Source organism: Microchirus variegatus (assembly GCF_963457635.1).
Source record: "Microchirus variegatus genome assembly, chromosome: 5".
In the NCBI taxonomy this organism is placed as follows: domain Eukaryota; kingdom Metazoa; phylum Chordata; class Actinopteri; order Pleuronectiformes; family Soleidae; genus Microchirus; species Microchirus variegatus.
Genome location: NC_139806.1, coordinates 23,885,271 through 24,025,314, shown reverse-complemented (window position 1 = coordinate 24,025,314; position 140,044 = coordinate 23,885,271). Strand labels below are relative to the sequence as shown.

At 40.8% G+C, this 140,044-nt stretch overlaps 8 protein-coding genes across 8 annotated transcripts; 3 read left to right on the top strand and 5 right to left on the bottom strand.

Moving 5' to 3' along the window:
* Positions 1-5,775: 5,775 nt before the first annotated feature.
* On the top strand, positions 5,776-10,377 carry hsd20b2 (hydroxysteroid (20-beta) dehydrogenase 2; the record flags this gene model as incomplete). The annotated part of the gene is made up of 11 exons (XM_083889635.1): positions 5,776-5,926; positions 6,674-6,720; positions 6,878-6,953; positions 7,033-7,143; positions 8,139-8,206; positions 8,294-8,338; positions 8,420-8,454; positions 8,541-8,622; positions 8,701-8,766; positions 10,002-10,151; positions 10,237-10,377. 11 exons carry the CDS (start codon positions 5,776-5,778, stop codon positions 10,375-10,377), a joined length of 972 nt encoding a protein of 323 aa, XP_083745761.1.
* An 843-nt stretch (positions 10,378-11,220) lies between these two features.
* slc12a9 (solute carrier family 12 member 9) lies at positions 11,221-19,195 on the bottom strand (the record flags this gene model as incomplete). The annotated part of the gene is made up of 13 exons (XM_083889061.1): positions 11,221-12,053; positions 12,139-12,285; positions 13,063-13,237; positions 14,881-15,073; positions 15,835-15,959; positions 16,043-16,125; positions 16,210-16,367; positions 17,010-17,121; positions 17,936-18,043; positions 18,130-18,432; positions 18,535-18,672; positions 18,767-18,901; positions 18,991-19,195. 13 exons carry the CDS (start codon positions 19,193-19,195, stop codon positions 11,221-11,223), a joined length of 2,715 nt encoding a protein of 904 aa, XP_083745187.1.
* Positions 19,196-26,511: 7,316 nt separating this feature from the next.
* On the top strand, positions 26,512-35,375 carry gnb2 (guanine nucleotide binding protein (G protein), beta polypeptide 2; the record flags this gene model as incomplete). The annotated part of the gene is made up of 10 exons (XM_083889987.1): positions 26,512-26,563; positions 30,615-30,694; positions 30,777-30,815; positions 30,893-30,999; positions 31,845-31,908; positions 32,006-32,168; positions 33,469-33,535; positions 33,640-33,841; positions 34,303-34,519; positions 35,269-35,375. Exons 2-10 carry the CDS (start codon positions 30,638-30,640, stop codon positions 35,373-35,375), a joined length of 1,023 nt encoding a protein of 340 aa, XP_083746113.1. The 5' UTR covers positions 26,512-26,563; positions 30,615-30,637.
* Positions 35,376-43,282: 7,907 nt separating this feature from the next.
* mink1 (misshapen-like kinase 1) lies at positions 43,283-74,364 on the bottom strand. The gene is made up of 32 exons (XM_083889152.1): positions 73,096-74,364; positions 67,465-67,530; positions 66,276-66,458; positions 66,080-66,190; positions 65,907-65,997; positions 65,219-65,349; positions 65,070-65,124; positions 62,104-62,182; positions 60,487-60,662; positions 60,302-60,371; positions 60,001-60,211; positions 57,628-57,735; positions 57,014-57,100; positions 55,276-55,452; positions 54,036-54,206; positions 53,443-53,709; positions 53,085-53,164; positions 52,860-52,963; positions 52,680-52,771; positions 52,400-52,423; positions 51,420-51,571; positions 51,163-51,280; positions 50,267-50,383; positions 49,194-49,305; positions 48,686-48,835; positions 47,194-47,337; positions 46,503-46,637; positions 46,275-46,375; positions 46,024-46,173; positions 45,779-45,938; positions 45,534-45,673; positions 43,283-44,350 (listed from the first exon to the last, which is right to left on the bottom strand). The coding sequence occupies exons 1-32, from the start codon at positions 73,150-73,152 to the stop codon at positions 44,267-44,269; spliced, it is 3,903 nt and encodes a 1,300-aa protein (XP_083745278.1). The 5' UTR covers positions 73,153-74,364; the 3' UTR covers positions 43,283-44,266.
* A 1,848-nt stretch (positions 74,365-76,212) lies between these two features.
* On the bottom strand, positions 76,213-96,818 carry pld2 (phospholipase D2). Its single transcript, XM_083889193.1, has 24 exons — positions 96,693-96,818; positions 93,020-93,175; positions 92,817-92,944; positions 90,060-90,202; positions 89,829-89,922; positions 89,015-89,080; positions 88,881-88,939; positions 88,546-88,791; positions 88,311-88,454; positions 88,133-88,216; positions 87,907-87,985; positions 86,604-86,714; positions 86,305-86,511; positions 85,112-85,268; positions 84,887-85,005; positions 84,537-84,650; positions 82,313-82,417; positions 81,955-82,043; positions 81,735-81,848; positions 80,905-80,951; positions 80,492-80,626; positions 78,632-78,785; positions 78,258-78,375; positions 76,213-78,167 (listed from the first exon to the last, which is right to left on the bottom strand). Exons 2-24 carry the CDS (start codon positions 93,150-93,152, stop codon positions 77,943-77,945), a joined length of 2,871 nt encoding a protein of 956 aa, XP_083745319.1. The 5' UTR covers positions 93,153-93,175; positions 96,693-96,818; the 3' UTR covers positions 76,213-77,942.
* Positions 96,819-99,994: 3,176 nt separating this feature from the next.
* On the bottom strand, positions 99,995-110,961 carry chrne (cholinergic receptor, nicotinic, epsilon). The gene is made up of 12 exons (XM_083890508.1): positions 110,825-110,961; positions 107,140-107,273; positions 106,883-106,927; positions 106,631-106,740; positions 106,071-106,226; positions 105,887-105,984; positions 105,605-105,805; positions 104,792-104,906; positions 103,965-104,079; positions 103,671-103,878; positions 102,621-102,754; positions 99,995-100,897 (listed from the first exon to the last, which is right to left on the bottom strand). Exons 1-12 carry the CDS (start codon positions 110,892-110,894, stop codon positions 100,730-100,732), a joined length of 1,554 nt encoding a protein of 517 aa, XP_083746634.1. The 5' UTR covers positions 110,895-110,961; the 3' UTR covers positions 99,995-100,729.
* Positions 110,962-118,640: 7,679 nt separating this feature from the next.
* On the top strand, positions 118,641-125,082 carry gltpd2b (glycolipid transfer protein domain containing 2b). Its single transcript, XM_083889982.1, has 4 exons — positions 118,641-118,771; positions 120,772-120,830; positions 121,009-121,187; positions 124,050-125,082. Exons 1-4 carry the CDS (start codon positions 118,702-118,704, stop codon positions 124,666-124,668), a joined length of 927 nt encoding a protein of 308 aa, XP_083746108.1. The 5' UTR covers positions 118,641-118,701; the 3' UTR covers positions 124,669-125,082.
* Positions 125,083-130,948: 5,866 nt separating this feature from the next.
* On the bottom strand, positions 130,949-138,865 carry atp1b2b (ATPase Na+/K+ transporting subunit beta 2b; the record flags this gene model as incomplete). The annotated part of the gene is made up of 8 exons (XM_083890513.1): positions 130,949-131,113; positions 131,527-131,622; positions 132,433-132,459; positions 132,856-132,915; positions 133,115-133,320; positions 133,942-134,049; positions 134,150-134,278; positions 138,775-138,865. 8 exons carry the CDS (start codon positions 138,863-138,865, stop codon positions 130,949-130,951), a joined length of 882 nt encoding a protein of 293 aa, XP_083746639.1.
* Between the last annotated feature and the right edge of the window lie 1,179 nt (positions 138,866-140,044).

The following is a 140,044-nucleotide window of genomic DNA, read 5'->3' as shown; positions in this document are numbered from 1 at the left end:
TACATGACTATGTTCATTCAGCATAACATATAATGTCAGATCTTATAAGCATCTGTCTGTCTAGCTGGCACACAAAATGATGTTCCCTGAAGAATTAGTGACATATAAGTAGCAAGCTGATTAATTCCCCCGGAGCCATGGGGTTTAAAATCAAGTGCCAGGTAAAGCAAGGACTTATTTTGAACTCGATGTCTCCATTTGGCCTGAGTAGCTCTTTTACAAGACTCCCAGATTTTTGGAACATGCATTTGTATCAGCTGCCAGGAATAGATGATGTACACTGGTGGTAGAGGTTTATTCTGAAAAAGACAGTTGAGCAAAAGGCCTGCACAACTAAAACACTGTGGTGAAATTAAAACTAAATCTAAAACTTTCTGCAAAACTGAGAAATTCATGAGGTCAGATTATACGTATACAGAATTTTAGGCCTATAAAAGGCAAGTGAAGTTAAGTACTTGTTGTACTTTGTATTTATTTGACTAAAATATTACAAACTACCACAGAGCCGGATTCGTTTCCGTCAGTTGAGCAGCTAACAAGCCTTCGATGTGTCTAATACTGAAACAGGCTTAGAGTTGCTAATGGGTAAAGGTGAACACTGAAAAGCTTCAGCTCTACAAGGTTACCAGTAAACAGATCCTGAACAGTATTGGCACAATGAACAAGTCTTTAACAACATTTACAACGACATACCATTATTACCAAGTGATATAACAATGGCATGAAATAGATTTAACAAGACAATTATCTGAACTGGAAAAGTTTTTCTACCTTGGATCCATGTCATGACTGCCACCATCCAACTTCCAGGTCCAGATACTGTAGGAGCACTTGTCGTGGTCTTCGACTGTCAGGAAATGTAATCCAAAGAGTGTGAAAATGGAAGAAATATATCCTTGTGAAACTGGGTTCCTTAAAGATGACACCACAAATTATACATCTCTACATTGCTTTAGTTCTTCTTGCTGCTCCCATTACGGACCAGGACTGACCCTAAACCACAGGGCAAAAGGAAGGCGCTTGAGAAGCGGTGCAACCTTGATCCAGAGTATGGACGGGTATAAAATAGATCCAGCAACAAGCTGGGGAGTGGCAACAGGTAAGAGAATGGGTAGAGAGGGACGGACTGGCAGGCTTTGACTTCTCAGCCCTCTTTAGCTTTTAATCCATACTAGTGTGGGAAGAGTGTGTGGGAAGGGAGGGCAGGAAGGGATGAAGAAGAAGGTGAAAGTAGACGTATATTCAAAGTACTCACTCGCAGATTCTGTCCATCGGCAAAATAAAGTAGCTATGTGTGCCCTTTTGTTAAATGGCTAAAATTTGTCCCAGCCATTTGCCATGTTTTCAACGAAAGCATGCATCTTTGTCCAAGGTTGGGTCTCATGATGGCGGCGAAGTCACCGCTGACTATTGTGCCAAAAGGGGACACTTATTATGCCTCAATGGTTCACTTTCACACCACAATTCAGAAAATAGCAGAACCAAGTGTTTGATGAACACACCTGTGACTGTAGCCTCATATAGCCCTTCTGCCACAGCTTAAATCCACCTTAGACCTTCACCCATTGTTTTTCCTGCTTGCCCGGGCCCTGCTACAGTATGCTTACTGAAGCTAATACACACGCTAATTCCATCAGTGTTTTGTGGCCTCAGTTGAAATGTCCTGCTTGCCAGCGCTGCAGCCATATGCTAACTGAAGCTAAATATGCTATGTGAAGCTAAATATGCTATGTTAAGCTAAATATGCTATGTGAAGCTAAATATGCAAACAGACGCTAATTATACTACCTGAAGCTAGATATGCTATGTGAAGCTAAATATGCTATGTGAAGCTAATTATACTACCTGAAGCTAAATATGTTACCTGAAGCTAAATATGCTATGTGAAGCTAAATATGAAAACAGAAGCTAATTATACTACCTGAAGCTAAATATGCTATGTGAAGCTAAATATGCAAACAGAAGCTAATTTTACTACCTGAAGCTAAATATGCTATATGAAGCTAAATATGCCATGTGTAGCTAAATATGCAAATAGAAGCTAATTATACTACCTACAGCTAAATATGCTATGTGAAGGTAAATATGCTATGTGAAGGTAAATATGCTATGTGAAGCTAATTATACTACCTGAAGCTAAATATGCTATGTGAAGCTAAATATGCAAACATAAGCTAATTATACTACTTGAAGCTACATATGCTAAATGAAATCTTGTTTGACTTAAGCTTTTCACACATCATTAAAGCTGTTTTTTCTAATTAGTGTTTACATTACGGAGATTTTCAAAGACATTATTGATTGTCAAATGCTGTAGATGCTAAAGGCCTTTCCTGAAGTTGGCAATAGTGTAGGACAATGGGAGAACCTTACATACGGGGAAGAATGCTAACAAAGGTATAAGAGCTATCTAAGCTGAAGTTGAGGGCTGAAAATATCTTGCGTCAAGCCCCCGAGTCTGACGTTGGTCTTTTGACCTGGTTCAATGTGCAGTTTGCTGCGGCACTGTGTGGGAAAGCAAACTCCACAGTTGGAGGATAGGTGTGGTACTCGCAGCTGATACAGAGACATGTTAATAAACGCGGCTTCAGGTTTTGCTGCAGACCTTTATGAATGTGAAGGTCCGTCCGCTACATGGAGAAGCGCGTGGACACATTTGGTCTTATATGTCCTGTCTTGCACATTGATAGCGGTTCTCGCTGAAGTAATCAGATTAGTCAGGCGAGGCCATGCTAAACTGATCTTCTGCCTGCAAGCCTCTTAGTGACATGGCTAATGGCAGTGACAGAGATCACCCCAGAGCAAGGTCAGACACACAGCAAAGAACCTGCTTGGCCTACTACAGAGGCAGCAACACAGCACAAAATCAACACTTCTGACCTGTGATTTGAACCCTAAAAATCACTGTATGGCAACCATACTAAATGAAACCGGATTTATCATTATTATTGATTTGACCTGGAGCATAAATATATTGATTTATTTTAATATCTAATTATTTAATTTCGCTGCCTTTTGCAGACGCTGCTGTGTTTGCTCACATGACAGCAATCCCCAGAATGGAGATTTATAAATACGCCAAGCTCTTGGAATTGTTTACTTTCTCCTATGAAGCTATTTGTCGAAGTTAATCAATCACATACTGAGAAAAGGTCCAAAGAAGGAGGAGCGATAGAGCAGCTTAGACAGTCGCCTCCTGGATGACTCCACTAAATTGATCGGGTGAATCTATTTGGTCACCTCTGACAGCAACATCACTCCGTCTTTCCAGGGTGTCAGACTTGGAGAGCAGGGAATCCTCGCGGAAAGCCTTTAAGATTGTTAGGTAAAACGTGTGTTGGGTAATTTGTCATTTTTCATAGCCACCGACCACAGATCTGCTGCCAAACGCAAAACAGATATATTTTTAAAAGTACATTTAAAAGATAGAGTGACCCAAGATAGAAGGTGCACAATCTGACAATAAAAACACAACAGGTCTGTCTCTACAGAACCACCCTAACGCACGTGACCTTTGACACACAATATGTCACACTGGAAGTCACACAGGGGCAGCCAAACATTGTGTAATTAGTTATATTCATGTTTACCCTTATAGAGGATTAAGACATGGACGTCTAAGAAGGTATAGATTTTATTAGGTCAGCCTTTAGTCGTGTGACTAAAACCTTTATTCCTCAGATTAGATTCTCAGCTACAGCCCTAACAACGTGTCAGTACCTTACAACCCCACTTTAACCCTTTAAGGCACTACTCAACCATTTGGTTGACCACTATATAAAAGTCAAAGTCACTATATGTCATTGAAAAATGCATCAAGCTGAACTCACTAACACTTAATGTGACTTGTTCTGAATGTTGTACTTTATGAATTATGCAAACCAGGTTTATTATGAACAGACGTCTTGACCGTTTGGTAGAGGCCTGTATCTGAAATACTGTAGGGTCTAATAAAATAAATAAATAAATAAATATTGATTGTTGTTATTGTTATCATAAGTCAAATTAAATAAGGAAAATTAAAAAGAATGCAAATAAATAATTTTTAATTAGCTTTTTTCTTGGTGCGTACATTAAAGGGTCAAAATACCTGCACTATCCCTTTAATATTAAGGAAATTGAAGACTGCAGCGCCTTGAAGTTGAAGAATGAGTTCATTTATAAGAAACATTTGAGCACAGCTCTGAAACACTGACCCACAATGATTGCTGAACAATGCAAATATTTATCTTTTATGTGATTAGCTTTCAGCAGCTTTTTTCCCATCACTGGTATGAAGTGACTTCATAGAGGGAGCGTCCATACTATCACCAACACTATCATCCCTCAGACGCGTTATCAAAGCACAGACGTCGGCCAAACATGAATCGGTAAAATGTGACAGATTATAGGAGCAGAAAAGTCTTATCAGCTGCCTCATGAACTGTGTCATGTTCACAGCTACGTTATTGTTTTTATTAACACACCAAGTCATAGTTTTGTTTTGAGCTTTTGTGATTAGATGGAATCTACCCACGTAATGAGAACAGGATATTTTACTAGATGCGTTGCTATGACTCCCCCATACTGTATGTCCCACAGTATGTTAAAGGGTCACTCCACAAATTGTACACATCAGGTTAGAAATTAAGCTTCAACTATAAAATTATAATGGAAATGATTTGACATAAATTGCTGCCACAGAGTTTGACTAGAGATTTAGTCCAAACTGAAATTGCATTGCAGGATTTGGGTGCCACTATTTTCACTTTTTTATTTCTTTGTCTGAAATAAGTAATAGATTAATATCAATAAATACGTTATTCAATTATGCTGTTAATCCAATATGCATCACCCTACCATGTGAAAGCAGTTTTTTTTGTGTTCTAAATCACACAGGTACAGTTCTGAGAGCCAACAACTTAAATCATTTTAACAAATCTGTGCATAAATAATTTACACCTAATATAATTTAGAATAATTTTGTGAAGAAGTCTAGTAAATTAATTTCAACTTTGTTGTGCATGTTATTTCAAACATATATTGGTATAATATAATATATATGTATATATACACATATACACACATATGTATACATATATAAATGTATATATGGGAACATTCTGCAAATTAATTTATAAAAACAAATGTTTGTGTATATACACACACATATACATATATGTATATATATACATATATATACATAAATGTATTTATGTATACATCTATACGTGTATATATACAAACACACATATATATTACACATATATACATACATATATATATACATACACACACACACATAAAATAAGCATATATAATGCGCTTATGTTTAATATATATTTTATTATTATTTAACCATGTACATAATAAGATTAGTTCTAGGGGGTTACATTTCCGTCCACATATATCCATGCCTCTTTCAGATCAGTAACACATAGAAAAATTCCCTTGCTTTTCCAGGTTGTGAATAATGATGTATTGATTTAACAGCAATCACATCAACCACATAAAATACCAGATAGTTTCCAGTACATATCTTCCTATGCCTTTATTTATCAAAGCAATCAAAGATAACAAAGTATCCATGGAACTCTTTATCTAGTTTATGACAAGTATCAAGTAATCTTGCACTTACCCATGAGTGGCTGCAACAGCCCTGTCACACAGTGGTGGGTGGCGCAGTGGGAGTGTCACTGTGCAATGCAGCACATAAAAACTTGCCTTTCCTGTCGTAAACTACTGAATTAGGATTAAGCTCCGGTTAAACTCATTGTGCAGGAGTTGGATTGCAAAATGTCATTCAATGAAGCAGTGACCATCATTGGGGGCCTCACGGTTCTTTTCCACTTGCTGAAACTGGCCTGGAAATGTTGGTGTGGACTCAGAAATTTTGTGTTGTCAGAGATTTGGCACGTGGACTTAAGAACATATGGACAATGGGCAGGTAAAGTAACTGAACATATACTTAACTTTGCTTTAACAAAATGCTGTTGTCCGTTGTGTATGGTGCACGTGTGTTTTTAAGTTTTCACCATTGCTACGGATATAGATCATACCTGTGCTTTAAATGACTGCAGGTTTGGTAAACAATAGACTGTAGGAAGTTGAATTGTGGGAATATTTGGATTCTCTTTCAATATAAACTTCCATCTGCAGAAACAAACATCAGGCTTCCTTTCTGTGACGCCGGCTTGGCTCTTTACCTTCCGTTTGATGTCATTTCTGCACACATCACATTTTATCCACAAATTGTCGTGCAGGGGATGGATGAACTCCTCATCAGAGGGTTTTGGGGCCCAAACAGATCCAGGGGGCCCATATGAAACTAGACCAAACCCCTATGTCACCGCAATATTGAAAGTAATAGACCATAGATTTGCAGTTTAAGCCTTAATAGTTCAGACAGAAGTCGGTCAAGTGGGTTGTTGAAAATCATGGTTTTTCTGAGTTCATGTGACAAACGAAAAGGAGGAAATTGTGTGGGTCAGATGTGTTTACATGGCTCGGATGCTGGCAGGAGAAATTACGGAAAAGTCCAGACAGATTTGTGCTCCTTCCTCCAGACAATTTCAGGAAACTGTCGAAAAGTGGCTGTTTAAGGGTTAGATAATGAATACAACAAAAATGTGTATTCATTATGTCAAAAGTTCAAAACATCTAAATATTATTTTGTGTTCTCTCATGTATGCAGTCATCACTGGTGCCACGTCTGGCATTGGAAAGGCCTATGCCCATGAGGTGAGTCTCCATCTCCTTTCTGCTATCATTTTATTCAGTGAAGTTTAGAGCCAAATCCAGGTGCTTTCTTTAGCCAAGTGGTAGGACGAACTGTTTGAGATGCATATTACAGTCTGCTTAAAAATGGAACATAACTAGTTTGTGTGTCTTTATCTAGCTGGCACGGAGAGGCCTAGATGTTGTCTTGGTGAGCAGATCCGAGGATAAGCTTCAAACTGTTGCCAAAGAGATCGGTGAGTCCCACACAGTTGTGTTCAGATGTGCAAACTCTGGAGAAGAAATCAACCAAAAATGTTCTTTCTATTTTCGCAGAGGATCATTATGGACGAAAGACCCGCACCATCCAAGTGGATTTCACCGATGGACACAGTATATATCCTGTTATCGCTGAGGCACTACAAGGGCTGGAGATTGGAATTCTCGGTAATAAAACATTACAATAAGAGTCAAAGACAAAGTTAGACAGACAGAAAGTGGAGAGAGATAGAACTCCTGATCAGCTTTGTAACACAAAGCCTAGAAACGGGAGGATAAACAACTTTCATGGCTCATTCATAAAGAAACAAGATCCACCAACAGGTTTTTATAAAGACCATAAAGGACCAGAGGGTTGAGTTACTTTTACACAGAGCAACGTTACAGTTTCCTCCTGTTTTAAAGGAACTATTGCAGATAAAAGTACTTCAAACTAAACTATGTCAGATGTTTATGTACCTCATAAAAGTACTTCAGATCAGACAACCTCAGACATGTATGAACCTCATAATAGTACTTCAGATAAAATTACCTCTCACAAAAGTATCTCAGATTAAAATACCTCAGATAATGTATGTACCTCATAAAAGTACTTCAGATCAAACTACCTCTCACAAAACTACCTCAGCTATATATGTACCCCATGAAAGTACTTCAGATCAAACTACCTCAGATAATGTATGTACCTCACAAAAGCATCTCAGATTAAAATATCTCAGATATGTACCTCATAAAAGTACTTCAGACAAAACAACCTCAGATAATGTATGTACCTCATAAAAGTACTTCAGATCAAACTGCCTCAGACAAAACTACCTCAGATATGCATGTACCTCATACAAGTACTTCAGATCAAACTACCTCAGATAGAATTACCGCTCACAAAAGTATCTCAGATTAAAATACCTCAGACAAAACTACCTCAAGATAATGTACCTCATAAAAGTACTTCAGATCAAAATACATCAGCTATGTACCTCATGAAATTACTTCAGATTAAACTACCTCAGATATGTATGTACCTCATAAAAGTACTTCAGACAAAACTACCTCAGATATGTGAAATATGTAAATATATGATATGAAGAATGAAGTAATAAGTTCAAGATTGACATAAGAAATATACATCATTTAACAGTTTTCTCTCTTTGTAATCCACACAGTGAACAATGTAGGGATGAACTATTGTGATCATTTGGCCAGTTTCCTGCAAGTACCAGATATGGAACAGGTACGAGTTGTGTTACAAATATATAAACATTTACATATTGACCAAATGTGTAATTCTCATGTAGTTTTGTGCTCTTATTCCCTCCAGAAAATCACCCAGGTTGTCAACTGTAACATGCTCTCTGTCCCTCAGGTAAGATAAACAGTATATGAACATACAGGATGCATATAAATATGACAAATAAAGATGATAACTTACATTATCTTCACTCAGATGACAAGACTGGTTCTTCCAGACATGGTCAAAAGGTATTGTCACAGAAGGTTTAAAGTGACTGTGACATGATGAGATGATGGGATGAGTTTATGGACGTTTGTCTTTGTCCCCTCTGCAGAGGCACAGGTCTGATCATCAACATGTCCTCTTTGGTTGGTGAACATCCACAGCCTCTGCTGTCACTTTACTCGGCCACCAAGGTATTTTCACATCCACGTGTTCTGTCAAATTCAAACACACATTCACACATTTAAAACATGGTTCTTCTTTCATTTCAGATTTTTGTCACATATTTCTCCCGGTGTCTGCATGCTGAGTACCAGTCAAAGGGAATAACCGTTCAGGTAAAGTAAACAAAAATTCCAAAACTTCCCCTGTGCTCAAGTTTAAAATAATGCCTAAAACTAAAATGTATGTATAAAATAGCACATTTTAAATGTATATTTAAAGATGCGAAACATATACAAGCTGTCATTAAGTGCTGATGTCACCATTCCTGTATCATTTTATTGTATAAGATGTGTCAAGGAAGTTTAGAGGTCAGCTCATAAAACTCTAGACAGACTTTAAGCCAACAACTGGTTGCATCTCACTTAAAGGCGAAGCTAAATAAAAATAAAAAAAGCCATTTTCTAACATAAACTCATGTCTAGACAGTTCCCCGAGTAAATGTCAAAAATAACATTTTTACAACAGTGTGTGAAATAACAATCGACAACAACAAAAACACAGTTTCACCATTTTATCACATGCACCAAACCTCACGTTTTCTTTTCTAGCTTATCAACAGTGCCCTCTGCTGTCCAAACTGAGTAACAGTGGCCAGAGAGATCTCAAACATACATTTGGGATTTTTGTACGGAATTTTCTGCAGACATTACACAGATAATGCATGATATACAACTGATGTGGTAAATGTATTGTTCTACTGGAAATACAAACATTTTAGTTATTTTAGCAAGCCTTTCTATGCACAAACTGTAAACATGCAAATGCAAAATCAACAAAGAATTTTAGCCGAGTCATTGAGCAGTTGTTGGCTGCTAATTTCACCGTCATGTGAGAAGAAAATGTATTACAGTTTTAAAGGTGCATTATGTAATAAATCTAAAGCAACTGGCTGTAAAATCCTCCTAATATGTCACAGAGACTCAGGAATAATGTTCATATAACAAACTGAACTTACCAACACCAACAGTAAAGCCAAAATATTTGCATTTAAAAAAACATTTTGCAGACTGTAAATCATGTTTATGTTTCGAAATCATGTTTTGGCATGTGGCGCCACCTACCAATCATTGCAGTCAGTAAAAGATTCTTTGAATTTGAATGTAGTAACATTTTTACATATGGCGCCTTTAAGATGCGTAAAATGGCTCGATGGTAAATGCGTGAGTTCAATTGAGGGTTTTCTCACAGCTTTGTAGTTTAAAAGTTGTAAAATGTCTGTATTGGACTGTGTCAGTAAATACTCAGTGTTGCTGTAAAGACTAATCTGAACATCATCTGCATCTAAATGTTCTCTATGTGAAGGTGTTTCATTGCATTGAGAAACTGACCAAAGTCCATGTTTCCTCAGTGCGTGGCCCCCTTCATGGTGTCCACCAACATGACGAACAACATCACCGTCAGCAACATTGTGAAAAGTGCCTCAGACTTCGCACGCGAGGCCTTGAACACCGTGGGTCACACCAGCTACACCACCGGATGTCTGTCGCACGCACTCCAGGTGAGACGGACGATACGATCGTCGAGCGATCGACCTGCGATACCTGTGCAGCATGTTTAACGCGTGTCATCGTTTTCTCCCGCAGCAAACTGCCCTCGCCGTCCTGTTGCCGGAATGGCTTCAACTTTCTCCTTTCTTCGTTCGAAAACTTCAGAACTCTGAAAAGTTGTGGGCGCACAAATTTAAGTGCGAGGTGAACGAGAAACTCAGCGGAAAGGAGGAATAACTGTCTTCACTGAACAATGACACGGCAAACTGTAGGACATGCTCTACGTCCTCTTAACTTTTGTACATAATTTAATTTATATTATCTGTATATATTCTCTTTTCATTGTCGTTATATGTGCACATGTATTATTAGAAATAATAAACACTCAAGACTAATTTATGATATTGCAATTTAGCAAACCTTTAAATATATGTAGTCTTTTGCAATAATACATTTACAAAGATGGCATAAATAAACTCCACAAGTGTTGGTATGTGAAGGCTCTTCCTGTTTACATAACTGATCGTGTCACGTTTATCGACCGAAACCACAAACGGCAAGTAACTCGAAGCACTTTTCAGCAACTTCCTATTTATGATTCGATTCAGAAGTTTCCAGTTCAACGCAGCTATTCATGTACTGGTTTAAGTGCAGTGGAAGACGTTTTTTCTATTGTGAAGACTGTTTGAACGACAAGTGCATGGAGAGTAAACTATTTGGCGTAAACAAGACAAGGAAATGAAGGTAAAAGCAAAAAAAAAAAAACACAATTGAATATAAAAAGAACAGCTTCGATGATTATTAACTTACACCACACATTCAAAAACTGCATCCCTGAACATACAGACATTTCTATATTCAGTATCCTTGACAACCCGTAATGCTCAAAACAACTGGTTTGGTTGAAGAGACACAAAGCTAACGGAAAACGAGACACAAAAACGCGTGGTTTGCTCCCATTTCTTCAGTTCAAGTATATGAAAATAGGAAAGTCTCCTCGAGTTTATACATAAGTTATCAGCTAAGACTTTGGGGTATGTGCAATATCAACATGAACACTACACATGACCGTCGTCATGCTCAGAGACCAGTGTATGTGACCGGGGTGACACCGTGAATCAGGAGCGTTGGTCCCAACCCGTTGGTCACAGCCTCGAGCTGGGTAACGTACTGCTGCGACAGGCTGTGATGAGCAGGCGGTCGAGGTAAATAAAGGAAGCGGACAGCAGCCTGCGAGCTGTGCTCCATTATCATAGCGTTCACAGCCGTCAGGAAGCCATCAGACAGCGCCCGCGTCTGCTCCGGTGTCTCCGGCTGAGTGTGGTGCTGGACCACGGCGTCCCACGGCACGATTTTGATGGCCGCCCTGATCCGCAGCTTCCTCAGCAACTCCCGGAACTCCTCCTCGTTGACAACCCAGCCCTGGTCGCTGGACTCCGTCTCCACGTTCAGGAAGATCCTCATCCTCGCGTGGCGCCACTTGCTGGACATGTTGAGGACGCACGCCATCTGGAGCAGGAAGAGGCTGCACACGTTCTCGTAGTCGCGGCTGCCCGGCTGCAGCAAGTTGAGAGGCCACACGTCGATGGTCCGATCCGATCCGTCCACCTTACTGTCCCTGCCTTCTCCTTCTAACTGGAAGAAGTAGCGGGCGAGGCACACATTCTTGTTCATCTTAACGGCGTCAGAAATGATCCCGACATATTCCTCTGGTGAAATCCAGCGCGGGCTCTCAACATGTCTCACTGGGGGGAAATGGGCCTGCAACGAAGGCAAGTCAACCCCAAAATTGTACTCTCCCTCACTGCTTTGGCCGATCGATGAGTCACAGAACGCGCTGTCTTGTAGAAAGAAGTCCTCAGGAGTGCAGCTGTCATAAAAACCCAAAATCAGCATGTTGGGCTTCATGCCACCTTGTGGGGGGGAAAAAACAAAGTGGACAATTCAAGAAATCGCAGAGAGCATGAACAGAAATGAGGCAGAGGAAGCAGAGCTTACCTAAGCCTGTGATGCGCAGCAGATGCTGCGTTCCCTGTCTGACAGAGGGAGACAGCGTCAGATCTACAAAGGCCTTCACACCGAGTTTATCCACGAGACTCAACCAGAAGTTGTACTGCTGCTGGACAGGGTCTGATGCCAGGGAGTCTGAAAACACACGAGAGACAGAAAAATTACATACTGCAACTAAATCATTTAAATGCAGGGCTTTATGCAACTGAAATGACTGTTCACAACTTTGCTGAAAATGACATTTCTATTGACCACCAGGGGGCAGCAAGGCAAACAGAGTTGGTGGGAAATGGAAAACAACACCAAGTTGCTCTCTGGATTCTGGTGAATACATTTGTAATATAAAATGTAAATGAATAAATAAGGTGCTAGATATTTGTTTGGATTCAGAGTTGGCCGCCTTTAAACTGTGCGGTCTGATGCCAGAGGGGATATACAGGACTCTCTAATCAATAATGCAAGAGAAGCAGCAGGTGGACAGTGAAAGCACACGACTTACCTTTCCATTATAGTGGCTGTGGACTCAGTGCATAATATGAATGAAACGTGTCCCACTTTTACTTTTATGTCCTGCTTATTCTAATCATTAACACTGCAATTTCCATTCCTACTGATCATCATCTCTCAGAAGTATTGATTAAAAAAAGGTGATTAAAGCCAAAAAAATTCAATTTAGCAACCAAAACTACAGTATGTCTTGTTATAAAGATATTACATTTTCGGTGAGACAAAGAAGTGGAATAAAATAATCTGCACTAATGAAAGGAATAAACTTCAGCTGGTTATTTTGGCAAAATAAAACAAACGAGAGAAGAGGGGAGGGAGGGAAAGAGAGGGAAATGATTCCAAGATAAGCATAATTTAATATTGTTAGCCGCAGATGGCCAGCACAGACCATCCACACAACATTACCCAGATCCCCCAGCTGCACATGGCCCAGCACATACAGTCCTCCCTTCTTCAGCTGGTTCACAAACAGGATGAGCTGGCAAGACGAGCGAGGGTTGGCCACCATCAGCAACACCTGCGGTCTCCAGAACTTCACGTGGTCTTTCCTCACATCCAGCATCAGCAGATACTTGCGCACCTAAACCACAGCAGAGAGAGAATGACGCTAGTGCTAATGCTAGTGCTAATACTAGTGCGTGTGTTTATGTATATTTATGACCTTTTCTGGCATAAACATTGACCTCGTCAATACCAGAAGTCCTCATGGAGACCAAAACCTGGTCCTAATGAGGTTAGTAAAGTTTATAGCTAAGAGCTATTTGAACTGTTGTAAGGTTAAAGGGGACATATTATGCAAAATCAACTTTTTAATCATTTAAAGGTCACATAGAGTGGTCCTGTTGCACATATATGTTAGTTAGGGAGGTCTACTTACATATATGAACTTGTTTTTATGGTCAAAAACCTCCTAGTTGCTGTAAACGAGCCGATTGAAATCCTCTTTTCTGACGCTGTTCGTCAGCCGCGATGTTTCAGATTGAACTCTCACGCCCAGAAGACAGAGTCTTGTGATTGGCCAGTACTATTCAGCACACCAGCTCTCAGAAGCGCAGCTCCCCCTTCTGGAACGGTGGATGCACTGCTCCTCATTATCAAAACATTGTTTTAACAGTGTTTAAAAATAGCTTCGTCACGACTCCACGACTTCACAGACCCTTTTATGACTTTGACCCGGAGTCAGACCCAGAGTCAGAAGACACTGTCGCTCGTGAAACACCTCCACAACGGACATTATTCTTCTTCTGCGGTTCAATGTACGCAACCAGATGTGCCCGGACTAGTGCCCGGAGCAGGAGGATCTGCTGTTCAGGAGAAACGCTGTTTACGTAACTATAACGGGATTTTCAGTGATCTCGCTGAGCCCGAGATTACAATATAACACAGCGTTCTCAGCAATGGCTGAACTGTTTGTTTCAAAACTTCAGGGCTTCATAAACAAGGTAATGACGCAGATAAAAAAACAAAAAAACAGCGTTAATAGGAACCTCCGGTCTAGGTCCGCTTTAAATCCTTATATTTGGAACTCTGGAGGTCCTATCAGTCGGCAAAGTGTGAAAAAAGATGACTCACTCATGTTTTTGTGGTCCTCCTCAGTCTAAGTACAGGAGATAAAACACGCGATGTTGACTTCCGCGCTCATTGGGACGTCACAATGTGCTAAATTCCTGGAGTTGTTGTCTCGCTTTGTCCGTAAATCACGGGAGAGTGCTGGCGAGGGCAACAGTAGTCAACCGGAAGTCCGCAAAGTCTGTGAAAAGTTGTATTCTTGGCTCCACAGTGCAGCACAGAGTTCTACACAAACTTCCAGCCTCAGAGGATTTATCTGTCCAGTGGATACATGTTATATATGACGGCAATGTGCCTGCTAGAGCCTGCATGATCACTTTTCCAAATGCTAACTGCTGTTAGCTCCCAGTAGCTAATGTAATTTCCTGTCCCTTAAGTTTCATTTACTTTTTCTAAGGTGGACCTTTAAGGTGGACCGAAAGAGAAACTACTAAACCAAGTGTTCCAAAAGGGCTGTTTTGACAGGGTGACTAAACTGCTGTGGTGCTTCGTCCTTATGGTATTTTGCATGTCACAGTATTATAGGGTATAATATGTCCCCCTTTAAGGCTAGGCATGAATTGGTTCTGATTAAGGTTAGAGATGAGGCTGTACTTGCAGTGTCCTAACAAGAACAGCTGAATGTGCGTGTGTGTGTGTGTGTGTGCCAGAGACCTGGTGGAAAATGAGAGCCTGGCTGATGTAGCCCCAGCTGCTGGTGGGTGATCTGTAGTGGAGGAAGAGGAGCAGCAGCAGCAGGACGACGATGCTGGCTGAGGAGTACACAGGATTAATGACGAACATCATGACCAAACAGCTCAGAATCCCCAGCAGGCAGGTGTGCCAGGAGAAAAGCTGGAAGGTTGGCCTGTTAAAAACACACAAAGACAGAAACATCACACATGGAACACAAAAGTGGAGAGCAGCATAACTGAGCATGGTATAACCAAGCAAGGTTGATGAGATTTTGTGGACATTTGCCCATGATCGAGAACCTCGCTGAATGAAATGCTGGTTTCAGGCGACGGTGAACTCCAGCACTGAAAACATGTTGTTCTTGGACAGTATAATACAATTACACCTGATGATGTATCTGAAAAACAATAGAGTGCACTGTTGGATCCAGTTACAGGCTGCTGAAAAATAGAGATAGAGGTCATTCAAAGACAATCAATGTCTCTTCTTTACTGTAAAGCCACAGTCTGTAATCTCTTCCTTTAACACCTTTCCGTTGTAAAAGAGATCTTGGGTCTAAATGGGACTTTATCTGGTTAAAAAAAGCATTTGTTGAAATCTGCTTCACATTCTCCATGTGTCTTTGGCTCACTTTATATATCATCATCTCATTCAGATGACTAGAAGCATTGGCTGGTGTATTGTGCTGGAGAGTTTGTAACTCTCCTCCCTACCATGTCTTTAGAGAACCAGTGAAGCAGAGACGACAGCAAGTGTTTACAGTGACTCACGCAATATGGCTAAGACAGTGCAACTAAAACCCTGAACGAATTTGAGTAGAGTAGTTTCTAGAGTAGTCTGAAAATAACTACAGAGCGTTGACAAGATGGTTAACAGCAGCAGCGTGGAATGGTCCTGCCGCTGCTTACTTTTCCACAGGCCTAAGGTAATTACCTGAAGTTTGGTGCGGACGCCCACTCAAGAGCCAAACACGCCAGGTCCACGGCAGCAAACGCAAGCAAGTAGAAGACGGTCACCAGACTTGCTACGGCATTGAGCTCTCCTGCAAACACGACACACTGAAACACAAGCACACCACAAACCACTGGTAAGTACATGAACGAGAAATTCGGAAAGCAGATGACTGTAAATGTCGGCTCACCTGTGCCAAACCCCAGGTGTACAGCACTGCCACCCATGGATTCCCTGAGCGTGATGTGACGGTAGCTGGGGCTAATGGAATACCTACATGGACAACAATCCCTTATTTAGATTCAAATAACGACTCAAAACACAGAAGTGGCACTGATGTGGTGGATAAACACTTACCAAAGAGGCGATCCAAAGCGAGAGCGTGGAGGATACGAGATGCCCCGATCATTGAGCACATTGCAGCTGACAGAGAGGCGCAGAAGATCCCAACAGTGACAAACGGTGGCCAAATGTTTATGCGCTGGAGGAACCCATAATCTTGAATCAACAGGGTCCTACACAAATACATATTGATCATCATGTGGGTCATAAATGTGACTGTTTATTTAGTTTGTCGTTTGTACATATATCTATACATATACATATACACATCTAGTTCACAATAAAACGTTTGATGCAAAATTGATATACTGTATTACTAAAGAGAACACAGAGAAATAACTCATTATTACTTAATATTGATAAGTGGTGGGCCGTTTGAAATTGATTGGAAGGCTGCATGTGGCCCTCGAGCTACAAGTTTGAGACCTTTAGCTTGTCGCAATGCAGGAGCTCCTGGTCTACTGCTACCTCATGTTTAAGTTTGGGTCAGTTTGGTAAATCTGAACTCAGGATTTCAAACACCAAAGTCACAATATATCACATTTGAATTTACTATAGAAGGCAGCGGCAGATTAACGTCTCCTATGTCCTGGGCTATATAATCACTCGGACTTGGACTTTGGTGCCAGGAGTGAGTGACCTACAAAGTGTTAAAAACAAAAAAAGGCTGTCTGACAGCAAGATAAGGGCCTTTTGTTAACTGGCTAAAATAATTGTTTCCCCTTGTGTCCCAGCAGGCTTCCATATTTTCAGTGAGGGCTATCCAGAACCTCATCTGAACCATCACATTCAGCATAATCACTTTGATTCCAGACCTGTCACAGGTGGAGCTGACCAAGATGAAGAGAAGGATGTAGACGGTGAACGTGTAAAAAACTGCCACGATGGTGCCTTTGGGGATGGAAACACTTGGATTCTTCAGCTCACCTACAGAATCATCAGAGTAAGAAGAGTAAACATGTGGCTTTGTACAATCTGTTGACTGCTGCAGTGAAAACACTTCCGCATAATGACAGGCCCAACATTCAGAGGCAATAGCAGCAGTAATGTTAAATATACATTACAACAGGAAATTACCATTTACATCCAAACCATTTAAAACATCAGCTAAGTATATTATATTATATGGTACAAAAGAAAATCTATTAAACTGACTATTAAATTAAGTGAAGTCGACTTTGTTGCATGAATTGAACATATGTGAGATAAAGCCAGGTACCTACAAATTGTGACTAAGTACAGATCTCACGTAAATACACTTTAGTTACATTTTACCACGAGCAATAACACTGTCCACGTACAGTATGTACAGTCTGTGTTGTGGAAATTCTCTTCTGCTGCTGGTGAAGAATGAAATAAAGACTTCTGCTGGCTGACAAGGTTTTATTTTCGAGTAGTCGGAGGGGGCTGCCCCTCCAGGCCGTACTTTCACACCCATTTGTCTACAGCAGGTATCGAGGCCGACCCCCCCCCCCCAGAGGTATCCTGCAGGATGTTGTAGTTCGGTGCAAGTTGAGTCTAGACATCCTTATTTGAATACACAAAAGAACCTGGAATCTTGTGTTAGGAAAGGCGCTAGCTCTGAGACAGAAATTGAAGTTGCCACTACATATGTAACTAGAAAAACACTCGGCTAGCGCAGACCTCTGCCAAGGCAGCTCAGCCCCCCACAAAATTTCATCCAAGTCTGTCCGCGACTTTTAGATTTATTTAACTATAATATACTGACAACAAGCTTTACCTGACATATTGGCTCCAGCCATGATCCCAGTGCAGCTTGTGAACATGATGGCAAACACAGTAGCAAAGGACATGACAGTGTTGGTGCTGTAGTCCAGAGAGTAACCAGCTGAAGAGACAAGCAAGGAACAACCTTTAAATCTGGCTTTACTTTTGAATCCACGCTCTTATCCTCAATAACCTGTCGGCACTCACCGCCAAGGTTGCTCCTCAGCGTGGTGGCGCTGAAGCCTGTGTAGCTGGCGTTGTAGCGAAGGGTCTGGTTGCCAGGTCCCGGGTGGGAGATGACAAAGTCAAGAGGTTTAACGGCCACAGAACTGATGAAGACGGACAGCAAGGACACTGTGACGACCAGCAGGATGATGAAAGCAGTGCGAGAGTAGATGTGGGCGCCCACCAGACACACGATGAGACACAGCAGAAGGACAACTGAAGAGTAAAGTACTGTGTACCAGTAGCCCTGAGGAAGTACTCTTATCCCCTGAGACACAGTTGACTCTAAAAAAAAAAGAAGAGGAAAACAATCAGGAAACTACAAAAACTTGGTGTTACATGTTGTGAGGGATGTGGTTTAAGAAGATAAAAGAAGCCAACACCTACCAGGATCTGAACCAAATACGTCAAGTAGGGCCTCCACAAGACCAAGCACGTACTCTCCACAGGCAAACACTTTGGCCAGAAAGAACATCAAACCAATGCTTCCTCCAAACTCTGGACCCAAAGAGCGACTGATCATGTCTGATCACATTTTGTTAAGTATTTTTAAGCATTCAGCATTCAGCAACTGTGGTTAAGATTAAAGTTCCAGTGAAGAAACATGAAGTAAGGATACAGTAGGCTCCACCACCTTGGACAGCACCATTGGTGGAAATGGCACAGATGGACAGTATTGTAAGCGATATGATGATGTAGGCTACAAAGACCATTAAAAGACCCTGTAGCAGTCCTGCATGACCAACCACAAACCCTGCAGGAGACATCATGTCAGTGTTAGCACATCACTGTAGCACAATGACTCACGTATATATCCATTTTCAGAGACACACTGCTGCTCACCTGTTCTCAGAAAAAGAACAATGCTGAACATGGAGAGGATGGTCGGCACCATCACTCCAAAAAACGTGTTCAGCTGTCGAGGACTTTTGCTCGGCGTCTCGGAGCTGGACTCGGGGGTGGCGTCCGGCGATCCGCCACACGCCACTGCGGTCACGGAGAGACCGCACACTCCCGAGGAGATCAGGGGGGTGCGTTCGTTTGACATGGCTGGCGAAAAGAGATTCAGGTTAGTTGTCTCGAAAAAGGTTCACCACAATGTTTTATCAGAAGCAGAACGGGGTTATATTTTATATTCAGAGAAGGCGCAGGAGTGTCGATCTCTCTCAGATCACTTGAGTTGCATTTTGCTGAAACACAATTCTGGAATTATTGATCAATTATACCAAAAAAGTTCTGTCAGAATCAGCTTTATTGTGAGTGAACACAGACAAGGAATTGTTCTCCTAACAACAACCCTAACCCTCCTCCTGACTTATAGAGTAGAGCAACAAAGCTTAACAAATATGTAAATTCATTTTATTCGAGGTTATCAGTGGGGGCCTTAATTAGTGATGGGAAGATACCACTTTTTTCACAAACTCAATTATCTACCAATACCAATATTAGTCCAATACAATCATTTTAGATCATTTATGAACTATGAAGTTGTTAACAACACATTTGAGTAATTTCAACGACTGTGTAACAAATGTTGTTCTCCTAAAAGGAATAAATAAATAGCCCAAACATTACTCAGCTAAAATGCTTTTGCTGATTTTTATTTACATTTTTACAGTCTGTGCATAATGAAGCATGCAAGATATAGGATTTTTTTGGGATTGTATCGGATTTCACATTTTTATCTCTCCAATATCAGATCCAGTGATTTTGACCAATACCCTAACCTTCATGTTTTCTCTGCTACTTCACAACAGGAACATAGCCAAGTGGAACTTGTTTGGATGGATTGGAAATACCAATATATATTGTCTGATATAAATCTCTGCTCACACTATATATCTTGCCAGCTTTATCTCATAAAAACATGCTGTCATGATACATCATTCTGTGATTTTCAAACAAAACACACACATTGATGGAAACAGAAGTACATTTGCATTTTATGGGATTCTCTGAAAATAACAACCGTCATGTGCTCCGAAGCGCATTACGTCAGACATTCCATAAGTGCAGCCTCCACACATACTTTAAAGTTTACTGTACTACTTACTGGACGATATTAAAAATCTAAAAGGCCAATCTGAACATCTTTGCAGCTTTGACAAGATTAATATTTGTTTTGAATTAAAGCAATGCCACACAAGCTTTTTTAAAACCTTAAAAAAAAAACTTCTTCTAAATAATTGTTGATGGGTCATTGACTTGTAACATGGAAAATTGTGCATCTTTTAAGATAATTGGATTTTTAAATAAACTTATTCCAATGATTTTATCACACAAAGGCACATTTAAGACAAAGTTAACATTTATTCATTCAAAACAAATAAAAACTTACTGTACAAAAACTAACTTTCATCAATAAAAGCTTAGGCTAGCTGCCCTTTTCCTCCCAGAAGTTACACAAATCAACTGTACACAAATAACACAAACTGGTGTTTAGTGTGGTTTTTCAAAATAAAAAGTATCTCTACTTATCAAAAATGTGCTTTTATTGTGAGCCGTCAAGCAAAAGCTGCATATTTTTGCTTAAATGACAACATGAATGAAAGGCGATGACTTCTCCAGCAGTCGTGTGACACACGGTCACCTGAAGCTACAGCGAAGGATGTTCATCTGACCACTTCCCTTATTTCTTACTTCTTTTTTTCCACCACAAAACACTGCAAAGATCAGACGATTTAAACGCCACCAGAAAACTAACATTTGTGACCTAATGAAAAGCTCTCGCTCACACCTCATGCTGGTATTTGCAGTCAGCTGATTCACAGCTGCTTGTGTGCTTTTGCGTCTCAGCTGAGCAGTGCCTGCACGACGACAGCTCTGTTTGTTATGCTTTACTTCAGATGCCAACAGACACCTTTGCGTTTCTTCCTCATGGTTTAAAATCACTGCCAACGTTGCTTTAACGACACCAGTCCTGCCTGAAAATGAATAGGATGAATAACACGACGTGAAACTAGGCCGCAGGTCTTACACAGCAAAGCATGATTAGACATGCAGGAGAAACACACTTAGTTTACTGTCTTACAAGAACCACACCCAGGCACTTCTCATCTGAGTTTTTTATATGAACGTCATCAAAATAACTACATGCATTCATTTATTCATTAGCATTTCCAAAAAATGCATGCCAAAATCTCTGGTCACAGAGATCTGCAATATGTTTGCTGATTATATTTTAGTTTTACAAAACCAACGAATTGATTGATGAAACATCCTTTATTAAAGCTGCAGTAGGCAGGATTGCTGGAACGTGGCAATGTGGGACATCTATGGCTAATCATCTCCAAGCTAATCATACTGGAAGGAGGTGGCAACTGATATATAGGATAATGAAAGTGGATATAGACTCCTCATTTATTACACTATACCTTGGTAAAGTTCCTGAAAGAGTTCTACACAGAGACAAATACTTATTCAAGATGGCAGGGAAGCTATTACGTGAAGAAGTTGATCCTCCAACACTGGACCAATGGTGAGGAACTGTAAAATAGATTGATTTCATGGAAAGACTCACTTTTGTCTTCAGACTCAAGCTGGAGAAATGTACTGAATGTTGTGATAAGTGGATTATGTATGCTCTTCACCTCGGGTAGCGTGACACTGTATGACAATAGAAGACTGTGTTGTGATTCTACGCTGCAACACCCATGATAACCTCATGTCCGTTGTTCTTGTTGCAAGGATTTTAAACTCTCCTACTGCACCTTTAAAAAGTGTAATGTGATCAGCTGTTTTTACTTAGTTTAAAGGCGCCGTATGTAAGAATGTGGCCAAAAACGGTAACTACACTCAAATTCAAAATACCGAGGTCTTTTAGGTTTCGTTTTCTCCGCCATTGTAGCTCAGACGTAACTGGCAACCCGTGGTTGCTCGGCAGCTAAGACTCTACTGACTGCAATGATTGGTAGGCGGCGGTAGGTGGTGCCACATATCAAAACATGATTTCAAAACATAAACATGATTTGCAGTCTGTAAAAGATTGAAGTCTTGTACAGTGACACGTATTTGGTCAACAACATCTGAGGAGAAACAGGCTAAACCTCATCATGGTGACATAAGGTGTCAGTGGCTTTTAACCCTTTAAGGTATTAATGGTAATAGCATTTTTTATTATTTTATTTTATTTACTAATAATAACAATAATAATGCATTATATTTGAAGGCGCCTTTCAAGACACTCAAGGTCGCCGGTTATGTTATGACAACAATAATGACTATCAATATATATATATATATGTATTTTTTTTTAATTAGACCCTACAGTATTTCAGATACAGGCCTCTACCAAACGGTTAAGATGTCTGTTCATAATAAACCTGATTTGCATAATTCATAAAGTACAACATTCAGAACAAGTCACATTAATTTAATTTTAGTGAGTTCAGGTTGATTAATTTTTCAATGAGATATAGTGACTTAAAGTGTGCTCGACCAAATGGTTGAGTAGAACCTTAAAGGGTTAACAGGGAAGTTGAGCATAAAATTAATAAAGTGACTCTTGTGTCCTGTGGATAAATGTCTACAGTGACACTTTAGACACACACAGCTGATGTATGGTTAGCGTTGAGTGGGAAAAATGGCTCAGAGTTTGACGGGATTCCTATATGTCAGGGACCACGGATTCATTTTGTTTCTGCTTATCAGTCCTAAAAGATTTATAAATGTCTGCAGAGTCAGGACAGACAGGGTCTCTGCAGGTTTCAACAAGTCAAATCTAAGACTTTTTAAAACTAAGACCATAATGAATACAGTTTAAGACCCATTTCAAATCCATACTGGCAAAAAAGTACAAAAGACATGAAGGAAAATTCGAGCCACAAATCGTTGAACTTGCAATTCGGCTCAGCTGTGGGCTTTCATTACGTTTTCTCTGCTGCTATGCTAAGCTGTAACACACCGCGGCGCACGCACAGCACACTAGCTAGTGGTGCTCGATAAATTCTCACCGGGCAGCACAGGTGGCCTACTTTAGTTCCGTGTTGTAGTTATGTTATTGCATCCTCAAAAATAGAAACATTTCAAAGTGAGACTGAAGTTTAAGCATGTTTTAAATAAAAGTAACATTAATAGATTTTTAAGACCTTTCAAAATTGTGTTTAAGACCTTTTATGAGATTTTAGAGAATTTAAAGACATTTTAAGGCCTTAAATTCAAATTAGATTTAAGAATTTTTAAGACCGCGTGGATACCCTGACAATAGATGCTGTGACCTACAGTAACTAGTCAGCAGCATCCCACATCATTTTGATACACAGAGAGTGAACGTGGACTAGTAAATAATAAAAAAACCTGGCTGCACGACAAAAGAGACCGTTAAAATGATATAGTGTACAGTAGAATATACAGTAGAACAGTATTTCCATCAGAGGAAGTTCACACACCACTGGTGGTACAGGGACCACAGTGTGAGAACCGTGGCCTTAGAAGGTTCCCGGACCTTATGTTGGAAACAGGTCTGTAAACAAAACAACATGCCCATTTTCCACCATCAGGGTGGAGCAAATGCGGCATGAAAACATACCAGCTTATCAAGAGGCCAATGTCACTAAAAAGAGGATACATTTTTATTAAATGTACGTTTTAGGTTATTGGTTTTTGAGGTCCGCGGTCAGAAAGTGGTGACCGGCGGTTCGCCCGGACATATTAAAACAACGCACCCGGTCCAGAACTCCTGTCTCCAGACTGAATCATCACTTTTCATGTGATTTATTCATTTTTTTCATGCGCACTGACAATGACGAAGATTCAAACTTACCCACAGATAGTGTCAGTCACTTCCTGCTCGTAAACTAAACACGACCGGGTGTGTGCCGGTTCTCCGCGGGCCTCAGCCGCGGCTCTCTGGAGGATGTCCCGGCTCAGACTTTGGACAGAGGACAAGTCCAGTGAGACAGCATTAGCAGCGGCAGTGGACAGGGCAGACACTCGGATGCTGTGGAGGAAGATGATGTGCTGCCCAATAACAACAGAGCAGCCATGACACGCCTCGTCCCTCTATTATTTGTTCAAAAAAGTCACGGGAGTGCAGAGACCGCCCACGTGACTGTGAGTAGGGCGCCTCTTGTCTCAAAACTAACCACGCCCCCTTTTGTACGGACCAGTTCAACCTGCTCACACACACACTAGAGTATACCGTTTAGTCGTAAATAACGTGATATATGTGAGAAAAATGGCGATTAATGATTTTTATTTGTTGTGTGAAGAAAAGAAAAAACACGAGGATGATGTAAACATACAGTATGACTTAGTTACGGTTGAATGGTGGAGTGTAATGACATTTCTCCACACCAGGGGTCACTGTTTTCAAAAAGATGACCTCCACATGTACTCACCGGCCACTTCATTAGGTACAAAACCGGACTCAAAATATGTCACTTATAGAGTGAGAATCTGGTTAAAATTAGTTTTCACATCTTAGTGAACACTTTCTTTAATAATCAGCCCATAACCGCTCTTTAATTCATTACTGTTGCACAATTATTATTCTCTGGCAATTAATATTATGACAAAATGTTGATATTTGCCCTGGCGTATTGATTCTCGTATTGCACAAGACAGGACAACATATCACCAAATGGATAGTTTGACCCTTATAATAGTCACCTGAAATGTATTGCATATGCCACTGCTTCAAAATAAAAATGAAGGTTAAATAACGATAATTACTATCTGGTTGCAACGATGGGAAACATTCAGATACAGGCATAGCTGTTTCTTGCTAAAATGCACCTTATGCAAATGCATAGGGCCTCCCAAGCCACCAGGGGGCTCCAAATCTGAGGAGAATTAAATGATGATGTTGATATTGGGCTTGGTCCACTTATATTTACTTCATTTTATTGTTTTGGGTTGTGAGACTTTGTGTTCTGTTCTTGCTTACAAATGTAAAAAACCCCCCAAAAAAACCTTTATATGTGTGTGTATATATATATATATATAAACAATACCTGTTTTATTGTTGTTTTCCTTGTATTATATACATACATATATACATATACATATGTCTATATTTATATAGGTATATATATACATGTATATATATATATATATATATATACGTATATAAAAGGTTATCATCAATGTAGTGTAAGTGTAATAGATGGTGACGTCCTTGTGGATCATCTAAAGCAGGGGTGGGCAACAGTTTTTTCCAGAGGGCCACACACCCATAAATAAAGCAAGCAAAGGGGGCCACAGATAAAAGGTGTTGTTAAATGTTAATCATTAAACCCAACTTTATATGCAACATGCAAATACTTTATATTTTTAAAGTAATTTGAGCTGTGAGTGTTAAGTCTGTATTTGCACCCTGAGCTAACCTGTCGGAAGTCGCGGGCCAGATAAAAGTTGTCTGCGGGCCAGATCTGGCCCTGGGGCCTTATGTTTCCCACGTGTGATGGAAAGGGTTAAGAATCTTTTCGTCATATTTTGGCAAACTAGTGGGGCCCCCCAAAACAGCCTCTTGCATAGGGCCCCGACAAAGCTAGAAACGGCCCTGGATACAATATGAACGCATTATAAACATTCTACGATGCAAACCTGATTCACGCAGCACTTCATTCAGATCAAGATCCGAATTTAATCAGATTAATCAGACCACGTACAAATCTGAAATAGTCCAGACTTTCAAAGACTAATCTACTTCAAATCTGGATTAATCTTGGTGTAATCTGAACGAGGCCTTGGAGGCAGAGTGGACTCAGTGATTCAGTGCGGAGTCGGAGGCGGTTGTTCTGATGAGGAAGGAGGGAGGAGGAGGAGGAGGAGGAGGAGGAGACCGAAGAGAGGAAGGAAACGAGGATCACGTCACGAAAAGCAGAGTCGGAGTAAAAAAGGAAGAGAGAAAAAAAAAGGAAAAAAAAAACCGGAGTGAACGGTGTTTAATGGACGATCCTGAGGTCAGAGCTGCGGCTGATTGTGTCTGCTGACTGCTGTCGGACTGCACTAACATGTTTGTGTTCACTTGTCGGGCGTGAAAGGGGAAAAAAAGGAGCAGGCCGAAGCTTTTCGCAGAGGAAGCGGCATCAGAAGCAGCAGATTTCATCTTCTCCCCCTCTCTCTCTCTCTCTCTCTCTCCCTGGAGCCTCGATAAAGACAGAGACACAGAGACATGGACATGTGTGCGTCTCCGCTCCATTTGCCTGTTTTTTGAAGGATTTGGAGAATTAATCCGGGCCGATCGTGAGGAGCTGAGGTTTTGTTTTTTTCAGTGGATCTGAGGAAATCTGCTGCCGACTGAAACACACGCACACACACACACACACACACACAGTCACAGTTCTTCTTCTCCTCCGCTGCTGGATTTTTGCTTTCAGTTTCTACTCTTTTTTTTTTTTTTTTTTTTTTTAAGATATATATTTTTTTTATTTCATTTGACAGAAGGAACATTAATCATCGGGAGAAATAACAGGTAGCCACCCATTATCAAACGCAGTGACAGCAGCGGTGTAAGCTGAGTGTAAGATGGCTGGATGATGATGATGATGATGATGATGCTCTTCTTCATGGCATTATTTTTCTTTGATTCATTTGAAAGAATTACAATCCGCATTATTCCATTTGAATCAAGACGTGGTCAAGGCCTCTGCTGATCAATACGTGGTGCATTCACGGGCCTCTCCTCCCACTTCAATGCTGTGGGAAATATCTCAATTTCTGCAGACAGACAGAGAGAGGATATTCTACGGATTTTCCCTTTAAGTCCAGGCCTGTATATGTGTGTGTGTGTGTGTGTGTGTGTGAGCTCTGACATGATCATGCACACAGTGTCTGTGCATGTTCACCCTCTGCACTGATGTGTAACCATGTTAGTTACACATCAGATGTGAGGCTACAAAGGGGTGTGGCCAGTCACACTTAGCATCTTTGAGTTTCTGTCGCCTTGTGAAATCAAACTTGTCAGTCAACGCCCTCCAACGTTGAGGCAGAAGGAAGAGAGCATGGCTGAGTTCTGCTGCTGCTCCAGAATGGATGATGAATAAAAGGGATAGTTCAGGTTTTGTAGAAGGGTTGTGTGATGCACCTGATTGCCAGTTACATTGCAAATGTGGTCTCCATCCACTTCTGTGAAGGAAACATTGAGAGGTATGAGTCCAAGTCAGTACAGAACAACAACATGATGTCAATCAAAACCACGATTTGCATCTGTAGCCGTCAATACACGATCACATTTAAGTTAAGGGATGTTATTGTTGTTGGACCTTCTCTCCTCCGCCATTTCCAACATTTTGGATTTTCCAGTCACGACATTGTAAAACATCATTCTTCGCAACGCAACCGACGTCTTGAAACATCCATGCATCTTCTACCGCTTTATCCTGCACATGAGGGACGCAGGGGGGCGCTGTGCCAATCTCAGCTGACTTAGGGTGAAAGGCGGGGTCACACCCTGGACATCCTGTTTTTGCTTGTGAACTGCAGTAGATTGTGGCATCTTTGTGGATCGTCTAAAGCAGGGGTCTCAAACTCAAATGACCTGGGGGCCAATGTGCATCTATTATGGTCATGAGGGGGCCGGCCTAGAGAACAACAAGTGGGGAAAAAACAACTGTTTACAATATTATGATATGATAATATCATGATATCACACGTATAGTTAATAATACTATTTATGATGCAAAATTAATGTATTAATATCAAAGACAGACATTTATTTTAAATTACATAAATAATAGTGTGGACAGCTGTAATTAAAATTGGTTCCAGGAGCCACTTCGGCCACTGCCATTTGTGGCTCGGGCTCTAACAAGCGTATTTAAATATGTAATTGAATGTTGTATATGATGCATTTATTACTGACATAATTATGACATGATAATTATTATTACTGTTATAAAAACATTGCTAGCAAACATATTATATTCTATCACCTCACTGGCAGCTGTGCCTCAGCTACACACTGTGTTTAAAAGACAGTGAGGTCATGGGCCATGTTTTCCTATAACATTAAGTGGGGGGGCCGCATGCAATCGATTGGGGGGCCGCATGTGGCCCTCAGGCCGCCAGTTTGAGACCCCTGGTCTAAAGGGTTTTGGAATCCCTCTGTTGTAGTTTGGCAAACTAGGGGGCCCCCCTGAACAGCATCTTGGATTAGGCCCCCCACAAAGCTAGAAATGGCCCTGGGCACAATCAAACCTTCCTGAGCAAATTTGACAAATGAACATTCTACTTTGCAAACCTGATTTAAGCAGAAGTTCAGATCAAGATGTGACGAAGATCTGTAGAAATCAGAATTGAATCAGATTTCAGACCCAAATGTGGGTTGAATCTGAATTCTGTCCAGACTTTCAAAGACTACTTTAAATCTCAAGTCACAGAGGGCGCTGTGCTAATCTCAGCTGACATGGGATGACAAACAAAAATTCACTCTCACTGTCAATCAAGAGTGTCTAATTTACCTAATCCCCATATTGCATGTTTTTTCAACTGTGGGAGGAAACCGGAGAACACACACACACACTAGGAGAACATGCAAACTCCATGCAGAAAGGCCTTAATCCGACCGGGATATGAACCCAGGTCTTGCTAACCGCTACACCAAACGTGTACTTTGCACTTGAGTGATGCTAATGCTAGTGCTATTTAAATGATTTTCTTGTGTTATGATTGTGACCGATCAGATGTTTGGGTTATACTTCCTGACATCGGAGTAAACTGCTGATCGCGGTGCCGTAAATATATTCATCCATATTTTTCAGTTGGACCTATCTCGGCACACTGAATATTCTAGTAGTGTATGTGCTAGAGGATAATTGTCCCGATCTGGCCCGATTTTAGGATGATTTGAACAGATTATCCTCTAGTGTCAAATGTGATTTTAACGGAGTCGTCTCGATTTCAAATCATATGTATTTGTAGTTCGATATAGATTAATAACGAAGGACAGCGAGTTGTCGGGGAAACGGATGTTGCGTGCTTTTGTTTTAGAACCGTGCCTTCGTCCAAATCATTGTGTGCTCACAACAGCTACACAACGCCCGCGTTTTAGTCCGTTTACATTCTGAAGTCGCGTTAAATCACCCGATTTCGGTGAATTATAATCCTGGAATCTCCCTGGAATGGTTTGATTAAAAACACGGAGTGTGTGGTCCTGCGTCTGGACTGGATCGTCTAGTCTGTTCTTTTTCAGGATTGAAACATTAAGTTACACATTTTTTTAAAAATCCATTCCGATTTGGGTAACACTTTTTTCTTTCGTAAGCACCTAGTTAATGGTGAATACGTGTTCCCTAATCTAAAGTTTACACTCTGACTCTATAGCTTATATACCCGCCCCCATCCCCCCCTTCAAAACATTTGGACTATCCCTTATCCTCTTCAGCATCATGGCGGCAGCTGCTTCTTGCCCTTACATGCATGCAGTAAAGGTGGAGTCAGCGTGACATTCATGTTTTTTTTTTACTTCCCTGTCCACTGACAGCGTGTGTGTGTCATCGTCCGGGTACCTGGACTCATCCAGGTCCAGATCAGTGATGCATCGCCCCAGCGTTTCTTCTCCTCATAGGCTAAATGAGCAGCTGTGCCAGGAGACTGACACCCACGATGCGCTCCTTTTGACTTCCATTAGCGCTGTGAGATCCATCTGGTCGCAGGTTCCCCTAAGGGAACAGTGACCTACTGTAGCTAATTGCTCTTCCCTGTGTGTGTGTGTGTGTGTGTGTGTGTGTGTGTGTGTGTGTGTGTGTGTGTGTGTGTGTGTGTGTGTGTGTGTGTGTGTGTGTGTGTGTGTGTGTGTGCATGTTTGCTGTTGAGCGTTATCTTGAATTTGAATTGCCACACAAATGCAAATAGAGGCCCCCTGTCTGGGAGCGGCCGTTTGAATGTGTAACTGTGCCTCTGTATCAGCAACAGGAAATGCTGCTTCCTCCTGCAAGCGTGGTGTGATGGACAGTGTGTGTGTGTGTGTGTGTGTGTGTGTGTGTGTGTACAGTTAAAGGATTAATCTCCTTGTTTTAGACATCTTTACTTGGTCATAATGGTGGTGCAGTTGCAGTGTAACAGGTTTCTTTGTGATTTAAAGGGAGTTGTTCGCCGAGTATCTGCTGCCTGAGAGCGATGTACGCTCGCTGCTCTGTAGCAGCTTAGTCATTACAGATTATTCTCCTCAGTTAAACCAGGCATGGTGCACAGCCATAAACAGATTACAAGGTTTTTTCCTCACTGTACGGGCTCAGTAATCCTCAGAGATTAAAAATTAGTATGTTTTTTTTCTTCTATTTATTGCCACAAATCAGTGGTATTTTAGATGCATCGTGTTACTTAATTGATTAATCTTTGACGAAAACGGGAAAAGGAAATAAGCCCATACAAAAATATAGATCCCCATTTAGATTTTTTTTTTTATTAATTAGGTTCAAAAATAGAAACATGTACACTGGCATAGAATTTAATAAATATAATATAATTTTTATTAAATTTTTGGGACTTTTTATAAAACATAATGGGATGCTTGAAACCAACAGGTGACTGCTCGGACAAATCCAAAATGAGTGAGCTGGAGCAGCTTCGTCAGGAGGCAGAGCAGCTTAGGAACCAGATAAGAGTAAGTCTAATGTTTTATAGCCGAGTAAACACATTCACCTGCTGCGTTTTATTCCCTCACTCTGTGATTCCCTATCCAACAGGATGCCAGGAAAGCATGTGGAGATTCAACCCTGACACAGGTAAATTTCAGGCCCGTCGAAATACATTTTTTTAAAAATATGTAACGACATAAAACTCTTTCCTAATTATAATCTAGATAACTGCTGGTCTGGATCCCGTGGGGCGGATTCAGATGCGGACGAGGCGCACTCTGCGCGGTCACCTCGCCAAAATCTACGCCATGCACTGGGGTTCAGATTCAAAGTGAGTCGACAACGCTGCACTCTTATCGGTCTCAACGGTTAGAATAGTCAGAGAAAGGTTACGCTCCACTGAATCGTACCATTTCTCTGATGTAACTCGGTAGAAAAAGACATATTGACAAGTGGCAAAAGTCCACATTTTGGTGTGCCCTTTTATTGGCCAGACCATACCAGACCAATATGGTATTGACCACCACTCTGCCATACTCCATGACTCTCGTGAGTTGAAATACTCAATCTGAGATTGTAGTCAGAAGGAGTGGCCAAGTGACACTGGACTACTGGGTTTGAGCAAAACAAATCATTACATAAACAAATGCATCAAGAATCTGAGCAAATGTCATGACATTCTATTTTTGTTCACCATTTCAAGTTTGTGCGTTTATATTTTTGTTGAGTATACAAAGAACTAAATTATACTGCATCTTTGAATCCACATTTGGCCGAATCAAACATGAACACAGCCAAACCTGATTGAAAACAAACGATAACTAGAAAAGCACTCGGAGAGCGCAGACCTCCGCCAAAGGCAGCTGTGCCTGCAAAATAAACTCTCCCGGCGTGCAGCGTCTACAGATCACGGCCAATATTTTATCCCTTGTTCCTGGTCACATTGCGGACATTTCCTGAATTTCATTTGCTGAATTTCAGCCAAATCCGACTTTTCGAGTTATGTTGCTAACAGACAGACGGAGAGCAACGGAGAGCTAAGTGCGCCAAACTCTTCCTTGTGTTGCACTGACAAACTACTACTACTACTACTACTACTACTACTAATAATAATAATAATAATAATAATAAAAGCTACAGAAGAGGTTTGACATGTTTGAATGCGTGTCTCTGCAGGCTCCTGGTCAGTGCCTCTCAAGATGGAAAACTCATCGTCTGGGACAGTTACACCACTAACAAGGTAACATGAAATGAAGTGTTTCTCTTGTAGGATTGTGGTTGACTCATAACAGTTTTATTGATTTATCCTCAAATGTTACCTCTATTTTCCTGTCCAGATACACGCCATCCCCCTGCGCTCCTCCTGGGTGATGACCTGTGCGTACGCCCCCTCTGGGAACTACGTGGCCTGCGGAGGCCTCGACAACATCTGCTCCATCTACTGCTTGAAGACGCGCGACGGCAACGTCAGAATCAGCAGGGAGTTAGCTGGCCACACAGGTAAGGGGTTGGAGAAGATCACTCACGCACACACCTCTGATTTAAATCTGTGAGTGGCACAGATGAGACATCTCACACGAACGCACCACAGGCCGCCGCCTCGTGGGAAAGCTCTGGTCCCAAAGCCCTAAACAATGGAGATTTCATTTACATGGTTAATTAATCGCAGCCTAACACAGTCTTAATGAGCTGGGACATTACAGAAAGCCTGTGAGACTGTGGCTACTGTGCTGCTACATACAGCGCCATACAGTACCATTAGAGTCCAGAGTGCATTCCAGCTGTTGTATGGAAGCCACCAGTGTTTTGTTTGGGGTCTACAGATGTGTTGAATCCTGCGGATTAAGAGAAGAAAAATAAAATAATTTCAAAACGTAGAATGCAGATTTTAGAAAGTAATCTGAACTTAAACTATCATATGACTGTCTTCTATCTTCTATCTTCTATCAAAGTTGATAATGAAGTTTGCAGAATGCTCACTCACCCGCTGTAGTGGCAGTTTGTTGAAAAAACGTTTTCTTACAGCTTTCGGGTCGCTGTGTACCAAATCAATGAAATCATAGTTAAATTAAAGGTGCATTATGTAATAAATCTAAATCAACTGGCCATAAAATCCTCCTAATATGTCACAGAGACTCAGGAGTAATGTTCATATAACAAACTGAACTCACCAACAACAGTACAGACAAAATATTTGCATACATTTTTTTTTTTGCAGACTGCAAATCATGTTTATGTTTTGAAATTATGTTTTGGCATGTGGCGCCACCTACCGCCGTCTACCAGTCATTGCAGTCAGTAGAGTCTCAGCTGTTACGTCAGAAAACGAAACCTAAAAGACCTCGGTATTTTGAATTTGAATGTAGTAACTGTTTTTGGCCACATTCTTACATATGGTGCCTTTTAAAGACCTTTGAGAAGGTCTTTTAGGTTTCGTTTTCTTCGCCATTGTAGCTCAGACGTAACTGGCAACCGTGGTTGCTCGGCAGCTGAGACTCTACTGACTGCAGTGATTGGTAGACGGCGGTAGGTGGCGCCACATGCCAAAAACATGATTTCAAAACATAAACATGATTTGCGGTCTGCAAAATATATTTTTAATGCGAATATTTTGTCTGTACTGTTGTTGGTGAGTTCAGAATGTTATATGAACATTATTCCTGAGTCTCTGTGACATATTAGGAGGATTTTATGGCCAGTTAACATGCAGTCCAGGTTGTTTTGTGCGGTTTTGTTAATCCAAAATTGAAGGAAACTCACAAGAGAAACTGATCCAAACACCTGTGCCCTCTGCTCTCAGGTTACTTGTCATGTTGCCGTTTCATTGATGACAATCAAATCATCACAAGTTCAGGAGACACCACATGGTGAGTGACAGATAAAAAAAAAAAAACAAGTCGCGCAAACATGCTTCCCAGAGCTGATCGCTAACTCTGTGCTCTGCGCCCCTCCCCCTCCCCCTCCCCCCCAGTGCACTGTGGGACATCGAGACATGTCAACAGACCACGGTTTTCTCGGGCCACACCGGCGACGTCATGAGTCTGTCCCTGTCGCCCGACCTCCGCACCTTCGTGTCAGGAGCCTGTGACGCGTCGGTCAAACTGTGGGACATCAGGGACAGCATGTGCCGGCAGACTTTCACTGGCCACGAGTCGGACATCAACGCCATCTGTGTGAGTGTGCTGCTTTTTATTCACTGAATAAGTATTCTGCTCTAGAAAAGTACTTTTACTTGCCTCGGGGTGCCCTCTGCTGGTCATAGTGGCAAGTGCAAGTGCGGAAACACAAACAGAGCCCACTCCCACTATAAGGTCATTCTTTTTCTGGGATTACAGACAGTTTAAAGGTGCATTCCACCCGTTTTAACACAAAGCTGTGTTTTGCAAGATCAGAGGTTTCAAAAAAACAGAAAAAGACCAGATTCAAGTTCCAGCAGTTTTAGCCACCAAGTAGGAGCTAAATCATAATTGTCTGCAGTATTAGTACACAGTATAAATACCAGTAATAATACATTTGGGTGTTTCTTAATATTGATTATTTTTTGTGTACTTCCATTGACCTACCTTTTATTAATAGAGTCTTGAAAAAAGCTGGACTTGTGAAGAATCCTTCATCTCCCTGTGCTTCCCCTCAGTTCTTTCCCAATGGCAGCGCCTTCGCCACCGGCTCCGACGACGCCACCTGCAGGTTGTTTGACCTGCGCGCAGACCAGGAGCTTGGCCTCTACTGCCACGACAACATCATCTGCGGCATCACCTCCGTGGCTTTCTCTCGCTCCGGCCGCTTGCTGCTGGCTGGTTACGACGACTTCAACTGCAACATATGGGACGCCATGAAGGGAGACAGAGCAGGTGAGTGGGAAACAGGCGAGAGGACAGCTGTGCTTCAGTGTGAGGTCAGAGATACCTGAGGTGAAGATGGTATTTGTTGCGGAACTTCTTCAGACAAACATCTGAGATCGTTTGTGGTTCTGATTGTGACCTGAAAATGTCTATAAAGCCATTTTATAGGTGCAGTCGGCAGGATTTAGTTGACATTATATATCAGTAATTCCATGATGTAAATAATAAAATAACAATGTCACTGTTGCGTGACCTTCAAACACAGGGAAGTTCAGAGAGAGCAGACACTTTATCCATGCTCTACTCTGCATACAGACCATTTTTGAAAAAAACTGCATACGATGCAAAGAAACCTATAAAACCGACCAAATCTAAAAGAGAGTAAACAGACAGGGAAAACACAGAAACGAATAGTATTAATAAGCACATTCACACCTACAGTCAATTTAGAGTGCACAGTTAACCTAATCCCCAATCTGCATGTTTATAGACTGTGGGAGGAAGCTGGAGAGAACCCACATATAATCATCTGATCTGGTTATTTTTGCTCTGCAGTGGAGAAAATAATCAACAAATAGCTGTAAATGTCGTGGTATCAGTAGTATTTCAGGGGAAAATGTCACTCCAAAAAGCACTGATTTCATTAAACAGCTCACCCTGTGGACGTTTCTGTGTGAGGGTTTCAGAGTTGACGTCTGCAGAGTCTAAACGCTTTGCGGCAACAAGTCATCTTCTGTTTGTCCGTTCCCTTCCTGCAGGAGTCCTGGCCGGCCATGACAATCGCGTGAGCTGTCTGGGCGTGACGGATGACGGCATGGCCGTGAGCACCGGGTCCTGGGACAGCTTCCTCAAGATCTGGAACTGAGCCATGCACAGAAACGGCAAACGCAAACGTCCGACAGACACAGACGGACGGACACAGACGGACACCACTGGGACACAGTTTGCACCCTGTATTCACGATGTATGTAAGATTCAACAGACAAACTGCAACATTGTACTGTACATAATATGTATGACTTAGGTATGAATACACACATATATACACACACACACACACACGACAACACAAGAGCATAACACATAGTACAGGCTAAAAACTGTAACAACAAGGCAACGCACACACACACATTTAAAAACAGGTCACTGGTTTAATGTTGTAAAATGCAAAGTGTGACCAAATACAGTTGAATCTTTTGCGAAAAAAACAAAAAGAGAACACACCCTGTTCAGACCTGGTATCAACATCTGCCCTGAGTGACCCGATCACCAGTGGACAGCTCTGAGTACAGGTCTGAACGCACACCCACTGGTCACAAAAAAGAAAAAAAAAACACATCTGGAGGTGGTTTTGGGGACAAATGTGGCCACATTCCTGATCTACATGAATGCAAATCTGTCCCCGGGACACATTAGAGACCACCTCCTCATCTGAATCACTGCAGATTTTCAGTATTTTTACACTATTTAAGCTCACTTACTTTGATTTATTTTACAGCCACTGCCGAAAAACTCTTATTTCATGTTACAGCAGCGAGAGTAGGGCGCGTAATCCACGCTCAGGTCAGATCACTCATGACGGATGTTAATACCAGGTCTGGAAGGGCCCACTATTACACACACAAACACACATTTAACACATTTTCCTGAGAGACACTGCTCCTCGAGTTAAACAGGAAAAGAATTGGGACAATTCTGTCTTTGTTTACAAATGAAGTCAAAAAAGGCACTTCAGACGATACTTTCTGTGCTATTTTTTGTCTCTGTACCACATGTATCTCCGAAATGGTGACGTGAAGGAAAAGTGGTCTTAGAAGAGAATCACGTGAGTGCATTGAACTGGGGGTGGGGGGGGGGGGAGATAAGTAAGTAAGTAAATAAATGTGTGACAGACTGGAGGAACCTATGATCAACAGTGATCAACAGAAAAAAACAACAAAACTCCTTATTTTCATCTGGCTAAAACGCATCATGTATTCACTGTTTTTATAGAAATGTTCCCCCACATCCTGTACATCTCTTCTGAAGGTTTATTATTATTATTATTATAATTTTTTTTAACACTTGTTTTATTCATGTTCTCCCCGTGTGCCTCAGATACACTTTAAGGATTATCAATCAATAGAGAGTATTGATACAGGTAAATTAACTAAAAAAGAAAAAAATCTGCAATTCAGACAGTGGGTGAAAATTAAAACCATTACAAGACACAATAAAAAAAAACAAACAAAAGCAGGAGCCATACTTTGACTTTGTCATCGTATTTATCTGGACATTATCATGGTATAATTGTACATATTAATAAAGAAGAGCTTCTCCTGCCAGGTATTGTGGTTTCTTCTTTTCAAAGGTTGGTGAAATGAAGAGGTTTTTGGTTTGGAAAATAAGAAAAATGAATAAACGAGCACCAGATGAATCCTTTAATATTATGAGTGGAGTTTCTCTACAGCCCAGTTAAATGATTTATGTGTTTATGTGCTTACTACCACTACAAGTAGTAGAAATAGGAGTAATAGTAGTTATTTATTCAAATTACTGCTTATTCAAACATATTAATTCAAATCCAATATCAACAATCATGGAGGCCTACTACTAATACAGTGTTAGTTTAGTACAGCATTGGTGTATATTATACCCCATTAAAACCTGTATAGTAGAATAAAACCATTGAAACAGTCACGTCAAAACACCAGTTTTTAAGTTCAGCTGAAAACATTTGCAACATAATATAAAGTATATATATATATAATATAATATAAATGACTCATAATCTGAACAAACTGTACCTAAATTACATTAAATGACATCAAATCACTACAATACAATACCCCAAATGCTCAGGTAAGGATGAGGCCAATTGTTTTTGCAGGACTAGTTTTGTTACCTTCAACCACTAGTGGGTGCTGTTGCACAGCAAACATAAGGATTCAGTCTTTATCTTACACATTTTATATTCACCTGTTGCACATAATATGTGAGTTATGGAGGTCTACTTAAATACATTAACTTGTTTTTATGGTCAAAAACCTCCTTGTTGCTGTAAACGAGCCAATAGAAATCTCTCCTCACTGAAGCTCTCGTCAGCCGCGCTGTTTCAGACCGAGATCTCACCACCAGTAGACAGACGGTGTTGTGATTGGCCAGCCAACGAGAGCTTTGTCAACTGTCTTGTGGTTGGCCAGGTACCTGGAAATGATGTAATTAGTACATCAGCTCTCAGAGGCGCAGCTCCCCCCTCTGGAACGGTGGATGCACTGCTGCTCATTATCAAAACATTGTTTTAACCGTGTTTAAAAATGGCTTCGTCACGACTCCCCGCCGCAGTTCTTTTACGCCTTTGACCCAGAGTCAAAGACACTGTCGCAAGTGAAACACCTCCACAACGGACGTTCTTCTTCTTCTGCGGTTCATTGTACGCAACCGGATGTGCCCGGACAAGGGCCCGGAACGGGAGGATCTGCTGTTCAGGAGACGGGATCCTTAAGTCATGATTCCAGGCTTTTTCAGAGCGCTTGCAGAGCCCGAGAATACAATATAACCCAGCGTTCTCAATCTTTATGGCTTCATAAACGAGGTAATGGCGCAGATACACACCAAAAAAAACGCGTTAATTGGAACTTCCGGTCTATGGGAGCTTTAAAGTGAATGTGAAGTGTCACATAGAATTAAGCAGGAGTGTCATATTTGTACCGTGAGACTTCAGCGCCATCGTGTGGTCAAACATTGAGGAAAACAATCATTCTCTAGTTTCCACAGTAACAACGGTTCATCAATGAAAGACAAAACGCAGACTAAGAGATGATGAGATCAAGGTATTTTATTTTTCAAACAATTCCGTATTAAGACATGAATTCATTCAACATAATCCTTTGAAAATTTGAAGTTTATCAGTCTATGAAATACAATCAGGAGTTAATCACTCACAAGTAACACAGACACACGCGCACACACTAAAACATGTTTACCGTCTCTAAAAAAAAACGTTATTGAAAAAAACCAAAAAAAAACCAAGAGATGTTATGTCTAAAGATCCGTTTCATTTCAGAAGCTGTGTTAGTTTGATCTGCCCCACTCCCAGCTACAGCTGCTCATCGCCTTCATATGTTACTGATTAGAAATAGAAGCTATGAGAGAGCGAGAGGAGAGCCTCAACACAACAGGAGCCATCATCCATCTAAAAGTTCATGAAGGCAGTTCCTGGGATTTCACTACAGTAGAACAAGAACAAGCATCAAACGCAGGATTTGTATATATTAAACTGTCAGAGAAGAAGCGGTCGTTTCCTGCGATCACAAACAAACCGCTAAAAAAGGCCAGTGAAGAATCACTTCCTACAAACCACAATGACACAGACCACCATGGTCCATTTCATTTCCAACGCTTGTAATCCTTACTTTGAAATAAAATCGTCTACACCTTCAGTGCTCCATCTCTGACTCAAACGTTGCTTCTGTCTCTGCTTTGGATCTTTGTGCGTCTGACACGAGTTAAATAATCTGATCCAATCCAGATTTTAATGGCTCTTGGCACAAAATAAAAAAAGCACCCAAACACCATCATGTGCTTCTGGAAAAGTCTTTTGAATGAATAAACTGCAATTACAATCTTGATATATAGTAGTGAAACAAAAGGCTTTAGTTGCAATTAAGGGACAAAAGCTCAATTCTTCAAGTTTTTTTTGAATTATTGGTACAATTTAATTATATTTCAAAATAAGCAAAACTAACTACAGAAATTAGGATAATTAAATAAAAGCATGACAATGTGGTATTTCTTCAGGTTATCGTCAACATCTTCTTTTACATGTGGTGGATTTTCTATTGCCAAATTCAAATTGATCAACCTAATATTTAACATTTTAACATTTTATATATATCTCTTTATTCTGTAGTCACAATCATATGTAAACATATGTATGTATACGTATACATATACATACATATATGTGTATATACAAATATATGTATCTCTTTATTCCGTAATGATTTATACCACATATATATGTATATATGGTAGGCATATATTGGTAGAAAGTTAATATACTACTGTAGTGATTTATACCACATATACATATACCTGTATATATATACATACATATATGTATATTCATATTTACACGTATATATATGTATACATATATGTATATAAACATATATGTATAAACACATGTATACACGCACACATATATGTATTTCTTCCAGCTTTAAAAAGTGAAATTTAGATTTTTAAGGTGCAGTGTGTGTGACAATGAGGAGCATATATTGGTAGAAAGTTAATATACTTCTCTCAAGTATGTATAAGTGTATAATCGCTTTAAAATATAAAAAAACAACTTGTTTTTAGTAGCCTTAGACTAAACCTTTTGGATTTACTTTGGCCCAGGGCCTTGATTTAAAGAGGCTGCCATCTTGTGCTGACAAAACAGCCAGAGTGTGCTTTTCGGAAATTTATGATAAAGCATATGATGCGAGGCGCAGAGGAGTCCTGCGTTTGTTAAAATCTGCAGTCTGACCACTAGATGTCACCAATGCTGACATGATAGAACTTTAAGCATTGCAGTGATTCAGGCAGCATACAAGATCACTTTGTTTTTTGAGTTTTAGGGCAAAAATGTATGAAATTGTGTATAAAATGGATTAGTGTTTTTATTCGTTATAGTCCGTAGACGATTGATGGCAAAGCCAAGAGCCAATAACCTCACGACACAAAGTTTCTGTGCCAAACCGTTTGCCCTTCCGCGTCACATCTGTACCGACTTTGTGACGATCGATGTCATCACCTGAGCTTATCAATAGCATGGCGACCCGACACGGGCAAATCTACTCCTGAGTCACCACTCGTGTCTGAGTCACAGTTAAAGGTGCCATATGTAAGAATGTGGCCAAAAACAGTTACTACATTCAAATTCCAAATACCGAGGTCTTTTAGGTTTTGTTTTCTGACGTAACTGGCAACCCGCGGTCGCTCGGCCGCTGAGACTCTACTGACTGTAATGACTGGTAGACGGCAGTAGGTGGCGCCACATGCCAAAACATGATTTCAAAACATAAACATGATTTGCAGTCTGCAAAAGATTTTTTTAATGTAAATATTTTGTCTGTACTGTTGTTGTTGGTGAGTTCAGTTTGTTATATGAACATTATTCCTGAGTCTCTGTGACATATTAGGAGGATTTTATGGCCAGTTGCTTTAGATTTATTACATAATGCACCTTTAACTCTTCTGGAGACATGTTAGAGTAACTGTCCACACACACAGCCAGACCACTTCGACAATTTCACGCGCTGACAAGTTTGACGACTGAGTGACCGAGGAAGGAAAAAAAGAAAACGCTGTCTGTTTTACTCAATGACAGCTTCTATCTCTCTACTTTAAATACATTGTGCTTTGATTAATGGAGTTGCACGCATTTTTATATAAATACAAATCTGTCTTATAGATGTACATTCACTTTTTTTTTCTCAATATAGACTAATTTACATATTTTATAAAATAGACTTAGAATCAAGCTACTTTCCCAACTACAAGATTAAACAATCAGCATGACTAAAGAATATAATAAGCACTTTCTGAGCGGACATCACACACAGTCTAAATCTGATCTGTGTACAAGTACTAAGTCATCACCGACACACCTGTTTCATATGGCTTTTCTCTATATACTGGCTCCCACTCTGAGTGGATCCTATACACGTTACACTTGATCGATTGGACGTTATTGCAACTCTCTGAACTGATTGATATTTTTCAATACGCGGTGCCACAAAAGCAGTTCAAGTCCCTCGAAGGGATTTGTTTTTCAGATTTAAATTAAGTGCACTTCACTGGCACAGGACAGTAGCGAGGATGAGGCAGCAGAAACACTTGCGCCTCTTCTTTATTTCATTTCAACTATGACACAAGTGTGGGGGGGTAAAACAACGCCTTCCCAACTCCAAGGCACTGCTTAAACTGTAAACATGGCAGACTGAAAAAAAAGAAGAAGAAGAAGAAGAAATAGTAATAATGTTTCGACCATACAAAAGAATGAGTGCCAGAGATCCTGGTGTGTTGTAATCGGAACATTTTAAAATGCAAGTCATGGCACGATGGCATGTTGAAGAATAAAAACCTTCACTGTAAGAGGAAAACTACTTTGATACAGTGCTATATACTATATTTCCATGACGTACATGCACACCTAAGAATCTGATCAAGATAGAATTAAAGATATGCTTTCTGAAATCAAAGTGCTTTCCATTCATTTAATAAAATCTATTAAATCTATTTATGTGATCTTTGATTAGACGCTCTTTACCCTGACCGTGCGTTCTTTGTGAACCTAATATAATCATCTTTAGTTTTCGTTCAGCAGACTATTCCATTTATCACTATCCAACGTTCCTTTCACGACATCCAAAAGCTTTTCGTACTGGCAGTCTTACAAAAATCATCAAAACCTCCATGCCGTTAAGATGCATACCGACTTTTAAAGGTTTCTACCAACATGCAGTGACACAACGGTGTTATTGCACCAAAAAAACAATATAGATCAGACTACTTCCTGATCACACTGCCTCTTACATACGTGTACCTGGTGTATTTGTGCTGCTGCCTTGACTAAAGTTTATTCCTCTAAAAACTTCAAAAAACTAAGAGTAAAGATCTACAGGAAAAACCAAGCAGCTAACAAAACATGATACTATCACATTAGTGAAAAGCCAGTTGACTCTTTGGATTTATGTAGTGAAAGGAAAACTGTTAGTGAACTGTCGGAATAGCTTGTTCTCTTAACTCCAAATCTATTTCATTCTATTAAACTCTATCGCCTTTGGCCTCAGTTCTTTGCAAAAATATGCTGCGAACTTTGCCATGAAGTACTAAATTAAATATAATAAAGTATCATCACATGTTCCAGCGGTTTTCTCCAAAGTGCTTGATGCTCTGTGCTACTTCAGAGTCACCTCACGATTAAATCTTTCCCCTCTTACCCCGAGACAAAAAAAATGATCTGTGCCACACTTTCACTGCAATCGCCCCGGACAAAGAAAAGATCCACACTGACAGAAAAATAGTGTAGGAACTGAAATATAATACAGTAGAGTGGACCGCTGCTGTTGTAGAAGGGTCCTCCTGAAAATGATCTCCCTTCATCACTGTAATCACCATCCTTTCACATTTCACCATCGTCTCTCCTGACGCTGTCACCGAAAGGCCACAGTATAATCCTGCGTAAAGTACTCTACGTAGGTTACGGAGATCCCTCTACGTCGCCTGTCGGAGAGCCTCTCCGTTGTCTACGGCTGCACAAAATATTTTTTAAGTGTCCATCACTCCGTCAAGGAACAAAGGAGACGGCAAGGGCTGCGCGATTGGTCCTCAGGACAGGCTGAGATAATGCTGCTCTGTCCACCGCCGACAACGTCGCTGCCAAACTGTAAATAAGTCATATCTTAATACACACAACACATGTTTAGACTCTAAATGGCCAATTTCTCACCTCAAATGATCTGAAAACTGCGTTTTTTTCTGCGTTTTTGCAGAAAAATATGTATTTCAGGTGAGAAACGGTCTTTCTCTCTCGGACGCCATTGCTCACTGTAGCCAAAAGCACAACAACCTTGCGTAGCGACCCCTACTGATCGGGCGGGAAATTGCAGTGCGTATCCGGCACCACGACGGAGAACTATGAAGGGGTCTCCGTGGTTACGCAGTCGGAGAAGTATACTGTGGCCTTAACGACACAAACTCTCCTCTTCAAAAGACTACACGAGAATAGAGTATATATTGCAATATAATGGCAATATAATTACAGTAAAATTAAAGAATACCAGTAGGCTAATACCAATACAGAATCACTACATACAGTATAAATATCAAATGTTTCTACAAAATCAAAGTCTAGATACAAGTTAATTTGATCTAAAACAGAAAAAAAAGGAAAAAATGGGGAGATTTGAAAGTGATCATTTTGATTATTTTGGTTTTTTGAGGCATTAAAGACTTTTGATTTTCAGGAATTTGCCAAAAGATTCTAAAAAGTTAGAGCGACTTTTAGATTAACGTTTATGATAGAACAAGACACTTCTTGATAATCATTTTATTTTGCACTAAGTCCTTCCTTTACGCCTTTCTGTAATTGTGAAAACACCCCCGACACAACCGAGGGGGTGGTGTACATGCCACGACAGCGGGTTGTTCCAGCATTTTGTTTTTTTTCCACCTTGTGTCCAGTGGCAAAACACACTTAATGCAGAGGCCGTATAAGAGGCCTGTAAATGATTCAACTATTTACAACTTCATTTTCAACATACAGTATTGGTAAATAATGCCTTCCTGTAGAACCATCAAGGAATGTTTTTTTTTGTTTTTGTTTTTTTAAACGTACTTCACAATAAGGAACTAAATAGTTACGACTAAACACGAGTCCACCAAGTAAAGTAAACAGAGACGAGAATATATACAGTACAAATCAACAGATGGTATCAACATGTGAGGATCAGTGATTTTTCATGATGATTCCATGGAGAATGTGATCGTATTGGCCTCAGTGTCGGAGTGGAATGAACCGAGATATTATTGGTGTTTGTTTGTATGAGTGTGTGTTTGTCTATGAGAGCGTGACTGCAAGCGAGAGAGGTGTTTGTATTTGTGTGTGTGTGTGTGTGTGTGTGTGTGTGTGTGTGTGTGTGCAAGCGCTGGCGAGAATTTCCGGACGCCCTCGTTTCCTTCAAACCCTGCTGGTTTGTAAACACACTGACCAGAGCAGCTGATCCTTCACCAGTTCATGATGCAGTTTCTGTTCAAGGTCATGAAGTAGACCTGGCTACTGCCTCCAGACCGCACCGACGCGAAGAACACCTGGAGGGACAGCGTTGACATTAAATATGTATAAAAGAAAATAGAAAGAAAGAAGATAAATTCACCACGGTATGCCAATAGAGATTAAGGAGATAAGATAAAATTAAATCGTTGATAATGGTTCAACTAGTATATTCATAATTTAAATTTATGGTCAACTAACTCTTAAATGTCTAAATTAAATGCCTTGCATGACTGAACATGAAAAGCCCCAGTATCCCTCTCAAAAAGGTCACAAGAGGAGAAGTCTTCAAATCTCCGCCTCTCGCTAATACGTGAACATTTTAGGTTCTGTAAAAAATTAAACACACAGTGGGACAGTTGTGTATGTCTATACGTATGTGCATTAACACAGTGCAACGCAGTGGTTTAAGCTACGCTTGTTTCCATCTTTTCAAATCCACCTGGCAACCCACGAGAGCCTTGAGTCTGTAGGAAGAGTGTACTATTTTGAATTTGAAATGTAATACTTGTTTTAAAAGACAACAGCAGCACTTTCAGCTGCTATTGGTGACTAGAGATGAACAATTAGTAGAAATGTTTTCAAAATTGCAATACCGATAATACGATTTTAAAATCCAAGGAGGCGTAATATATATTAAAAAGCAAACGACAAGGTTAGCATGCTACTACTTTGCGGCTAACTTGCTGAACCTGTTTCCAAAGGTAAGCTAGTGAGTCTATGATTAGCATTAGCGTAGGGCTAACATAATACAAACACTGTCCAACCTCATTAGGCACGCAAATGTTTTCCTTTTCGATTAGCATTAGCGTAGCTAGCTGTTTTGTGGTTAGGGTTGTGCCTAATGAGGTTGCAAAGTGTCTGTATTATGTTAGCCTTATCATCTCCCACTATAGGAATACATACTTCCTACGGGCACTACACTAGTTTGTTAAATATATTATTTAAAATCGTTCAGTGGTGACTAAGTTTGGGCCGATGACCGGTTTTAAGGTATGTAATGAAGTCAAGGTACCAAAATCACTAAACTCCCCAGTCATATCAAGGCTAAGGTTTTTACTGACTTTTTAAAAAAGTGCAGTGCGTGCAGCGCTGATTAACTCAACCCCTCCCCTTTCGGGTTGGTATTTCTGATAGTATGATAAAGGGGATGTTTATAGCAATTCAGTGATATTTTATCATCCTATTCCTAGTGGGAACATTGTTGCCGTCATCTCTTACCTTGTCATTTCTCTCACAAAGGAACTTCAACCTCTGGGCTCTTTTGTGCATGAAGACGCCGTCCAGGTGGCCCGTCTCCACAGAACGGATCTCTATGGCCTTTTCTCCCCAGCCCATAATCTGATTTGAGCAGATATGAGCTGCAAAGCAAAGTGTCACATTAGAGTATGCAAACTGATAACCGTTTAAAGACATGATAGATATACTTTTATCTAAGCTCCTTTTCTTTCAAATGGCATCATTACCAACAGATGTGGGCATCTCGCCCCACTGCAGGACGACATCCTTTATGATGCGTCCGTAGGTGTTGACATAGACGCCCTCATCCTCGTAGCACAGCAGCATCTCCATGCCATCTGAGCTGGGCAGGAACACTATTGCGTGCGGCGTCACTTGGCTCTGGATCTGTTTGAGATCGGAACAGAGGAGATGAACTCCTGTAGGCAGCACATCATCCAAACCACTGCTCTCTGATAACAGTTCAACATACGTGTACGGGGATGTAAATGTCGTAGTTGTTTCCAGAGTCGACGTCGATGGCATGGAAACCAGCACAAGAGCCGTAGATGACCTTCAACCTTTGGCCCTCCTCCACTGTTAAGTCAACCAGGACAGGCCTGTGGGGCAGGTCTGCAAACGACTGATTAAAAGGAGCAGAAAGAGAGCGTACGAACATAATCAACTTCTGGTTGACTGATGTCGCATAAATAATCCAAGCACATAAGGAAACGAGAGACTTACCTTGAAGGCCATAAATTTGTGATAGGGTTTGGGAGCCCAAGCGTACACCTCCACCGCATTCTTCAAAGCAATCACCAGGAACTTTATCCTCTCATATTTCACTACATGGGACAACCACAAGGACATCTGATATCAGATACTTGAAATCAATTATTCACTGTGCCAAATGCATTTTTGCCTGAAGCAGAATAGACAGCAGTGATAAACAGGCAATCATCTCTCACTCACCCACTTTGTAGTGCACACAGCCCTCCATCTCCCCCACTGTGGTCCAGCCCTGCTTTTTCTCCACCTCAGGGTCATTGTGGAGGATCTTATTCCTCAGCCAGGCCAGGTAGTAGACTCGCACCTTGTTTTTCTTGCCTTGTATGAGATCAGGAAAATTATTTAAACGCATTGCCATTGCTTGAAAAAACCAGAGACGCAACAATATGATATTATCACAATATTACAAAAATCATATATTTGGGAAATACTCACTCTAGTGAGCACTAGTGGACTTTTTTTATGCTAATCCACAAAAAGTGTTATGTTTCTTGTAACATCTAGAAAAGCACTCGGAGAGCGCAGACCTCCGCCAAGGCAGCTCTGCCCCCCACAAAATAGCAATAAAAATAGTGATATCGTCTACGGATCAAGCACAAAATGTAATCACTTGTTTCTGGTCCCATTGTGGACATTTCCTGAAACTTTCATCCAAATCCATCTGCGGCATTTTGAGTGATGTTGCTAACAGACAGACAGACAAACTCTGGCAAAAACATACCTCCTTGTGGAGGTCAATATAATCGGTAAGTGTGATACCGCCACGCAGCTAAACTAAACTAAAATTTGGTGTCCCAAATTTAATCTCCTCTCTTCTCTTTTTCTCAAAGCACGCACACCTTCGACCAGACTGGAGTAGAGCAGCAGTAATGACCTGATATAGTGATGAGCAGGTTGAGGCCCTCCAGGACGTCCATCTGTTGGAACCTGCGGGAGTTGATGAGGGGGTAAACTTTGCCCTGACCACTGCGGTCCAGCAGCTTCAAACCGTTCTCTGTGCCCACCAGTAGATTCACACCTGGTGACACACACACACATTTTTTTTCCATTCAGCCCAACATGAGTCCAATCCTGCTCTAGTCACAGCTAAAAATAATTTTGTGATATCCCTCTGTTGCAACTTTGTGTTATTACTCACACTGAAAGCTTTTATTTCTACTATAATTTCCTCTGCCGTTACTCAGCCACCTAAATATTTCATTTTGATTAAAAAAGGAATTACAATAGATAACTTTCATGAACACCTTATAAATCTGTGCAAGGATATTTGAGGATGGAGAAAAGATATTTTGCAGGTGCATCAAATTTTATAAACTCAGCTTTAAGGCAAGTAATGGAGAAAAACTTTGTTCTGCATACGCTAGGACTGTAATCAACCAAAGAAACTCTTGGTCTTCTAAAGCTCTGAAATTTAGACCAAAAATCGACTAATCGACGGGGGGTACTTTGCAGCTGCGGCTCTTTTATTTTGAAAAGACCCGCAGCCGCACAGGTACTTTGCGGGTGTGGCTCTTAATTTGGAGCTGGAGTTCAACAGAGTCTGACGGCTCTGACAGTGTTTTGCATTACGTTCATCTGCGCAATATCATAGCCCGTGATATCTGAAAATAACTAGTAATATCAGCACAATAAGTGTTTAGGAATACAGAGCGAGACTGAACAGCGCAGCTTCACGGCTGAGACACAAATAGACCGCGGGACGCTGCTGCTGTTGCGGGCAGGTGCGGTTATAAAACCAATCAACGATTATTAGACTAAAACATTGAAAAATGCTAATAATTCTGATATGTTCATACTTAAAACGGACGGAGCAACCTTAGCTTATCGTTTTTAAATGATATGTCATGTTTGTAGTAGTAGAGCTGTGAAAAGCAAACTGTTGCTTGCAAAGTTTGTGTTCCACTTTTTTACCGTCATCTATTTTTGAAAAATGCTGCCACACTGCTGATGTCTTTGACATGGATGTAACAGGAGGACTGTAGCCTCAAATGAAAAGCTCAAAATTCACGTCTAATTAATGGCAACGCTAATCTGTGTCGCTCATGAGCCCCGGAGCGACAACAACCCACTGGGCTGGAATAAACCAAAATAGTGGAAAACAAGGGGGGTGTTCCCTAAAGACAGACTGTTACCGGTGAAGCACGGGTGCTGTAAAACACCCCTATTAGCATGTGGTACTTTCCTCCTAATGAAATTCACCATAAAAAATAAAATAAAATAATAATAATAATTTAGTCGACCAATCACAATTTTGGTCGAGCCAGAGCGTGTCAACCAATTAGTCGACCAGTCGACTTTGACTTTACAGCCCTAGCATACACACATGTAAGAAAGGTAAAATATACTTGATAATCAGTTCTTCTCACCCCAAAGTGCAGCACAAAGGATCTCAGAGTTGAATCTCTTCTTGTACTTGCGGATCTCTGGTGTGTCGTTGGGCGGGCGAGTGTTGGTGGGATTGACGTTCACCATAGATCCTTTTCTCACCTCCATCTTCAGCTGCTCAAACCTGGAGCCTGAACACAGAGGCCGCAATGGAAATTGTTATAGCTTTTCATGGTGTGTTTTCAAACCTAAACTCAGATTAGAGTCTAGAGTTAATCCCAATCTGTTGTTGCTGATGTTTTTGGACTATGTTGCAAAACCAGAGTATCAGGAGAAAACCCACACACACAAAGGGTGAACATGTAAACTAAGGCCCCCCGACACTCTTTTTCTGGGATTACTTTCGAAAGAAAATAATTATTGAATAAGAAATAATATTCAAAGGTTATGGCCATGAATTGTTTTGCAATCAGCTGCCATTGTTTGGTGATTGTCACCGTTTTAATGAGCAGATTATGCTTTCGAGTCTATAAAAAGCTTCTGACTCACCGGTGACAGACATGTTGTCCCCTGTAACTCCTGGTGAATGGTACATGCCCAGATCCACAAAGGTGGTGAAGGAGGACTTTCCAGATGCTTTAACCAAACCCCTGGACTGATACTGGAAGAGCAGAGAGAGTTGAACAGTGTCGTCTGAATAAGTTGTATATCGGAAGAGATGTTCATTTGTTAAAGGGGACATATTATACCCTATTTCTACAAGTTAACCTAGTTCCCTGGTGTCCTAATGAACATGTCTGTGACATACTTTGGTCAAAATACCATAAGGATGAAGCACCACAGCAGTTCAATCACCCTGCCAAAATAGCCCTGTTCAGAACACTCGGTTTAGTAGTATCTCTTTAGGTCCACCTTAAAAAAAAAGTTTTAAAAAAAACTTAAGGCACAGGAAATGACATCAGCCACAGAGGCTACTGAGAGCTAACAGCAGTTAGCGTTTGGAAAAGTGATCATTTGCAGGCTCTAGCAGGCACATTGCCGTCATATATAACATGTATCCACTGGACAGATAAATCCTCTGAGGCTGGAAGTTTGTGTTGGACTCTGTGCTGCACTGTGGAGCCAAGAATAGAACTTTTCGCGGACTTCAGATTTTCGGATACTGTTGCCTTCACCAGCACTCTTGCGTGTTTTATGGACAGCGGAGCTCCGCGAGACAACAATTCCAGGAATTTTGCGCATTGTGACGTCCCAATGAGTGCGGAAGTCAATATTGCGTGTTTTATCTCCTGTACTTAGACTGAGGAGGACCACAAAAACATGAGTGAGTCATCTTTTTTTCACACTTTGCCGACTGATAGGTCCCAAATATAAGGATTTAAATAATTAAAAAGTTGATTTTGCATAATATGTCCCATTTAAATAAAAGGGTTAGAATATTTTCTGTGGCTATGCAACATTAAAATTAGGTGAAAGACCTACAGTTTGTGACAACAGTTTCATGATGAAATGTCAGTGTGTAATGAACCGACTGCATGAATGGAAAGATGACAGAGACAGAGAGAGAGAGGATACATAAACCACAAATTTAGTGTGTGATGTAGACAACAGTAAAACCTTACATCATAAACAGAGTCCTTCCCAGGGGAAGAGTGAGTGGCCGAGTCAGTGGGGGAGTGGGAGGGCTGCACCACATCAGGCAAGTTAGTGTATCCATTATGGCTCCGCTTCTCCGGGGTCTTACAGGTAAAAAATGAAAAAAATAATTACATTTCTTAGTCAGTCAGCTAGTCGTGCATTTCTAAAATAAGTTTCTCATAAGTTGATCTAAATGTAACCAAGCACAAATATTTTATGCTAACTGGATATTCAAGTATACAATAATTGATTACTAAATTAATTGGCAACTATTTTCATCATCAATTAATCCGTTTGAGTGGTTCTTTTTATGATTAAAACAAGCTCTCCATTTTTTTAAGCTTATTAAATGTTAATGTTTTCTGGGTTCTTTGCTCCATATAACAAAGACATGATTAAAAGTGAATAATTCTGGTTTGTGGACACAACAAGACTTTTCAGAACATCATTATTATGAGGTTTTGAAACATTTTCAAGCTTTTTGTGATATTTTATAGATCAAACTGATCGATTAATCAAGAAAATAACTGACAGACTAATCAATTAAGAAAATACTCCTCATGTAAAGTGACTTGAGATAATGTACATTATGAATCAGCATTATGCAAATAAAATACAATTGAATTGAACCTATGAGTTAGCCTGCAGCACAAAATGTCCTAAAATTGTGAACATTACCAATGGATGGTTATTTTCAGTAACACTGATAATAACAACCTGCACTTCACATCTGCCTCCTTAATGATTCATTTCTTCTTTCTGAACATCATCTTGGACGCACTGCCCTTTTTTTGTTGATTTGTATGAGTCTGACAATGAACTGAATTCTTCATCCAGTCACAGAGCATTTTAAGCATAATTATATGTACAGATGACTCACCCTCTGCACTAGCATGGTCTGATCCCCATAGCCTCCAGCTTGCTCTCCTTCTCCTGCCTCGCCTTCATCTTCATGAACCACCATTGTGTTGACGGAATCTGTGTCTGCATCCCTGTGACTGAAATCAAACATCAGAAATTAATAAAATGAGTCAGTGAAAATAAATGAATGCCACATAACTGGAGGCAATGAAATCTTACTAAAGTTGATGAATAAAAACAATTTGCTGCTTTTGAAACAATCAGAGACAGTGTTACCGCTCTGTGGGGCTTTCTTCCTCCTCTGCTCCCTCGCCACTCTCACTCTCCTCACTGCTCTCGCTGCTCTCGGAAGACGAGGAGTAATCGTTGGCCTTCACTGGCGGCCTCGGCTGCTCCTCGGCACGCTCTTTGGCAAAAAGGCCGTGATCCTGCACGCCAAACAAAACATGACTGTTAACTTTGTGAACTTTAACACAATATAACTTCAGGCATTCGTTAAAGTAGCAAATGAAACAGCAACATAATAAAATTAAAGTACAATAAAAGAAAATGCAGACACTGAAGTTGGCGGTGGTCAGACACAAAAACTTAAAGGTCCCGTATTATATCCTAGAACGCTCTGTTTAGTAGCATCTCTGTAGGTTCACCTTAAAAAAAGTAAAACGAAACTTAAGGGACAGGAAATGACATCAGCCACACGTTAGCTAACTGCTGTTAGCATCCCAGGAAAAGTGATCATTAGCAGGCTCTAGCAGGCACATTGCCATCATATATAACATGTATCCACTGTACAGATAAATCCTCTGAGGCTGGAAGTTTGTGTAGAACTCTGTGCTGCACTGTGGTGCTAAGAATAGAACTTTTCGCGGACTTCGCCGGCACTCTCGCATGTTTTATGGACAAAGTGGAGCCAATTCCTGGAATTTAGCGCATTGTGACATCCCATGGAGCACAGAAATCAACATCGTGTGTTTTATCTCCTGTACTTAGACTGAGGAGGACCAAAAACATGAGTGAGTCATCTTTTTTCACACTTTGCCGAGTGGTAGGGCCTCCAGAGTCCCAAATATAAAGATTAAAATTATTAAAAAGTTGATTTTGCATAATATGGGACCTTTAAAAGACCTATGCTGAGTGTGCAAACTTAAAAGGTTTACCGTAAATGAGACGGTACTAAAAAGCATGCAATTTATTCCACATGGAAATGTAGCACAGGCAGTGAGCATTGTACAACAGACAAGGACTGTGATACTAACCTCCCCTATAGCTCTCTTGTAACTCTGTTCATTTGAGTGAACAAACAGGGATTTGTAAAGAGGAGAAACGTGAAGGGGAAACAGCAGAAGAGTTAACTACATCATGTAGAAAGGAAAGGTCATTTTAGAAGAAAACCTCCAGTTTGTTTACTACAAGTACATTATTAGAAGAGGAGAATCGTGCACAGAACAGTAAGTCAGCCTAATTATGTATTGCATGCACTTCTTAAAAATCGGAAAAAACGGACAGATCGCCAACATAATGTCTAAGAACACTTACAGCAGGACGCCCAGGGCGTGAAGAAGTGCGGGACTCTCCTGGCTTATGACGACTATCGTGAGAGAGAATTGGCGACTCCATTTTGGAGGAACCTGAAATTCACATTGTTGTATGATATCGTTATATTTACGAATTCAGGCAGACTGCAGAGAGATCATCTCTGGAAAGGAAGGGACTCACTGAGGATGCGATGCCTCTCTAGAGAGCCCGTCTGGGGCAGATTGGAAATGATGCTCATACTGTCTCCTCGTTCCCAGCGATCGTTGCGGCTGAGATCTGGATTGCTGCCATGAAGATGCATTGAGGATATACATCACTAACAGTATGTCTGGTCATCAGTAAAGCTTTCCAACATTAAAGTAGACACTAATCAAACTGATCAAGGCATTTGGCTGTTCACAGTACCTGGCTCTTACTGGATGCCTTATGCCAGATGTGAGGTTGGTGTTGAGAGCTGTGGCGATAGATGCTGTCCTCTGAGGAATCTGAAGGCAGAAACAAATAGTCTTCCATGTTTACAGCCAGTTTAAGAACAGCTTGAAAAAAATATATGCATTAGCTCCCCAAAAAATGCCTAACACTCTGAAATCTGTATGTTTATTCAAGGTAACATTTTCATCCTGGATGCCTTTAATCAATGTCATCTGCTTTACCTGTCTCTGCTACAACTTGTTTCTTGTTTTGTGTATTTATCACTCATAGAAATGGTTAGTTTTAGGTTTTTAGACCTGCTGGTGAGTCAAAATCCGCCTTTATATTTTACCTTTGGTGGGAGCTCGACATCGGGCAAGCGGATCCAGGGCCCACGATCCTCTCTGATTTGATGCACCTGTGGTGCCGGGGTTTCAGAAGTGGGGTCTGAGTTTTGACGCACCAGCTCTCTAGAGTGGATGGGACGGGGGGCGGGAGTGAGGGAGGGATCCTGGGTGGGGAAGGCGGACATGGTCTTAGTGGGCTGGTCACACAGAGACTGGGAGCGAGGAACGGGAGCAGCGTAAGGCTTCAGAGGAACCAAGTGAGCCATCTGGAACTGCAGTGGGGAGGAGCAGGAGCAGCAGCAGCAGCACACCGGGAGACCCAAGCAGCCGAGCAGAGGAAAGAGCGCACAAGGTGACAGTCAAAGAAGCGGGTCAAGGTGGGAAAAAGTGCAACATTGTGTTTATTCCAAGATTTTTTTCAAGAATTTTGTAGGAAGCAAAAGATGGACGGAGAGGGAATAGAAGAAAGACAAGGTAAATAAGGAAGCTTCGACCATGAAGGGTAAAGGAGCAAAGAATTAACAAGCAGAAAGGTAGAGACTATTGTTTCCTCCATTGTTTTCCCCAAGATGTAATAATCATCAACTTAAACTCCCACCTTGCTCTGCCCTCCTTGAGGTTCAACGGGCCTCTGCATTGGTGGCGTCTGAGCAGACTGGACCACTCCTGACTGACTGATCGAGTCTGAGCGTGACTGGATGGCAGTGTCGGAGACAGTCGTGCAGATTTTCGGAGAGCCCTGTCTGTTGAGCTTACTTCTCTCCTCCACCTGAAATATGGACAACAATAACGTGGTTCCATTAAAATGTATTTCACACTTCTATCTATAAAGCAAGTTGTGTCTGTCCGTCTGTGACAGGCATATCTCGCTGACCAGTCAGATCGCCCTAAGACTTTGGATATAGGTTGAGCATGGCCCGATGGTGTGCATCCTTGATTTTCGAATTTTCTGGAGGAATTAAAATTTTCGCTGATTTATCACGCTACACCAGGCAGGCAGCGGCTCATCAGCAGCAGCTGCGCTGTCTGGAGCGGGGAGGTGGGACTGAAGAGGCTGTCCTCACGGTGGGCAAGACATTTACACACGGTTCACCGCAGAACATGGTGTTATATTGAAACAACCAGGTGTCCATTCATCAGTACGCGAGCACATATTTGTTTTGCATTAGCATACTACTACTTTGCGGCTAACTTGGCGAACCTGTTTCCATAGGTAAGCTAGCGAGGCTATGATTAGCATTAGCGTAGGGCATAATACACAACACATAACATAATGCAAACACTGTGCAACCTCATTAGGCACAACACAATTGTTTTCATTTTCGATTAGCATTAGCGTAGCTAGCTGTTGTGACTGTCAGCCACTGAAAAATCTTCTTCAGCTCCCACTGTAGGAATACAAACTTCCTACGGGCACTGCACTAGTATTTTAAAAATGTGGTGAAAGAAGATTGGCATTGATGTGTATTTCCATCTGGTGCTGTTGAGTAAATATTAGGAGTTCACCAAGATAAACAGTAGATGGTGCAAATTCAAAGTCCAAGTCACCACAGACGAAGGATAAGAATATGAAACTTGAGCAGATAAATAGAGCACCAGTGGCTGTTGATATGTGGTTGTGTTCCCTTGCTGATTCCCATCTATTAATGTCGCGCAATGTTGTAGTTTTCTAATCAGTCCACACACTCTCATCAGCCATTTTTCCAGTGCAGTGAAGTGATGTGCATAAAATGTGGCTGAAGGAAACCCACCAGGTGAGATGTTTTAACCCTTTAGGCCACTGTATACACTACTTTGACAACAGTGTGTGATGCTGCAAATGTAGGTAGCATCGCTACCTCACGGGCCCATGTAGGTTTGTTGTTCGACTCCAGGTTTTTGTTGTAATGGTAGAGCTGGGGCTTCTTTTCCTGCTGCTGTTGTTGCAGAGAAACCAGGTAGGCATGCTCCTGCTGCAGCTGCCTCTGTAGCCTCTCCGACTGACGCTGCTCCTCCAGCTGCTTGCGCTTATACTCCTGGGCAAAGATACACACTGCAGTCAAGATGTTGTTTACAATAGACCGCTCAGACAGGTCATAACTACGAACAACAATTCTCTATTCACCACCACTGAATATCTTGACAGAGACAGAAAATGCCTGACACATACTTTACTGTCTCTTGGTCTGGACTGAGTGTGCACAACCATAAATCAACAACCTACTTCTAAAGATTGACTGTGTGTGTGTGTGTAGTGTACAAAGCATTTTTTATACTTTATTTAAGAGACAGTGTAAAAATGACTCAGTTGAGTTATTAGTATTGGCACTGGTCTCCAAGTCTCTTAAAGGCCACTTTGTTCAATAAAGAGTAAAGAACAATGAAACATGTTCCAATGATGACTCACTGAAATATAGGCTCAAATTCATATCGTTTACAACACCACAACATACATTTCCATTCTCAAGCAGCACATATCTGAATCTCTAATCATCTACTTATTTAAGTTACTTAAATTTCAAATCTCTATGGGCTAAAGTGCTAGATTACAAGTCAGTGAGAAACTCCAGGCTGGCACCTGGTGAGGATTCCTCACCCAGGTGCTTCCCTGTGTGAAAGGGGAATTTTACAGTAGCCCAAGGACAGTGGTAGCATTACAGTGCATCTCTCAGTGAACATGCTGCAATGACAATATACGCATTTCCTTCTTCTTCTTCTTCTTGCAGGTATAATGACTCCTTTAATGCTAGCTCTAGTTGATACTACACATCATTCTGCTTTGTGTTTATACAGCCATATTAGCTTTGAGCCTACTTCTCAATTAGGATGATGGATTCATTATGGAATTGCGTTATAACTCTTGATGGCATGGTTCACATCATCAATTGTGAAATCCACATTTTTGAGTACCAACATTCTCGTTTCACTAATCGAGACTCCATATTTAGTAACTCCCGTCTCCAATTAACTTTTGGTAAACATTATCAGCTGAGGATTTCACATACTTTTTTCCAACCTACACTGTGAATGTTTGAATTAAAAAAAACACCATATATCTGAGAATACAGTCTTGGGACCTGTGTACTGTTTGTGATGTGATCCTGCAGTTTCACCATATTGCATCACATCCCCCATTCTTGCACTGATCCCTCTAATTTGCTAGTGAAATCTAGTAGGAATAAGTTAACGAGAGCAAATAGCTCATTCCTAATGACTCCTAACAACTCCTACAGTCTACTTGCACAGCTAAAGCGAAGATGTACAGATTGCAGGTTAGGATTCTTCCTTCAGTGTAAGCAAGATAACAGTTACTCCGATACACTGAATGTTGCCAAAGTCTGCCCCAAAAATCTAGGTCAGTGCATGCCTTTTCAACACATGCAGAGGAAATCTACATTCAGGTGCTGCACATCTACAACCTGCTAGAAATGTGACACAAACCATAAATAGTCTCTTCTTGTCCACACATACAGCACATTTCAGTGGTTATTAATAAATAATTCTCCTTGTTTAATGGTGGATTATAACTGAGGAGGACATGAAAACACTCAGCAGTTAAAACAATCACTGATAAGGAAGACAATAAGGATTAGTTACCATGAGCAGAGCCTGCTCCTGAAGCAACTGCTGCTGAAGGATTTCTAACTGCCGCTGCTCTTCCTCTAACTTGTGTCTGATAAACTCCTGAGAATGGGAATGACAAGCATTAATGTGGATAAAGATAATAAAACGATAATAAAAGTATCATATATAGGGTATCGGGGGAAGAAGATTGAGAAAGGAAACAAAAAACAACAGAAAACAAGTGTCAGACATTCACCATTCTCATGTAAAAGTTAGCGATACTACAATCAAGACACTGAAATCAACCTCTACATTTAATAAAAAAATATTAAGCAGCATATTATGTTGTAACCATGTCGTGTAGTACAAACATTAAATCAGTATTTGGCACTAAACAGTGATGGTGCTGTGATGCCAGACTCTTGTGTTACCGAGTAGAGACAGGATACGGAGCACAAGAGACGCAGAGAGCTCACCCACAGAAAAACTCATCTCTGAATAAATACACTAATTTAGACCCTTGCTGCTATGGCAACCTACTCATGGAATTTCACCAGCAGGGTAACTTGCACAGTGTAGCTGATGGACACTCCCACACTTCACCCTGATTGGCTGATAACAGCCTCACGTCTCCGGTGGTTGGTTACCTGCTCCCTCTCAGCCAACCTTCTATCTTCCTCCCGTCTCATATCGTCGAGTCTCCGGTGGGGACCTTTTTCTTGCTGCCTCACCATCTCTCGCTCTTTTCTCTGTTGCTGGGAGAGAAGGGTGACAAGCGAAAGAGAAATGAGCACAGTGGCTACGTTTTCACAGGGGAACGCCTAATGGAAGGGCTGCTTATAAGCAAACACTCCATGTTTTTTGTGCAAAGAGATGGAACAAACAAATGAGGGGAGAGCGAGTTCAGGACACAGAATAGAGGCTCTGAGTCATTCTCTCTCAAACACACACACACCTATTACATCCTGATCAATGCTCTCAGTGTGCTGCTTTGAATCACACTCAAATTGACTGCAGTCGTTTGTGTGACAGGGAGCTGTCTTTACCTGTTTTTAAGGGACATTGAAATACAAGATTTGTAGTTAGTGGTTAAATGAGAACCTCCCACTTGACAGTGACACAACTCCAAGCTCTCATAAGCTCAGTTGTTGTTGGCACCTTACTGTGGGAACAGAAGAGCTAAGATAAGACAAGAGGGAGAAGTGAAGGTGGATAAAGAAAGTAAACCCGCACTGCACTGGACTGATTAGCTATATCGCTGTAATAATGTGCCTCATTCAAATCTCACATAAGCCTTCAAACATTTTAATGACAGTGACACTTTATCACTCTGGGGGCGGCTGAGGCTCAGGAGATAAGAGTGAGATGCCAACTAATCTGATAGATCAGTGGCTCCATCCTGCACATGTCAAAATCTCCTTCAGCAAAGACACCGAAACTCAAGCTTTGTTGGTACAATATTGATACATGGTCAGATACACTTAACTTCAGCCGATACAATAAATGAGAAATATCATTAAAACATTTGAATCATAAAGTGGGTATTATGCATTAAAGCAATGCACAAACCAACATGTAGAGTGGTTCATTGATTTGGCAGAATTTGTCTGTGAAATCTGTTACGCACTTTTCTAGACAAGGACTGAAAATGCAGCAAAGTAGCAACAATGTATTATGTTATGGTGTATAATATTATTTATCTTCAGCACTGTTATTTTGGTTCAAAGCACAAAAAAGACCCATCCATCACAAACTCAGTGCTGCTCAGCTAAGCTCATGATGCTATTCATGGTTTACGGTTTCAGGACCACGTTCACTTTTATTTGGATCCAAGATACTGGTGCTAGATGGGGATTTAGTGGCAATGAAAGAAAACTGTGAATTACTTTTTAATATTCCTTTAACCTCTTCTTCACGGTTGCATCAGACGCAGCGACAAAATCGTCATAATACCATGTCTAAGTTTAACAAACACAGACATGCTGCATACCCACAGAAAGGTCAGAAACTCAGCTAAAAGCTCATATAAACCATTCTTATGTTCATGAAACACAGTTAAAACACCGATGGATCAAACAGCAGGAGCGGAAAAAAAACATCACAACACACTCATTGAAAAGCAGCACCGGAGCGTCAGCGTGATTGTGTAAACAAAAAAACGTGTTGACTGGACAGCGGAGAATCTAGAGATTCCAGTGGAACCATTTTTATCACTCTACGACCAAGATTCATGGATCCAGCCCCAAAATAAGAGCAAAACAACAACTGACTTTCAAGAAATACAAGCAGAAATGTTGTCTTACCTTTGCTGTTTATCAAAACACGTTATATCCACCAGAACAAAACCGCTTCTAATGAAGAACTTCACTTTCCAGCATGCTTTGGGAACAAATCCCGGTCTGATTGATCATTACAGAGCGTCATTAGATCGTTCTGATTAGAGAAAGGCGAATGTCCGCGTCATATGCATTTATGTCCTTTTGACTCAAAATTTGAGATTTTGAAATCTCAAATGGCACCATCTGTGCCATTTGAGATTTCTTAGGTACCACTTCTTAGGTGCCACTTTTGGCCAAACTGTGCCAAAAGTGAGAACGCCCAGACATCTCTTTAATAAAACCTCTGTAATTTCACTCGGCTTCATTTCAGCGGCATCAGACTTTGCACAGCTCATGTCCACATGTTGTTACATGACCTCCATGTGTTTAAGCTCCTACTGCATTTTTTAAAGGTGATATTTGCTTTAAAATGCAATATTTTTTTAGGCGAGAGAAAAAAATCCTTCAGTTATGCTGTGTTCCATGTACATTTACTCTGACACAGTGGCATCTACAGTGAAACTTACACCTCTGGTGGAATCTCACAAGTGTTATCTTCATTTTGATACCAAGATAATCCACATAGAGCTTGTAACTGCAGAGGTTTACTCTATTTAGTTTGGGCATGTCCTTTTCGAGCAGGGACTACAAAAAGAGGGACAGGGAAGAAGTGGTTAAGTAGTACTGATTCTTAACGTTCACCTCTTCGAGTCTGCGGCGCTGCTCCTTCTGCTCCTCGATGCGTTTCTGTCGGTCATGCAACAGTTGCCTCTTGTGCTCCTCGGGGTCGCGGCGCTGAGCGGCCAGTTGGGCCTGCTGCCTCTTATGAGCCTCCGAGCGCTCTTTGTTTTCCTGCTGCAGACGCTGGAAGTCCCGCCTGAGGGTCGACTCACCAGGCACGTTGAGGATCGAACTAATCGACCAAAAGGAAGATTATTTTAGCGATCGTTAGTTGCACAGTGACTGAACACAGGTCAAAGATTAAAGGATAAACTGCTGATACCTTGACTCTCGGTCATCTCCACGATTTTCATCCTCTTCATCACTACCACTGTACTCGTACTCTGTCTCTTCTGTAAGGCGTAGAACAACAGGAATATCACATAAAAAAGTTAAGTGGAATACTGTAAAAGAAAAGCCTGGGCCTGGGTTACTCCCATTCAGGCCTTTTCTGTGTCTTCTACGTACCTTTCTCACCCCTTTTCTTGCGCGTGCGATCAATGTGGTCTTTGAGCTGAATTCGGACCTGTCGCTCAGTGGGCTGGTCTCTGATGAAAGAGTGCTTGAGCAGCTGTTCTGTGGATGGTCGGCTGGGATACGTCTTCACAAGGCAGCCCTCTATAAAGTCAATGAATTTCTTGGACCTGGGAGGGAGGGGGAGGTTAGAGGATGATACGCTGGTGAGGGACAGAGGGAGGGTGGGGGATGCATGGAACAGCTGAGCTGTTGCATTACCCAGAATCCCAGACAAGATTTGGAAAGATTTGGCCTCTATCACATGTTCAAGATTTGACTGACAGGAGAACAAGTTGCTGTGATAAATCGGTCAACAAAAATACAATAGTATGTGAAACTACTTCTCTATTCATCTATGTAATTGTACATTATAGTATCAACTAGTGCTGGGCACTAGTTTAACGCACGTTAAAGCATGACGCGTTTCCATGACGACTGACCGGAAAAAGACGCACATGACATCATGTTTATGTGCCGCGAAACCGGAGTCCAGGCACCATTTACCAGTTAGCTCCATTAGCTCGTTTAGCGCCGTTAGCACGCCTACAGTGGAACTGGAGCAGTCTGTTTATTTAACGAAAAGAGCAGCGCTACAAATAATTAGCGTACCTGTGTACTGCGTATGTGTGCCTCTGTTTTTAAAGTTTAGCGTTACTTTAGGGACTCCTTTTAACAATCGGGAGTCACGTAAACATGACGTCACGCGCATCTTTTTTGGGTCAGTCGTCATGGAAACGCGTCAACGTTAACACGCCCAGCACTAGTAACAATGTGGTAATAGCAAGGTAATAATTGAAACAACAATAGGGACAGTGTTGTAATAAGGAGATTACAGTAAAACCATGTACATTCAAAGTAATATCCAGGTGTCATCTTGATTATTACATATATTGCATCCATGTTACAAATGTATAACTATAATATTCCCCTTTGCTAACTGTTACACAATTCTTTAGACTATCAAAATTATGCCATTAAACCTTCTTACATGCATTCAAAAGAGCTGCTCAGTTAATTCTATTATTGTGTCTCTTTCATGTCATTTTGCATTTGTATAATTGTTAATTTTGAGCAGTAAAACACTTACCGACAGTATCTTTATTACTAAAATGATACGACTTGTATAAAGTAGGTCAATTAATGAGAGGTAGGAAAAGTAAAATGGGCAAAAAACAGGGTAGGAGAAAGAACACAACAAATTAGTTTAAAGTCCTTCAACTTCTAGCTCTAAAGCTTTTTATTAGTTTGGTATGATTTGATATGAAATACGTCTACGGTAGATTCCCTGACCTGATTTTCACTTGTTGGATTAACTTGATTAGAACTGCCATTTCAGCTGAGCATTCTGCTAATATGATATGTTTCTATGCAACTTAAAAGGAAAAAACACAGGAACACTGGAAAGTTTTGTACTGCACAGCATCAGACATTCTTCCAGAAAGTTTGCCTTCAATTTACCCTTGACGGCTTATTGAAGTTTAGAGGGCTTTACGTGATTGAAAAGATCTGAAGGAACCTTTTCACTGATCTGGTTTATGATTCTAAGCAGCTGGATAGTTGATAACTTACCATTTTTTGGATTTGAGTTTTGGAGGAGGATTCCTCGGGATCAGGAAGAGGGCTCTCATTGGGTGCATGTCACATAAGGCTAGAGAAATGAAAGAAATTATGAGAGGTGTTAGCTACTGTTAAACCTTTCTACAAAGACGGAAAACATTTGCATCAGAATACATTTTTATGTCACATTTTCCCAAACATGCTAGTTTGTAGATACTAGCTAATCCTTGAACATGATGAGAGCTGTTATCCTGTTGTCCCTGGCGCCTCAGGCTTTTTTGCATTGAATGCAAGAGCACGGACTATGAGTCATTGTGTTCCCAGCGTAGGTAGGTAGCTAAACCTGACTGGGTAGCTTCAGAGTTTCACAGTAAACAGGTTCTTGAAATGATGTATCTTGATTTAACATCATTGAGACAAGTAAAGGCAAGTGCCACATCAAAATAAATGGGGCTCGGTTGTAGCGAATGTGTAAAACAACTGAAACAGCAAGTGTGCAAAATGCACCAACATGTGAGACTGGAAATATTTGATGCTCCCTCATAACATAAGCAATGTGGCACTCCCCTTTAGCTTAATACTGTCATTTTGAAAATGCTGGCACAAAATATAGAGATATGATCTATTTGTGGAGATTTTGTGACTAATGGTAAATTAAATTTCTTAGTCTCAGAGCTACAGCTGCCCAACACCCTTTTCCTAACATAAGATACCAAGTCCTTTTGTGTATTCAAATTAGGATGTCTAGACCCACATTGCACCTAACTACAACATCCTGCAGGATACCTCTGGGGACCCCTTCCCAGATGTTCCCCAGGTATAAATGTTTCGGGCTCACTATGCTCTGGGTCTTTCTCCAGCTAGGATCACTTGTGTGTAGATTGACCTTGTCTTTGCAAAGAAAATAAAAACTTGTCAGGTGGCAGAAGTCTCTATTTCACCAGCAGCTGAGAATTTCCACAACATGACATAGTGAAAAACAGTAGTGTACAGTGTGATGCTAAAAAGTGTCACGGTGACAAAACTCAATTTAACAGTGACATACAGTATATCACATATGAATCATTTAGCAACTGCAAATAACGACTTTCCTCAGGGATTCATGACGTACAAATAATCATCATCTAGCGCCTAATTCTATTTTTTTTGCCTTCAAGTAGTTCAGATCACTGTGGCATTAAGCCATTTAGCAAAATATAAAGTAATCATTAAATGATTACTTTATATTTATGTTTTAAACAGAGATATTAACATGTTATTCCCCCTTTTTCTTTAAATTACTGAATGATGTAGCTTAAAAGATTTTCAACTGACATTTTAACCAGCTGATCTAAAACAAAGAATATTGCAATTTCATGAATGGAAAAGCGTTCCATAATTAGGTGAATGGAGTAAAAGACAGACTGCATAATCAATAATTAACCATCACAACTTGACGGTTGGCCTGTATGCCGTATGTTGTTCACAGCATCAGCAACGTGGTCTGCTCTGCAGCCTTCGTCGCTCATGTGTCAAAAAGGAAATATCTTTTATTTGAACGATGGTTCAACTGGAAGTAATCTATATGTGCGACTGATAAGAACCAATGTGTCATCTTTTTTAAGTGTCTCTGCCCCTCTAGACTAAGGGTGAATTCCAATTCCTTGCTTAACCCTCAATCTTAACCCTCAATCTCAAAAATGCGCGCTCCCTCTAGTGCAAGTGTTGTCCCGATTCTCAGAAAAATTAAGTTGAGGGGCGAGTTTAAGGGCTGTATCGCCCTCAATATTGAGATTTTCCAGGACCACCCTTGGGAGCAAGGGCTACCCAGAATGCATTGTGTGTTTTCACATAAGAAAGATGGCGTCGAAAGCAGCGAAGCGAGTGCGATACAAATTAAGTATTTTCTTTGTTAATAGAGATATAAAAATGATGAAAACCATTGTATTATCTTAGTTTAGGCCCATATTATGGATCACTGACGTCATTGTTGCGTAACATTTATTTTTATTTTACGATCTTTTGTCAATAGCCGGCCGGTGCACACACGCAATCGTTTGCTATCGTTTACCCTTCAATAAGCCGTGGTGTGTGGTAACTGTCAGCTGAATATGTCTGTGGTTGTGGTATTTGTATGAGTATCATCTTATAACTAACTGACAACCTACTAACTTGACTGAAATAAAATAATAAATAAATAATCGTGACGTAAATGTGTTCTTCTTCTTCTTTTTTGGAGTTGACAGACTGGACGCAGCTTTCGCGTTATTCTGCCCCCCGCAGTCTGAAGACGTATCTGCATTTAAGGGGTGTCCCATTTCTAAGTGACAAAATAACCCTCAACACTTGGTTTTGAGGGCCAGTTAAGATAAGGGTTGAGCTTGAGGGTTAAGGTAGGAATGGGAATTGGCCCCAAAGTCTGTATCCGACTCAAAAATGAGCTGCTGGTCACTGTAAAGTTCAAGATGGGTGAAGAAACACTTAACAATGCAGCACTCATAAAAATGTGTAACTACTGCTTTAATGGTCAATGCAGTGTTGTAATGTAGGTAGGGCTATGGTAGCTGCATCATAACAACCATCAACTTCTCAAATACCACATACTAACAATACGTTTCCCATATTGAACCAATGTTTTACATTGAATTTCTTTGTGCACAGCTAAGATTTACTTAAGCCTCATTTCATTTTCTTCTTTGTTGGGTTTGACGTTAAATCTTTAGGCAGAAACATCCACCCGCTTAGCAGCGCGGAGAGATCTGTGTAGACAGCCTCCACAAGCCAAGTGCCAGCTCACGACTACGCTACCTTGATTACAGTGACTCAGCAGTCCATCTGAAGACCCAGACAACAAGACAACAAGGCTACATGTGCAAGGCAGACTCATTCATGAGGTCTTTTGAAATGATGAGAAATGATTTGTTGCCAAATACACAGAAATGTATGAGTCCAGCAAGAAGTGGTTAAAAACATGGCAGCGATTAAGTGTATACACTTACGAGGTGCTCCCTCTGCCATCTCAATAGCAGTGATCCCCAAGGACCAGATATCGCTCTGTGGAATACACAAGAAACTGGGTCAGTCTCCATGTTCCATATGGTCTCACACAATTATGTTCACATACACACACAAAGAGTGCTGCTGTTACCCTGTAGTCATAGGTGGAGTCAGGGTTCTCATCACAGGCAATGACTTCAGGTGCCATCCAGTACGGTGTTCCAATGAAGGTGTTCCTACGACCAACAGTCCTGTCCAACTGAGCGCTCACCCCAAAATCAACTGAGAGAGGACAAAGGAATTGGAGAAAAGGAAGAATATTCAGTAGGGCCGACACTTTCAAATTCAAAAAGCGACAATCACAACACCAAAAGATCCTGAAAGTGGCATGTGAAACCATTTCTGGTTCTGCACCAAAGTAAACAATTCTGCAGAATCAGCTTTTTGCTTTGCAGTTGTCAGTGTAGGAGGCATCAAAAAAGCAGCTGGGGGGGTTATTTATCTCAATAGCTATGAAGGAATAGAATGATCATTGATTAATTTCATCAAGTGACGGCCTTGTTCTTCAGAACAAGATTAAAGTAATGACTTCACTGAAGATATTGGATGTGCATACCAAACTTTGCAGAACTGGTTTGCAGTGCAATGTGCTTCAAACTGTTCTCAGACCAGAGTGTGACAATCTAATTCTAAAGATATACAATTTAAAGTCTTTAATGATTCGTGTGACTGCTTTTTTTCAACTGTATTTTCTGTGTTTTAAAGCTGTTCTTCGTCCTCAGGTCTCTCTCCAAAACCGAGCTTGACTGATACAACCTCTAAAAATGTATTCAACATACCAAGTTTGACCTCTGCATTCTCTGTTAGAAGGACATTCTGGCCCTTGATGTCTCGGTGGATAACTTTGTGAGCGTGGAGGTGAGAAAGGCCCTGGACAAAGGTAACAAAGTCAAAACAGGTCAGGACCTTTTGCTCCAGATTCATTTTGACTGGTGCAGTTAGAATTTCTCACCCGCAGGATTTCTCTGCAGATGTAAGCGATCCAGTCCTCCTTCAGAGAGCTGCCTTTCGTGTTTTTTACCAGGTCGGTCACCGATCCTGCTCCGCAAAACTCCATCACCAGCTTCATAGAGACAAAAACAAACTTAGCACAATCAATCTGACGTACCACTCTAAAATCATGAGGGCAGGTGGGAGGGTTGACAGACCCAGAGTTGGTCATCATGTCCTGGTGGACTCTTCTTGACAAAGGCACCGTAGTATGTGGCTATGTTGCGGTGGTGGCTGTATTTTTTCAGCATGTTGATTTCTGCTTTGATCTCCTCTTCCTCCTCTTCTGTGACATCCATCACCTTGATGGCGGCCAGCTGACCCGTCTTCACGTGACGGCCCTAATTCGAGAAAAAGGTCGGTATTCAGATCAGGCGTCTGTTAAGTCTCAGTCAACCTGTTATTGGTGTTTTAATAAATATTTTTTATTTGCTTCATTGCTTCCTGACCATTTCAAAAAAGAAATTAGAATTGACAAAGAACAGAGACTGGAGAAGATTTTGTAGACAAAGGCCCCGTCCCAATACCTCCCCTAACCCTACATTTTCGTGTAGGGGGGAGCAAGTGGAATTGCGATTATACTCCTATAATCAGCCCTCAAAATGTAGTGTGGCCGCCATTTTTCAACAAAGATGGCGGCCACATCTGCCGAGGAACAATTTAGTTGTAATATATTTTCGCAAATAAGCATGTTACGATGTTGAAGGTGCTGGAATATGTTGGTTTGATATACATCCATAGGACCGTTTAGCTTTGAACACTAATTTCAGAAAATAACTGACGATTTATGAAAGCAGCTAGCTAACTAGCTAGCTAGGGGCTATTTGCAGAGTGTTTTGAGAGAATATTCCCGTCATGAAGAGCTATTGACGGGTAAACACTCTTGAAGGACTCGACAAATAGCCGCTAGCTAGCTCTGCTACATAGTAGCAGTTTTGTCAGAGTCTTGGATGTCCAGGTGTCAGATTTCAATCACATTCGTGAAACAGCGTTTACGGGGACGGAGAAAAACTGGCATTGACGGAAAAAAACAAACAGCTTGATCCGCCGGCATTTTTCCCGAATGAAAATAGTAGCACGCTCCACCGGTAGAATTGTTAACATGTGACGTAGGTTAGTGCGTTCGTTACGTTCACTATGCTAATTTGCAGATAGTGGTGTCCCAATTCCATAGGGAAGCCACTTCCCTCAACGAGGGGAATTTACGGTTGAGGGCACTCCAAACCAAGTGGAAATTTTAAGGGGGAGGTATTAGAACAGGGCCTAAGTCGAGACAGTTCAATTAACATTCAAAACAAACGAGAACTATATATGTTGCTCAAATGTGATACAGTAATCATGTCTCACCTTGTACACTTGTCCATATGTCCCATTTCCGACAACCTCAACCAGCTCAAAGATTCCAGCTGGATCCTGTGGAAGACATGAACAGTCATATAATAAGATATTAATATATCAGATATTAACTGCTGCAGTCAGGCACAATGGCTAATTTGAAACAATTCTATGAATAAAACACTTTTTAGGCTCTCCTGAGGACAAAATGAAACCAGGCCATAATTATTTTTAATTTTAATTTCATAACATAGATTGTTAATTTAGTAGATTAAGTATTTATGAATCAGGGAAATGTGCAAATCAAGCGTTGTAATACTATGAAGGTGAAGATAACCGCAAACTTCGCAGACACAAATTGGCCACATGCTTCTGTGGAACTGAAAACGTAACAAGAAAAAAAAAAAAAAAGCAACCCAGACGGTTACCACTGCGTAGACAATTTACATCCAATTTTACAATAACACATTTCCATACAAATCATTTGAACTCTTCCCAGTCATCCACCCACAATAGCCCATAATCTCAGCATCCACCAACAAGACTTACGATGATAGTAAATAAGACATACAGTATGAACATACTTGTGGCCTTTTCTCAGATTACAAGTTTAAATGTTTCACCGATAATGAGTGGGTTGCTTTGACTTAATCATGTAACCCCATCCCCCAAGAGACAAAGGAAAATGACAAGCAGTTCCACATTCATGCTATTTCAATATGGCTTTAAGGAGATGTGTGGGTGGTGGGGCTGCTGCTTTGGGTAAAGAATGTATAGCATGACCTATACTGCTTTCATCTGTTTCCAATGATGGGTTTCTTCCTCCAACGTGGAGGAGAAACATTCCTTTGAGACAGGAAACATTTATGAGAAAAATAACACCCAAACTTGAAGGATCCGGCAGTAAAAACAAGGAATATGACCACACATGCAAATACACACAGCTCGTATGAGGACATAAATACACTAGTAGCCAGATTCTGAAGCATGTTCTGTACAAAGTAGACAAAAGAGGTGGAACTATGACGTAACACGAGAGGGATGAGAATGATGGTATGGTATGGAGGATAATAACGCCATGATAGAGTGGGCGGAAAAGGCAGAGGCGGCAGCTTCAACCACGTCCAGCACAGAGTGGGATGAGAGGAATGGAGTGATAGAAGGGGAAGGGTACAGTTGTGTTGAAGGAGCAGCAACACCAGCACACTCGGTGAAACAAACAGTAATGACAGCAACAAAAAAATAGACAAAGGAGGAAACAAAACTGTAGAGAGGATGAATCTACAGTCGTCCTGCTTAAACCACAAACAGACAAGTTGTTTTTTGCGGATCATGTGTTGCCATGTTAACCTTAGCAAACAGTGTAAGAACTCTAAAAGACTGACCACATATTTCCTGCAGGGGTGTCCACATGAATAACAAAGGAAGTCTTTTTTAAGACAGTCTGTCGTATCTATGGTTATACAGCTGCAACAACAGTCACAACCCAAACAAATGATGTTACGATTCTGCTGTAATGACTAAGTCAGACAGAATCATTACAGATCAGTAGTGTCTTCATCTTTTTTGAAAGAAGAACTTTGTAGTTGCCCTCAAGTGTTTTTAAATGGATTTCCGTGTGCTTGCAGTATATTACATACTGCAGAGCAATGCAGGAAAAACAACGTGATTTTGAAAGGAACACATTTTCTAAATTCAATAACCTAATCACAGCAGCATCTAAATGTCTCGGCATCTTCACAAAATCAGCACATCACAGCTTGGGATGAACAATGTTTACATTTAATAATAATAATCAAAACTGCCATCGTTGGGTTCCACTTACATTATGTGGTTGATGTCACTTGTTAACACTTTTTTTAATGAGCTGCGTTACATCCACTCTACAACGCACCATCAAACCCCAGAGAACATAACTAAATCATTCCCTGAAATCATATTCACAATTAGCGCTGTGTGACGTAACGACATACATGACGTGACAAGAGGGTTGTGCCACAAATTACTATTACTTTATGACAACATTATCTGTCACATGAATGCAACACAAAACAAACGACGGCAACAACTTTTGCGTGACATCAACAGGAAGCTAACCAGCCGAGGCTACTTGTGTTCGATGGTTGTGGTTTGGAGTAACACAAGTTTGACATGGACCAGAAAACCATTCACTCAAACACTGCTAACGTGTCTTTTAATCAGCTGTGTAAGAATGGAAATATATACAAGTCTGCAACTTAATATTTGGAGGGGAATCTATCTATAAAGCAAGTTGTGTCTGTGTGTCTGTGACGGGCATATCTCGCTGACCATTAGTCAGATCGCCCTAAAATTTTGGATAGCATGGCCCGATGGTGTGCCCGATGGTCCTTGAATTTTTTATTTTGCTGATTTATCACGCTACACCAGGCAGTGCGTCAGGATTGTCAGAGTGTCAACAACAGGTAGGCAGCTGCTCATTTGACACAGTTCAACACAGAATAGTCAGTGTCCATTCACCAATACATACTTATTTAGCATTAGCATGTTCTAACATAAAACAAACCCTGTGCAGCCTCATTAGGCACATAGCATTAGCGTAGCTAGCTGTTTTGTGACTCTCAGCTACGCCAGTGTTAGCCTTTACGTTCCTTATCATGCATTACCATAACCGAAAAAATCTTCAGCATACATACTTCCTACGGGCACCGGAAATATACTATAACTGGTGTTATGATAAAGCCATGAAGAGTAGATCAGTGCAGTATTTTTCCCTCACAAAAACAAAGAAAGCACCACTGCAACAAAATTAAGTCACAAGACTAAACTTCCCCTGAGCTTAATTTCCAGAGGATCAGTTTTCCTTGGTAGTCACTTCAGCATCCAATAATCTCATCTCAGTGTTTGTGTTACACTGAAAATAATCATACCAGGAGATTCAGTCGGTTTTCGTGGTTAATGACTGTCACGTTTTAATGTCTTGGTTGTATAAATGTTACTTATAACCAACAAAGTCTCACAGGTGTCTTTGTTTCGTTTCATAGTGTTGGCATTGGAATAAGGTGTTTCTGCGCATGTGACACATTTCCTGTGCACAGTGGACTGTTGTTATATAATGGTGAAATCCCTCTGTACAGCTTTCTTGAAAGAAATACACCGCAAGATAAATTGTCCTCTATTATCTACTGAGTATGTTGTTGTGTTGCACTGTAGAGCATTTTTGTGCAGGCACAAAGACAGACAACCACCTGATATTGTTAAACACTCATAGTGGATGATGCTTATAGGAAATGACATATTTGTATAGATACATTAGTCTAATGAATTGTGCTATACAAGGCAACAAACTGAACAAAGAAGTCCCAAAAATACAAATATTGACAGAGATTCTACTCCATCTATCAAATTATTTGAATTTAAAAAGTCATAATTTGCCTCATACGGCTTGAAAAAGTTTGATGAGAAACTTCAACAATTGCTTGGATTTTGAAAACTGATTCCTCGCTGATACCTTATTTAGGTCATGGAGTGAAGTAACACAGTTACAAACAAACTTGGATTTGGATAAAGTACCCATGATCCCCTGTTAAGCCTGATAAACCAGTGAAAGCTACACCAAAGTGCTGGGAAAATTCCAGGTATTTTTTAGAGGGCATGGGATCTTCATGATTCAGCTTCTGCTATGCAATATGTTTTAGAATATCATCAATGTTCTGATACAATATTACATTGAATCACTCTGTTCTATTAGTGTTAGTGTAAGTGCTGCATTTTATCTTTATGAAAAGTGCTATATAAATAAAGATTGATCCGTCTATACTATGGTGAGGCAGTGACTCTGGTGTCAGGAGTTCATATTCTCAGTTGCTATATTCGAGTTTTAATAGTGTCAGATAAGCTAAATATATGGTCATTTAATATATAAACCAACAAAGATTAAAAAGGGCACTTAATGAGAGTAAAAACTATGGCTGTTTAAAGACGTGGCTGTAACCTAACTTTTCTGAAGAGTAAGTGTTGAAAAGTAAACATTTTCAAATGTATTTGAATGCATGTCTCAAGGAAATTAAATGCTGCTTAAATGCTTCACTTGTTTTTCTTCCTTCCTTAACTGTAAACAAAAAACATTATTTAATCGATCGAATGATGGATGAAAGAGGGGTTTCAGTAAAAGTTACCCAATAGAACCCACTGTAACATTGTCACTGAGATTCATGATGTTGTTGATGTTTATTTTCATTTTCCAATTATCATATTGGACGAGGAAGGCTGACGTTCAAATCATCATCAAATTGATATTTTGTCCCACCCAACGCAACCAAAAATCACCTAAAGACAGACCAATAACTGGCTATTATGGAAATTATGTTTATTAGCGCCCTGTGATGAACTAGCGATCTGTCCAGGTTGTACCCTGCCTATCACCCAGTCAGCTGAGATTGGCACCCCCTGCGACCCTCATGTGGAGGATAAATCTGAAGAAAATGGATGGATGTTTATTGGCTATTTTTAGCAGGTTCACCTCAGTTAAAAAAAATCCCAGGTTTACCCACTAATTTCATAGTAATAGAGGCTGGTTCTGGGGGCAGGGGGCGTGCACAGGCAGTCAACTGCTTGGGGCCCCGAGCCGATAGGGGGCCCCCCGACACTCGGAGCACAAGGGCTGTTTTTTTTTTTACATTTATATAAATGTTTTTATTGTTCTATATATTTATATTGTCTTTACAGCGTAATGTATATTTCTTTACTTAATGTATATAGTTTTTTTTTTTTAAGTTATTTACAGTATTTTATTCTTTACATATATATTTATACATACTTTATTCATTTTCAGAATTACAAGGTTTTTCCATGTTATTTCATTCATTTGGAATAAAAAAACCTTTTGAGTTCATACATTTTTCATTGGTGTCAGATTATTAATAACATAATAATGATGAACACTGGTCAGAAGGGGCCCCTGGGAATTTTTGCTTCGGGACCCAACAGCCTCGAGAATCGCCTCTGGTGCTGACGAAGCATCACTACCTTATACAACCAAATGTAAACATGAATATAACTCTTTCAGTTTCAATTGGTTTCTTGCACAGTCGTGCTCGAACCCTGACTAGCCCTTTAAAGGAGCCATGTAAGAATGTGGCCAAAAACGGTTACTATATTCAAATTCAAAATACAGAGGTCTTTTAGGTTTCGTTTTCTGACATAACTGGCAACCCGTGGTTGCTCGGCAGCTGAGACTATACTGACTGCAATGATTGGTAGATGGCAGTAGGTGGCACCACATACCAAAACATGATTTCAAAACATAAACATGATTTGCAGTCTGCAAAATATTTTTTTAAATGCAAATATTTTGGCTGTACTGTTGTTGTTGTGGTTGAGTTCAGTTTGTTATATGAACATTATTCCCGAGTCTCTGTGACATATTAGGAGTATTTTATTGCCAGTTGCTTTAGATTTATTACATAATGCACCTTTAAATATATTTAATTGGAATATGTGATATGCTACAACAGAATGGAGATACCAGGCCAAATGATGTCCATTATAGACGCATGGGTGTTAAATGTGATCGTGCTTATGTCAAAATAAATAAATAAATGTGTATGATGGAATTGCACATGAATAAAGAGCATAACACTTGTCCTGCAGTGACATACTCACCCTCAGAGCTGCGAGGTCTATGTCGTCCAGGCTTCGTGTGGGGGCGTTTTCAGACATAGCTGGCGAAACTTATGACGTTGGCTAACAAGTTGGCCAGATATTAAATAACAAGTAGCTGGGGGCAACAAGAAGAGCTTGCCGGGGCTTATCTCTTTCACAGAAAAGCCAGTTATGCTGAAAGTGTCGCGGAACAACACGGTGGTGCTAGATTAGCAAACACATCGCAGATGATGGAGCTGGCACAGACGCACCCAGCGAGCAAGATCACGTCAACTCTGGCCGAGAGCTGCAATGTTCCCCGCAAACACAAACCCACAGCGGCACAGTCTCAGCGAAACGAAGCACATTCAACTTAACGAACGGAAGGTTTGCCAGAGAGCGTTAACGTCGCCGTTAGCATCGGTAAAATTCCTACAATTGGCAGGCGTTCAATGCAATGCACCTCCACTAATGTTGTTGTTGGACACCTTGCTGCGTTCATTTCGACGAGACGTCTCTGCTGCTCTCCAGCATCCCAGATAGCGTTGTATTTCAGAACGGGGAAAAAAAATGCGTACAACGTAAATAAAGAATAAACTCTACCACACAGGTTTGGCGTGGCTCTGGAATATTAAGCCGACAAAGTACAGCACAACATGAATGGCTCGGTAATGCAGTGGTTGTTTTTTTTAAAGGAGAACGCAACGTTTGATGTGACGATGGCGTCCGGGTCCGTCCGCACCAGAACCGACTGTCAGACTGTCATTATTATTATGAGCCACAAAAAAAGATGTCCTCCTTCTGTATCACTCATGGAAAGGTGCGAAAAACCAAACACGCGTTTAAACAACAATGTCGTTGCGGATGCAGTTGTCAAAGTTGTTAAGAACTACTTGACTTGAATGTTATTTTTTTATTATTATTTCCAGCGCGCGACAAACCCAAACAAATACCGCACGAGTCAGGTGCGTACGTTCGACTTACGGCGTCGACTGGCTGGAGCTAACGCTGCTAAGCTAGCAGACTAAACAATCTTTCCCCAGAATAAACTTTCCTTCTTCATCCATTTTCTGTGTTGTCAGTCAGTCGCGCCGAGCACCGCCAACCTTCCGGGGGGAAACACGGGAGGCACACGGGCACTAACCGGGGTTTCGCCTTGTCAGCTTGGGCCTCGACTCTTTCGAGTTTTTTTTTAGCGTTCGTTTCCCACCGTCCGGATTGTATAAAAATAATAATTCTAGTCCAACACTGCGGGGATGAGGTGCAGGTTAAAACTGCAGCTAACAGCCAAACTTGTTATTTCGCCATGTTTTGCTTCCCAAGTCCTGCCTCCTCCCTCCCACTTCCAGACTTGATGTAGTCCTGCGGGTTTCTACCGACGATTGGCTGCACTGAACACTCCTCAAGTGTTTTCTGCTCTTGGACAGCTACGGTGCCTCACTAGGGACACATTATCTCACGTTATCTCTATATATTTATTAATTTATTAAGCTTTCATTTAAGATTTTGCAGAAAGCAAGTAATGACTGAAAATCAAATACTTAAACTAGAAAAAAGGTGTACTTTCAAAAAAAATATTTTTGAAAACTTAGAAAAAGTCGTATCCATGTACTTATGCGTTTCAAAATAAGGTCTAATTTTCTTATTTAATTGATGGATGTTTAAGATATGCAACGTTTTATATGAAATAATAACATTTTTTGCCTTCTCTCAATGCAAATAATTTTTTTTTGCAGATTATTCTGTCTCTTAATCCTTTTTTTTTCTTTAAAAGATGCCTATTATAATAATTATAATTGACGTAGTGGTGAGTTAGTAGTGGTATTACATGTCCTTATTTGTATATTTAAATATCCCGTTTTAACATTCTTATATATTTACTTACATTATATAAGTACATGTATACTTACATATACTGGCATAAAGAGACATAATTTATACAGTAGTGTTAACACTTCCAATGTGCCATGAGGCCAGATCCTGATGAAACAAGTATGTTATTGTTTTTATAACTAGTTATAATCTACGGAAGCATATTGAATTCACTTGAAAAAAAAAAAAAATCCTGTTTTTCTCAGTAATTCATTTTCGGTTTGACTTTTAAAATATTTTTTTTCTGTTTTTTCCCCTGTTTTTCTGTCTACTTTTTTCCTGATTATATGGGTAATTTTTTTTCTTCTGTTTTTCGGAGTATTTTTTTCTGTTTTTCGTGCAAATTTTTTCCCCCTGTTTTTCTGAGTAATTTTTTTTCAGTTTTTCTGAGTTTAGAGAGCATTTGAAATAATAAACACATTCACTCCTTTATTGAGAGTTTGATTTATAACAACATGGACGGCTTGTTTAGTTTAATCAAGTTTTACTTTTAGTTAGATGGTATTAGTAGTTAGTTTGTCAACTTTACGCAGGCACCTGAGGACTTTTTTGTTCAGAAGGAAAGCCCATTAGATCTGCTAGACATAGAAATCTTTCTCCAGGATCAGTTGGACAGATATGGCATGCTCCATGGATACAAGATGATGCATTTGAAATGCATTCAGGCTGGCTACGTGGTGACTCAAGAGACGATCAGGAGACTGCTGAAAATATTGGATCCGCACAGTGTGCAGCTGAGGCGCCGGAATCGCCTTGCATTCACCTGAAACAGAAAAAAGATTACTCTGAAAAACAGAAAAGAAATTACTCAGAAAAACAGGAAAAAAAATAGACAGAAAAACAGGGAAAAAAATATTAGTCGGAAAAACTGAAAAATAATTATTCAAAAAATCAAACCGAAAATTAATTATTGAGAAAACAGGAGTTTTTTTTTTCAAGTGAATGCAATACGCTTCCGTAATAATATATATTGTTGTGTTTGTTTGTTTTTTAACAGACACTGTGTGTTGAGATCCCCAATTCAACCTTCAACAGATTCAACAGATTTTCCTATTTGGAATTAAATAGATGCCTCAGCTGGGAACAATGTGCAAATAAAATGCCCTGCATTTAAAGTCAGTTCGTGTAAAATGTTCACATTATCTATATCGCCATTACTTATTGAGGATGACATTAAAAGCAGACATAGACTCCACCGACATTCAATAAAAGGTTTATTTATGAAACAGGGAAGAGTAACAAACCTTAAAATAAATGTTGGTGAAAAATGACTAAAATGACGGAGTATTTATTATCTTTTTAGCTATGTGGGTTAGTAAAATATACATCAATAACCTAGATCTACAGATACAGTGGATTTCATAGTGTGAATGTTATCAGTTAAAAATAAAATGATATTAGTTTTATGTTTATAAAAATGTATCAGTGATGCTGGCTAGAAGTCAACTAAAAATACAATTCACGATAGAAATATAATAAGGACACTTGTATCACAGACATGGCTGCTTATTAAAACACACAAAGAATGCTATTGACGGAATGAAACTGCTTTGTAAGTTTACACAACAAAGGTGGAAGAACTCATTAGTGACTTTTTAAACATCCTCCATGGGAGAGGTTGAATAGTTGAGTAAATAATGCACCATCTTTAAGCACAGATAGCTTCACTGGCTACTCTGTGAAAGGTGCTTGATGTAGAAATTGATATGCACAATTTCATCTGCTCGGTCATACAGTTTATAGTTTAGACTTTTTTTTCACCTCCACATCCATCATCTGTTATCTGACATGATTTTCACATAAAGGTTAAAAATGTTAACTACAAATTCAAGAATGTAACAAAACAAACGCGCTGACTGTGTATCATTATATTTTCTTATTGCATGTCTACTTGTTCCACTACCCACTAGGAAGGTAGTTGTTATTGTGTGATATTTTCAAATCATTCAATGCAATATTCCAAAGAAGGGGCAGCTGCCTTACTGGTTTTTACCATCAACAGTACAGAATATGTCCAGTGCAAGACCTTTCCAGACTGCATAGTAGTTGTCATTCAATGCTTTGTGGCTCAGTAAAATTCAACAGTGTTATGGCTCAATGTAATGGATAATAATGGGACATATGTGCAATAATCTGTTTGGCACTTATACACAACATTGTGAAAATAGCAATGGTCAAACTGGTCTTAAAAAACCTTTATCACAAGTAAATATTGGGTGATTCTGATCTGGTCTGGGGCCAAAACGGTGTAATAATAATTTACTTGGTTGTCATGGTGAACAGCAAATCAACCGAGCACGTTAATTATCTTATTCCCATTTCTTTTCTTTTCTGCCCCCCACCCGATTGTATCATGACCAAGACAATAAATGACGTCGACTCCACAGATATTTATGGTATTATTTCAACATATTAGCTATTTTCTGGAACAGCATCCTGATTTAGAAAAACACCCCCCCACCCTCCATTTTTTGTGTCCTATTCAGTCTTTATTTCCGCTCCAATCCTATCATCTCTTTATATCCGTCACCATAACAACCACAAATGTTCTGACAGATTTGCTGGCACTGCAGAGAGAGGTAAAGCAGTGCGTGTGTGAGAGAGAGAGAGAAAGAAAGAAAGAGAGAGACAGTGCCACCCACTCACTCAAAAACCTTGCAGTAATAAATGTACACTATGTTCCCAGATCATGTGAGATGCTTGATTTCCAGTAGAACCTTGCAGTCCTCTTCTGAATCACATTCATTTTTATGTGTGTTTTGCTCCACTGCCAGTCTTGCAGTTCAAACGGCACTGTACAAACTGGCCAAGTTAACTTACTGTTCTAACAGATGATCCATCATCATAAAAAAATCTAGATTTTAGTGGTTATGTTCAGACAAACTCATCGTTAGTCAATAACACAATGATTAGGTGAGCTCAAACTACAAGGGGAGGCGTGTGGCGTAGCAGCCCTTTAACAGTTATGTAGTGGTCTGACCAGTGCCGACTCATGGTTATGTCCACAGCTCTACAGGAGCCATGCCCTCCTTTGTGGTCAGCGACGGCTGCAGGTTCTCCTCGCACAAGTATTTGAGAGGAAAGTGGACCAGCAGTCCACGTACAGCCTTCAGCTCCTCTGCAGCCTGCTCAGGGTCCGTCTCGCAGAGGCGCTGCTTGTTCGTGTTCTCCCTCAATTCCCGCATGTTTCGGACAACGTTAAGGGGCAGGCAATTAAAGACCTTTATCACAGCAGGACAAATGGAGGTGAGAAACGTCAAAATACACAAAATGAAAAAAAAGAACACAACTTAAGTGGTTTGATTGTTTACCTTCTCATAAATGGTGGCGTTCAGTTTAGCAGTTTCATTCCATACCAAGAAGAAGAAATCATCACTGATGGGATCGTCAATATTGATACTTGGGTCAGAGGAGGATCCAACAAGGACACTGGTAAGGTAAAGACACATCAGCCGGAAGTGCAGCAAGCACAGCCATTTATAGCTACAGAAGTATCATTAAAAATGAAGCTATAGAGAATAAAGAATTATTGCCGTTTTTGCCCAAAAAGTTGTCACTGTATATCAGTGATTTTTCACTAATTGACTTAGCTTTTAGAGGCTGATAATTCCTGGTGTAAAAAAAGTCTCTCTTCAAGGTCATACATGCAGATTGCCATTTCAGGAGTTGCATATTTTGTTCTGACCTGAAACACTCTTTGCGCAGAGCGAGTGTGAGGGGTCCTGCCTGATACTCCTCGCCTCCCATGATGGATGGCACCCTCTCCTCGTCCTCCACAAACACTGCCAACTCGCTATCTCGCGTGCCAAGCATGCTGCGGTCGTTGATGTTGGCTGATCCTGGAGCACAAGTGGAGTGTACAAGCTTTTACATCATGTCCTTTCTGAGACATCTTTGTTATTGACCCAGTATTGGACACATGAAATGAATACTGTATTAAAATGACATTTAAAAAAAAAAAACAACTATGATATTAGAAATATTCTCCAGAACGAGGTTTTAGGGTTTATTGGTTTAGATTTGCAGTTTGTATTGTTTAGGGATTAAATGTTAGGAGATCTCCGGGTTCTCCAGTTTCCTACCACAGTCCAAAAACATGCAATTTGGGGATTAGGAAAATTGGACACTCTAAATTGGCCGTAGGTGTGAGTGTGAGAGTGGACTGTTGTGTCTCTGTGTGGCCCTGTGATGGACTGATGGCGACCTGTCCAGGGTGTACACCGTCTATCGCCCTATGTCAGCTGAGATTGGCACAACTTTATGTGGAGGATGAAGCGGTAGAAAGAGAGAGAGAGAGAGAGAGAGAGATTACACTCAATCTATCTTCGACTGCCAATCCCAGCTGTCATAGGGCAAAAGGCGAGGTACATCCTGGATAGGTCGCCAGTCAATCAAAGGGCCACATAGAGACGAACAACCATCCACACTCACACATATGGTGTAATTTAGAATGTCCACTGTGCCGAATCTGCATGTTTTCTAACTATGGGAGGAAACTGGAAAACACAGGGAGAACACAGCAGAAAGACGAGATCACACTCTTAATTAATTTGGCACACTGCTTATTAACACAATATAAAACATTCAAAATGGCAATGCAGACATGTAGTCATGGCCAACAAGAAAACCTGCTTAAATTCATACTGAGCATCAGAAGTGGCTCTGAATGTGGGGTGGTTCTTGTTGCCAAACAGGCATTTCAGACACTGCTGATCTACTGGGTTTTTTTCAACACACAAACATCTCTAGGGTTTACAGAGAGTGGCAGTTTTCTGGGAAAAATGCCTTGTTGATACTAGAGGGTCAGAGGAGAAAGGCCAGACTGGCTCAAAATGATAGAAAGGCACCAGAGACTCACTTGTTACAACCAAGACTATCTGAACGCACAACAAGTCAAACCCTGAAGCTACAAGGTGCCACTCCTGGCACCATATCAGGTGTCCTATGTACCTAATAAAGTGGCCAGTGAGTGTATATTCTACGTAATATGAGACCGAGAGTGAACAATACCAGCAACACAAGATTACATCTGGTAAAGCTGGATTACGTGGAGTAAAGGCAATCTGAATCCACTGACACTAAACGACTATAGACTGTGTACAGTGAGGTAATTGTAGAATGCAATTCAAATACAGCTGGAGAAAAACAAGGCTGGTTTTCAATTAAATCTAAGGAATTACAAGATTAAGTTTACTGAAACAATCACATAAATCTGAAATTAAAATACCTTTCTATGTATGGTGTAGCTTTAGACAACTTTGATTGTTCTTCACTCCCCTAGCTTTTTAATCCCCTATTTAACGCACTTTCATCCACCTCATTATTGTTTATAAATGAATGCATCCATACACATTCACACAATTACACGTTTTAATTTTAGCACAATTCAAAGTGCCACTTTTGGAATGTGTGATTAAATTACGATTGCATTTCACACCGATTTCATTACACATCTGAGTGACACTGACGTGCACAGAATGATGCATCTCAATTAGGGCTGAACATCAAAGCGATGATGAGCATTTGAATGAGCTTGGTGACTCACCGATGATATAGCAGCGGTCGTCAGCGATGAGGGTCTTGCTGTGAACATAAATGAGCTCCGTGACGAGCGACTGGGAGAGCTGGGCGTGTGTTCTCAGACCACAGACTGTGATATACTCCGTCCACTTGTCTTCAACTGTAGAGCAAAACAAATTAATGACTATATAGACTATATAAAAAATACAGAACATAATATCAGCTGTTAAAGTGGATGCAAAAACAGAGATGAACACAACAAGGAAGAAAATGCAGACAGGTGAGTAGATACCTAGAACCAGTTGCTTCAGTTTTTAAGGAGCAACACAAGGAGAAAGGAAGAAAGAAAGGCAGTGACGTTAGAGAGGACACGGGAGGTAGTTTGTGATTGTAGGATGACTTTTCAATGTCGTGAAACGTCACTGGAATAAAACTCACCTTCCCTCATCCTGGATAGGATGGAATGTTCCCCTCTGCATATGGTCCTAAAACAATAAAACACATTTAAACTATGTGAACCAACACAATTATATAACAATCACATCAATTGATGAACTCAATTATTCCCATTTTTTATTCCCTCCGCCAAGGAGGTTCTGTTTTAGCTGGTGTTTGTTTGTCTGTCTGTCTGTTAGCAGCATAACTCAAAAAGTCACAGACGGCTGTGGATGAAATTTTCAGGAAATGCCCGCAATGGGACCAGGAACAAGTGATTCAATTTTGGACTTGATCCATAAACGCTATCACTGGTTACAACACTCGCTGTCTGACCATAACGTTATCCCTGGTTACAACACTTGCTGTCTGACCCAGTCGTGCCAGCAAGGTGTATTTTGTCGGCATTGTTCCTCCAAACTTTTCACAGCTTTTTTTTTATATGTTGCCAAAATATCAATGCTAAGAGTAGATATTCAAAGTCCAAAGGGGGGGGGGCTGAGCTGCCTTGGCGGAGGTCTGCGCTCTCGGAGTGCTTTTCTAGTGATATAAGATTCCTTATACAAAACCATAGCACTGCTCCCCTTGACATCATCACATAGCCAAATAATAAGATGTCATTTTCTAAATGCTCTCTTCTTTTATTCAAAATCAATTGAAGCAGCAGAAACACTTATGACTAACCTCAGCATTGACATGTTTTTTTGGTATAACAGTAATGTTCAGAGTTTGGCGACGTCTCAAGCGCATGGAACTCAACATGACTGGATGAACGTTCGTGTTTCTGTGCTTGTTGAAGGTTTCAGTGTTTGTGGGCAGAATGGTACACTCACCTGTAAGTGTAGTGCAGAATAGCCTGGATGGCATTTCCACCACCTGCACTGATGTCTCCTTCGAATCCAGGAAGCAGCGGAATCACCACAAACACTCTGTAAGTCTTCTGCTCTCTGTCATGAGACATAGTGTCAACGTACACTGGAAATTAATTAACTATAAGACCATTTAAAACATGCCAAAGCACCACTTGGATCTGGACTGTAAACTCCAAAAGACCTGTGTGCTCGCAGGATTCGATTCACAATCGCGTCGCCGATCCCATTATGGACGTTCCTTGTGTCAGCGCAGCTGATGAAGAACTGGTTCTAAGGGCAGAGAGAAGGCAGATGGTGGCTCAGTATGAGCAGAGTGCTTAAAAACAGGCAGGTAGCTGGCAAGGAAGGCAGCCAGCAACTGCAATCAAACTCAAACAACCTCATAATCTGAAGCACAGTGGCCAGAGAAAATCTCAGTAAGGTGAAATAATCTAAAATATTTTAAATGGAGGTCAGATGCTATAATAAAATATATAAAAATAAGGTTCTTGCAACCTTTGGATGTAAGAAAATTCACTCAAGAGACATCTGTGCATTACCTCGATGTAGATGTAGTGCTCACTGTTCTCAATGGTGTGGATGTAGGCGTTAAGAATGGAGCACTCGCAGGTTCCAGTCGACCATCGATCAGCTGAGCGCAACACCTGAGGAAAAAGAACACGTCGAAACTGAAATCCTTTCTCTGTCACTGGATTCATCAAGTACGGTGGTGTGATCTTCTCATTTTACTGTTATAACACGAACACAGTCTTTGTCCTGAGGCAGTCAGGACACACAGATGGGTTGCGGAAGATTTGTTTGGGTTGTTAAACAGTCCTTCACTAAAGATTTATTAAATACAACGGATAAAAAGTTGTGGCTGTGAAAATTTCCAGTCTATTACAAATAATATTGACAGAAACGGTTGCAGAAATGTGTCATATTCTGATTGTCATGTTTAAAAACACACACACACACACACACACACACACACACACACACACACACACACACACACACACACACACACACACACACACACACACACACACACACACACACACACACACACACACACACACACACACACACCCACACCCACACCCACACACTAGTGCATATATAAGATAGCAAGGGTTAAGGTTACAGTTCACCGCCCTATGTACAGTACGAACATAAAGAACCCTTTTGTTATAGATGACAAACACATTAAAAAATAGCATGTAATACTGAGTTGTATCCAAACAGCAGAAATCATTTCTTTGTGAATTATTTTATATAAGGTAAACCTGTATAGTGTATTAGCTTTGATTGTTCTGTCCTCCAGTTGTACTATAAATATGTACTACAATGTTAAGCCCGTTGAATATAAGAGAATATAAAACATCCCTCCCTGTCCTAGTACATTTGTTTCCCCTGGACTCGACTAAACAGGACAAACACGTTGCCTTGACTTTGTTCCACAGGCTTTACTTACTCTTGTTCCACCATCTGCAAACTGCAAAACAACCCTGAACACTTGAGCTGCGTTTCAAAAGCCACAACAAAGCCGCTCTGTTGTGCTGTAAATAGATCTGTGAGAATACCCGCTACAAATGACTTGGTTTCACACTTAAATAGAGAGTGGAAGTGAGTACTAGCCTTAAATTTTCTTGGCCATCGTCTTGTTTGTATACAGGAATATATTTCATTTTGTTAACTTTCTCGTCCTGATGATGAGACGCCTCATTAAAGATCTCTGTATATACAATGAGCCACTAATTTTTAGCTTTTTCACTGATATAAAGGACCCAATGTCATCTGGTAAACATAGAGTTTAGGTAACTTCCTGTGTTTTTTGGGGATTTAAGTCACTTCTTGTCCTTGCACTGTCCTCTCTGCCTTATCCATGTTTTTAGGCCAGTTTTATCTGGTATGCAAACATCGTGTTTGAACGTGTAGTTGTAACTAATTTTTAATATTTTTTTAAAAATTTAAAATGGGGACATATTATACCCTATTTCTCCAAGTTAACCTAGTTCCCTGGTGTCCTATTGAACATGTCTGACATGCTTTGGTCAAAATACCATAAGAATGAAGCACCAGAGCAGTCACCCTGCAAAAACAGCCCTTTTTAGAACGCTCGGTTTAGTAGTATCTCTTTAGGTCCACCTTAAATGTCCACCTTAAAAAAAGGTAAAACGAAACTTAAGGGATAGGAAATGACATCAGCCACAGAGGCTACTGGGAGCTAACAGCAGTTAACATTTGGAAAAGTGATCATTTGCAGGCTCTAGCAGGCACATTGCCATCATATATAACATGTATCCACTGGAGAGATAAATGGAAGTTTGTGTAGAACTCTGTGCTACACTGTGGAGCCAAGAATAGAACTATGTCGCATGTTTTACAGACAAAGCGGAGCTCCGCGAGACAACAATTCCAGGTGCATTGTGACGTCCCAATGAGTGCCGAAGTCAACATCTGGTGTTTCATCTCCTGTACTTAGACTCAGGAGGACCACAAAAATGAGCGAGTCATCTTTTTTCACATTTTGCCGACTGATAGGGCCCCCAGAGTCCTAAATATAAGGATTTAAATGATTAAAAGGTAGATTTTGCATAATTTGTCCCCTTTAATTAAAACAAGATATGGCAGCTCTATATTCATTCAAATTATCCATTAACTCTAGTAACATTCCTGTTTCTTTTCTTCCTGATGTAAATCCCTCAAAACATTTTTTCACAGGAGGTGTTTTGCACAAGATACCGACTTCATCTGTGTTCAATGTGTGTGAATAAATACCTGCACTTTGGCTTTCCTGGAGCCAGGCACGGTGAAAGGGAGCGAGTCGGTCGTGCACTGAGACTTGGGTAGAAGGTAGGGGTAGAAGTTGTCCTTGTACTTGCTTTTGAAGATCTAAAGAAGACAAAACAAATAAATCAGAGCCAGATATATCTCCTCTGTTTGTCATGTCTTTATATGTCACTAAAAATGAGGCTACTGACATTTCCTTAGCTCAATTTGATGAATTTAGGTAATTATTAACTTTTATTTTTTATTTGCTTCCATCTCTAAATAACTGCTTGTTCACAGTTATGGTATAGATTGATTTAATGCCATCTGAAGCTGTAATTTCATCATATGATCCTGACCTTGGTGAAGTTCCAGCGCTGGATGAAGTGGCGGGCAACGTCCCTGGCAGCTCGGCCGTGAAGAGCTGCATTCAGATCACGCCATGGCATGCGAGGAATTTGAGTACGGTCGATGTTATCTGAAGAAGAAATATGCAATTCTTTCAGCTCTCTGTTAAAAATTATTTCAATCTGTTTGCATAGATGTGTGTGTGTGTTTGATACTGATGCTGAGGTGGCAGGTACCCTCGAATGGTCTGTCCAACTGGACCCAGTCTTTTTTGATGAAGTTGCTGTAGTCTTTGCCAAGCCACAGTTTAGTGTTGCCAGTCAAACTGCCGGGATCCTGTTCTGCTTGATTATCTGGTTCAGATGGTTTAGGACCATCCACCTCACCATTGTCCTGGTTAACAGAAACAACTGTTAGTACCGTGAGCATAACTGTAATAATACTTCATGCGTATGGCAATTGACAGGCTACAATAAGGTCCCACCTTACATCTGGCATTGGAATGCATTTTCTGTGATCAGATAGCTATCGGATAGCTTTTCACCACATGCATTTAACCCGGTTATCATATGTCGCCGGTGTCCATGTTAGCTTTCACGTAAGCTGTCATGTTAGCTGTGCTCGGAGTACCTGCACTCACGTAGTTGTTGTGGGAGGAGTGGAGACGCATCACAGATTTGTTGCATTTACACTTCTGTTCAATCTTGGGTGTTTTTACACCTGTACTTACAACTGGTCAGGCACTATCAGATTACAATCCAATCACATTTTAATGCCAGGTCTAAAGGGGACCTATATCACACACATTTAAAGGTCCCATATTATATCCTATTTCTCCAAGTTAACCTAGTTCCCTGGTGTCCTAATGAATATGTCTATGACATGCTTTGGTCAAAATGCCATCAGGATGAAGCACCACAGCAGTTCAATCACCCTGCCAAAACAGCCCTGTTCAGAACACTGTTTAGTAGTATCTCTGTAGGTCCACCTTAAAAAAAAGTAAAATGAAATTTAAGGGACAGGAAATGACATCAGCCACAGAGGCTACTGGGAGCTAACATCAGTTAGCATTTGAAAAAGTGATCATTTGCAGGCTCTAGCAGGCACATTGCCGTCAAATATAATATGTATCCACTGGACAGATAAATCCTCTGAGGCTGGAAGTTTGTGTAGGACTCTGTGCTGCACTGTGGAGCCAAGAATAAAACGATTCGCAGACTTCCGGTTTTCGGATGCCGTTGCCCTCGCCAGCACTCTAGCGTATTTTAGGGACAAAGTAGAGCTCGGCGGACCACACAAAAAAATGAGTGAGTCATCTTTTTTCAAACTTTGGCGACTGGTAGGGCCTCCAGAGTCCCAAATATAAGTATTAAAATGATTGATAAAAAAGTTGATTTTGCATAATATGGGTCATTTAACAAATTCTTACTTCAGTATTTCCCTCTGGATTCTCCTTAGGTACACTGGGCATCTCTGTCAAACCCAGGTCAGTGAGGCGGTACTGGCTGTCATCCCACCTCCCAAACGCCAGGTCTATTCCACCGACAAAAGCCACTGTTTGGTCAATGGCCACCATCTTTTCATGGTGAGCCCACAGTAACACCACAGATGACACGTGGTCAGGGTGCCGCATCACCTGTCACATGTAAACATGTAAAAGGTGATGAGATGCGGCAGTGGGTAATTGTGCTGTCCATTCTCTGTGCATCACATTATGCAGAGACTGACCTTGATGTTTGGGTGCATATTCATGAGCGTCCTCTTGCTGTGTTCACTATTGATGCCGAGGGCTAGCTCCACCTCTTTATACAGCAGAACACACACTTTGACTCCTTGTTCCTGGAGCGAAAAGTTCAAAAGAGAGGTGAGAAAATACTTGTGGGTAATGAGAAATACTTATTTAAAACTGTAGTGTATAAACAAATGTTCAAACAATAATGATTAAGCCTATCAGCTCCACACAGTCCTCTCTATGTTCCTGTTCAGCAGTGTTTAGAACATGTGTCGTGAAAGGAATATGGCTCGTAACCAGAAGGTTGCTGGATATGGCTTATGTGGGTTAAATGCTGAGGACAAATCCACTATCGCTAATTGAGTAATTGCAACACTGTGCTAGGAAAGCGAGATGGCTATAAACAGGATGAAGTATGACTGAAAACATGTTTAGAAGTGAATTATACTGCTCAAAAGTCATGGTCATTCAGGAGTTTGACAAGTGACAAATGAATCTCGTCTCTGCTGTCCCTGTGCTGCTGCTGTTAACACACAAGCACTACCTGAGTCAGGTCTGATTGTTTTGCTTCACAGAGCCTGTTTTCAAATGAAGGACACGGCATACAAATAAGCCTACATTGTTTCTGTTCAAAGACAAAACACAGGCAGATAATAAACAAACAAAAAAGTTACACACTACAGCAGGGGTTCTCAAAGTTTTGATACACTGAGGGCCAATATAGGAACCAAACATTGGACTGAGGGGAAAAAAATAAAAAAATAAATCCCATTTGTAATAATTTTAATGACCAGATTGCAGTTCTACAGTTTAGCGTTATGTAATATAGGTGTTAATATAATGTAATTTAAGCATTAATGTAATTTAAGCATTAATATAATAACGCTTTATAATTTACTGGGTAATTACCCAGTATTTTGGCCATTGTTCTTACCTTCCAATTACAGGTTAATACCAAGTAACACATTTCTGTTACAATATATTTACTGGGTAAATAGCTAGTAATTGGGGGCTGTAGCTACCTGCTTATTACCAGCTTATAACCCAATAATACACTAAAATTCACCATATAGAAACCAGGTAAATACCCAGTATTTTTGTTAACACTTATTGGTCTGTATCCAGTAATGTCCAATAAACATTTAACAAGCTTAGTAGCTCCTGGATTAAAACTATCAACTGCAATTCATTGCGGGCCGCCAGAAATGTTTCTGCGGGCCGCCATTGGCCCCCGGGCGGCACTTTGAGAACCACTGCACTACAGCTTTAAATTGAGAGAAAAAGGGAGAGAATCCTCACTGCTTTCCGTTTCAGGATTTCATCCAGGCGCCAGTGGTTATCAGTTGCTGGCCTCTTTAGGAAAACTTCAGGGCTGAGCCTGAGGAAAATAAGACATCTAAGGCTTTCCATCCATTTGTACATTATTCACATTAGACATATGCCTCATCTACAGCTAAAATATATGGAGTATGCTCTTAAATAGAACCTTTTATTTGATAATCTTTCAGATTATGCTAGCACTTACCACCAATCAGTGATGAAGATTTCCTCCCTGGCTTGTTCAAGAGCATCAGCCAGGTCTGCAAAGTAACCCCTCCCATTCACATACCTTCAAATGATATCAATTCAAGTTTCACGTTTAGTAAACAGAAGAAGAAAAAAACTAAAAACAGTGATAAATCTGTGGTGGATACATATCTGACCATTTAGTAAGTGTGTCCTCACGCGGCGGTGCAAACCCCTCAAAGCGTTGTACTTTGAGATAGTCACAGGAATCTGTCAGTCGGTTGATTTCATGACTCCACCAGTGAGCTTGTCTATAGCTGCTACATTTGATGACCAGATTCCTGAACAAAACAACATTTGTGCTTCACAACTACAATAGAAGACTGATACCATAACCCTGAGTTCACAGACATAAACACACAGAGGACGTACCGAGTGAAGTTCTCAATGCAGACTCCGTATTTTGTGTCCGTGTAAGCACGGCCCACTTTCACTTTGAACTCCGGGTCGACCAGCAACACAAAGTTGATGCAGCTGTTGTCTCGACTCATGTACATCAGGAAGGAGTCTTTGACCACCAGCCACCGGCGAGACCAGCGGAAACAGAACTGATGATGGCCAAAGCAGTTCAGGCCTTGGATCCGGTGACCCCCGGACCTTTTGGAGATGGGCCCCTCCCTAAAACAAGTTGACAAATGTTGCACAATAAACGTCTTAATCATATCCTCTTTTCCTGGATCTCACACACTGCAAATAAGTTTGCTTACAAGCCTTTGGGTCCAAGATCAGTGATGAAGGAGAGAGCGCCCACAGAGAGGAATTCCAGCTGGAACAGAAAGACAACGTGAAGCAACGTGAATTTTGTATGCATTTATGTATGTTTGTGTTTGTCTGCCATTACCATGCTGTGGTCACTCCTACAGAATCTGTTCTCCAGTAGACCATTTAGATACTCCTCAAGATATTTCTGAAAACGAAAATGAGGTAAGAAAGTTCAACAATCTTGAAATACAACTTATATTGTTTGTGTTTGTTTGGCTGTGAGCAGCATGATTTAAGAAATGAAGAAAGGAGTTGGATGAAAAGAGCTAGAGATTTGGGATATGGTTCAAAGAAGAACTGATTATATTTTGATCTGGATAGAGGATTTAACAGTTGTTGATTTTGCACGACAGAAACCGAGTTTTGCACTCTCTGAAAGCTTTTTCTAGTTTTAAACACATCAGATTTGCAACACCATATTTGAATTGCACAATATGGTAAAAAAAAAGCTGCCAGATACCAAGTCAAAATTCTGACATAGAAAGTCATAATTATGAGAAATGAAGTCTTAATTTTGAGATTAAGTCATAATTATGAGATAGTATCTCATGATTTTGACTTAAAATCTTTCCTATCTCATAATTATGACTTTTTATCTCTTAATTTAGACTTTCTATCTCATAATTTAGACTTTTTATCTCATAGTTTTGACTTTCCTATCTCATAATTCTGACTTTTAATCTCAAAATTACGACTTAATTTCTCATAATTATGACTTAATTTCTCATAATTATGACTTAGTATCTGCCATTTTTTTTCCCCCAAGTGGTGGAAACGGGCTTCCATACAAAAGCCCATTTGTTTTACATTATCCAAAGACTAATCAAGATGAAGAACTCCTCAACATATTTCGCACAATTCTAAACACACTGTGTATATGACTGGTTTGTTACCATTTTGCTGGAGGTCCTTCTGGTTCTTTCAGTCCCATGCAGGCTGGGCATTTCCGCCGACATGGTTCTCAGCTGCTGCCTTTCTTTTGCAAATCTTTTGAGAGAAATTTGAATAGTCAAAGTAGTGGGGAAAAAAAATCTCTGGATCGAAAGTCAAAGCACCACATCTCACCATCACAGCACACAACAGGGTGAGAGGGTGATGGAGATAAAATAGGTTTGTACACTGACCTTCCCATCGGCAGCCATTGAATCATCATCCTGTGTTTGTAAAGGTCTCGATGCAGCTCCTGGAAATGCTTGTACTTCCTCTTCACTATCCAGTGGAAATGACCGTGGGTTAGCCGCACAGTGTACAGAGTTCCTACATGGACCTGTGTGGGCATTATTCAAATGATGCACATTAGACAAGAGAAGGCAACTTATATACATACATATATATATATATATGTATATACATATATATACATATATGTATATACATATATATATATATATATATATATATATATATATATATATATATATGTATACACATATAGCACATTTTATGCAGCAAGACTATCCAAAGTGCAGGAAATATAGGAAAATAATAAGTCCAGAAGCTGTTTATTTGTCTGTCAGAGAAGAGACGTTGCCAAATAGTCTGATGTCAACTTTGCTTTCCTCAACGACAAAAAAACTTATTTGCGTAGCATCTAAATGAACACACAAAACAAACACTTCACACAGGTGGAACCAGTCCCTCATCATTTGTAAATCCTTTGTTAAAATGTTCATCATTACCCAGGCTGTTGCCTTGCCTCAATAAAATAAAACTGACTATTCCTGGAATTTTGAGTCAAACTATAGAGTTACAGATACCGCTACTTTTATTTCTTGTAAATAAATGTGTTAGAAATGTTAATTCAAGATAATTTTAAATCAATTGACCCTCACATGGAGAATAAAGTGGAAGGACTGGGAAAATGCAGTAAAATAAATCAGTGGGAAGGAATGTTGGGGAGCAAGACAGCATTTCAAAGTCCCTCCCGTGAAATGAGTGATTATTTTCACAGGTGATTAATCGGTTGATTGTTTTCTCGATTCACTGTGTAATTAATTGGTCCATAAAATATCTGAGCATGGTGAAAAATATTGATCAGCGTAATGTTCTCACATGTCTTGCTTTGTCCACAAACCAAAATAAAAAGGTCTCCCAATGACTCAAATGGTTGTGGGATGAGGTCCTTTACAGCCACAGAAGACAGAAGCCGTAAAAACCAGCCACCCACACCTTCAACCATTTATCCACCTGTTCAACCCTAACTCTGCATCTACGCTGTAGAATCTCCAGCCTGCCTATCTCCATTTGAACAACAGCAGGCTTTAACAACAACAGCTGAGGCTGCAGCTCAAAAACACCCACAGTGAGTGAAAGTCATCAACCACACAACACAGGGACAGCTGCCTGAGTACTTAGAAGTTTAATAATTTAGTCTCATTGGCAGCTTTTGTGATTCTGTCTATAGGCGGGTCTTAGGAAGCTGCCAGCTGATTGGCTACTGAGTTTTGAGCGACAAGTCAATGGGCCCGGAAGTAGACACGGCATTGGAGTTGCTGTCCATCTGGAACTTGTTCCTCACCGACATCCAACATCCAATTACTTATAGTGTAATAAATAAAATATTCTAAGTATTTAACGTTTGTCAGATTATCTTTGAGATATTACGAACAAGTTCCAGGTGGACAGTGACTCCAAGCCCGTGTCTACTTCCTGTCCATTGACCTGTTGCTCAAAACATTTGCAAACAAAAAAAACCAGAGTGCGCAAAGAACAAGGGTGAATTCCAATTCCTTGCTTAACCCTCAATCTTAATCCTCAATCTCAAAAATGCGCGATCCCTCTACTGCAAGTGCTGTCCCGATTCTCAGAAAAATTAAGTTGAGGGCCAAGTTTAAGGGCTGTATCGCCCTCAATATTGAGATTTTCCGACACCACCCTTGGGAGCAAGGGCTACCCAGAATGCATTGCGTGTTTTCACATAAGAAAGATGGCATCGAAAGCAGCGAAGCGAGTGCGATACAAATTAAGTATTTTCTTTGTTAATAGAGATATAAAAATGATGAAAACCATTGTATTATCTTAGTTCAGGCCCATATTATTGATTACTGACGTCATTGTTGCGTAACATTTATTTTTATTTTACGATCTTTTGCCAATAGCCGGCCGGTGCGGACAAGCGATCGTTTGCTATGGTTTACTTTTCAATAAGCCGTGGTGTGTGGTAACTGTCAGCTGAATATGTCCGTGGTTGTGGTATTGGTATGAGTATCATCTTATAACTAACTGACAACCTAATAACTTGACTGAAATAAAATAATAAATAAATAATCGTGACGTAAATGTGTTCTTCTTCTTCTTTTTTGGAGTTGACCGAGTTCCTACATGGACCTGTGTGGGCATTATTGAAATGATGCACATTAGACAAGAGAAGGCAACTTCTATTCTATATATGTATATATATATATATATATATATATATATACATATATAGCAACCTAATAACTTGACTGAAATAAAATAATAAATAAATAATCGTGACGTAAATGTGTTCTTCTTCTTCTTTTTTGGAGTTGACCGACTGGACGCAGCTTTCGCGTTATTCTGCCCCCTACAGTCTGAAGACGTATCTGCATTCAAGGGGTGTCCCATTTCTAAGTGACAAAATAACCCTCAACACTTGGTTTTGAGGGCCAGGGTTGAGCTTGAGGGTTAAGATTGAGGGTTAAGATTGGAATCGGAATTGGTTGATATAATATTGGCACAAAGCTAATTCCATAACGTACAACTGTTTACTTTCACATTCCCACCTATGGTCAAGTTCAAGTGTCCAATTAATCTCTGCATGTTTTTGGACTGAGGTACAAGGACAAGAACTTGGACAAGATTGATCATCATCTTTTTATAAACACTCGCAACCTCCAACAACCACCAAGAGAAAGTACCTTTGAGCGAGTAGTGTATTTCTCCGTGTTGTCCACTTTGCATGTGATAGGAAGACCGGGAATCAAGTAAGGTACACCCGTCTCCTTTACCTCAGGAAGATGATGCACTACCAGGAAAGGACGCCCATCTGTGATTTGGAAGATTGAGACATTATAATACAATTCTTCTCAGCAGCTCATACTAGAAATGTAATGTTTCTTACCACTGCTGGACATAAGGCCATCAAACTCATCTGGACTCAGGTTGTGGATGTCACGAGAGAAGCGCCTTCTGCCCAGGTTTTGTGCCGCCGAGGTCACAGCCTCGGGCTCGATCACTTCCTCCGGACTGGCCATCACGTCAGTGTTTCAAGTGTGCCCTGGTGCAAATACAAAAGAGGCAGATTTGCATATATAATCCAGAGTTTGTGCACCTTACGGTACAGTAAAAGATGCACAGAACTGGCATGCATGAGCTCAAGCAAATGTGAAACCTTAGAAATATCACAGTATGTTAAATTGACATCAACAATGCTACAATCACTGTTTAAAATGTGATTTACAGCCTGCAAATTCTGTTTATGATGTAGAAAAAAAGGTTAGAAGTGTAGCTCCTTGGATCCTCTAACTACCTAATAAACTCAAGTCTCTGTGGAGAAGGGAACATCTACTATTGATCTATTTTAACAGCCAACATAAGTAGCAGTAGTGTAGCAGCAGTGCTTCAGTAACAACATCATGAGTAACACAAGGTGTAGTATTAAGGAGCAGCAGCAGCAGGACTGCAGTGACGGCATTCCACTCATAATCAGTCACAGTCGTCATTCAAGAGTCAGACGGGAACAACGCGACTTCAACTGCAGTTTGAGCTGCTGAAGAAACGCAAGAGTCAGTGGAATAGTCCAACAGAACAGCACACAGGAAGAGGAATTCAAGTACCTCTCAGTTCACAGTCAACAGCAGATCATGTTCCGTGACGGGTATCATTCATTTAAAAATGACAAAAACAGAAAGCCTTAACTCACTTACAGCCACGTTGCGTGTCAACCTGCTGAACGATCATTGACTTTGTGAAATATGAGAAGTCATGAATTGACTTCCAGTGAGAGGAAAAGGGTGTGTGAACCCTTTTGTGCGACATGTGGGTAGATTTCTGAGCGTTTCCTGGGCAACAGTGACTTGTATCGAAGGAGGGGCGAAGTGTGTGTGTGTTCTCTTATTTGTAGCTTTGTGAGGACCCACAAAAATTAGAAACCATACGTAGTGAGGACATTTTTGGGAAGTGAAGATATTTAAAGGGCTTTTTGGCTTTTTAAGTGTTAGAACTAGGTTTAGGTTAGGGGGTAGGGAATGCATTATGTATAATCAGAGTCCTTTTTAGAAGCGTTTCAGGCATAGAACACCGACCTTGTCAGGACCAGTATTCCTCATGGAGACTTGGTCCTACGAAGGAAAAACCTAATTTCTGAAGAACAGGGAAGATTTGAATTGTTGTTAGGGATAAATCTTTGTTTAGACTGTCCAAATGAATCGAAATCAAGGCACTATCCTAAGAAAAACAGCTGTGCAAACCAGTTTGTGTCTGTGTCTTTCTGTAGCTGTGATTCACCGCATGGTTATGAGGACATTTTACCCTGCCTTCACAATTTAAAGCAACCTTTTGAGGGTTAACAGGCGCACACTGATGTTAGTTTGTTAAGAGAAAAAAAACAACTTTACTTTTGTAAGGTTTTTTGCACGATTAACCTCATGAGGAACAACATGTGTGAATGAGACGTTTGATGACACCCGGAACAAAAGTAAAGGTTGTGAAAGTGACATTATTCAATCAGAGGTCAGGGTCTGTGCATGTTGGTCAGAAATTCCCACGACTAAAATAACAGTGCTAAGTCAACAAATGCCTGCCCACAAACTCCAAACCAGACGTTCTCTGTTGTGTTTCTCAGCCATTGACTTCCTAAAAGATTAAAAAAAAAAAAATTCCAGGGCCCCCCGTCATCTTTTCCCATGGAATAATCTGACTTTAAACTGTAGGAAAGTAATATATGACCTATTTGAGACTGTAGTCCCAACCCTGAGTGGGTTAACCGAGTTGAAGACCATCTGTAAATGTAATAAATTAAATATTACTGCTAGAGATAATGGCAAAAACTGTATGACACCTGTGTTGTCATAAATAATCCTTTAAACAAACACACACTAGCACTATATGCTCTTTTTGTTTGCTTAATGATTCTATGTAATTGTCAGTGGCGTACACCCTCTAGAGTGGTAAAAACATGAGGAAGTGCCTCCTGGCTGCCATTCATATATGGCCTCTAAAGCCTCTAAATTAAAATGATTCTAAAGGAGTGTCTTTCTTGTGGAGAAAATGTATGCAGTGCACTATAAGATGCCCTTGCAACTTAATTTCATATGGATGTCTTTTCAATCCAAAACAGTGCCTTGATGAAGTTCCCTACTGACCCTTCATGACAGTGCCCCAAAGGGTGTACACAGCCAGGGTGTACTCGTGCGTCAGGGTCCTGTAGTATTTCACTTTACCATCGGGTCGTGGTACAAGTCTGGACGCAAGGAATTGGACGCATTCCTACCAAAGAAGTAAAGAACGATGCTACAGCTTTCTCTGTCATGTCTGGTTCGAGCAACTCACAGCTGAATGTCCTGTCGGGCAGGGGAGTCAGGGCATCAGCCAGTTCGAGGGTTGCCAGGTTGAGGTTCGGATGACTGTCCTTGGCGACGACACCTTGGGTTGGAAATTCAGTTTGCGCATGCGCACCATGCGATTATGTGCAGAACTATACCAGGGCCTTTAGAGTAAATGATATTCAGTTCTGTGCAGAAAATCTCAGTGATAGACATTAATTAAATAAATAAATAAATAAACAAAAATGTGTGGAGGTCCATATGGTCCACCTGAAATTCTGCCCCCAGGGCTGGACTTACTTTGACCCGAGGCATGCAGTAGGTGCCCTTTTAATTTTCTCCCTTGCCCTTCTAAATGCCTGTGCACGCCACTGGCCATTGTGTCACAAATGCTTATCTCGAATATGTATTTTTCTTTTGTATAATCCTAAGCCTAATAGCATAGTTGCCATATTTGAATGTTTTTGGAAAACAAGAAAAAAAACACTGTTTTAGCAAGTACATTGGTAAAATTAGGCAGATATCACAATTAACAAAAAAATTATGGCAATTATGCTAACTAATTATGCTAATTAAGCTAACGATTTCATTATACTCAAATGCAGTAAACGTCAACACGTTTTGAGTATGTCATGGTTTTACCACATTATGTATGAGGCTGTATGTCAATTCAGTATAGTATTTCTACACATATTAGTCATATGTCATAAGTAGTAAATTCAGTTTATATTAATTTATTGCATTTGCGACGAAGTCATAACATGCGTGTTTTAGTACGTAGGTACTTTGTAGTTAAAACACGTACGCACCTAGCTTCTTTTGTTTTGTTGCTACTGCTCATTTTCTCTTAATAACGCACATTTCCCACACTTTTTCACGCCACATAAGAGACAAAATAACTTCGTTGTCAAGTCTCTATGTACCAAACCGGATATTTAAAAAACTTTCCAAAAGCCGAGAGCTAAATTTCGTGTCGTCTCCACCCATTCCCTGATTTCCTACATCAGCGTCACCGCATTCCACGGAGGGAAAAAAAACAATGAACCTCCATCTGAGTGTGTGCAAAATCACCGCAAATGTCACCCGAACAAAGATTAACCGCATTAAAACACCACACAGAGGCAGATTAAGAGGCATCTGGATGGTGTGATATGAGAGTTTAGGCTGCAGAGCTGCGACAGTCGCGTACGTACGGAGCGAGAAAAAAAGGCACACGAGTGAAATCTGCGTCAAACGTTAAACGACACTTACTCTCAGTTTGACTGAAGCCACGACTCACACACACACACGCCGACGATCCGAGTACACGTTCACGTTAAACGTGAACTTTCATCGTAGTCCACACAAACACACGGTCACCGGAGAGTTCGTGTGTTGTGTTCCCTGGTAAGTGATGGACGCTTAAGTCCCGCCCACAATGGGTGTCCAAGAGGACACACCGAGGGGAAAGTGACCACCCTACATGACTCCTATACATTATACAAACACAAACCTCTTTAAGTTTTCATCATGGAATAATGTGATTGTTAAAAAACAAAAGAAAAAAAGAAGACAACAAATAAAGCAGATTCAGCTGTGCAGAGAGCAACAGAATGACAGACATGCGTAAAATCTCCAACATAACTTGGGCAAGTCATGACTAGGTCTCTCTCTCTCTGTCTATCTCTCTATCTCACTCACTCATACACAGACTCAGAGGTCATTACATTGACTTATTTGCAAGTCACTTATTTTTATGATTGGTTTTTACTGAAAAATTTAGTAATTTACGTTGTGGGGACTTGATTTTTGTCCCCTTTTAGGTACGCAAGAAAAGAGCAAAGAAAAAAGCAAAGGACAATTATTTATTTGCATTTTTTATTATTTTATTTTATTTCCTTATGATAACCATAACGACAATTTTTTTTAAAAAATTAGACCCTACAATATTTCAGATACAGGCCTCAACCAAACGGTTGAGACGTCTGTTCATAATAAACATGGTTTGCATAATTCATAAAGTACAACATTCAAAACAAGTCACATTAAGTGTTAGTGAGTTCAGCTTGATGCATTTTTCAATGAGATATAGTGACTTAAAGCGTGGTCGACCAAATGGTTGAGTAGTACCTTAAAGGGATAAGGAAGACAAGTCCCTATAATGTGACTGTGTCAACACATTTATGTCCCCACACCATAAGGAATACAAAACTGCCAACAAACTACAAAACATGTATTATTTATTGTATAGAATTATCTATTAAAGTGAATTGCTTCCTCGTGTGTTATTATTACGAATAACAAAAAAAGTAAAAGGATAATAAGTAAAACAAACTGACATTAACAAAGAAACAAATCTATCGAAACCAGGCCCAGTATTTTGGTTTGTCCTATGATGTGTGCTTCCGTCACCAGCTAATATTAAATAATATTATGATTGTTCATTAAAACATAAAAGCCAGACATTCAAACACAGTATACAGTGTATTTAAGGGAATATTAGGATCAGTAAATAAGTGGAAAAAAGTGGGAAGACGTGATAAGGAAAAAATGACAAAGTTCCCCTTTTGAAAATGTGGAAGTTCAAATTAGTTCATAGCATTCTTTTCTTCTGCAAGAAGTATTTTCCATCAGTGGCATTTCTCAAAATCACACCAAACATTATATATATATATATTTAATTTTTTAATTTTTTAAATTAAAGACCTCACTTCTAGACTTTCTCAGCAAATAATAATAATAAAAAGGATATCAGTGCAGGTCTAGGTAGTCAGACATTTCAGGGGCCACCACTCAGCTTGGGGCCCCAGGAATTTGTCTGCGTTGCCAGATCTCTGTTTTCCCCCCAAAATGTTTGTTTATCCACTTCATGAGCTAATGGTGCTTTAAGAATTAGCCAGGAATTGGCACTGAAACCTGTATCTGCTATAGTGTAGTACAGAGTCACACCACATGGTGGCAGTAAACCACATAAAAAGATAAAGGGAAATTGAGTTTTTTCTTTCAGGCATTGTACTTCTCCGTCCAAGATGGATTCTCATGACCTATTGAGTCAGTATACAGAATGAACAGAGTTTGATTCATCCGAGTGATTCTCACAGTCTTCAGGGTCAACTGAAAGACCCAGTCTGAGTCTAGTGTGTTCATATTTGCTGGTATGTAGATGAGTCTCTTAAATCATCTGTCATCTCTCGCCAGAACCATCTCATACTCAAGAGAGTGTTAATTGTCCCTTGGACAGAATTGGACAGCTGAGTTTTGGACAAAGCAGTTGGCTCTTCTGGGTTGTTGATTGGTATTGGTATAGTCCGGTCGCTTTGTTTTGGAGGCTTTGGTGACGGCACAGAAACTAATAGCACCACCCACTGGAGCACAAACTACAGGGGTTATTAGGTTATCACAACTTTACCACGACCAGGTCATGAACATCCACCCATTGTCTACTGCTTCATCATTCTCCACGTGAATGTCATGGGTCACTGGAGCCAATATCCAGATAACACCTGGGCCAACACACAGAGGCAAAACAACTCATTCACACTTAAAAACAAGAGCGTTCAATTTAGAGGGTTGTGAACCTGGGTCGACCATGAACATACCCATGAGAAAGTAAGAAAAAGTAAAGGATGGAACTTCAATGGAAGTCTATGGCTACTTCTCATTTTTTTTAAAAACATCAGTAAACATTTTCCTGAGGAGTTTGTGGCCTCAATCGCTAAAGTAAATTCAGGTCTTCTTCTAACGAACATGATGGCATTTTTTAACAATGTACACATGGACTGACATGAAGGAAGAACCGCAAACATAATCATAATCAACAGTACAAGTTTCCACCAAGTTTTGTGAAATTTGGTGCAACTTATTTAAGGTTTCATCCTACTGGGTTTCACCACTGGGGGCACTGCTGAGCTATTTTGCACCACTTCTACTTAAAGGTGCATTATGTAATAAATCTAAAGCTAACTGGCCATAAAATCCTCCTAAGCCTCAGGAATAATGTTCATATAACAAACTGAACTCACCAACAACAACAGTATAGCCAACATTTTTGCATTAAAAAAAATATTTTGCAGACCGCAAATCATGTTTTGGCTTCACGCGGCGCCACCTACCTCCGTCTACCAATCATTGCAGTCAGTAGAGTCTCAGCTGCCGAGCAACCACGGGTTGCCAGTTACGTCTGAGCTACATTGGCAGAGAAAACGAAACCTAAAAGACCTTTGAATTTGAGTGAAGTAACCGTTTTTGGGCCACATTCTTACATATGGCGACCTTTAAACATTTTCGCCAGTTTTGATTTGCGTGCTGATTCACGCCTGTTTTCGCCAACGTTTGATGTCTCAAAAACGCGCGTTCTTATCGCTACTTTGGTATTCAAGTCAGGATTAGAGTGTTTGTGTCATGGAGGTTTCAACACGTTTCAAATAGGTTGACTCGGTATGTTATGATGCACAAAATAAAATGTTTATTTCAAAACATGGCACAATGATATCAAGACAACATTCCTCCAAGTCATCTACTTTGAACAACACCCTCGAATAAATAAGTCATAGAAAGAGGAACGAGTCTTTGAATCAGGACTGACAGGTTCTTTTTTAATAAGACATAATACACGCCCAACAACTTATACTAACTTAAATGCCCAGTGTGTAATTTGCAGGTGAGGAAGATAAGATAATTATATTTATGGAACTTCATCCATAAATGTTTCTGAATTTTACACACTGTACCTTTAAGTAGATATTTGCACTGTGGTACGTGGATGATTCTTGTAAACCCATGAGAAACAACAAATCCTCTTTACTGCTATGCATGAGTATACTTTTCACAGTGCCACTGGCTTTATTTTACACATAACAATAATTTCAGTAAAAATAACTTTCTCAGCATGGTGATGAACTGGTTTCCCTGAAGAACACCCACGAGTCTGCACCTGCCTTAGTTCACATTGTTGAGTCTTTGTCGTACAAAACAGAAACCTAATAATTGTTTTTGTACTTGTACTATTCAAAAAAATCCCTATTATCTAGACCCAAACCACCCTTTCAAAGTATAAGTACATTCAATGTATTTACACCAAGAGGAACTTCAACAAGCATATAAACCCTCAGCTGCATGACAAACAATCATAATTATAAGTCTGAGCTGTGTGAACATGAACACACAGATCTGATCCTGTTACACAGCCGTAACTGAACCCTGACGCTGAGAGCAGGATTTAAGGAGCAAGAATTCTCAGACTTGTAGACAGCATGAGGTAAATTGACCACTGGAAAAGAGTGAACGTATTCTTCTCGTTCCTAACGCTCCTATGTCGGAGCAAAGTTTTTGTTCAGACCAGGAAAAGGAAACGCTGGCACCTGGTTGAAGTGTCCTGTTAGGAAGATCCCAACTGTGCCAATGATGAAGAGAAGAATGGCGGCCCAGAAACACACCTTGTCAATCATCTTCCCGATCAGTACCCAGCTTTCAATTTCCTGTATTTTGGAAGAAAATGGATAGAGAATGAATCTGTTAACTTAAAAAATTATTCAAAGTTCAATGACTTTTGATGGTTTTCTTTTTGTTATTATTGACTATTCTGGCAAAAATGGCATTAAAGGTGCCATATGTAAGAATGTGGCCCCTACATTCAAATTCAAAATACAGAGGTCTTTTAGGTTTCGTTTTCTGACGTAACTGGCAGCCCGTGGTTGCTCGGCAGCTGAGACTCTACTGACTGCAATGATTGGTAGACGGCGGTAGGTGGCGCCACATGCCAAAACATGATTTCAAAACGTAAACATGATTTTAAACGATTTTAAAAGATTTTTTTAATGCAAATATTTTGTCTGTACTGTTGTTGTTGGTGAGTTCAGTTTGTTATATGAATATTATTCCTGAGTCTCTGTGACATATTAGGAGGATTTTATGGCCAGTTGCTTTAGATTTATTACATAATGCACCTTTAAATCATTATTTATTTCCTGTGTTCTACATTTGAAAATTATGCAATGTCAAGCAATACTATCAGACCTGTGGTCCCATCAAACTGCTGAACACTTCATTCCTAAACCTGAGGTAAGTCACACATTTAAAAGTCTTAACCTTTAATTCTCAAGCAAGTCAGAAGTCAATCTTGCAAGAATCGAGCAAGTCAAGTCGAGTTTATATACATTTAAATTAAATATGCTACAAAAGACAAAGTCATTTTGAATTGCTAGAGTCTTATCTGTAACAGAAACACTGTATTATTCAAACACTATAAGGACTTTATCATAGTCCCATACAACTGAATTGTTTATTTGAAAAAAGAACATGAATAATAAGAATAAATAAAACGACAGAGCCTAAAATGTAAGGAACGCTGACATTAAACCGTGGAAATTCAAATATCAAATATTAGGCTAAAAAAACAGCACATGTTGTGCACTAATCATAACCATTAGATTACCTACACTCTTAGAAATAAAAGTGCTAAGTAGAACCATATAAGGTTCTGCTTATTGATAGGAGAACCCTTTTTGGCTCCAGATAGAACCTTTTTTTTTTAAAATAAAGATTCCACCCGGAACTCTTTTGGAGGGTTCCACTAAGAACCCTTTTGAAACCCTTTATTCCGGAAAGGGGTTTTAAAGGGTTCTCTGGATCAAAATGGTTCTTACTGGAACCATTAGTGTTACCAAGAACCCTTGAAAAACCTTTCTTTGGGAAAGGGTTTTTCAGAAGCAAATGGTTCCAGGTAGAACCTCAGCCCTTGTAGAAGAACACTTTTGGAACCCTTATTTCTAAGAGTGTAGCGTAAGGCAGCAAAAGCAGACATCCAATATTTTCTATGTTTCAAAAACAAATTGTAAACCCTCAATATTTGCATAAATATTCTGTAAGCCGAGTCATTTTGACTCATTTCACTAAAGTCTACGTCAAGCTGAGTCTTTCACTAACGTTAATCAAGTCTCAAATCTTGTTTTGCTACTTGAGTCACATTTGAGTCAAGCAACATGACTCTAGTCTCTATACTCCAACCTGTGTATTTGTCCCGCATCTCATTTATTAATTAATGAATTCATTCATTCATTCATTTATTCATCTTCTACCGCTTTATCCTCCACATGGAGGTCACAGCGGGTGCCGGTGCCAATCCCAGCGATATAGGGCGAAAGGTCACCAGTAAATCACAGGGCCACATGGAGACAAACAAACATTCAAAGTAATACTCACTGATCCAATGTTATTTTGATGTCGAGTGCTCTCAGCTATGAAGTTGCAGGCATCCACACATTGCTTGATCTCAGGCGCAGCTTGGGCCAAACTCTTATAAAGGTTCGCTGTGCTGCTGACATCGATATTGTCCACTGAGGGTGAAGGAGACACTGACAGTAAGGCAAACACCTAATACATCATACATGGTGCTTTAATACAGCCATTCTCAACCTTGGGGTCGTGAGATGATTTTTGGGGGTCGCCAAATCATTTTGGAAAAATATAAAAAAAATTGTTTTTATCAAAATTAATGTAGCGTCTAATCAGACGTTAGAATGACGACGAGCGGTTGGGCCGAAAAAGTATATAAAGTATGGTGGATACACCAGCTTTTCACCACCTGACCGCCATCTGGAGATACATCCGTGCCAGTGGAGAGTTTTTCCATTTTTTTTGCCCCTCATTTTTATTAGCGCTGCTTTGATGGTCAATATTGGACAGTACAGCCATGTTTTTGAACTTATTAAAATGAATTAGTACAGTGAAGAATAGGTTCCACCCCCGCAAAAAAAAAAACTAGACAAAATTTGACACTAAACCTCGACAGTCAACTCTCAAAATGCCGTGTAATTCCCATCCCTAGTTATCGTTTCATTTCATTAAAAAGAAAAATAAAGTTGTTTACATTTTAACCGGCTCAACTACCAGCAATACGATGGGATGTAGTGACAATTGTCGGTCTATTACTCGCGTGAAAAGTTACCCTCTTGATGCTGCTGTATGTTTTTCAAAAAATCCAAATGTGTTTCTAAATAAAAACAAATAGCTAAAGTGTTTAAGCGCTTGTCTGATATGTAAATGCGACGTAGCCAACGGTGTATTGATCCGGCGTTGTGGCAGCACTGCGGACAGTGCTTTATCCATCATACCCATCATGCGTTCACACCGGTGTGTGTGTGTGTGTGTGTGTGTGGGGGGGGGGGGCTGTATTGGCGTAATGTAGTGCTTCATTGAAATTTGCAGAATATGCAACAAACTGTCTCATAGTATTAGAAGAAGACATTCTACCGATGGATCTCGTGAGGCCGTGCCTCTCCTTTTGCTTGTCGAACATCATTTCACTGCGAGGTTGCTTGAGCACATATTCCTCTGCTCTCTGCATGAGGCCGAAGGAGCTGCGCCGTCGCTCCCGCACTCCGTTGACCTCCGCTGTCACCTCGCTGTCATCCACCAGTGGGGCCATGCCCAGGAAACGAGGCACCATCTCTAGGAACAGCTGAGAGAGAGAGAGAGAAACAGTTCAGGTCACATCATCACGTGCAATAAAATGACTCCTGAATCGTCGAGCGAGAATTGACTTACATGTTTGATGGTGTGAGACATGGTGTGAGTGCTGGGGCTGCGCAGGGAGAAGTTCAGCACCACAATCTGATTCGTGGCAATGAGAGTCGTGACACTCATGACAAAGATGAGATACCTGAGGGAGAAATTAAACAAGATCTTTGTTGGAGAAGGGTTTCAAACTGTATGGATTAATACATAAATAAATAAATAAATGAATGGTCCTCCCTTTCCCAAGCTTTTTCGGGAACTATGGTGGCCTTTGCATACCATAAAGAATATACAAAGCATTTCACAACTCTCTGCACCCACTCTCCCACTCCCCTCCTCCTCCATTGCTTTATGCATTAGGTTTATGGACAAAGCTGTTATTTGTTTGCATAGTAAACTTCAAAACACGAAATGCACGCTCTGGCTGTTTCATCCATCAGGGCAGCTGTAACCACCATGCTGAAACATGGTGGTACAAGATGACAGATCTTTGCTTAAACCTTTAAGGTACGCACCAAGAAAAAAGCAAAGGAAAATGATTTATTTGCATTTTTTATTATTTGATTTGATTTCCTTATGATAACCATAATGGCAATACATTTTTTTTATTGTTTTTATTTTTTTAAATTAGACCCCACAGTATTTCAGATACAGGCCTCTACCAAACGGTTGAGACCTGGTTTGCATAATTCATAAAGTACAACATTCACAAGTCACATTAAGCGTTAGTGAGTTCAGCTTGATGCATTTTTCAATGAGATATAGTGACTTAAAGTGTGATCGTCCAAATGGTTGAGTAGTACCTATAAATAAAGAAAGAAAGTGCAGAGGTCAGCAGACAACATACAATGACTCACTTGCCGATGAGAGGAACAGAAAGCGACGTTTCAGGAACTTTCTGGGCAATAAGGAAGAGGAAGACAGTCTGACCCAGCAGCACAGAGATGGCTACCGTCAACTTCTGTCCTCCAGCTGTAACAGGAGGACAGGAGACACTTAGGAGACAGCAGATTACAATAAATACATCATATACATCATATTTAGATCATGCCAATTGTTGTTTTATAGAGCTCATTCCACAATTTAGGAGCTGAAACAGAGAAACCTCTGTCCCCACTAAGCTTCAGCCTTGATTTGGAGCTGATCTGCAGATTTCAGTGACTGTGAGGGAACACAGATTGCAAAGTTAGGGAGGGGCAAGGTTTTCAAGGCATTTAAAAGCAAATAAAATTATTTTAAGCTGGTGAACTCATACCTCCGAGTCAGTAGGCGAGCAGCATGACTGGATTTGCCCCCATATAAAGGGCATTGCAGTAATCCAGGCGAGTGGAAATAAAAGCATGAATGACCTTTTCAAGATCGTCACGGGATAAAATGGATCTGACCTTAGCAATCTGACGAAGCTGATAAAAACTACTACACTGACTTGTCTATCAAATTTGAGGTCACTGTCGCATTTGACTGCCAGGTTTGTGACAGAACTTTTAAGGTATGAATCTCCACTAGGGCTGAAGAGGATAAACTCTTCTCATTAAAATGAGAAGGGAGGGAGGGAGGACAGGCACTAACACATACAAAACATCGCAGATGCCTACTATTGAAAATACAATAAAGAAGCAGAGGACAATGGCTATTTAATATTGATTTAGAATAGATATGGTCTTACTGACCTTGTGCAGGTAAGAAGTAGGCCAGTACAACCAGTGAGGAGAGGAGGGAGCAGGGCAAGATGATGTTGATGATGTAGAAGAGGGGCTTCCTTTGGATAATCAGATTAAACAGGATCTCCTGATACTCCAGGTCGTCTGGGGAATACCGCTTGTTGATCATCTTCCTGGCGGGACGATGGACGATGGCCCACTCGCCGTTCTCTGAACAATGACGACACAGTAAGTTGGAGAGCAAATGTTTGATTGGAATGTTGGGGAGTGTTAAATGTAGATCTCCTGTACCTGTGAACGCCTCAGGGTCGATGTCCACCCACTGGATCTGGATATCTCCATCAACAGCCAAGATGAGGTCCACTTCTTTGGCACTGTACGTCTGGGATCTACGTTTGTGGCAGTGGAAAATGTGTAAAATCATCAACATTATAGTTTACAGTATGTATTTAGTGATCATTTAGCTGCAACACACCTGAATGCTAACGTGCAGTTTTGATAATCAAATGGGAAGTAGGTGATCTCAATGGCACATGCGCTGCGATAGATAGCAGGAGGTAGCCAGTACATCCCGCCTTCATTGCCGATCAACACATTGGCATAGTAGGCCACACCGAAGTTGCCATCAATGCTGCACAGAGTGAGATTGAAGTAGAGAAAGAGTTCAAATCAAGAAAAGAATTTAGTTTCTTTGTCTCAGAGCTATAACTGCCCGTCACCCTATACCGGCCCAACACAGAATACCAGGTCCTTTTGTGAATCATGTACTGTATATTGTGTAATTAGGATGTCTAGCCTGAACCTGCACCTTCCTACAACATCCGCAGGGAGTCGGCTCCCCGATACCTACAGTAGACAAATAGGTGTGAAAACATGGCCGGGAAAGGTAGACTCCTTTGTCTATTTAAGGAATGCAAAAGGGGCCAGGTAAAAATGTGGAGGGCGCACTTTGCTCTGGGTCTTTTCTCCAGCTAGGATCACTCCTGTGAAGAGAGAAATAACATATATACAGAAGGCTCTTTGTTTGTGTCTTACTTGTTCTCAAGGACAATATCTGGAAGCCAAACCGTGTTACACGGGACACGAATGATATCAATGCCATGGTGGTCAGAGGTGTTCCACGCGAGGCGATAATCAGCCCATTGCTGCAGAGGAAATCGGAGGAAAAGGTCACACATGACATTAAAAATGAGACAAAACAGAAGAGATCTACTGTAAGAGTGCAGCCAAACGTGTTTCCACAATGTCTACAAAAATAAAAACAAAACACGATGTTGGATGACTCACAATTTCAATCCACACGTTGGTTGTAAGTGTCCCCTCCTTTTCGTTCTGTGGTACAAATGAAGAAGTGCGTTTTTGAGCTGTGCGTGTTAGGTTGACCCAACAGCCAACAGTCATGTGGTCATGTCTAAAATCCTGACCAGGCTACCATTGTCTAGTGGGAATCATAGTTCACCAGGGGTTGTGAATATTTGCGCAACTGTTGAAACGTGAATGTGTTTAATTTTCTTTTATAACAGATAGGAAGAGCACGCTCTCACCAGAGAGATGAGGTTCGTGAGGGTCAGCTTGATCTGAACCTGCACCTTGTCAACAGGGTGAACCACAGGGCGAATGTTCTTGTTGTAGTTTTTGAACAAGTTGCTGATGAGCTCAGTCTCCTCATTACATTGCACTGCAAGAAAGAAACAATGAGAAACTGAATTAGTTATATATGCATCTGTAGTTTTAGGTTTTTTGTGTAAACTTGGGGTAAATAAATAAATCAAGTGAATGTGATCTTCAGGAGTTTTTTTCAATTGGTTTATTTGGCAGGGACACTTTGTTTCTGCAAATGTACAGGAGTAACCCAAAAGACTATATTTTTCATCTGCAGTCCCTGCACAAAAAATAAAAACAGCGAGACGAAATATCAGATATATGCAAACGACAACAAAGGCAGTATACACAAAAGACTGGTGACAGATACAGTGAACAGACACAGAATAAAATGTTCAAATATCTAACCATATATTGAGAAAAAAAAACATGGCAGAGATGTTAATGTTGGCATGTGTGACGTTAGATGAACCCGTTTGAACCAATATTGTACGAGGCCACTTTTGGGAGGAGAGTTAGTAAACACTAAAAGGTCCACCATGTAACATTTAGGGAGCATTATGAGCACTTTAAGGCAAGAAAGTTGTGTTATCAAGGCCGTCAGCTCGTGCCACCGTGTTTCTAAAGCAACACAAATGGACAAACCAACCAGAAGACGTGGGAGGGAATGTCAGCGAGAGACTGGAGAGAGTTGTGAAAGAGTATTTACATTCTTTCTGCTATGCAAAGGCTGCCATAGTTTCTTGACATACTTGGGTACGAGTGGTGTGAGGAGTCCGTCTGCAGACAGACAGAGGAGCCGACTGCAATCTACTGTCTTACCAGTAGATGCCACTAATTTCTTGCAAAATTGACCTTTAGAAAGATAGTTTTCTGTCTCAATGAGGCTTTGGTATTTCCTGTTGCTTTACATTTCTGTAATGACCCTTAGCTAATGCTGGACCTCACTGATATCATATGCTAATTTTCTTTTATTGAATTAGGACTTGCTGTGAGTAAATGTGACGGCAGCAGTAGCATGAGATCACTCTCCTTTCAGGATACATTTCAAGAGAGACTAAGAGTAAGAAAGGCAGAGGTTATTTCCGACCGCTTGCCTCTTCCCTCCCAGCTGTCACTATCCCGAGCTCAGGTTACACTGCAGCTGGGAAACTCTAAACTGGGACTTTAAGTCACACTCAGGTCATCTGCAATAATCATCAATATCTGCATCAGACAAAAATGGTGACAGTAACACGTGCTCCAAATGAGTAAAGATGCCTGATAGAGTCAGACACCAATACTTCACTAAGTCTCCCATGTGACTGTTTATGTAGCGTGGCAGCGTAACGACAATGGTCAGATGTCTCACTACCCAAGACAGTCTGGATCCATATCTGGATGATGACAAAACGATACACGGATTCATAACCACCAGACAGTTTCATCAACATCCTTTGCCTTTTCATTTATGCTGCTCAGAAACAAGAAAAAGAAAACCACGTCTGCCTAACTTTGAAGAGTGGTAAGCTACTTACCAAACAAAGCATATTACTGGATAACAGGCTGACCAATCAATTACTGCAAAGAAATGATTTTAAAAAAGCAAATTAAACAGCCTAAGCAAAGAAATTGGAGAGGAGTTTCACACTGAAGCCAACTCACGTAGAGCAGTAGATATTAAGTTTGTTTGGTGTCTGTGTTTTGACCTGGTCACTTCCTGTAGCTGATATGTCAGCCTGCTCAAAGAGAGTGATGATGAGAAACTAGAGGCAGAGAAGCCTAAAAAAAGAAGCATGGATTGAAAAGACTGGGCTCATCAGAACTGAGGGAACATGTCTTTTTCTGTTTTTCTCTTTAAACTGACTGTTGATGTAAAACAGAGAGCAGGCAGTTCATGTCAGAACGACATGGCCACACGGGTCAATGTTTGAGCGCAGCCGACCAAATTCACTGGACCGGTTTAAACATTAAACTCCAGTCCGTCTCGCCTTGATGAAAATGAAGGTGTTGAAGAGCTCATTTCAAGCATTGTCATTCACACCTCCACTACTGGATGTCATGTGTACAGAGGCAAATGGTAATAGTATATTTGATTTCTTTGTCTCAGAGCTACAACTGCCCATCACCCTATACCTGCCCAACACAGAATACCAGGTCCTTTTATGTACTGTGTATTGTATATTGTGGAATTAGGAGGTCCAGGCTGAACCTGCACCTTCCTATAACATCCGCAGTGAGTCGGCTCCCTGACATCTACAGTAGACAAAGAGGTGTGAAAACATGGCCGGGAAATGTAGACTCCTTTGTCTATTGGAGGAATGCAAAAGGGGAGTTTCTCAGGTATAAATGTGAAGGGCGCACTTTGCTCTGGGTCTTTTCTCCAGCTATGATCACTCCTGTGAAGATTGACCTTTTCCTTGCAAAGAAAATCAAAGTTCTCTATTTCATTCTTCACTGGCAGCAGAGAATTTCCGCAACAGCTTTGGCGCAACTTCATCTCAAGTGTGCATTTGAGCAGTTATTAGTATTTATGAGTAAATTCACACGACTCTGAGAAAAGCTTTCCAGGATCTCAGAGCACACTTGTCTTTTCCTCACGGTGGGTGACCAGTGTTTTGAAATGGACACCAATCCGGCAGCGCTGTTCCCAAACTCTAAGTGACATTTGAGAGACACAGCACTTTAAACACGCCAGACCAATAACATCAAGAGTCTACATTTCACGATGAATCTCACTCACAGCAGTGACTTTGTCACCGAGATTTTGTGAAGGGTAGCAAATCCCATCTGTCCATCAAAATAACAGAATCCTTTGCACTTTTGCAAACAAAAAAAAAACATTTTCAATAAGAGTTTCACATCTGCATTATGTACAGCTGTAGCCTTTCTGGCTTCTTGTTCTTGTTGCAGAACTTCTGCTTTGGCTCTTTGTGCACATCTGTGCAACATAAGGGCAATGTTATCTTTAAACAATTTGTATGCTAACATAATGCTAATGCTAACATAATTTGTGCATTTCTCACAACCATTTCTGTGACACGTCATAATAATTTTGAACAGGTAAACCTGACATTTACAAAAGAGACACGATAGGTAAATCAATCACTATCACCTTATGCATGTTATGTAAAAGATATTCACATCAATAGAAAGTAAAAGGCTGGAAAATGTATTGACTGCATTATTGGACTTTTTTTTAATTATACATAAATTATTGTCTTGGAATTGGGATTTTGAAAGTACAAATGATTGTCTACATCACGCGATTAAAACTGATGTATTTCTTGCCCTCTGATAAATGTGATAAAAGTATAACTTAATCATGCAACAGCCAAACCATGTGCACTTAGACTGTGGAATGACTTGTGTTTATTTAGCCTACAGAGAGCATTGTGTATACAGTATTAAACATACCGATGCACTGCATGTTAGTCTGCAAATACAAAAACATTTGGTTTGGTTAAAATTGATTAAAAACTCACACAAATTGACATCATTGAAAGTATGAATGGTAAGAGTTCTAGAGCTAGACGCCTCTTCAAACACTGAGCGGCTGCATGCACATGAAAAAAGGGAGAGGATTATTTTGATGGGCGGCTGTAGTCAAGTGAGGATGTGCCAAAAGTTTGCAACTGCGCCACTTACCGTGAACAATCAAGCCCCCAAGAATAATTACAACTCCAGAAAATATCCAAAACCTTTCTGCTGCCATCATATTGTAAGACCGGTGCACTGTCCAACACAGCACTATTTTTAAATATAAATTTTGAGAGAGAGAGAGAGAGAGAGAGAGAGAGAGAGAGAGAGGGAGTGAAAGCAAAGACCCCTGACTCTCGCCCTCCCCGGCTGTCGCTATCCACGGCTCAGGTTACACAGCAGCTGGGAAGGACTAAAACCAGGACTTCAAGTTACCCTACGGTCACCCACAATAATCATCATCATTATCATCAGCTTCATGTATCTGTGCTGATGCCGCTTAAATATTGACAATACGTTCCCATAAATGTGTAACTTACAGCAGAAGTTCCCAACTTTTTCTCTCAGTCGAGGACCATATCTGTCTCAGAATAATTTGACCGTTAATCGATCAATTAGAAATAGGTCGAAGCACTATTTCAGATTACAAAAAGACCATTTAAAACAGCGTTCATGTCACGGTAGACAGGTCGACCGCTGAATTGTTATTCAAATGTTTATCCATGGCTGCCGAGTGGGTCAAAATGTCCAAGTGGCCACTGATCGAGACGGCACAGCCTTGAAATCTGTGATTTGACAGCCGCCATATAAGGTTTTGGCACATGGAAGTTCAGAGTCTTCATATGTTTCGTTGTTTTCATATTGACATTATCTTCCATTGAAAAATACCTGAAACTAATTAACTCTTAGTTTGTGGTTGCAACTTAGAAAACTATGTCCACTTTTCATATGGCAATAATCTAATTAATCATTTTAAACAAAGAGAAATAAGTAAAATAAGATATAATATCCAATTCAAGGGCTTGCTGATCATCTCGTAACATGGCTTTTATAGATTTCTATGAGGCATATTTTTGTCATCATTGGCCTATTCTTTCACCTTAAGCTCATGCATTTTAGGATAAAGGTAAGTGATCAGTCATGGGTAACATTGACACAACAGACAACAGGGATGCAATCATCCATGGGTTCAGTAAAGTGAACTGGTGATGAGCTGTAGCGCAGAACTTTACAATTTCACTAGCTGGACCTGGACCTCAGTGGTGAGAAACTGTTTGCAGACTACAGCGTGGAGTGGTTAAAGTGCTGGCGGCAGACAAGGCCATAAAAACAATAAAACCGTGGTGTCGTATGAAATATAATGTACTTAACCAGGGATTCCTCATTGGATTTTGGAAGTTAATTATTGTCACAATCTGCCAAGAGAATTCTAGCAACAAACATTTCTTCTTCATCTATATGAAGAATATGGCTATACTGTGAGTAATATAGAGTCACTGCAGTGTCAAGGGCAGTACACCGATTGTTGGTATGCGCCATGTGAGTTGTACAGAATGTGATGTACTTCTAAATATACGTTTAGGGAAACAGAGATGAGCTTCGTAAAAGTAACGAGAGCCTCCAGAGGGCAGATCGTGTGTCTCACACTCAGTTAGAGCTCAGGGTGAGAAGAAGAGCTGGATCCTTCCAGGTTCACCTCCAAGTTCAGACTGCACGACTGCCGTAGGCTGCTGTAGGAAAACCGTATGGATTTATTATTAAATGTATACTGTGTAATTAGGGATGGGACTTATTTGTCGAAAAATCGATCTACAATCGACACGTGCGCACCTCGACAAAAAAAAATATGAGTAAAAAAAGTTGAAGTGTCACAAACACGTAAAGTTCACAACCACGGAGGTTGAGGAAGCTGCGCACGAAAAGGTGATCCTGCTGTTCAGGCTCTCTGCGCTCTCAGATGATGGTGCGAGCGTCACAGGCTCGTTCTCTCGAGTGGCTCGAGTCAGGATCACTGTACTTCACTCTGGTGGACACCTAACCAACGCAGGTTCAAAAACCTGAGCCGTCTGGCGACACACATTCCAGCGGAGAGTCCGTTTTTTTCGTTTTTTTTGCCCCTCATTTTTATTACCGCTGTCCTGATGGTCAATAATGGACATTAAAGCCATGTTTTTGAGCCTAAAATGAAGTAGTACAGTGTAGAATAATTTCCACCCCCGCATTGCTGCTGTTAAAAAAAAAAAAAATTTGACACAAAATTCGACGCGTGGACCTCAACAATTGACTCTAAAATTGTGTGAAATTCCCAAACATATGTGTAATATTTGGGTTGAGTTTATTGGCAGATATTAAAGCGGAACTCGACCGGAAGTTCCTATTAACGCTGTTTTTTTGGTGTGTATCAGCGTCATTACCTTGTTTATGAAGCCCTGAAGGTTCAAAACAAACAGTTCAGCCATTGCTGAGAATGCTGTGTTATATTGTAATCTCAGCGAGATCTCTGAAAATCCCGTAATAGTTACGTAAACAGCGGTTCTCCTGAACAGGGCACTAGTCCGGGCACATCCGGTTGCGTACATTGAACCGCAGAAGAAGAATAACGTCCATTGTGGAGGTGTTTCACGAGCGACAGTGTCTTCTGACTCTGGGTCTGACTCCGGGTCAAAGTCATAAAAGGGACTGCGGCGGGGAGTCGTGAAGAAGCTATTTTTAAACATTGTTAAAACAATGTTTTGATAATGAGTAGCAGTGCATCCACCTTTCCAGAAGGGGGAGCTGTGCTTCTGAGAGCTGGTGTGCTGAATAGTACTGGCCAATCACAAGACTCTGTCTTCTGGGGGTGAAAGTTCACTCTGAAATATCGCGGCTGACGAACATCGTCAGAAAAGAGGATTTCAATCGGCTCGTTTACAGCAACTAGGAGGTTTTTGACCATAAAAACAAGTTAATATATGTAAGTAGACCTCCATAACTAACATGTATGTGCAACAGGACCACTCTATGTGACCTTTAAATATACTAGCCTGAAGTTATCACAGCCTTAAATTAGGGGTCACAGCCTTAGATTAAGGGTCCTGCTATAGAAGCCCTGGTATGCGTTCCGTACTACAGTACATTTCCGGCGACAGTGCACGTGGACCCAACGCACATCCGAGCCTCAACCTGGCGACCCTCTAACCCAGGGGTCTGCAACCTTTAGGATGAAAAGAGCCATTTTTGTCGCCTCTCCACCCAAATAAAATTCATTTGGAGCCGCAAAAAATAAAGATAAAAAAGATAATAACACGTATAAAGGTTTTTATACAGACAAATTATATACAATAGTAATGTCTCACTCATTTATTACATTTAAGAACTACATGTTCAGTTTATACCCAACCTCTTACAAAGTGGAGCAAAAACAAAACACATATTGACGTAGACCTGGTTCTTCCATTGTTTCATTGTTTGTGGCAAATTAATGAAATTAAAATGAACCCACTTTGAAATAAATAAAGCAAATATTTGGATTGTATGTCGTTCATGCTCGAGAAAACAGTATGTGGATCCAAAGATGGACAGGACACATCCAAACGTGTACTAAATATTGCATTTTATGTCGACGTTGGACAAGATATTAAAAGACTTTTATTTGTCGCCTTGATCCTAAAAAGAATAAAGGAGCCACTGCAGAGTGGCTGAAGAGCCACATGTGGCTCCAGAGCCGCAGGTTGCAGACACCTGCTCTAACCGGTTGACACCGCGACTCCCTCAGCTGTGAGCCGCTCGAACCAGACGTGTTCGAGGGAGCTGTAGCATAGTTCTCTTCTTCTTTGGTAGGAATGTGTCCTATTCTGTGCGTCCAGACTTGTACCGCCACCCCATGGCGAAGTCAGATACTACAGGACCCTGGCGCGTGAGTATACCAGGGTCTGCAATGTGCGACGCACAATGCGATGTGCACTTTGTGCGCAGAAGTATATCAATGCCTTACGGGTCTCTACAGCAGTCTGAACCATAGGCTGTATATGAAAAAGAAATATAGTTTTCCAGTTGAGGCCAACCAGGAAGTAAGAATATGTTGAATAGCCACCAGGCGGAGAACTCAGTTTGAATAAAAGTCATCTGTTTCTGTGGTGTTTATATCTCAGTTGCTAGTTGTCTTCAATAGGATATGATGCTGTTAAGTTGTAAATATAAGCAGCACCTGATAGTCAATACTACACACCAGTGGTGGCTCCTGAAGAAAATTTCGGGGGGGGGGGATTTTTTCTGATAATGATTAATGTGACCCATTCAATAGGTGCATAAAGCAAGACAGCATCAATTTGTTGTTAGATGATTAACAGAGTCCTTCTTGTGTTGTCCACTAGATGGCAACTTGATAAACAAAAATGACTGACGAAGGATCAAGAGCTTTCACAACCTTAACCAGATACTGCAACAAACATATGACAAGATAGTGCAGTCAAATTATTCATTAGGTGTAAAGGAAAGTGCAGAATTGGATCTTTAGATGTGTTGCTAAAGGCATCTTAGAACAATACTTTCTTACACAATATCAGTTTCTTTTGTCTGATTTGCGTGAAGTTTAACCCGCAGTTAAACCCTGAGCGATACAAACATCAACAATGTTCGCAAACGAGCTACCGAACGTCGCCTCAAATGACTGCTGACCGCTGCTACGAGCCGTAAACAGCTAACACGTAAGAACAATCCTCCGTGTATTTTTAAAACAGCAAACTTTTAGGACCGAACCTTCGCTTAGGGCGCCGCGAGCAGAGAGGACTTAAAAGGGGAACAACTTATCGCGAGACGCGACTTGATCGAAGATATCCCCTCCTCTCTTTGCTCAGTTTACGTATAATGCAAGTACGTTAGGGCGAGTCCCAAGATCCTGATTGAAAATGCATTGGAGAATAATTTTCTGAAAAAAAGGTTGGAAGATGAGAGTCAATGGGCGGTTCTCCACGTCAATGAAATCGGGACCATTTAACATGACTTGAATCTGACGATTCTGAATTAAAAACTGCTTTTGCTGGCAGAGACGATTGAAAGGAATATTAGAACAAAGGATCTTTGGAATTGGTTTTTCTCCAAGTTGGTTGTGCGTCGCCCAAACTGCCCCTATACACCATAATCCATACGTGATTAATAGACAGTGCGTTCTGTGTAAGAGTGAGTCCTCACTGCACACACTGGTGCCTGTAATAAGTCACCTGTCAGCTTTGAAGATTGTCAAAGCTTTTTTGTCATTTGGCGTGGAGAAGATGCAGAATTGGAACACTTGAAACACTCCTTGTTATGAATAAAGAGTGTTAAAACACTTTTTGCAGTAGAACTTTTAACAGTTTTGAACTAAGAATTCCACTGAGAGATTTGCACAATTTCAAGAAATGAGCACCTTGGATTATATGAGTAATCCTGGCACTGGCAAACATGCTGGAAAGTCTTTCCAGGCAGATGTGGTGGAAAATCCAATGGTGTAGTCGTGGTTTCCTGACAGTGACAAAATACTCCTTTCATGCTCTCCTGAACCGCCACATATAAACATATTCACTCAGTGTAAATTTGTACCATATGTTTTTTCACTAGTAGCAGCTGTTTGCCTCATGGGTGTACAGAAACAACCTTACATATGTTACTTTCCTCAAAACATGTACGAGAGAACCCACCCATGTGGAGTCAAAGAGTCCAGGTTTTTCTGAAAAAGTCACATGTTTAGACGGGAATTCCTTCTCCCCCTCACTAGTTTCTCCTTCTTTCAGACTGGATCGCCCATTGGTCGCACATAATAAGCCCCGTGACCCCAAGCCCCTCCTAGAGAAGTCATGAATGCCCCTGCTTTCACTGCTTTTTTTTCCCGCTCCGCGCTTGAAAACTTCCATTGTTAAGTGTCTCTCCATGAACACACATGTGATTTGTTTTCAACGTGGAGTTCAATGTCCATTCACCTCCCCCCACAACAGCAGCAGCACCAGCAAAATCACGGACAGTGAGCAGTGTGTTTCCCATGATTATCACTGCCGCCACCTGATCTTTATTGGACAGCGACGTGCTACTTTCTTCCAAAACAATTTACAGCAGTTTTGGGGAGTCTACATTACTTTTTAGTAGTTTCTCTACTGCTTTATCCTCCGCCCAATTAACCTCTGCATGCTTTCAGACTGGGAGGAAACCATTGTGTGGCTCCTTTAACAGTTATTGTAAATACATGTTAGGGTTACAGATTAGTGTTTGTGTTAGGGTTAGGGTTTCATCTTTCATTTTATGGAAGGTTTCCAGGGCTGGCCCAAGTCGTTATGGGTTGGATTTAGGGATTTAGGGGCCCCTCTTCCACCACCTTGGTGCTTGACTATTGTAACAGTATAAATTGCATTCATTCAAAAGCAGTGTCAGCTGTATTCATTTGCATTTTCATGTTCAAACTGAAGCTCTATATACGTTTGGTGATGCTGAACAAGTAAACCAGTTTATTAATGACTTTGGTTTTTAAAGCAGATGAGCAAAATGTTTTTTCTTCACACACTATTGGGGCCCCCCCTGCTGATTAGGGGGCCCCAAGCAGCCACTTTTGCCTTGGACCGGCTCTGTGGGTGGCAAACACAACTGCTGTAAAGCAACATTTGCACATGCATAGAAAAACATCACATTTCCGCAATGGATCAGGGAGTGACGATCACAAACAGACCAAATACTGATTTGGTTCAGTCAGACAGAAAAAGACGGGTTTTTTAAATTACCTTGACATGTTTCCACCACTTCCTGTGCTCTTCCTCAGTTGGGTCACATGATGTTACATGTGACGTGTCTTGCTTCATGTTTTATACAGGTTTGCCAGACAGCAGGGGATGACTACGCCCCCTGCTGTTTGACATCCTGTGGAGGACAGCATCCCAGGTGTGTGATAGGATAGGATCCCTCAACCTCGCAAACAACAAAACAAAATTGAACAAAATTAAAGCTCAATCACAAACAAAGACTACGTAGAATCATGGGAAAACCCATCATATGCCATATCACTCCTCATGTCCAGTGTTGGGTCAGTTTCTCTGGAACTGTAATAAGTTACCCATTAAAGATGTATATTGATTTATATTTACTGCTCGCAACATCACAGCATTGTCATATCTCCAGGCTGATTAGTGTAAATGGACATTCGTGCACCTTTTTGCTGCCTCAGCTCAGATAATCTTGGTTAGACTTTGTAATCCATTGACACACCTGGGTTTGGTATCACATTTACGCTTGTTATCTCTCCAAAAAGTGAGGTTTTACTCTCGCTAATCCTGGCTTTAACAAAGGGGTAAAGATAACTATGAGGACAGGAGGAGAAATACATGTTTACAACATATGCTTCATGTTATACCCGCAACGTGGTGTCAGTGAGTGTGTGTCAGCACTGTTGTGAAGTGTAGTGGTGCACTTAATGATGTGTGTGAATGAGAGGGAGAGAGACAGACAGAGAGACAGAGAGAGAGAGAAGGGGAGGAGGAAGGGTAGTGGTGGTAGGAGGAGATGAGAGCGCAGGGAGCAAGTGTTTACTCAAGCTGACCAGTAATACAGCTCATATTAGTCAATGAATCTGGTGGAAAGCGGTTACTGGCGGACAAGCGACATTGCCTATTCTTTATCAGCCATGGGGCTGCACTTGGTTGATCTCTGGACCCTGAGATTGAGCAACAAAACAAGAGGCAGGCAGCTCTGCAATCAGTTGGACACACAGGCAGAGTAGAGGGGGAGACACGGAATCAAAGGAAATTGAAGAAAACAAAGTTGGGACAAAGGAAAGCAGCAGCTGTAAATCAGTTAAACATTTACTGGCTCTCTTTTTTTGGGGGGGGGGAGAGAGAGAGGATTTTGTGCAAGGCGTTGGGGAGGAGTATGAAAGATTTGAAAGGACATGGGAGGGTGGGGGGCAAAGGGTCTGATCGGGAGTAATTGTAGTGACAGCGAGTGCTGGGGACAAGGACTCATGTGAGACGCAGAGGAATTAACAGGGGGGGGGAAAAAGATCAGGACAGGGAACAGAGAAGGACCGGCAGAACCCAAACTGGACTGTCAGTATGGGTGTGAAGAGAAAGGCTGCTGCTGCTATCTTAGTCCTGCTGTTGTTCCTCGGCTCCTTGTGGCTGCGTGAGTACTCTCTTTACCCCCCCCCCCCTTCTCTCTGTGTACATGTTTTCCATGTGGAAGTTTTAATCTATAGTATACAACCCCTCCCTTGTTTGGAATGCATAGGGTACAAATCAGGACACTGTCACATGGTGTGGTGGCCACAGAGTTCAGCTCAGTGCCAACACCACATTTGGCTCAATCCTAATACTATTTTTTGTGCGATTCTGTAACTTTTTTTTAAAATATAATATTATCAGTTGATAACATATGGTGTAATGTTTACACACTAGCTTCTTTGGGATATGATATATAACTCTGTGACATGGGGTTAAGGGTCTTGCTCAAGGACACACATAGACGAGCAGAGCCAGGAATTGAACCAACAACCTTCCAGTTGAAAGACAACTCGCCCTGTCACTGAGCTACAATGGCTAAATCCTTACTCCTCACTTTCTTAATACTTTTACTTCTAAAACTTAAGTACATTTTACATCAGAAAATGACGTTTGATTCTTTAGTACAGTAAATGTCATATGCTTTAACCCTTTAAGGTATGCACCAAGAAAAAAGCAAAGGAAAAATTATTTCTTTGCATTTTTTATTATTTTTATTTTATTTTATTTACTATGATAACAATAATGACAATCATTTTCAATCAATTAGACCCTACAGTATTTCAGATACGGGCCTCTACCAAACGGTTGAGACGTCTGTTCATAATAAACCTTGTTTGAAAAAGTACAACATTCAGAACAAATCAAGTGTTAGTGAGTTCAGCTTGATGCATTTTTCAATGAGATTTAGTGACTTAAAGTGTGGTCAACCAAATGGTTGAGTAGTACCTTAAAGGGTTAAGACTGTTACTTCAGTAAAATTATAAAAAGTGACTTGTAAGATCCTTTTTAGGTACTTTATGCATGACTGTATTGAAGCCAACAAGTTGTTGATAAAATATATATCTGAAAATAAATTCAAACAACCAGTCTCAAAGATATCACCATACAAAAGCTTGAACTGGAATCATGTGATCTCTATGGATTAAGGTCATAGCGCTGCAATTTGAGAGAATTAACAGTCGCGTGATAAAATCCACAACTGGCACAACCAATAACGATTTCTCAATAACTCACTTAGGAAACTTAAATTTAGACTTGCCTCATCAGACCGAGCAGTGATGCGCCTGCCAACATCAGTGGGTCACTGTCAAGTCAGTAATACATGTCTAACATTGGACTGGCTGTGTTTCATTTGGAAAATCACAGATTTTTGTCACGTCAGTGAAGATGTCAGTCAGAGAAATGTGTCTTAAAGATATCATTTGGTACATTTCTGCTTTAAAATATCATATATTTGGTTTAGTAGTGTAATACCATGAGACAGAACGTTTCCAATATTTTTAAATTCATACACATCTGTATGTAATATAATATAATAGACACATTTTTATTATTCTCTGCTATAACTTGTACACGCACGGATACATTCGGTGCTATTAAGTTAGCCAGTGTGTTTGTTTCTTCATTTTATTGCCTGTATTTGTCACTAAGGGATCACAAAACTGGACAACAGTTCCCATGATCCCACACTGCTTCCTGACATCATCAAACTGGGTCTTTTGTCATCATTTTGGTTGTTAATGCAATACCTTTAATATGCATTCAAGGTATTAATAGGGTTTTTTCATACAATTTTATCAACAAATTGCTATATAGACAGAAATCGGATTTAAAAACATCTAAAACCTATTTTAAAAGGAAATCACACCCTTAAGTTTTAAGTCATTGCTTTGGTTCACACTAATCGTTGCAGCCAAACACAGACATGCGCTGTTATATTGGGAAACTGGTGGAGACCAAAAACAGAGCAATTGTGGAGAAACTGGACTAAATGTTGGATATGTAGAGAAGCAACTAAGTTCACCCTGACTTGGTGATTAGGAAGGAATAGGAAAATAGGTTGCAGTTTAGTTGCTGGATTTTATTGTCTGGTTTGCTCATGTTTCTTTTCTGTTTGTCCAGAGGGAGGCTTGGGTTACCACTGGGATTCCTGTTTAAAAGGCTATAATCAGGTGAATAAGGTAAAAAACAAAAAAACTAAATGACTTTATCATCTAATCACAATTTCTCCACAAGCCAAATTTTGTGAAGCAGATGGGAAATTTGAATAATTATCAATCACCTCTGCTTTCTCTTCTCCCTTTGTTCTATTCATGGTCCCCACACTCACTGACCTCGCTCCCCCACCACCACCACCAGCTTCACCATCTGTCCAACAGCAGTGGGGCTGATGGGTCTGAGGGGCCCCCGATCCAGGAGAACTGTCCTGGTCAGACCTTCCAGGTGTCCTTACTGCTCTCCCACCTGTTGGCGGCACCAGCCTACGGCTCTGACGTGCTCCTGCAGCCGTATCTGTCCAGCTGGGATGAGCTTGTGAAGTAAGATCATCAGACTTAGCTCACTGTAAAATGGGAAATATTTTGTTATCTGTGACACCACTCATCATGACAATGTTTAGACATTAAACACATGTAATTAAAGGTAGAGTGTAAACAAAGCAGAGGCAAAGTTGGCAAACTTACCAACACCTGGATCACACTGGCTGCATGTAAGCTGTGGAACTGCTGTGGAAATGCCTGGAATGGCCTTTCAGAGGCAGCATGTGAACAAAAAGTCCTTGGTCAAGCCCTGAATACGATGCGTAGGTAGACTTTTACCGCATTTTCCAACTCAACTTGACACAAGTGTTATTGAGGTTAGGGTTGGGCTAAAAAAAAGACAAGGCTATACAGTAAATTACAATGACATGAAAATAATAGCGTGTGTACATTTCTTTAACCACTAAGCAGCCAGTTACCGGTGGAAACGTCATCAAAGCTACTTGATGACGACACACCCAAGGTACCAGATTGCTGTTATTTCTACTACTGATAGAGGGCGCCTATTTTAAAAAACATACATTTGGGCCATAATTCCTGCATACGACCTACAGTAACTTTTTGTTGGAAGACGGTCTCAAGCATTACACTACCTCAGCCGCTGTGCTGGTTTAAAGCTCAAACTCATCACTTCAGACACCCAGCCTTAATTTGTCAGATTATACATTTGTGTACACCAGTCGAATACAGCTCTGCTACAATAAGGCTAGCAAAGGAAGGCAAGGGAACAAAGAACACACTGAACAAGCATGAGGCAACAGTGGAGAGAGAAAAAACTTGGACAGAAGGAACAGTAAAAATTTGAATCCCAATTCCACCCCTTAACCCTCCCCCTTGTTTTTGCGCGTTCATGTGAGGGGTAGGGCTGTCTCATTTCTCATTAGGGTTAAGGGTTAGGGCCAAGCCGTAGGGCTACGTAGCCCTCGAAACGAAGCTTCCTCAGGACCGCACTAGTGATGGGATCGGCAGTTCATTTGAGTGTTCTGAATCACTTGAATCATTTTATTAAAATGATTCGTTCAAAAAATTCGTTCACCGAATCATTCAGTTCTAAGCAGGAGCCCAGTGCCCCGCTACGTGACTCACCTCCTCCCTGAGTGCAGTACGTGCGCGCCGCGGGTCATAGAGTGAGTGAGTGACAGCGCGGACGGGATTCATGTCCTCAGCGTCAGTTCACCTCCTCTCTGTGTCAGTTCGTACCTCAGCGTCAGTTCACCTCCTCTCTGTCTCTTAGTTCGTTCGTACGCACGAATCATGAGTGAGTCAGTGTACTGACAGTGTACGAATCACAGCAGCACGGCCGGGCAGACACAGTTCACAGTCACTCCCTCTCCCTCCCCGCTCGGCGCACGTTGGCTGGCGTAGTTTGCCGAAGATTCACGAGTGAGTGACTGCGACGGCGTCGGCGAATGACTTCACGAGTGATTCACAGGACCCGGCAGTTCCACTCCCGGCCGCGGAGCTCAACTGAACTAAAAATGGAACGAATCAGTTCATGAAGTGATCCCAGTCAGTTCGTTCAGTCAAATGATCCGTACTTTCGAACGAATCACTCCTGACCGACACAACACTAGACCGCACTTGAAATGGAGGGCTTTGAGGAATTTCCCAGCTTCCGCCGCGTCACCTGTTGGCGAAGTTTGAAAGCCGGCCGTTAAAGACTCGCACAAATGTATTTTCAGTATTTTAATTACTGAAAAGTCACGTGTAATGATTGTATTGTGGTCTTCTTCAATTGTCAACGGTGTTTTCTGAATCACTAGTCAAGTTTGTTTTGAATTACTAGCTAGTCGTAGCCGGGGTCGCACCTATGTTCCCCGGGTCCTATGTTCCCCGTTTTTCCCAAAAAAGGTCCGCTTTGTATGTGACAGGGGAACATAGGACCCTTTTTTGAAAAAGGGTAGGGTTAGAATTAGGGTTAGAGAAAGGGTCCTATGTTCCCCGGTCACATACAAAGCGGGGAACATAGGTACGGTCCCGTCGTAGCCGATGCTATCCCGGCGTTCCTTTCGTGTGGTTAGCTAGCTGCTATCGCTATTTTTTTAACATTAACAAATTGTGCCGGAGTGCACAGTTACGTCTTCAGGACAGAACAGGAGATTATGTCCCCGCTCTCGTCCGCTCTGTCTGCGAGCAGCTTTCTCCCTCTGCACCGTGTGTGTGTGTGTGTGTGTGTGTGTCTATGGTAATGCAGCGGGTCTGCAGTCGCTGTAACTGTGTGTGTGTGAACACTCCTCACGTCAGCGTTGCCGCCGATGTCGTTGGTTAGCAGCTGACAGTCGTAAAAACAGAAAAATAGCCCAGGCAACAGACATTACTTGTGAGGACGGCATGTTTGGATTGTTACATCAACAAGCAGCGCATCGGCTTGTTGATGTAACAGTCCGCGAGCGTCAATTCCGGACGACGTGATGACGTAATGGAGGTGTGTCTCATTTCTCAGGGGAACGTTCGTACCCCGAGCTCCCTCAACTCTGTTTTGAGGGCCAAGGGGAACTCCGATAAAGGGTTAGGGGGAAGGGGGAGGGCTAAGTGGTGGAATTGGGATTATAAAAACGTAAAAGAGCCACAAGAAAAGATGCTACATAGCAAAATTTAAACTTGCAGTTACCCACTGTCTTACATTTTGACTGAGTGGTCAACATTCATTATTTGTACGTTTTTGGAGTGAAGAGAAAAACCGTCAAAAAACCTGACGACAGGTTCAAGTAGGTTTAACAGGTTTAAATAGCAAATTATCCTAACTTTCTGTGCAGGAGTTGAGTTTACCTGCATTTTTAAGTTTTTTACTTCATCCATCATAAAATCTGTTCCAGTGCAGCGGAATAAGAGGCTTCATCTTGTTCTGTGTTCCTCCCCCAGGTTCATGGAGGCTTTGGGCCCAATGGTGGGACTGATATCTAAGGAGATAGAAAGCAAGACCACCATCATCCGCCAACTGGCCCTTTTGGCAGAGGAGAACCCTGAGGCAGAGCTGGGCCCAGATTTACAGTCAATAAATTCTGTGAGCACAGAAGTCGGGACAAAGAAGAGTTTGGAGGCCTCACAGCACAATGGTGCTTATCATTCTGTGCGCTCCATGATCTTAGTTGAACTGAACCGGGGTGTTGTAAACTTTCAGAGCCAGACGGACTCTGGCTGCAGGACACTTTTGCGTTTACACCGTGCCCTGCTTTGGCTGAAGCTGTTCCTGGAGAAGCTGGCAGAGACGCCAGATGCCGGCCGGCTCAGGAGCCCCTCAGAGTTATGCCGCGAGGCCTACAAGACCACACTGGCTAACCACCACACGTGGTTTGTTCGCCGGGCAGCCGAGCTGGCCTTCATCGCCATGCCAGAGCGCGGTTTCTTCTTCAGACTGGTGTGTACGCAGGACCAAGAGGAGCTGAACACGGTGCTGAGCAGAGTGGTTCGGGCCATCGGAGAGGTTTATAACAGGACAGAGAAAGCCCTGGAGGAGAATAACATGCTTGACTTACCATAGAAAATGGAACTGTCAGACTGGACACAAAGCCTCTGCTGCTGTTTGACCCTCAGTACATTTCCATGAACAGTGAAGTCGAGCTGCGCCTGTAGCTTGACCACATTGCTTTTTACTTTGACTACTGTTTTTGTTCTTATATACAAGCACCTGCAGGGAATTAAGGTAATGAATGAAGTGTGTCCACCTCCACAACACCAGGTGGTGATATGTCCAATTTAGCAGTATTAGGCACAGACAAAACATTAGTTGGGTGCCATTCGGTGTCTTTCTGTCATCTATTAACTTCAAAATAGTCCATGTTCTTCTGTTATTCACCTCTCAAAGTCACGGGGTGGGAATCTGGGCCAGTTTGAGCCAGACATTATCTGGCTCCGTAAGTCCGACTTTGAGAAATTTGATTTAGTACGATGTCAATTGGACTATTTCAAAAGTCTGGCGTCTTCATTTCATCCTACCCATCGAGACATCCTACCAAGGCTCAGTGCAACTTCATTTTGCAGAGGTTTAGAGGACACGCCTATATCCTACACTCAATCAGAACTTGGCTTATTTTTTGATTAATGATATTCTCTGTCGTAGACCATGCTCGTTTGGTATCGCAATACATCTATATGGAGAAAGTTTGACTGATCAGAACATAACTGCATGATTTTGAACACATGATGTCAAGTATATGAAAAAGTGCACTGTTTTTATATATATTTCTGACGGGGTAGCATCAGCCTTCGGTAGGATGTTTCAAGTTTCCTTAGATCCCACTTTAGTCGGACTAACGCAATCATTTATCCTTTTTTTGCATTTTTTGCACTGTGTCCTCGTGAATGAGCCTTTTTTTGAGATGCTAATATGTACACGTGCCGCATTTTTTTTCCTCCCCGACCAAAGTTGCTGCGCCAACAATCACAAACCACTGAAAGCCAGTTTTTGCGTTGACATTCCAGGACTCAGAGGATGTGATATTTTTCCATATTTAAAATGCAATGGAAAATGACTCCTGTTCTACTGTACTTGTCGTAAACATTTCAGAAATGTAGTATGCTACCTCAAAACAGAGCAGACCTAGATGGTTTGTAGAGCTACAATTTTGGACCTGATCAGAGACGTAGTCAACAAAAAGTTTCCTTATAGTAACTGTGGTAACGGTATTAACCCTTTAAGGTACTACTCAACCATTTGGTCGAGCACACTTTAAGTCACTATATCTCATTGAAAAATGCATCAAGCTGAACTCACTTACACTAAATTTATGTCATTTGTTCTGAATTTTGTACTTTATGAATTATGCAAACCAGCTTTATTATGAACAGACATCTCAACTGTTTGGTAGAGGCCTTTATCTAAAATACTGTAGGGTCTAATTTAAAATGCATATATTGTCGTTATTGTTATCACAAGTAAATAATATAAAATGCAAAGAAATTATTTTTCCTTAGCTTTTTTTCTTGGTGCGTACCTTAAAGGGTTAACACCTTAGCTTCTTTGGATGTTTTTGTAACACGCTCAGAGTCATTAAATATCTATATAATTGATCAGTGAAGTTTCCTGCTTTATGAGACAGCCCGGTCCGGTCATGTGATAAATTTCACATTTTAAAAAATGCCACCGAGCTGTTGTGTAATGTCATCTGCCACCCAGCAGAGGTTCCACTGCTTCACTTTCCTCACATAATCTGTGTGACACACACTCTCTCTCACCTGGATTTCACATTCTGTGGGGGGGGGGGGGGGGGGGGGGGGGTTGGTAGTATCATAGGCCTGAAAAAGGCCTGATCTGAGGTCGGGTTTAGAGACAATTCTGGATTATAATTTAGTAAGCGAGTAATGCAGAGAATAGTGTACATAGTGTTTTTTTTATTAATCTAGACCCGTAAATACTTCTAACCCTACATAATCCTGTCCCTCTGCCACTCTCTCTTTCTGAGGAGAATGAAGCAGAGATAAGGATAGAACCCGAGGGCACAGAGTGAGCAGGAGCCAGATGAAGGTCAGCGAGCAGAAAATACTCAGCCGCCGTAATCTTGTCAAGCAGTTGGCGGCAAGACTATTTTAAAGAGAGCTCCCAAAGGAAAAATGTCCACCCTCAACCAGGACTTTGATCCTACGTGGATCAATATTCCGTGACTCTGAGCAACTGTCTGTTGTGATCGACTTAAATCAGTGAACTTTGTCCTTTGTGTGTGTGTGAGTGTGTGTGTGTGGGGGAGGATGAGGCGTAGCTGGTGCCATTTCCAAAACACTTCCCTTTAATAACCTTGTGACAATAAAGTCACACGTGCAGACATAAAACGATGATGTCACGTATCCAGATGGACCTTTATACCGTGTCTGCACAGGTTAAAACCAGGATTATGGTGAATGGGATTACATTAGATTATATCCTTCTGATGCAACCTTTGACACTCTTTCTCGGTCTCCAACTAACAATTTAAAGGTGCCATATGTAAGAATGTGGCCAAACACGGTTACTACATTCACATTCAAAATACCGAGGTCTTTTAGGTTTGGTTTTCTGACGTAACTGGCAACCCGTGGTTGCTCGGCAGCTGAGACTCTACTGACTGCAATGATTGGTAGACGGCAGTAGGTGGCGCCACATGCCAAAATATTAGTCTGCAAAATATTATTTTAATGCAAATATTTTGTCTGTACTGTTGTTGTTTGTGAGTTCAGTTTGTTATATGAACATTATTCCTGAGTCTCTGTGACATATTAGGAGGATTTTATGGCCAGTTGCCTTAGATTTATTACATAATGCACCTTTAACTACATTACGGTATAAAGTGAAGGAAAGGTGATTTAGAGGCAGAGGCAATAATTAGTTTTGATCTCCAGTTCCCTTAAATGACATTTATTTATTTCTCTATCTTGGTTTGCAGTAAACATGAGCAAAAATCATACAGACAGTAAGAGCAAAATAAAATAAAGATCCAGAGTAGAGCCATCATCCTTTTTGGGTGAGAGTATTTCAACAAAGCTCATGGTTCCTTTCTTGAACTCCACAGTCTTAGGCATTAATATAGTGTAAAATGAGGAGATCAGATGGGGAGAAACGGGTTTTTTCGTTTTCTTTGGGCGCTATTGTCATTTTGTTTTCAAGTGTCGTGCGCGTGAAAGTTCTCTGAAAGCACAGTTACCAATAACAGGCCACAGAGAAACCTTCACCGCAAACTCCACAAGTTCAATTTAACAAAACAGAAATGACTTGATGACGAAAAAGTTTCCACGTATATAAAAACGACAAAAAGAACAAAACAAAAAAACGTTTCCAGTCAAGCCGTTTACATTTCGCCATTCGTCGATTAAAACGATTAAAGCCTTCCAGGTTGTTCCCATGATGTGATGCAATCCAAGTTAATACATTCTCTCCTCTTTATGACAAAATAGCAAGAAAAATACTCTTATATAAACAAAACAACTTGTGCCATCCTTGTTAATACATACTGGCAAAATTGCCCGAATGCATTACCTTGTACTATCTTTCCAATTCTCTCTTTCCTCTCGATGAAACACATGATTTACGCTAATTTTGTTACAGTCTTCCCGATACATACGGTACATACATACATACGTCTTACAGCCACACAAGAAATAATAGATATTGCTTTTTGAGGATACATCTCCAAAATTATCGCAGGAAAAGATGGATAAATGGAGTTAACAGGATATAACATTCTGTAACACTGGGGAACAACACTGTCTGTCCACCAGGAGGCACTGTTATCTTGTAATGTGTCGCGTTTTATTATTAGTTATTATTATTATTATTATTATTAGGAGAGTATGGCTCTTGATTACACAGGGGCACACAGGGCAGTGAAATGAATTTAATTTCAAAATGTCATGAAAATCTTTGGTTGAAGAACAAATCTTCACATGCACGGAAGGAAAAGTGTCCAATCAGGTGTTTAATTCACTGTTTAGTGGTTTTATTAATGATTATAGGGAATGACAATGAATGCACTGAGGAAAGGAATGGACTGGGACAGTGAATCGGTTGTTTCACACACGCACACAGGAGGAGCGACAAAGTAGGGTAAAGAGGTTCAGCGTGCCTGCTCTGGATTAGCCAACCAGATTAAGAGATTACAGTGAAATTAAGTAAGTGTTGCAGGAATGCTGCAGGGTAAGTTTATGTGAAGTCGCCAGAGGACTTTCACAAAACGCAAAAAAAGGACTCATGTTTCTACTGATCATCATTCTTGTTTCTCAATCCTGGTCCTCAGGACCCACTGTCCTGCATGCTTTAGATGTTTCCCTGATTCAACACACCTGATTTCAATAAATGGGTAATTTCCAGGATTTTTCCTGATGAGCTGTTGATTTGAATCACATGTGTTGGAGCAGGTTCAGGATTGAGACACACTGCTCTATTATGACGTCACGCGACAAGGTGCTTGTGTTTCATATTAGCTGCAGTGATATTATTGATGTGACAGTGATATAAGCTGCTTAGCATTATTAACTGCCAGTAGTCACATGTCAAGTAAACAGCTTCAGCACCAAAAGCAATAATTAAATAGAAAAAAATACCCTTTTTTTTAATGTGGAAACAATTTTCTTGTGTTGTTACTTTAATTTATGATCCATTAAAGGCGCCACATGTTAGAATGTGGCCAAAAACAGTTACTACATTCAAATTCAAAATACCGAGGTCTTTTAGGTTTCTTTTTCTGACGTAACTGGCAACCTGTGGTTGCTCGGCAGCTGAGACTCTAACGACTGCAATGATTAGTCGGCGGCGGTAGGTGGCGCCACATGCCAAATCATGATTTCAAAACATAAACATGATTTGCAGTCTGCAAAATATTTTATTTAATGCAAATATTTTGTCTGTACTATTGTTGTTGGTGAGTTTGTTTGTTATATGAACATTATTCCTGAGTCTCTGTGACATATTAGGAGGTTTTATGGCCAGTTGATTTAGATTTATTACATAATGCACCTCTATTTTTTTTTATCAGACGTAAACTAGAAATGATGATATCACGGATGGATGTTTCAGAAGTTGATAATGAGTCCATATAAATGATCAAATCGCCCAGCATCACAAAAAAAGAAGGAAAAACACACTTATTATGCAAATCAACACACAAGATTGCACTAGCATCTATTTTGAGATATTTACTTTAAGTAATAGATGCAGAGCATACAATAAAACCATTTTTTTTTTTTTTTTAATTAGTCAAAAAAAAGTGAAAAAAGTGAGGTATGAGAGATTTACAAGGATTTTCTTGTCATACTGACTGGCGTTTAACCACTATGTCTGAGTCAGGCTCTACTTTTTAAAATCCTGTTTAAAAATGCAATAATGCAAAAATAAATATTGTTTCGCTGAACTCCTACTATGTTATGAATAGACTCAAGCATTCATAATCTTCGACATGTAATGAATATTGCACATTGTATGCAATTTCCCGACCAACAGTGCGAGCGAGGGATTGTATATGGAACACACAAACACACACACACACACACACACACACTCACTCTACTGCAGCTCTCGCTCTTATTTTGAAGATTCCTATTTTACGTAGTTTGTTTGTTTTTTGGTAAACGCACGCCTCGCTGTGCAACACAGCGTTTAGAAGATGACAGTGTGCTCCCTCCTGGTGGTCAGGGGTTCAACACGCTAAGCAGAGAGGTGGGACACGAGGGGCGCCTCCTGCCCTCGAAGCACACAGAAGACGATACACACACATGCAAAATGGCTTCATCTCTGCATCCACCCACCGAGATATACACACGTTTGCTGGAATATTCTGTTTAAGTGCAACAAAACGGATGTAGTGGTATACGTTTTATGATACCGTATAAATACTAGATATACACATTTTGTATTGTAATATGTGTATATCCATATATATAGTATATAGAGAGAGGGATACTCTATGAGGAGGCAGCAGGAGGGGAGCAGCAACAAAAGTGGTGATGTTGCTGCTCCTTGCAAACTCTGAAAACACACGTTCACATCCGTTATATCCCCTAGTTTGTCATGCAGTATAAATTGACGTCACCTCAAACTAATGTACAGGAAAAGAAATTTATCCCAAAGCTCACAGACAGAAATAATAACAGGATTACCACCCTTTTATTCGCACCTCATCTCACCTCTTAACAGAACCCGTACGTCACCTCCCCCAAAAAATCAGGGGTTTGTAAACATTATCCTACAAAAGGGTGTGAATACTGCGATTAGTTTCTGTGTATGTGCAATGTTGCAGAGAATGAAGAAAAAGTAGTTTTCAGAAGAGGGGGAGGGAAAAAAGGTCAACAACCTAGTATTATTTCGAGTTGATCCTCAGCTTGAAAGACACTCGCCCAGCAAACTTGTCCCTTTCACTGCCGAGGGGAATGTTGTTGGCGTTGATCTTGCACTCGACGTTCACGTCCTGATTGGCGGTGATGTTGAGGAACTTGATGGCAACCAAAGGCTGAGAATAGTTCACCTGCGGAAAAAGAAACACATTCTTTAAATGCAGCATCCGCTGTTCTCTGTACGGTCCAAGTTTAACCCTTTAAGGTACGCACCAAGAAAAAAGCAAAGGAAAAATGTTTTATTTGCATTTTTTATTTCCTTATGATAACCATAATGACAATCTGTTTTTTTTTTTTTTAATTAGACCCTACAGTATTTCAGATACAGGCCTCTACCAAACGGTTGAGACGTCTGTTCATAATAAATCTGGTTTGCATAATTCATAAAGTACAACATTCACAACATTCACAAGTCACATTAAGTCTTAGTGAGTTTTTTTGTCAGATTTAGTGACTTAAAGTGTGCTCGACCAAATGGTTGAGTAGTACCTTAAAGGGTTAAATAACTTGTTGTTCGTTATTGACAATAACAGCAAAGTCTTACCTGTGCTTTCTTGCCATAGTACGGGAAGTACATAAGGTTGAAAGTGCCGTTGGGAGGAAAGTACTCCAGTTCGCCAATTTTGCCCGTATCTTCTCTCTGACGACGTGAAACAGCTTCATCAGTTACAGACTTACATTTTGGGGTTAATCTCCTTCTTTTTCTCTCAATCTAATCTCTCAATTTGTCCACTAACTAATTCATCAATTCTTTTTAACGGCAAGACACTACAGGATAAAGGTTTTGAAATGTCCCATGGTGATTATATACATTGCTTACTTTTTGAAGCATCATTTAATAAGTGTATGTTTATCTAAATATAAATTGAGGTATGAATGATAGAGACAATTCCCTTATTAGGTGAAACGTATGGATTCAAAGAGAGAAAGTCAAGTCATTTTCCTCATGAGTCTTAATTAATATTCTTAATTAAGTCTTAATATATATATTATTAATATTAAAACTAGTGCTGTCAAACGCTAACGCTGCAACGCTAACGCATTAAACGTTTCTGTGACCGGAAAAAGACGTGCGTGACGTCATGTTTACGTGACTCCCGATTGTTAAAAGGAGTCTCTAAATGAACGCTAAACTTTAAAAAACAGAGGCACACATACGCAGTACACAGGTACGCTGGTTACGGACCGCTCCAGTTCAACTGTAGGCGCTAAAAGGAGCGAATGCGGCTAACGGAGCTAACTGGTAAACGGTGCCTGACATGACGTCATTCGCTCCTTTTTCCAGTTAGTCGTCATGGAAACGGGTCATGCGTTAACCTTTTGCACAGCACTAATTCAAACTGTATATTTTTGCCTGTAGTGTCTCACCGACAAAGCACCTCATACACAGCTAAACTTCTACGCGGCTGCTCTATGACCTAAAGTGAGACATTTGCTGTCCCGTTCTCACCCATTCATCTTGACCAACTTTGTATCTCTGAGAGGAAAAAAAGACCAACAACATGCACTTTTGGTGTGAATGAAAACACAGCAAACATCACAGAAATAAAACACACATTAAAGTCCCTGTAAAGTGATAAAATAATACACCAGTATCACACTGAGCCACAGTCCTGCTCTCTGTCTCCCTCAGTGTCTATCACTGGTACTGCAGCCTCACAGCGGGAGTCTGCTTTTTTTTGTCCCTCTACTCTACATATTATATCCTATATTTCGAACATATTTAATGCATGAACAGGAGAACCAGACGTAAACACGAAGACAAATGGAGATGACAGGTGACAGATGAGAGTGAGGCACAATGGCCACGAATGGGCCGGCATCCAAATTGTCATATAAAACCTGTCGCCATGTAAGACAAATAAGGGATTACCTTTGCACCACAGGTGATATACGGAGCCTGTCCGTCTTTTCCTGGCAGCATCCCAATCACCTGGTGAAAAAGAAAAACAACAATTCCATCTCTTATTTAAACGCAGTAAGTAAAACAAATGTAATCTATGTAGTAAACGAACACCACAATCTCATAAAGTGACTTTTTCCTTGTCATTCCTATCCAGTCTCATTGTCTCAATCACTCGGAGGTCTCCTAGCAACACCATCCATTTCCCTCTCCTCTTTCTCCTCCATACCCGATTCAGCTTGATGATGATGCACGGCTTGCCCAAGTTGTATCCATAGTAACGGTCATTAAGTCCAGAGCAGTCCCCCAGCATGGTGCGGTTGAACCGACAGGCGCGCTTTGGGTTGTTCTTCACGTCGCCGCTGTCCTCTTGCACGAAGTACTGGTCAGGGACGCACTCCTCATTTTTCTGGGCCTGGACGGATTCGTTGTAGGCTGAAAAGAGAAGAGGAACGCGAGAGGTTTATTTTAAGCTGTTGGATGTCTCGAATTAGGTGATATTTAGTTGCCTTTTTATTGCCGACTATGTTCATAAACTGACTTTTTATGCAGCAAAGTGAGATAAAATTTCACCTTCGTCGTCTTCCTTTGGTCATACTAATTCATTCATTCATCATCTACCACTTTGTCCTCCACGTGAGGATCACACGGGGCCACATAGAGACAAACAACCGTCCAATCTCACACTCACAAATAGGGTCAATTTAGCGTGTTCTAAGGTTCTACTCAACCATTTGGTCGACCACACTTTAAGTCACTATATCTCATTGAAAAATGCATCAAGCTGAACTCACTAACACTTAATGTGACTTGTTCTGAATGTTGTACTTTATGAATTATGCAAACCAGGTTTATTATGAACAAACGTCTCAACCGTTTGGTAGAGGCCTGTATCTGAAATACTGTAGGGTTTTAATAAAAAAAAACAAAAAAAACCACAAATGATTGTCATTATGGTTATCATAAGTAAATAAAATAATAATATAATAAAAAAATGCAAATAAATCAACCCGCTGAAAACCGGTGGAGGCACATGCAAACATTAGTTGATTTTACATGATAGGAACTTCTCCAGGGTCTGAGTGTAGACGTCCCAGCTCTCGGTGTCCTGGATGGTATAGATAATCTCAAAGGTCTCATCTGTTTTGGGCGTCATCACCATTCCTGTGAGGGACAGAGAGAGTGTTTGTGACACCGCGGCACAGACTGTGACCCATATCTGCAGATTTTTTTATATATTTTTTTATCTTATTATTTGCTGCACCTGGTGTAGAAAGCCTGTCTTGCCAGGTTGGTTTGTGGTCGTCCAGGGTCTGCAGCATGACGTACATGGTGAGTGCAAACAAGCCGGCCAGGAAAATGTAGAAAACTAGATAGAAGAGAAAAATAAGACCTAAAAAAAAAAGAACAGAGAGAGATGCATCAGTGATAAAGTGATAAATTGAATTACACTTATTTAATACCATGAATTAGTATCTTTATGCTGCATTTTAGCCTTGCATCTTGTATCAGCATACCAAAAAGAACATAAACAAGGCAAGACAGCTTTATTTATAGAGCATTTTCAAACACAAAAGGCAGATTGTGGTGCTGTACAGACAAGGATTTAAAGAAGTTAGGCACAAAATTATAAAATTATAATAATATAAAGGTTTAAGAAGGTTAAAAAGCATTGTTGACCATTAGATGTCACCAATTCTTACACACTGGAACTTCAATAATTGAAATGTGAGCAAACCATGTTTCACAGAGTACTGTTTAATTAGTAAAAAAAAACAACAGACTGGTGTGATCACTGGTGTATCTGTGCTCATCTGCTGCAACTCTGCGTTATAATGGAGGGGTTTTTATTAATGCATGAAGACTCCATTAGAACAATATCTGCAACTTTAAGTTACTGCAGGCCGTTTCATAATTACCGTAATGCACAAACATACTAATCTGCCTTCGAGGTGAGAATGGATTAACAAATTCTGATTAAAGCTCGCTGTTGCCCTGTTGTTTGTGTTCATTCGTGTTGTGATGCACACACAGCAGCCCAGTTAATCCCCTTTAATAAACTAGAGGCACTTTACATAGCTCCTGTCATTATTGTGGTTATTGTGGATTTTTTGTTAGTTATTGTAAGTTATGTGTTTATATGTTTCTGTCTCGTCTGTCACTAGTTCATTCAGAATCATCTATGCCAGATCGTCTTAGGTGATTTTCGTATTCCCATAGCGACCACCGTATTAAAACGGCCTGAAACTCAACTTTAGCTGTTCTCCATGAGATGGAACAGAACAGGTTTGTTTCACCGCGGCGACCTGGACGGTGATCGGACAGACGCGGCAAAAAAATCTGCCACTTCCACAGAAGCTCAGCTTCTCTGCGAGTCAATGGAGCGAGCAGTGGGCGGGGCGCGGACACTGGGCTTCTGCATGGTGATTGGGGGAACTGTCGGAAAGGCGGAGCCAGTTTTTGATTGACAGCTTTGCAGAAACATACAAGTCCTGCCTGGATGGGAAGGGAGGAAGCCTGTAGACAAATAACTGGATATAGCCCATTTTCATTTGTACATACGAATATGTAAATAAAAAACACTATTTTAGTAATACATATTTATCGCGTTTCCTTGTTCGAGTTCGTTTGCAAAATTTCAGTTTCAAAGGTTGACTACAAGAAATAGTTAGCCTCCAGGGGGCGACACTCCTGGCTGTAGTCTCTAGTTCCAGGTCTTCCTCAACAGAACATAATGTCACGTTTTTTAACATATGTTCCCATTCAGAGGAAAATAGACGATTGGACCGCAGTGTAACATAAATAGCCTCTCCTACGACACATCCCACCATTTTAAGCATCACCACCTGAGGCCAGCAGTGGAAGGCAGTGGAGTGGCGTGACCCTGTGCCTCTGCTGGATGGCCCCCAGCGTGGAGCTCACTGGCTCTGTCAGCACTGGCTCTGTGCTGCATCTGCCTCTCCCCACACGACCAGGCTCACACACACACATCCATAACAATATGTCAAGGGGAAGCTGGTCCATGGGGGGCAATTAGAGCAAGGGGTTGCTTTTGATATCCATCCAATTGCTCCCTGAGATATCGGAATCCGAAGTCGACAAATGGCTGAGTAAGACTTTGATTAGCTGTTTGTCAAAAAAGCTGAGTCATTACATGGCCTCAGACCACAGTCTAGAGGCGGCGTGGCTATAGAAAGCATCGGAGATAAGAAGCGACAAAACGGCGTAATTAAGTGTTTGTACCCTGTCATCGTGACGGGACGTTGCGCTAACCACAAATATGACACCACCCAGGGGAGACTGGGTGTGCATACAGGGTCAAGTGTACAGGCAGGGTGGTTTTCCCCCTGGCAAAGAGGGTGTTAGGTTTACAGTCTGAGCTCCCAGTCAATGGTGATGATGGACAGAGAAGAGTATGTCTTTCATTCTGGTTTTTGTTCCTGCAGACAGGAGTTGAAAGCACAGAACAAAAGGACTGGTTCAGTATCGGGCCTTTTCTTCGCTCATAATGGCGGAAGGTGTCTTTTTTCTTTCAGAATTAATTACGTGGACATGCCGTTTGATTGCTTTGTAAATTGGGGACGAACACACCTGTGAAATAAAACTGGAAAAGGTGGTGCACTGTACAGCTGGACAAAAACATTAGGGCAGAAAATAATCAAATCTGTTGATTATAATGATTAAATGTGGGTGAAGACCGGGTTTCACTCCTGAGTGAATGTTGAAGATAGCACTTAAGTGCGGTTTTAGACATCTCACAAGAGAGAAATAGCCACACATTTTAATAATGACACATTGATATAAAGCACAGTATATTGAAGATTATTCTTGAATTATTCTATCCCTACACTGTGGATCTCTTTCTACACTGCATGTATGCACACAATAGCGTCCAAGTATAGAACGAGCAGCATGATGATTTTGTTCTTAATTTGGCCCTTTCAAAGGCTCATTTTGTCATTTCAAACGCTCTCCGCAGAGTGTTTTGTTGTTTTTGGAAGTGGGAGGCGCAGAACACTTAATTAGTCCTTATTTTAAATAGAAGTAGTTGTTTTACCATGTTTGCCTGGTGTCAGCTGGTGGCAACATAGCATCAAAATTGCGCACTGTTCCACTTTATCAAGGCTATTTCCATATCATTACAGCTCCGAACACAAAGCAGGGCACACATGAAAGTGTTCTGTGTGTTTCATCCTCAAAGAAGCTTTTGATCCAAGGCTCAGAAATACATGAAAACACAACACGTCTGTCAAAGATCCAGTGTGTGGAAACTGGTGAAATCTAAAGGTGAGAATATATTGTACAGCCACCAGGGGGTGAGTAGAAGTTTGAATGGAAGTCTATGGGAAAATGAGCCAAATTCTCACTTGATTTATTATGTCAGTCAACATTTACCCAAAGACTTAATGATCTCAATCACTAATTTCACCTATTTTTTAACAGAACATAAGTGTATATAAAAAAATGGATGGGTGGACTCTTAATAAAAGCCATACAGTCCGACAGGTGGCACCCAAGGTACAGTACTGATCATTAGGAGAGCAGGAAAGTGAGGTGAAACGCCAGGTTTAGCAGACCCACATGTAATGGCTGACTACAGAAATAGCCTAATTAACAAGCCTTAGAGAGCACAGCTTAAAAAGGCCACCAGACCTCAAAGCACCTGGGACACACTGAGCTGGATTAAGTTCTACACTGTGGGTCGATTCCAGCAAAGACAGCTACAGTAAATTATCCCCTACACCCAACTCGTACCACAATGTCTACTCATGAAACCGATAATTACCCACATACAAGTAAAAACCACCTTCAGCATTATTCCAACCACAACCACTAAACTAGTGCTTCCATTAAGATTATGTCTCCAGTGATTAGATAAAAAAAAAAGAATAATCTAAATTCCTGTGAGTGGTGTACTTTCCTCGAATGCTCCTGAATCGATACCGTCTCCACAAGCAGCCAATGAAGTCATTAGATTGGGATTAAATCCCTCACTACTGAGTAACACACTGGGAAGGGCTGGGGGGTTGGAGGTGATACAAATAGCATTTGGCCCTCGGCTTTACCCAGATTAAAAACGCTCCAATGTCATTAGAACAGAGCCATATGTGCCCGATCATTTCATGAATCTTTGAAACAGTTGCAGGCTGCTCGTGTGGCAGAAAAGAGGGCAGAAAATGCCACCGTCTTAAAAAGAGACTGAATTTTTCCTTCAAAATCTCTGGAGAGGAAAAAGACAAGAAAAGGAATGACATCACGTTCGATGAAGCCACAGGCTTGCCAACCAGTTTCTACTTAACTGGAGTGAGTCTCCACTGCAGCAGAATTTGCATTAAGTTAACACTCCTCCATCACCACTGAGAGGAACTGATCATATTATGGACTACTTGGCAACAACTGTGTGAGCAGTGCTGCAGTCTTCTGGCAAATTCACACATGTCATAATACTGTAAGACCGTACTCCTCCACCCTCATGTTGAGCGCATTGCGCAGGGAAAGCAGCGGCATAAATTATTAAAAGAATTAAACTATACAGGAGGTTCTCTCTCATCCACCACACCCCCACCCCCCCACCACCCATATCACCCCCACCCCTCTCTCTCTGGCTTCCACATGCAGGAGCGGTGCCGCATTCAAATTTCAGCACCACGCTGAAGTGGACAGCGACACTGCAGGGGAAGCTGATGGAGTCTGAACAGGAGAACACAATTTAAATCACACAGGTCATTTCTGAGGCTGGAGACACCTGTTGTAGATCCAATAGCAGGACCCACATAATTTGCTGCATTGCTGTAGCTGGCACACACACACACACACACACACACACACACACACACACACACACACACACACACACACACACACACACACACACACTGACACACTCACCCCAGCTGCTCGCCGTCCTGCCCAGAAACTCCCTCGTCCTCGAGTTCCATATATATTCCCTCCAGCCGGCTTTTTCTCCTTCCTTTGCCATGTTATCATAAAAGTGTGCGGAGCCGCTTCTGCTGCTGCTGCTGCTGCTGCTGCTGTTGCTGAATGAATGCGCCTGATGATGCAAGAAGAAGAGCCGGGTTGGGAAGAGAGAGAGAGGGAGGGAGAGAGAGAGAGAGAGAGAGCTACTGTACCGTCGTGAGGAAGGTAATTAAAAGGCTATATGTTATTTAAAAAATCAGAAATGAAGCACGGGAGAGCAACCACTGCTGCAGATTTACCTAATAGCAGTGGGTTTGGGATGGAAATGAAGAAAGCGCTCCGGCACTCAGCACAGATCTAGCAGTGTCCCTTCCCCCGGCTCTTGCCTGCATGCCGCAGAGTTTTGATGAGTGGTGCAGAAATCTAGTGATACTGCGGTAAAGCAGTAAAACCCCCTCCCCTCCCCCCCCCTCCCTCTCTCCTCCATCCCTCACCACCAGATCTGACCAATCGCCTGCACCTCATCCATCCCTCCTCACAGGTCCCCGCGCGTGAGAGACAACCGCGAGAGCCAATCACACGGAGGCTTTGGGCATCATTGTGTGTCGACATGTGGCTCTGATATTCCCAAAGGACTGTAAAGTGTCTGTGTGTTGCCCAATGGTGCATTTACAGTCCCAAGATAACTATACTCAATTATCTATGTTGAGATTAGAATAATGTTTCTATCATGATCACAATGGCTGATATTATGTCATATTTCCAAATGATTTTCAATTACTAAATATGTCATGAGGCAGACTCAAGTTTTTCTTTCCTTTCTTTATTTTGGGAACAATAATGAGACGGTTTTGCAGAATTAGTTGCTAATGTGATGTTCTTACACCTTATGTTAGTAAAATTGCCAAACACAAACTATTCTAATAAATATAAACCCTTTAAGATACGCACCAAGAAAAAAGCAAAGGAAAAATTATGTATTGCTGTTGTTTGAAATAACCGGCTAGTTTTGATTTTAAATACTATTTTAATTAAATTATTCTATTTTCTAGAACACTTCCTTCTTTTTCTTTCCTTTACACAGGTAAGAACACTATTTCGTTTATATGGGCAGATTAAATAAAATCAGATCTTGAACCTATCCTGAGTTATCCCATACATTCTTAGAAATAAAAGTGCGAAGTAGAACAATACAAGGTTCTTTGGCTTGTCCTCATAGGAGAACCCCTTTTGGCTCCAG

Bases quoted from the DNA above. Each gene is read 5' to 3' on its own strand.
- pld2 (XM_083889193.1), bottom strand. From the start codon at position 93,152: ATGGCCAGTCCGGAGGAAGTGATCGAGCCCGAGGCTGTGACCTCGGCG. The intron at 80,952-81,734 runs GTGAGTGTACCA...TTATTGTTTTAG, and splicing joins ATTCTGCACTACACTTACAG to GACCATATGCAGAGGGGAAC. The intron at 78,376-78,631 runs GTCAGAACAAAA...TTACCTTACCAG, and splicing joins CTGCGCAAAGAGTGTTTCAG to TGTCCTTGTTGGATCCTCCT.
- gltpd2b (XM_083889982.1), top strand. From the start codon at position 118,702: ATGGGTGTGAAGAGAAAGGCTGCTGCTGCTATCTTAGTCCTGCTGTTG. The intron at 120,831-121,008 runs GTAAAAAACAAA...CACCACCACCAG, and splicing joins GCTATAATCAGGTGAATAAG to CTTCACCATCTGTCCAACAG. The intron at 121,188-124,049 runs GTAAGATCATCA...TTCCTCCCCCAG, and splicing joins AGCTGGGATGAGCTTGTGAA to GTTCATGGAGGCTTTGGGCC.
- chrne (XM_083890508.1), bottom strand. From the start codon at position 110,894: ATGATGGCAGCAGAAAGGTTTTGGATATTTTCTGGAGTTGTAATTATT. The intron at 106,928-107,139 runs GTGAGAGCGTGC...TTTGTACCACAG, and splicing joins TCACGAACCTCATCTCTCTG to AACGAAAAGGAGGGGACACT. The intron at 105,985-106,070 runs GTGTGTTGCAGC...CCACAAACGTAG, and splicing joins AACTGCACGTTAGCATTCAG to ATCCCAGACGTACAGTGCCA.
- mink1 (XM_083889152.1), bottom strand. From the start codon at position 73,152: ATGTCTGAAAACGCCCCCACACGAAGCCTGGACGACATAGACCTCGCA. The intron at 46,174-46,274 runs GTAAGTCTCTCG...CCTTTTAATCAG, and splicing joins ACAAATTTATGGCCTTCAAG to TCGTTTGCAGACCTGCCCCA. The intron at 44,351-45,533 runs GTAAGAGATGAC...CTGTCCCTCCAG, and splicing joins TTTGTGAGAGAAATGACAAG to GTGTTCTTCGCGTCGGTGCG.